The sequence below is a fragment of the Mauremys reevesii genome, linkage group 8, assembly GCF_016161935.1.
Source record: "Mauremys reevesii isolate NIE-2019 linkage group 8, ASM1616193v1, whole genome shotgun sequence".
NCBI lineage: Eukaryota > Metazoa > Chordata > Testudines > Geoemydidae > Mauremys > Mauremys reevesii.
In genome coordinates this window covers 14,775,627-14,919,805 of record NC_052630.1, presented here as the reverse complement: position 1 = coordinate 14,919,805, position 144,179 = coordinate 14,775,627, and the positions used below count along the sequence as shown (strand labels likewise).

At 41.5% G+C, this 144,179-nt stretch overlaps 1 protein-coding gene and 3 long non-coding RNA genes across 6 annotated transcripts; 2 read left to right on the top strand and 2 right to left on the bottom strand.

Annotated features, from left to right (window-relative positions):
* Positions 1 to 24,661: 24,661 nt before the first annotated feature.
* RAD50 (RAD50 double strand break repair protein) lies at positions 24,662 to 69,759 on the bottom strand. 3 transcript variants are annotated; one of them, XM_039485030.1, is made up of 26 exons: positions 69,625 to 69,759; positions 66,391 to 66,573; positions 65,563 to 65,646; positions 64,296 to 64,447; positions 63,282 to 63,467; positions 62,929 to 63,133; positions 59,537 to 59,665; positions 57,872 to 58,037; positions 54,485 to 54,678; positions 52,849 to 53,055; positions 51,827 to 52,009; positions 51,441 to 51,598; positions 48,386 to 48,561; positions 47,488 to 47,725; positions 45,769 to 45,958; positions 44,520 to 44,646; positions 44,007 to 44,200; positions 43,490 to 43,600; positions 42,836 to 42,928; positions 42,644 to 42,757; positions 39,826 to 39,953; positions 38,197 to 38,421; positions 31,044 to 31,129; positions 30,383 to 30,525; positions 25,988 to 26,121; positions 24,662 to 25,164 (listed from the first exon to the last, which is right to left on the bottom strand). In XM_039485030.1, the coding sequence occupies exons 2-26, from the start codon at positions 66,517 to 66,519 to the stop codon at positions 24,978 to 24,980; spliced, it is 3,939 nt and encodes a 1,312-aa protein (XP_039340964.1). In that variant the 5' UTR covers positions 66,520 to 66,573; positions 69,625 to 69,759; the 3' UTR covers positions 24,662 to 24,977. The 3 variants fall into 3 exon arrangements, with proteins under 3 accessions (XP_039340964.1, XP_039340965.1, XP_039340966.1); XM_039485031.1 differs by lacking the exon at positions 69,625 to 69,759 and adding an exon at positions 69,456 to 69,579; XM_039485032.1 differs by lacking the exon at positions 69,625 to 69,759 and adding an exon at positions 69,437 to 69,529.
* Positions 69,710 to 80,151, top strand: LOC120370405. Its single transcript, XR_005583728.1, has 3 exons — positions 69,710 to 69,764; positions 79,363 to 79,398; positions 80,067 to 80,151. It is a non-coding gene; the product is annotated as an uncharacterized LOC120370405 (long non-coding RNA).
* A 6,172-nt stretch (positions 80,152 to 86,323) lies between these two features.
* On the bottom strand, positions 86,324 to 139,494 carry LOC120370569. Its single transcript, XR_005583807.1, has 4 exons — positions 139,465 to 139,494; positions 96,459 to 96,539; positions 92,853 to 92,990; positions 86,324 to 86,393 (listed from the first exon to the last, which is right to left on the bottom strand). It is a non-coding gene; the product is annotated as an uncharacterized LOC120370569 (long non-coding RNA).
* Positions 86,627 to 107,410, top strand: LOC120370568. Its single transcript, XR_005583806.1, has 4 exons — positions 86,627 to 86,747; positions 103,213 to 103,245; positions 104,448 to 104,594; positions 105,634 to 107,410. It is a non-coding gene; the product is annotated as an uncharacterized LOC120370568 (long non-coding RNA).
* Positions 139,495 to 144,179: the final 4,685 nt, after the last annotated feature.

Genomic DNA, 144,179 nt, shown 5'->3' with positions numbered 1-144,179 from the left:
AAAGGACACTGTCAATATCAAAGTCATATATTAAAAATTATTTACCTTTTGTACTAACAATACTTGGATTATTACATCTGAAAGAATTCCCACACCTTGATTGTTTGATATTTTGTTCAATACTTCCACTTCTCTCAGCTTAGAGAATGAAACTAAAATGGTCTGATTATAATCAATTTCACCTTCTAGTTTTAGCTTTTCAACCAGCATAACTGAAGTATTTCTACTACATCTGTCTCCTTGGGATCTAAGACAGTCTCATGCTTGGCACAAACTTGAGCTCAACAGGGTACTGCAGAGGAAAGTTTAAACCCCAATGAAATGTTTTCAAAGGTTGTTTTTTTTTTAAAAACATGTCTTGAAAATATTTCTCTTGGACTTTCTGATTTTTTGGTAACCTAGTTGTGGTCTCTTTGTGAAGATGATGACATGCACTGACTTTATCAAAGGGAATAACGAGCAGCTACAACCCCCCTCTGCCTCCCAAAATCAGACAAATAAATGACATCCCTAGCCGTTATGGCTCTGTTTCAGGAAAGCACTTAAGCATGCCCTTAAATTAAGTATGTGAATAAGTGCTTTTCTGAAGGAGGACAGTTTCTTGAATCAGGACCTATGATCGCCCCTATCACAGCTCACCTTTGCCTCCCAGGAGTACCGTCATCCAGTTCAGTATTGCAATAAAAGCATTTTTATGAAATAGAGATGACGTGTACTCAAGTGCAGAGGTCACCCAGAAAGCCCCCGAGAGCTCCCCTGTGTGGCCTTGACAATGGAGTGGCCATGCATGGCCTCCAAGCCAGCCTGTTGTAGGCTGACGGGACAAGAGCTGTTGAGGTCAGGAGAAGGCTATTGGCTCCAGTGGTATAGAAATCCCCAGGGCAAGGAGGGACTGATGTTCCCTCCTGGCACTGAGCTTTTAGATATTTATTTTAGGTACACACACACACGTGTACCTAAATTAAATATATATATAAATAAATAAATATCTATCTATATACTGTGCCTCAGCAGAATGTCTCCGGGCATACAGGGACAAAACTAACCATTCCAGGTCCACAATTACTCCACTTGTATGATCCTCATTCATCAAGATACTTAAGCACATGCCTGACCCTGAGCACGTGAGCAGTTCCCCTAAAGTCAATGGAACAAATCACATGCTTACAGTTAGGCATGATTTGCTAAGTACCTTGTTGAACTGAGGCATATGTGCAGAAGGGGCAGCTGTACGTTTGACAGACAGTGCAAATTAATTTTAGTGCTGACCCCTTTACAATTAAATTGAGCATTGGGATTGGGTGGGTTAGCATACCAATGAATGGACACTAACCTGTCCAAAGCTGAGGAAGCGCATGGTGCATTTATCAATGTTACATCTTAATTTAAGAGCGATTAGAACAGAGATTAATGGGCAGTTGGTTTTAAAACATCAGCTGCAGCCTGCACCCTGATGAAACGTTGGTTTCATTTAGTTGACTTTTAAGTTTCTGATGAGTCCTTGGGTGTAGTTTCCCAGCTGAGGCAAGAAGTGTCTCAGATAAATCTCATCTCCATTTTCCAAGGAGCAGTTCTGCTAAAGAAACCAAGTCAGAAATGGTTAAACAAAGCCAGCACCAATTTTCAATCACTTAAAAAACAAATGGCCCTTTGTTTGTTTTATGAGCCAAATATGTAAGCAAAATCAGTTCTATGAAATAACCACCTGGGGGCAAAGCTGCCCCTACCGATTGTGGAGACAATGACTTGAACTTGGAATGTAAATGTTAAGCTCTCCAGGTCATGGATTTTCTCTGTATGTCAATAAGATACCAGTATATCTACAGAGCTTTTCAGATAATAAATAATACTAGTATGTTCTGTTCAGTTAAAGGAGGTGTGACCTATGAATCTGGAGTTCAGGAATTTTGCCTTTCTAGGAAAGGATGATGAGAGAAGACCTCGAAGTTCAGAAACAATGGAGCCCCTATGCCATTGATGATATTAGGATTATTATTAGCATTTATATAACATCCCCAATGTGCCAGGTGCTTTACTGATAGCAAAGGGCTTGCCCTTTATAGGCTACTGAATATGTTTTTCTGCAATCTGATAAAGATTCAAAGGTTGTTTTTATTTGTGTTTTGGGGAAGGAAGCAGAATATTATTTCATTGCTTTACTTGCATTAGTTTCTAATCCATTACTGAATGGCTCACAGCTACCACAAATCTGAGCCATTCTAAGATAGGCAGAAAACTTTCTTTAAATGCTCTGAGCAACAATTATTTCCACGACACTAACAGCACCGGATTTGCTATGCACTCATGATTATTACCATGCTCATAAAATGTTGTATGTGCCTGAAACTGATTCTTAAGATCTGGACAAGCTTGTTGTGAGAATGTTTGAGGTTCACTCTCCGACTCCGAGTGTAATTAAATTGCAAAGAACACAGGTTTAAAATACAAATTTGCTGTATAACAAATAGAGCTGAGGAATGAGACTATAATCAGAAATGAGAATATAATCAGAAATGCCTGGCAAACACATTCTGAACTATACTATAGGCTTTCAACAGATACTTACATTCCTTTCATGCAGACTGAGCAAATTGCTTAGGATTGGTTCGTAATCATCTTTACATTTAGTGACGCTTTTCAGAGCCTCTGAGGCTTGGCACAACTTTTCAGACTCAGGCACCTATTAAACATAAGACAGCAGGAAAAAAAGATTGAAACCTTTGCCATTGCTATAAATAGTCACACCCAGCTAATGGTTTCTGGGTATCTCCTCCCACTGAAATCAATGGGAAATTAGCCATTGACTCCCTAAACCAGAATCCTTTTAGTTGCCCTTTACAGGGTCTTTTTAATCTCATCTATATCCTTTATATATGATAAATGACCTTGGTTATGCACATATGTTCTGTGTAGTCTTTATAGGACCTATGTAGTCTCAGAACAGTTCCACTGACATGAAGTGGCTACACTAGCCAGTTATCACACGATAACAAGATGCTTTTGATGAGCATTTATGAATTGTCAGGCCTGGGTATTATTGTAAACATGGCCTGTGTTTAAATCATCCCTGCGCTATATGAAAACTTAGCAGAAATTGCATACCATCTACCAACCGGTACATATTTTAGCTGTGTTAATAACTGAGGTCTCCATATTGGCTCATGTAAAACAAGTCTTTGCTGCAGATTTGTGTGTAGACATTTCACTAATGTTGTATTTTTAAACCAAATTAGTAAACCAGTGCAAGTTTGTGTGAAGAAAAGCTAGTGGTACGTATTTGTTTAATTTCGGTTTGCTCACTACTACAAATACTATTTATATATAAAATTAAACCCTTAGTTATTTCTGTCTATGTCTTAAATATTTTTTTCTGTATACATATATATCATCTCTTACCTTTGGATCAGTGAATTTGACCTTCATCACTCTGGTATTATTGCAGGGTATCTGGAAAAGCAACACAAATGATGGCATCAGAATAAGAACTTAGAATGATTTAAAGCAAAACTGAGCGTTTATCTGGCATTTTTCAGTGTGGTTTTAGTGTAATCCTGCTCCCAGTACAATCAAGCAAAGCTTAGTGAACAATCTATGTGTAAAGTATTTCCTTATCATTTCTTTTGGGAGAAAAAAACAAACAAACCAAAGAAATAAGTTAAAACTAGAGTCTTAAATAAACTGAATATTTTTCAACTTTAGATAATCACCACAAAGTTCTTTTGACAAAATTCTCATCTATTGTCTAATTAGTCACATCACCATTTTGACTCAGTTAATGGTTTGGGCAGTGCATTTGTTCCGAGTCCAACAGACTTCTTGGGTGCCAGGTGCTCTGGGCACCTTGCCTAGCACATAACATACCATACCATGTTGCGTATTATTTCTTAAACCAGAACCCCCCACCAGTTAGTTGTTCTAGCCTTATAGTGGCTTGATATTATTGCTATGAGGCAAGTCCTGTCCTCAGTCATAGGGGTGTAGCTCCTATGGACTCAAGTGGATCTAAAATTAACTGCTATATGTTAAGCATTAAGGATGGAATTTTCAAAAGTTCCAGTAGAGCAAAGCATGGGGTGCAGTTGTTGTGGGATAAGAACACGCCTGGGTTGTCTGACAAAGCAGAAGAGTGACCCAAGTGTGGTAAATTTAAACACCTCTCTCCTTATTGGAGTGTATGACTTCATCTTGAATTTGACTTTGAGAGATCAAACAAAACAAACAAACAAAAAGCAGCTAGCAGGCAAAAGATCGAAACTGTATTTCAGGATATCATCACAACCTTGATTAGCCAATCAGATTACTCCTTCAGTCCTGCCCATTTTCAAAATATAGATACTACATATATGCATAGGTTAATATTGTAACAGTTGTTACTATTGTTTGCTAGAGCAAAAGAGAAAAATATACCTAGGTACTACACAAAGTATCAGCTGTGTAATTACAAAGGTGAGATAGATTCTGCTGCGGTATTCACAATGAATAATGCCTTAGGCCCAAATCTGTAGGCACGTACTTAACTGTAAGGACACAAGTCATTCAACTGAAATCAATGGCTCTATTTATGTGCTTGCAGTAAAGCACAGATGTTTGCAAGAATGAGGCCTTCTGTTAACAGCTCCAAGGAAGAAAATATGTGGCAGAATCTGGCCTATAATTATCAAATATATATTATGCATTGGATACCAATAATTACAAACTGTTGATACATTTCCTTAGGTATCATTTATGAAAACATCATTTAGACATATTTACCTGAGCTCCTGAACTTAGGTTGGTGATTCTCTTCACCATTTCTTTCATGCTGGATTCCTGGTGACTAGGCTTGACAGCAGTACTAATCATTGGTCGGGAAGAAATATGATCTATCAGACAGAAAAGAGCAAGAGTTGCCTTTAACAGAATGAACATCCTGGATTGCCTGATCACAACTCTTTGTATTGCCTGGTTAGAACTGTTTGAGGTGATCTCAGTGTTTATGCACCTTCCAAGCTAATTATTTTATAGTGTATAAGAGGAAACGATGATGACGTAAACTAACTATTCTGCTGTATGGATTTTGATGACACGCAAAGAGATTTATTTTTAAACAAACCCACGTCACTTTATCTGATAAAGAGTTAAACATCACAACATGGTTACAACATCACTGCATACTAAGTGAAAACAATAGTTTGCTATTTGTTACACGTATTTACATGTAAAAAAAAGTGTTTTCCTCTTAATCATTTTTTCCAAATCATCTGCCAGGTAGACCTTGATGGGGAACTCATGATTTGGCACTTTTGCTCTGTGTCCACTTCCGAACCACAAGATCATTTTTGCTTTTATCAGATCTAGTGAATAATTATTCCTGGCTGTAAACTTAGACTCTGTGATATAATATACATATCTATTAATATGCATAGCAACATGCATATACAATACAGCCTACATATAGCAAACATTATATGACAAACCATGTCCATTATTGTATGTAATAATATACTCTTAGCAATACACAAATCCTTGATTTTTTATTGTTTAAAATAATGTTATGTGTCATCCCCCATTAAATAAATACAAGTAACATTTAATAAAAACCCCAACTCTTAAATTGCATACACACAATAAATTGCCAGTGACCAAAATGCTGTGGATCACATCCATTATTAATGTACATATAATATGTACCTTACTTTTATATGTTAGATAGCTTAAAAACCAAGTGCATTACTATACAGCAATATAGTCTATTATTAATATGGATGGACTCTGTTATATTATTTATAATAATGTTAACTACAGAAAAGATTCCCTCCAAAGTGCTCAGAGTTCTGTTCAGCAAAATAAAAACAAATATAATGAAAACATAACCACCCTCTTAAAATACATGCACACAAATTACAAATGCTGTCAGTATTTCTCCCCTTTAGTCCATGTCACTAGAATTACACTAGTCCAAACTTTTGTTTTTTATTTTCCAACATTTCTACCAATTTAACCCTTGAGATGACGATGTCAGCTTTCCCCCTCAGGTGAGAGCATTACTAAGGCATGTGTTAAAGTATCAAATGAAAGAGACAAGGTGGGTGAGGTAAAATCTTTTATTGGACCAGCTTTTTTTGGGGTGTTGGCCAAGACAACAACTGTCACACACTGAGGAAATATAAATGAAATAAAATTTGATTAGAGTCATTGTAACAATCTCACAAGAACCATTTCAATCTATTCTCTCGATAGATGCATTTTCAAAGCCAGTCATCTATGTTTTTTTACATTTTCAAAGCCAGTCTCCCTCACTGGTCTCACTTTTGGGGATGTGCAAGATGACGTTACGTCATCTAGGCTGAAGCCATCCAGAGGGAATTCACGCAGCATTATCAGCCGTAGGTTGAGCCCCATGTGAAATAACACAAAATAAAATGGAAAAAGAATATATAAAACAAAAAACTGACTCTGCAGTAGTAGCTCCTGCAGCTCTTGGCTGGCAAGGCTGGGCCAGTTCCCTGCTCTATTTGTTGCACCTTCACACATGAGGTCGTAAGGCTGTTCAGGTTTGGCCTGGCTGCCCATTGCACATGACAGTGGAAAGGCGACAGGCCAAACCTGAGCAGCTCTGTGACCCGGTGCACCAGGTTGCAATACCACTTACTGAGATTTGGCCCAGCTGCCCCTCCATCATCATGAGGATAACCAGTATCACTATACAGGTTTTAGTAGTGTCTGTCCAAGCCTTAACATTTTTGTTACAAAGTAATAAAATTCTAACATCAAACAATCCCCAAATTGGCACTACTTTGAGATGTCTAGCTGCCGTTTTACTCTGCAAAGTGACCTGGGAGGGTTCTATTAGCGAGACAAGGTGAGTGAGGTAATATCTTTGATTGGACCAATTTCTGTTGGTGAGAGAGACAAGCTTTCAAATTTACACAGAGCTCTTCTTCGTGTCCATTTGTGGTTATGTGTTTATTGTCACCGCTTTACTTAGCTTACAGATGAAAAGTTGTTTGTTGTAACCGGCAGCATTGCAAACTCAACCTAGGATCTGAAAAATCAACCCTGAGTTCTTTTGGGACCACATCTCACCGCCAGTAATAAAGATTACAGCTGTGCCAACAAGAGATTTTTTGGTGTGCTAGCAATATCGAAAAAATCTAGAAAAAAAAGTTTCAGTCAAACCAAAATAAGATGGGAAAAATTGGTAACATTTTGATTCTGAACATTTTTTAATGTTTTGTATTGCTTTTCAAATACAATTCAAGGAAATTTTGAACCAAAAAGTCATTTTGAACCAAAAAATAAAAATGTTTAATTTCATAAATGTCAAAATGATTTTTTTAACCAAAACTGTGTGGCCTGAATTCACAAAATATTTCAGCATTTTCAACTCTTTATTTAAAAAAAAAAACAGTTTTGGCTAAATTTCCCCCCCCTCTCCCCCAGCTCTAATAAAGATTCTTCTTTGGATCTCCTATAATTAGCTTGCAGGAGACCTGAAGAAGAGCTCTGTGAAGCTCAAACGCATGCACTACTATATCTTGAACGTAGCTTTCTAGCTGGGATTGTAACAGACGTAACTTCTGTGGACTGGGCACACAGGGGGACTGGTCACTTCTGAAGACTTAACCAACAGTTCAAATTAATTTTAAATTCCTTCCCAAGCATTTCTAATGTTTAAATCTGTCTAGTATGTGAAACATATTTAAACAGTCGTATTGTTTTAACCAGGTGGCTACAAGCTATGCTTTTTATTTTTAAAACCTAAATTGGATTTGAAAGAAACCCTCAACACTTATCAAGATGTTAAACATCCGCAATGACCTAGAAATTGGTCTAATACATGAAATGTTCTTTTTTTTTCTCCACCCCAATTGTTCTGTATTCTGTGATCTGGGCACGTACAAGTCTATCACCATACCTTTAACAGCTAAACCAGGGGCATCCACAACTCTTTTCAGCAGCATGAGTTCTGTGGTGGCTAATACGTACTAGTTTAAAGTTGGAGCATGGTAGTTCCCTTTCAGTCTGAACTTTGAATATTATAGACTAGTATTTGATGGACACATTATTCTAGGATAAGCCAAATTATTCCATAGTATGAAACTTTTTCAGGAACGACGTAAGTCATTACATGCTTCCTAACACAGTTTTAGAAAAACAAGTCTACAAAATGCACACGTGTTTTGTTACTCAATAAGAACTTTTGCTTCATTTTTACACCCGAAGCATTATGGCTAAGGCTCAGATTTGGTCAGGGACAGTTTTAGTCAAAATCATGGACAGGGCAAGGGCAATAAAAATTCACAGCAGCCTGTGCTGTCTATGATTTTTACTAAAACTATCCCTGACAAAATGTGGAAGGAGGGGGCTCCCCTGTCCGCCAGCTAGAGGGGTCGTCTCATTGGCTGCGGCGGCTGGAGCTGTGTGTGTGGGTCCTCCACCATCCTCAGTGGCTGAGAGCTGCAGGGTCTCCCTGCTGCCTAGGGGCTAGGAGCTGTTGGGGGCCTGCCGCCAGCAGCGGCTGAAAGCTATGCAGCCTGTCAGCTGATAGCTCCAGTCCCGGGGCAGAAAATGTATCAGAGATCTCTGGCAGTCACGGATTCCGTGACATAATCGTAGCCTTAATTATGGCATATCCTCTGCCACATCTGGCTTAATGCTAGGCATATAGAAAAGGAGGATTGTGGGTTTGGGAGCTGAGTATACTACCTAGTTCTTTGCCCAACCCTAGGCTGAAACCCAGGTTAGACTGTGGAAGCTGCCCTAGGGATCATAGTGCTGGATGGAAATCATCTGAGAAAATATTCTGCTGTCAGAAAACGCTGCGTTGGTGAAAATTAAATGCTTTGTGGAAACAGGTCGATTAATGAAATGTTGTTTTGGGAAAAAAACTGAAAAAAAGGCATTTTATTAACACTGAAATGTTGTTTTGACCTTTTAGGAACACAATGGTTTGATTTGCCATTTTGAAACAACTGTTAGTTAATGTCTGTATTTTAATTTCATTGTATAAAATAAAAAAGTCAAAATTGGAATGAAACATTTTGATTTTTGTCTAATGTTTTCATAGACCTAAAACTAAATTATTACTGGAATGATGTTTTGTGGAAAATTGAGAAATTTCTGTTTTCATTCCATTTTGGAATGGAAAAACATTAAAAAAACTGTGGAATTGCCCACAAAATGGAAAATCCACTTCCCACCCAGCTCTAGCTCAGACCCAGTCAGGGACTGGGTCACTCTTCTACCTGCCTGCCTCACCTTCTCAGCCAGACATCAGAGGGCTAGAGATTAGGAATTGGCTAGGTTAGGTGTATTCCTACTGGAGACTCCCCATTCTGGAGATTTCTCCAGCTAAGTGGTCAAAAGTCAGTCTCTGTCCCCCCATGCTGTTTAAGACGTCCAAAGGAATCTTGCTCCAATATTAGTCTTATTAGTGAAATCCCTGCATAGTGATTACAACTGCACAGAAGAGACGTAGACAGTTCCTGATGCAAGGAGTTTACAACCTAAAAATCTACTGCCCAAGCCTGATGTAAGAATGCAGAAGTTCCATGATCTCAGGGAGTTTGTTGGTGCCAACTCTAGAAAGCTACCTGTCATATTTGCCCACATTTGTGACTGGAAAGTGAGCGATTTGGGGTTGTTAGGAGAATGTCCCCAAAGCATTTGGAGTACTAAAAGCACTACAACTAACTGTGGTAAATATGGGTCTATCACCCAGGAGGGAGATACAATCTTTTACCAGACCGATGACAGAATCTGATTCTAGATACTGTAACAGTTAAAGAGATGGGGAAAGCCTACCATACTTATGTCAGTTCAGCCAGTGTGGGTGGAATGCAACAGGGGAGCCTGCGGAGAGAGATTCTAAGAAACAACACTAATCTATAGGTTGAGTTACCAAAATGCTCAAGGTGGAAGAAAAGCGGGCTTATCAGTTGACCCAGTATGGTGGTGTGATGGGGGGAAAAGGAAGACACAACTTTGTTCTACAGATCAGCCTCTGATTACTGAAAGTAATCAAGCAAATTCAGCAACTGAGGGGTATGTCTACACTGCAATCACAGGGTGTAATTTAATCTAGCTACTTCAGGTGCTCAAGCAGTGAAGCCATGGCAGCACAGGCCTCAACATGGCCTGTACAAGCTGCCTCTAACCCTGGGTAATAACTCGGATTCCTAGCCTGAACTGAAGACCATCCTGTATAACTTCACTGCTCCAATACTGACTGTAGTATAGCCATACCCCCAAAGAAAATGATAAAGCATAAACTCCCACCCATCTTGAATTTGTGCAACAATTTACAATTCTATTTTTGTTTGATGGAGTGAGAAGTGTCTATTCTTTTTGCTTCTGCCTTTGACTCTATAAAGCTTAATGTTATGCTATCCTGGGAATGTCACAGTGAGTCACTTCCAGTGAAGGTGAACTGAGGTCCGTCTTCATTCCAAGCTTCATTTCCCAGGATTTTCATGCAAATTTAGGTATTTAAACATTAAATACCAATTTGCGTAAGCAAACTTAAGTGCATGAACGTATGTGCATTTTTGTGCATGTGGATGGGCTCTTTCCTGTTAAAATATGGCCTTGGATGGTTGATCTGGGTTTTTGCTCATTAGCAGAGTGGGTGAAAAACTTTTGAAATGAAACTAAGCAAATTTCATATGGATTTAGCTTTCATGAACCCCTCCCAAAACTTAGGCCATGTTCACTAACAGGGAGGAAGGGTCAGAAAGAAAACATTTGCTTTCTGTTGCGGTGGAAGTAGGTGGGTGAGAACATGATCAATTTAATTTAAAGCAGTGCAAAAAATTAGCTTATTTTTTTTAAAAGCAGAGATAGGTCTAAACCAATATAACCCCCAAATCTGGGGAAAATGTGAAGCCTGATTAAACTTCAGGGCTGGTCCATACTGAATCGCTACAATGTGTTGAGCCAAAATCCAAACATGCCTGCAATCTGAAGAGGTTCTGATCTGGACCCAAACTTGGGAGCTCAAGTCCATTAAAAGTGGCTCCTGGAAGCGCGAAAAAACATTCAATTTAGTGCGCTGTTCAGAACCATATCTACTAATGTGATGTATATTTCATTGCCACTTTACTCCTAAGCACATTTATGTGAAAGCAGGATCTTTGCTTCTGAAGTGGACATATGCTCCTGCTTTTTCCCAACCACAAAGCATCATTGTCCCTCAATTCACAGTAACCAGCTGTGATATGTTAGAGGGACTAAGGATTCGACCTGAAAACAGCATTGCCTGTTATAAGCCCAAAACCCTGTTATGCACTGCTGCAAAACTGCTGTATTCTCTCTGCCCACTAACAAATATCAGATAATTTGTTGTTTTAGATTGTCTGCTCTTCTGGGATACATTGTCTTGGTTTGTGTCCTGCATAGTGCCAAGCACCTTGTCAGAGCTTAATAAATAACAACATTGACCAACTTTGTCTGTTTTTCTCTGCCCTTCTCGGGCAGCTGCTTGTGAGGGCATGAAGCCCCATTGAAAGCTACTGGAAAATTAAAGGCCTACAGTGAAGGCCTTTTGAAAGGTGCATAACACTAAAGTTGAAGCTGAAGCCACTCTGCACCCTACAAATTTGCACACAGGGCCTTTGCGGGCTCCCAATTACGGCTCAGTGTTTCAACATTTGTGCTTCTGGATGGTGACACTGGTGAAAATAAAGGGATAGCTTTGACTGCCTAATTAGGTCTCCATTCCAACTGAAGATAGACAACTCCTCCCGTCCCCTTAAGCACACAAGACAACCTTACAGCAATGAAACTACCTTTAGTTGAAATGAATCTTTACTGTTTAAATAACCCATAGTCATACCCTATTGCTTAAGTTACGTTACAGTGCATGGAAAGCTGGCACAAGGGAGCTGGATGTGGTAAGCAATTACACTGATAGTGAGCTTTGGTTTTCCTTCTGCGTGATAGTCAAAGTTTTACAGTGCTATCACTTCGCACCTCACTCTTCCCCAGTGATTGATGAAGACTTGCTTTTTCCATGCACTTTTCCTTGACTCTTTTTTGATATCAGGAGTTGTCTACATAGGAAAATTTCCCAGTTATACCAATATAACGACACAGGTGTAGTTAAAGCACTATAGATATACCAGTATAACTCCCAGTGTGGATACTTAAAAACTAAGCCTGGAAAAAGGACACCTACTAGAATCAGAATAAACTTGTCCACATGGGGAGTTATATCAACATAACTTCACGTACTACCTTATCATAGGCAGGGCTGGGATTATTTACTGCCTATTATTAAGGATGCTCAGCACTTCCCAATATAAGACCCTGTTTACAGTTGCTTACAACTTTGCCAAACTTCAAACATTTGGGCTGAGGTTTTCCATGCTGGATATCGGCCTCGGACTGAATTTATTTCTAAAAATTTCAGTCAGAACAGTTCAGTCATTTTGGAGAATGAAGCTAAGGAAACATATATTCTTGGGTTCATATTAAAAAATTCTTGAGACATTTTCTTTGAAATGCTCTAGTGCTCCCATGCCGTGGAGGAGGGACTTGAAATTCGGCAAGGGGCTGATCTTTGTTTCAGGGATGTGCCTTTTGCCATCCCCAAATCTGGCCATATTACAAGCCCTTTAAAAACTCTGTTTGCATTTGCCCAATGGAGGCTTGCTAGAGCTTAACAACTAAAATCTCCAAAAATCTGTCCTCCCTGAGCCTGTTAGAGGTTCTCACACTCCTAGTACTGATTGGACTGTGCATGATCCATCTCTTCAGAGTGCCTATGTGTAGCTGGATACTGCATGCACTGGCCCAGACTGACTGAACATGGTCTATCCTCTCACAGCTCCTACGTGTGACCAGCCTCCTCCAAGGATCCTCCAAACCCAGGGCCACAGGGGCTCAGGACTTTCTAATTGCTGCTCTGGGCCAGATTGTCTCTCCTTTAGGTGCTCCCTGCCTGGCACACGTCCACAGGGAGAAGGAAGCTGTTTGATTTGAATGCAGAGAGGACAAAATCTGGATCAGTGGGTAAGGAAAGGAATAGACTGGGACAAGGAGTCTGGTGACACTGGAACCGAAGTGTGGAGGGGGAGAAACTGGGACGGGAAGCGTGGCACCAGTTGGGCAGAGAGGCTAGAAGTGGGAGCTGGGGAAACTGAGGCTGGAAGATGGTGATGGAAATGATGGAGGGACTGGAAGCCAGTTCGAGTGGAGCTGAGGGAAACACTGATCTTGGACATGAAGACGGGATGTGGTGGGGAGGTCTGGGAGCTCTGGGGGTTTGAGAGAATTATAACAGTCTTTAATTACATGATCACATGCTATTTTTCTCCACAGGTCCTCTGCCTCATGCCGTGCACAGGCTGGACCTGCGCTGGTGATGAATCAGAGTAATGTAGTAAAGGATGCTGTTGTCTGTATGACCCCAGCAGAAGTTGGAACGTGTGTATTGAATGAGGCAGGGGACTGCAGGAAGAGATAAGAGAGTCCCATGGTAAAGGCAGATCAGTGCTTCCCTGGAAAACTGGATTCTATCCCTGTCTCTGTCACAGTGTTACTATGAGATGCTGAGCAAGCCCTTTCAGGTGGTTGCTAACTGCATATTCTTCATTTTCTGGGTGCCCCCACCTGAGAGCCTGGGGCATGACTTACAGAAGTTCAGAGCACCCAGAAGGTAAGCTGGGTGAAATTTTCACGTGAAATGTTTTTCACTTCACAGGGGTTTTGTGAAGAAATATTAATGACTGCTGGTGAAACCCATGAGGAAATTAATAATTTTATCTTCATTGCAGGTGTTGACTAGGTTATAGCAAATAAGTCATGTGTCCACACATTGAACAACGAAGATAAAACAAAATATTGACTGAGTACTGTCCATTCTGTGCACTGAATGAGTCTTGCAGAAGAAATAGCATGCGATCGTGTATTAAAGACTATCATAATGACCATGAGCTCCCAGTGCGATGCTGTAGCCAAAAGGGCTAATGAAATCCTTGGATGCATAAACAGGGGAATCTTGAGTACAAGCAGTGCGCCTCTATATGTGGCACTGGTGCAACCGCTGCTCCAGGACCTCAATCTATGCAGTTTAACAAAGAGAAGGTTAAGGAGTGACATGGTTACCATCTACACATCCCTACCTGGGGATCAAATATTTAGTAATGTGCTTTTCAATCTAGCAAACAAAGGTATAACACAGTCCAATGGCTGGAAGATGAAGCTAGACACTTCAGACACAAAATAAAGTGTAAATTTTTAACAGTGAGGGTCATGAACCATTGGAACAACTTACCAAGGTTGTGGAGGATTCTCAGCACTGGCCATTGTTAAATCAAGACTGGATTTTTTTCTAAAAAGAGCTGCTCTAGTTCTAAAGTAATTATTTTGGGGACGTGTTATGGCCTGTGTAATTCAGAAGATTGGCTAGATGATCACAATGGTCCCTTTTGGCCTTGGAATCTATGAATGCAGACATCATTCCATAACTTTTGAGTGCTTGATTTTGTGACTTTAATAATGTTATTTTATCACTTTTCTGAGTATGCAATAAAAGGATAACTTTCCTGCGCATGCAATAAAAGGATAACTTTCCTGCGCTCAGAAGCCCTCAGAGAGAATATAGATCCTCACAGAAGGATTTTTCTAGAGTTCTTGATTGTTGCACTGATCTTTACTTTTAGAAGATGATGTAGGAGTTAAATGAATTTTTTTATAACCTGAGTAGCACTAGACATGAGTCACAATATATCTCATGTCAGCATGTGTACTATCTCTTAATCAGTGGTTGATTTTATATGCCATTTCGATAAGTATATTGGAAATACACTACAGTCACATTTTTAGTAAGCAAATCATTTGGCTACATAAGCAAATGTAAATGATTGATGCAGAAAAATCCAAATAGCTATTTATTATTTTAGATAGTCTCTCATTCCATCAAAATTGACCTAAGGAGAATTGTAAATTGTATCAAGTTTGCCAAAGTTGAAACCTTTCAGTTGTCATGCACAAGTAGATGATAAAATATTGGTTAGATACATCTTGGCCAAGTAGTTAGCACAGAATTGTCATACTGAAATAGATTAGGACAGATATTTAAATGTTGTTTAAATAATAAACTCTGACACAGTTACAAGGCAATATTAAAAGGTCAAACATTTAAAAGTATAATATATTTTTATGTATCCAACTTTTGAGTTTTTGCAAAGTTGTTTTTGCTTACACACAAATGTTTAGCCATCTAGTTATCTTATTTGAATATGCAATTCCTAATTTTAGGGCATGCAAAAACTTTAGTGGCTATAATTATGCATTAAAAAAACTGAACTTCCAAGTTAGAGACTATGCTGAGTATTTGTTCCTAGAAGAACCATTTTTTTTCTTTTCTTTTCCTTAAGTCATTATTTTATTTCAAGTGTCAGGGAACACAGTTTTGGGAGCAAAGAGAGAATTTCCAACTTCCCTAACTGAAGAACTCTAAAATAAAGATTGAAATCTCTTCTAAGTGCAGACCTTGTCTTCATATCTGTCTGAAAGATCTTAGCACACTATTTTTGCTACATAATAAATAATAAAATTAGTCATGACTTGTGTATTTTTTTCTAATCTGCTTTTGCATTAGTAGGGGAATAGTATTACTTATTTTACTACTTAGTGTGAACATGAATGTATTCAATTTATTTATTGGCATTTCTATAGCATTCATTACTGTAGTATCAGAGTAGCACCTTGTTTATTACATGTGGAGAATTCATGTAGACATAGGGCATAGCACAAGTAGCAGCCACAAATCATTAATATTTTAGAAAACATAAATGATGGCTATAATGGAAACAAGCCAGTTTTAGACCATGTTACCTGATGTTTATGTTTCCCTTGTTCTCACAAGAAACATTCTTTCTTCAGGAGGCAGACAGAACACAAGTCTGACTGGACAGCTGGCAGTTCATAGGCATTGAAATGGAACCAGAAAGGGAACCAAGATATCCTGAGAGATATTCATGGAGCTGCCATAAGAGAGCCCAACAGACATGGCAGACCCTATAGGAGATTGCAGGCCATAGGGACCTCTCTAGAGAGTCCTCTGTTGAGACAGCCTGTCCAACAGAGAAGAGGCCAAAAGAACATTGGAGGAAATCCTGCCACCAAAGAATGAGGGAGGAGAGCCAATTAACTCCGCAGTGTAACTGAGAGAAACACAGAGGTGCCTAATGAATGAGGAAGAGGAGTTCTTTAAGTTAAGCACCAATGTTGACAAAAGAACAAATAGATATAAAACTGGCCAAGTTGAGGTTTGAAATTAGATGGAGGTTTCTAACCATCAGTGAAGTTCTGGAACAGCCTTCCAAGGGGAGCAGTGGGGGCAAAAAACCTAACTGGCTTCATGATTGAGCTTGATAAGTTTATGGAGATGATGGTATGATGAGACTACCTACAATACAATGTAGAAGATTTGTGACTGCTAGTAGCACATATCCCCAATGGCTGGTGATGGGACACTAGATGGGGAGGGGTCTGAGTTACTACAAATAATTCTTTCCCAGGTGTCCAGCTGGTGGGTCTTGCTGACATGTTCAGAGTCTAATGACCACCATATTTGGGGTCTGGAAGGCATTTTCTCTCAGGTCAGATTGGACTCTGGGAGTTTTTTGCTTTTCTCTGCAGCATGGGACACAGGTCACTTGCAGGTTTAAATTAGAGTAAATGGTGGACTCTCTGTAACATGAAGTCTTTAAATCATGATTTGAGGACTTCCATCATGTGCAGGAGTCAGACTAGATGATCATGATGGTCCTTTCTGGTCTTGAAGTATGAGTCTATGTAACTAACAGTATTGCCAAAACCAAGTGTTCAAAAATTGTGTGTCAGGACCCCCAAAATCATGACATTGGCTTAAAAATCCTGGGATATTTTAAAAAATAATATATTTTGATTTTTTCTTTATTTCCCTTCTGGTTTCCAGCTTTTCTCTGCCAATATGAGGGCTAGAAATTTACTTAAAACAAGACAAAAAACACAAGCAAACCCTGAGATTCTCATGCAATTTCTTGCTTCCAGCAGCTGTGGCTTTAAGTAAAATACCAAATACCACAAGACACATGATAACATCAGGAGAACTAGCAACACTGTTAAAAGAAAGCCCTGAGCTCCTTGAGCCAAGGAAATGGGAAATTTCTTACCTAATATTTACCTTTTCGCTAGTAGCATCTTCCGCAATTCTGTGACGTAAAAGCTGTTTTCACTTTTTTCTGCAGTTCTGGAGGTGGTTGTGTTGTAGTGGAGCCCATGCCTGCCATGTCTCCTGCTCTACCTTCCCATCAGAAGCATTATTCCAGAGCTCCTAGAGCATGATTGGAATCAATAACCTTCATGCTAATCAGTGCAATTATGCAGTAGGCTAACTGGCCCACATACTGTAGACATAAAAAATTAAATGTCCCTTGGCTAACAAAGCCACACCAGGGAGGGAAGAATTTTGGGAGATGCTGCTATCAGAAAGGAAATGACTGAATACTAAATTTTCCACTCTGCAGCCCAGATGCCACAATTCTGTGATATACGGGAAATAGCAAAAGCACTGAAAATTAAATAGGGATGGAGAACAAAACAGACAAATAGAGAAGACTTTCCTTGAAAGTACCGGTACGTTTGGTACGTTATTTTTGGATCAGTGGAGGCACCACCTTCCTTCCAAAGGAAGGTGATGTAGAAGACAGGAAATCCACCCTGTAATGTTTAATAAAAGGTGTTGACAGAAGACCAAGCTGCTGCACTGCAGATTTCCTCAGCTGAAGTACAAGGTCCTTCTGCCCAAGTCACTAGAGATCATGTAGAGTGCACCTCAATACCTTCAGGAATAGGTTCACTTGATGCTTTGTGTGCCTCCACAACGCACGATTTAATCCATCTGGCCAGCATAGTTTGGATGCCTGAAAACCTGGGCACTTTAGATGAAAGGACACAAAGAAAGAGCCAGATCTTCTAGTCAATGCAGTGTGCTTGAGATAGATCTTTAATGCTGTATATACATCCAGATCATGTGATATCTTTTCAATAGGATGCTGTGGATTTGGACAGAACAATGGAAGGACCACTTATCTTTGGTAAGAAAAATTCTGGAGTCCTTAAGAATCATCTTGTCATCATGGAACCCACAATAAGGTTCTTGCATGGATAGAGCTGCTAATTCCAAGACTTGTCTAGCAGATGTGATAGTGACCAAATAGCAGGTGTTGACAGATAGATAGAATGGTGTGACCATTGTTCATGGTTCAAAGGGGTGGGTGGTCAGGTCTGCTAGTACGAGTGGTAGATCCCACTTTGGAAAGATTGGTCTGACTACAAGTCTAGCCAGTTTGAGCAAGCTGAGAAATCTTGAGACTTAAGGATTGTGACTAAAACTCCCAAGGACCCTATTTGTAAGATAGGCAGGGATTATCTTGTGGACAACATCTGATGCACTATGGTACTGGGCTGAAGTCCCTTGCCTGCACCATCCTAAAGAGAAACCAGAACAGCTGGAATTCCATGATCCTTAGGATCTCAGTGAAGGATGTCAAAGCTCATGGTTAGATGCAGTGGGGATTTCAACACCTTGTCTGCCAGGTCTAAAATCCATTATTTTCTTGGCCAACATGAAACTATCAATCTGGCTCCATACAAGCTAGAATGATTTACTTTTCCTATGGCTAGTATCAAAGGAAATCCTAAACCTCAAATGCTAGTAAAGGAGGTAGGAGCCAGAGACTGCTTAGTTTGTCAGTGAAAACGGACAAACTGGCAACGAGATACCCAGAGACAGAGCCACAGATACTGTGAGGAGGACAGGCTGCTTCTCCTTGTCAGTGATGGATTTAATAAGGCTGAAGGGAACTTAATAGCTAGCAAGGAAAGTTTAAGATGTCAGTGACACCCATGCATGTAGTTCTTTTCTTGCTTTTACCCTTTTCTCTACTTTCTTTGTGCATTTGAGGAATAAATAAATAGTGCTTTGTTTTAAAGATGCTGTTTCTGTGTCACTGCAAATGTAGATGGTCACAGGCTCCCAAAGGGAAATTCTTATCAGTGCCATAACTAAGTTAGGCCTGTCTAGTTAACACAGTTGGGAGCCAGGTGTGTTGGGCTATAGCCCAGAAATCCAGTCTAAGTGTGTTTGGACTATGCACAGTGAGGTGCAAGAAGCCAAGCCTGTCTCCTAAAGGGTGCACTCAAGCAGAACTAAAGCGGTCAAAGGCACATTCACTCCATAGCTGTGACACAACCAGAACACAATCTGTAACAACTTGACAATTTTCTCTAAAGGGAGATTTAGACATAACATTTTAACAAATAAAGCACAAGATGAGGGACCAGTTGGAGGACAGGATGACCAGCTTCTTAGGCACCTATCTATAATATGTAGGGAAAAAAGCTGCGTTATCTTAGGGGACTTCAATCTGACATATACTGATGGTCTCATGCTGCCGATATTAAAACATCCTTGGAATTTCTAAAAATTATAGATGACAATTTCCTCACTGAAAGAGCATTGCCTCCAATATGGGGGAATTCTACACTAGACCTTATTCTGACTGATAAAGGGGAATTAATCAAAGAATTAAAATGAGTGGTTATTTATGTGAGAGACAAGATGATATCTTTAATTGGACCGACTTCTGTTGGTGAGGGAGACAAGCTTTTGAGCCACATAGACTGGAAGAAGAGCTCTGTATGGCTTAAAAGCTTGTCTCTCTGACCAACAGAAGTTGGTCCAATTAAAGATATTACCTCACCCACCTCATCTCTCTATTATCCTGGGACCTCAACATGGCTACAATAACACTGCATACATGGTTACTTACATGTAAGTGATTATGACTTGATCACATTTGTTATGTGCAAACAGTATAAAGCCCAAACCAGTAATACATATACTTCGTGCTTTAAAAGAGCCAATTTCTCAAAACCTGAAAACAATTATGACCAAAGCATCTGGAAGAAAGCATTTAAATAGAGTAATGTGAACAACAATTGGGAAGTGTTTAAGAACATTTTGCTAGATGCCCATAAAGCTACAATAACACAACTGAGAAAGAAGACTTCACTGATTCTAATGGAAAAAGGGGAAAGTTGATAGCAATGGATATAAATTAGAAGCTAGGAACTGTAGCAATTGATAAGGGAAACAAAAAGGCAAAAGGAAAAATCTATGAATAGCAAAGTTAAGGATCATGAGGAAGTTTAAAAAGTATATTGAGAACTAAAGGAATCTTAACAATGGAATTGGTTCGTTACTATTTGGAAATGGTAGAATTGTCAATAGTAATGCAGAAAAGGAAGAAGTGTTAGGGAGAAAAACAGATGATGTATTCGTATCATGATGATGATTAAGAAACACTTTCCATTCCAACTCAGGAGGCTGTTAAACAGCAGCTATTAAAGTTAGACCAGGGGTCCATGGACCAAAGGTTGAAAACCACTGAGTTAGACACTTTAAAATAGGCAGCTCTAGATAAGAATTTTAAAAGAGCTGGCAGAGGAGCTCTCTGGACCATTAATGAGTTTCAATAAATCTGAAACACCAGAGAAGTTCCAGAGAACTGGAACAAAACTAATGTGCCAATATTTTAAAAAAGTAAATGGACTCAGCTTGACAATGATCCTGGGCAAAATAACTAACGACTAACATAAGATTCAATTAATAAAGAATTAAAGGCGGGTAATACAATTAATGTCAATCCACACAGGTTTATAGAAACAGGTCTTGTCACACTAACTGGACATCTTTTTTGATGAGATTACAAGTTTGGGTGATAATGGTAGAGTGCTGATGTAATTTACTTAGATTTCTGCAAAGCATTAGACTTGGTACTGCATGATATTTTGATTAAGAAATCAGAACAACACAATCAACAACAAACATAAATGTATTAAAACCAGACGAACTAAGAGGTCTCAAAATGTAATCATAAATGGGGAAATATCAAACAGGTAGGGTTCCAGGGGGTTCAGTTCTTGGCCCTACACTACTTGAGATTTATCAGTGACTTGGAAGAAACATAAAATCATTACTGATAAAGTCTGTATATGACATAAAGATAGGGGAAGTGGTAAGTAATAAAGAGGAGGTGTCACAGATACAGAGTGGTCTGGATCACTTGGTAAAATGGGTGCAAGCAAACAACATGCATGTCAATAAGGCCAAATGTAAAGTTATACATGTATGAACAAGACGCGCAGGGCAGGATGGGGACTTTATCCTGGGAAGCTGTGACTCTGAAAAAGACTTCCATGGTGGATAATCAGATAAATATGAGCTCCCAGTGAGATGTTTAGGCCAAAAGAGCCAATGTGATCCCTGCATGCATAAAAAAGGAATCTCAAGTAGGAGTAGAGAGATAATTTTACCTGTATTTTGGCACTGGTACAACTACTACTAGAATAGCGTGTCCAAGTTCTGGTGTCCACAATTCAAGAAGGATGTTGAAAAATTAGAGAGGGTTCAGATAAGAGTCACAAGATTGGGGAATGTGGGGAATGGAAATATGATAGTAGAGGGCTCTTCAATCTTGCAGACAAACATATAATCTGATACAGTGGCTGGAAGCTAAAGCTAGATAAATTTTTACTAGAAATAACGTGCAAATTTTTAACAGCGAGGGTAATTAACATTGGAATAATTTAGCAAAGGTTATGGTGGATTCTCCATCACTGGAAATTTAAATCAAGATTGGATGTTTTTCTAAACGATATTCTCAAGTTCAAACAGGATTTAATTCATGAAACTCCTATGGCCTGTATTATACAGGAAATCAGACTAGACGATCACAATGATCCGTTCTAGTCTTGTAATTTATTTATCTCTAATTGCATTAAGGTTAATTAATAGATTATATTATGTAAGCTATCTTAATGAGGTGCTGGAGTGTTCTGACAATTTTGGAAGAACTCTTCTGTTGGCCTGAGCTGAAAAGTAAGGCTTAGGATCTGCAGTTTCAAACAATGACACTGGACTGGTTCCAAATTCGTGATGAACGAGGAGAGAAGCTGTATAGTAACACTGGAGTGGGCTTCTGCAGTCCAAGGCCAGAACCTTGGCATCTGTTTGGTGAATTGGAGTGGGAGGCAGAAGAGTGGCAGATGTAGGTGGAGGAGGCCACCACACTGCCAATTACCCAATCCAGGAGGAAAGGAAGAAAACAAGTTATAAATTGCTTGCTAATTCCTAAAAACTAAATGTTGCCATAGGAAATGGTTGGGAGTAAAGCAAACTGCCACTAACTGCTGCCCTAGAAGCAGAAGTTCTGGAGGGAAGCTGGAGAAATGGACGTGCACATCACCGGCTATGCTGCAACACTGAATCATCTCCAGAAATGCAGAGAGAAGGGGAACAGTACATACATCACAGAACTGTGGGAGATGTCGGGTTGTAGAAATGAACTGCACCTAGTGGCCTAAGACAAACACTGTTCTTATTGGATAAGAAAGTCCTGAGCTTGGGGAAATCTGACAAGTAGCTCCAACATAAAAGTATCCTGGGGATGGCTAGTTGTTCTGGTTTTAACAGCACCCACTTGCCTTTTCTGGAGACATAGGGCGTATTGTGAGGTTGAGGGTGGGGAGGTAGCAGAGCTTGAGCATGATGCACTGCTGCTGGTGATCTCTACAGATTCCAAGTTATGCCAGGGGCCCTGACAACAGGCACTGACTTTTAGTTTTCCCTGCGGCATGGCCAAACAGCTGTGGCAGGTGGGTGCTGAGCACCCACAATTTTTTTTTCTATGGGTTCTTGAGCCTCAAAGCACCCACAGAGTCGGCGCTGATGGCCCAGACTCTCTGCTCCCTGCCCCACCCTGCCAAGGGCATTTTCCTTGTATTTGTATGTTTGGGGAGTTGTTTTTGTTGGGTTTTCTGCTTTTTTCCCCCCCAAACACCTTTAGATTTGTGGGTGACAATACTGCTTTTTCATGATGAGAAGCTCTCTTTAGAGATTCAAAGGCATTCCCCCACTCTTCTAAGAAAGAGTGGGTTCTTCTTCTCTGTCCATAAGGGACTTGGAGAGGAGATGCAAGCAACTCTTGGATAGGACTTAGGTCAAACCATTTCAGGAGGTTGTAGAACAAGGTGGTTAGGGATTGCATGCTTCCTTCAGAGAGGTTAATGTTTACTTGAGACCTGAGTGAATATTAGAGACCTTGTTACCACTGGAAATGGGGAAAAGGCTTGGGGAAGAAGGTACTTTTTTTTTCTCTGCAGCTCGATCGGTGGAAATGAATAGGGTGGCCATGCTAACACCCATTTATCCAATAGGACAATGGATCAAGGTTGGTTGAAATGGGAAAGGCAGCTCCCAAAGGTAGTGGCAGGCTTTGGGTTGGCTGCAGTGTGGCTCTCAACCCTCCCGTCACACTTGCTGCCTTTGTGATGGCATCAGGTGAACGATGGAGGACAGATGTCTCTTGGAAAACTAAGATACCTTCTGAGGCAAAAAAGTTTTCAGCCTTGTGAGCAAAATGGCAGGTTGTCAGCCTTGTGAGCAAAATGGCATCCACTGCCAAGGTTGATACCTTTCTGGTTTCTGGTAGGGAGATGGTATGTAAATCCCTAACAGCAGTAACATACTCCTTGAGACCTTCAGAGAATGGAGAGCACCATCGGTTCTTTGGCTAAAGAGCTACAACCTCTCAAAGGGCAGGTGACTTGTACCTCTTTGGGTAACCCAGATGCTAACAACTAAGAGTTCCATCTCATTATGATGGCCACAGCCATCAACTCTGTGACTGTGCTGGATATGTCCATGGCTGCCCGCGGTGACATTCTAGCAACCATTTGGCACTCTTATGATTTCTTGCAACTCCTCCCTGTTGTTCTCCTGTCAGAGATCTCTAACAGGAAGGGAGTGACCCTCTCCCAGGTGAGAAATGTTATATTTTGCTAACAGGGCTTGATAGTTCTATACCTGGAGCTGGAGTGCTGACTGATGCTTGCTCTTTTGGCTCCACCTTGTTGACAGTTCCTTTGGGTCTAAAATGGACATCTGCTCAAGCATGCCCACATTGGTTCCTTGAGCACGTGTAACTTGAGTTGAATGTCCCTGACATGCAGGTTCTGGAGAAAAACACACCTGCACACCAAACACCTGTCCAGAATGTGGCTCTCTCCAGGCAGAAGAGTCACAGGTTGTATCAATCACTGAGGGGAATGAGTCCATCACAGGATGGGCAAGATTTGAACTCTGATGGTTTAGAGTCAACCATGTTGGCATACAGAATCTTGCCCTGCTGTTCAAGTGTGTGTGTGAGTCTTGTTCAAGGGTGTGTGTGTGTGTGTGTGTGTGTGTGTGTGTGTGTGTGTGTGTGTGTGTGTGTGTGTGTGTGTGTGTCTCTCTCTCTCTCTCTCTCCCCCCTCCCCTTCGGGGGAGAAATGGGGGACATCCAATCAAAGAAAACATAGAAGAAGGGTGAAGATAAAATTTCTTCTTCAATTTAACTGAAAAAAGACAAGTTTGAAGCTCTGAAAAGTAGAAGATCGGAGACTTGTTGGGTTCCATCTTGCTACCATAGGCAGTTAGAAGGAACTGAGGGATGGTGGGACACTCTGCCCCTTATGTGGCACAGGGCACATATACATCCCTAACAGACACTGCTATTTAAAAGAATCTGACCTTGCATGCATTAGACACATGTGCACCTTCAGTGGAATCCATGCTGACACATACTCGAAGAACATGCCTTTATTTATATTTTTAAAGCACCAGGTACATTTATAGTGCTATCTAAGCATTTTGTAATAATTCAAAATCCTCCATATTTTTGTATTTATATTTAAAACAAGCACAGAAATGCGTATCTTTTAGATTTTTTTGAAGATGCAGAGTTTAACAATACAATAGTTTGATACTACTTAACTAGAATTTAAACATTAAGCTATATTATTTTTCAGTGTCAGAAAATATAGTTCCTTTTTTCATATCCAATATCTTAATTTTTGCTGTGTTACTGAGTCATCCTACAATACAAAATTATTTGAAAGTTCTAATGAGCATAGGATCCTAAGGAACTGACACTGCACTTCACAATCTCAGAACATTGGTCAATATTCTTCTTTATCCTGTAGAATTTCTCCACATATTCAGAACGGCCCAAAAGCTCCACAAAATCTTCATCATGTGTTATGACAAGAAGCTGAAAGTTGCGCTGTTGTGAGCGGCTTTTTATTATCCTATGAAAGAGTTGAAGTTTAGGACACTTTTATGGAAGTTGCGTGCTAACTTTACATAACTTGCAAATACACGAAATAAAAAACTCTAAAATAACATTAATGCAATATTCTAATCAATACTGTATTCAATAAAAAAGGTATCTTCCTAATTATTATCTCTTCATTTTTAATTTAATTTTTGATATATAAGAAAATGTGATTAACTACTTGGGCAAAAACAGGAATGTATTGGAAACAAATGCAGGCTCTCCTTCTGTCAGCTAATGAATCTGCCCATTAGTAAAATGCTTCAAAGTTCATACTCTTAGGCTCTGAGTATCAAAGATGTAGTGAACTCTTAGCAAGGATAAAAGAATAAAGAGCTGTGACCCATATTAACTGCATGATTGAAAAGCTCTTCACTGTTCCTGTGGTAGCCCTAATGTGGATGCACCAAGACAAGGAGCATAAACTGTCAAACAATCTAACAGCTAATGTTCATGTTACTTCTTGGCTATGTGTAAAATGAAAGAAAACTGATACAGTGCTTCTCTTCTCTTCCCTTCCCAACAAAGCAGCAGGAATCTAAAGCTCTTCCTGCCCAAAATATGGTAAGAGACGTACAGAATTAGCAAGCCATTGGGCAAAATTAATTCTAACCAGTGGCAAAACTACTGCAAATGCTGGACCTGATTCTGTTCTCACTTAAAACTGTATATGTCAATGAAGACACAGTAGTGTAAAACCAAATCTATTTATAACAAAGAATCCACCTTTCTCAAGTCTATTAAAACTCAGAAGACATCCATCCCAAAGACTCCCAATGAAAGCCAAAGTCACTTACTCCACCAGAGCATGTGCAAGAGACTCAATGTTCTCTCGATCAAGATTGGTGGTAGGCTCATCCAGTGCAAGAATGCCACAGTTGAGACAGAACGTTTCTGCCAGAGCAAGACGAATAATGAGGGAAGCAAGCACCTGAAAGAAAATAAAAACTCACTCTTCAGTATGTGAATAGAAAGCACCAATGTACATAACTGTTCAATTTATAACACCAAGGACTTGGCTACACTTGCAAGTTAGAGCACATTAAGTCATCCCTGGCCGCCCTGAGGTGTCCACACTGGCAAGGTACAAACAGCGCCTGGACTCTGTGGCTGGAACACCCCTGATAATCCACCTCCACGAGAAGCATAATGCTTGCTGCGCCCTGGCTGGAGCACCGCAGCGCCAGTGTGGACACCCTGGCCTATTAATGCATTCTGATTGGCCTCCAGAAGCGTCCCACAATGCCTGTTCTAGCCACTCTGGTCATCACTTTGAACTCTACTGCCCTGCCGTCAGACCCGCCCTTTAAATTCTCTGGGAATTTTGAAATTCCCCTTCCTGTTTGCTAAGCAAGGTGTGGAGTGCTCTCAATGCATCTTTCCAGGTGACCATGCCTCCACGCACCAGGCGATCCCCAGTATGGAGCAATGGTGAGGTGCTGGACCTTATCAGTGTTTGAGGGGAGGAAGCTGTCCAGTTCCAGCTGTGCTACAGCCGTAGGAATTACGATACCTTCAGGCAGATATCAAGGGACATGATGGAAAGGGGCCATGACCAGGACGCACAGCAGTGCAGGGTTAAAGTGAAGGAGCTGCGGAATGCCCACCACAAAGCAAGGGGGGCAAACCGCAGCTCCGATGCTGCCCCCACGACCTGCTGTTTCTACAAAGAGCTGGATGCGATACTTGGGGGAGACCCCACCTCCACTCCATAGACCACCATGGACACTTCAGAGACCGTAGCAGCACAGAGTTCAACAAAGCAGGAGGAGGAAAGCAGGAGCGAGGGTGCTGAGAAGGAGGGGGACAGCCTGGCATCCCTAGATGCATGCAGCCAGGAGATCTTTTCAAGCCAGGAGGAAGGTAGCCAGTCGCAATGGATGGTGCTTGGGGAAGAACAGCAGAGGAGGTGCCCGGTAAGTGGCTTTTATTTTGGGAAGGTAGTTGTTCGGTGCGGGCTCTTGGGGCTAGGAGGGTTGCAGGGTTAGGGCTGCATACATGCCTAGATGTGCATTAGGGCATTGATGTGCTCTCTCACATCGCAGTAATTGGCCTCAGTCATCTCTTCAAAGGTCTCATGCAGAAACTGGGCAATCTGCTTGCGCAGGTTCCTTGGCAGAGCTACTGTGCTCCTTGTCCCAGTAAGGCTAATGTCCTGCCACTGTGCTGTGATGGGCGGGGGGACCATTGCTGCACACAGGCAAGTTGTATAAGGGCCAGGGCGGAAGCCGCATTGTAGTAGAAGACCCTCCCTTGCTTCCCAGGTCACCCTCAGCAGCAAGATATCTTGCAGGACGAACTCATCCTGTGGAAAATGTGTGGACAGTGTTCATTATAGGGGCCCCCTGCAGCTGTTGGCTTTCCCCAAGGCACAGAACCCCAGAGGACAGTACGGCCATGAAACAATCAGTCCTCCTTACCCCTCTGCTTACTCACCATTTTGGGGCTCCTGTGGGTTATGTGCGCTTGCTTTGGGACGGGCAATTTCTGCTACTGTGTACACTGTACTTGTCTTTAAGTACAGCCTAATCATTGCTCTGTCTGGTGTGAACAATGCTGCCTCTGTTAAGTGTTGCATTTTGGCTTTACAGATGCAACTTTGAGATCCCAGCCATTCTTGTTATCAATGGCCAAAAGACTTCAAAGAAACTTTGAGATTTTGAAGCTGAAAGACTTCAAATCGTCCACGAACAAGCAAAGAGGACCTGCTGCATGACTTCATGCAGCAATCGCTTAATGAAAATCAAAAAGTGCAGGAGTGGCAGGAGACTGAAAGGAGGCTTCGTCAGCAGAATGCAGATTGCCGGCACCAAACCACGGAGCGGCTGCTAAGCATCATGGAGTGCCAAGCGGAATCGATACAGGTGCTCGTAGCAATGCAGACAGAGCACATCCATGCCTGCCGCCCCCTACAGCCCTTGTCCCAAAACTCTTTCCCTTGTGCTCCCATGTCACAGCCAACTAGGGTGACCTGATTTTATAGGGACAGTCCCGATTTTTGGGTTTTTTTCTTATATAGGCTCCTATTACCCCCACCCTCATCCCAATTTTTCACACAACAGTCATTCTGCACCGACTCAGCCTGTTGTTGAACCGCTCCTTGCTGCTGTTAAGGCTCCTTGTGTAGGGTTTCATGAGCCACGGCACTAGAGGGTAAGCGGGTCTCCAAGGATCACAATGGGCATTTCAACTTCCCCTACAGTGATCTCCTGGTCTGGGAAGAAAGTCCTGGCTTGCAGCTTCCTGAACAGGCCCGGGTTGTGAAAGATGCATGCGTCATGCACCTTTCCGGACCAGCCTGCATTAAATGTCCCTGAAACACTCACGGTGATCCACAAGCCCTACAAACTTGCATCAACACAATTCCAATGGTCGACTTTCCCACTCCAAACTCTTTAGTGACTGATCAGTAGCTGTCTGGAATTGCCAGCTTCCAGATTGCAATAGCCACCCGCTTCTCCACTAGCAGGGCAGCTCTCAATCTTGCGTCCTTGTGCCTCAGGGTGGGGGCAAGCTCATCACACAATCCCAAGAAAGTGGCTTTGCTCATCCGAAAGTTCTGCAGCCACTGCTCGTCATCCCAGACTTGCATGATGATGTGATCCCACCACTCAGTGTTTGTTTCCCGAGCCCAAAAGCGGCGTTCCACTGTGGTGAGCATGTCCGTGAATGCCACAAGCAAGCTCGTGTCATATGTGTTACATAAGTCGACATCATCATCTGACTCATCACTGTCACTTTATAGCTTAAGGAATAACTCGACTGCAATTTGTGACATGCTGGCAAGACCCATCAGCATATTCCTCACAAGTTCAGGATCCATTCCCGCAGACCAAAAAGGGAAGACAGAACGCTCAATACAAGAAATGTTGAAAGATGGCACCAAATGTGGATGCGAAGTGATGCATCATGGAGCACTGGGGCAGGACTCAGAATGCCTGGCCTCTGCCCCCTTCCCTAGAATCGGAAGAGGTGCTCTGTGGGATAGCTGCCCATAATGCACCGCTCCCAATGCCACTGCAAGTGCCGCAAATCTGGCCACGCCACTGCGCTTGCAGTTGACAGTGTGAACGCATGGCAGCGCTTTCCCTGCTGTGGTCTCCGAGGGCTGGTTTAACTCACAGTGCTCTACATCTGCAAGTGTAGCCATGCCCCAAGAAAAAGCAGCAGCAGGCTTTAGAGTTAAAAGACAACATGCCAGATGTTTGTAAATGTCTATTAACAGATCCATTCACTGTTAACAGACAGAACTAAATGAAAAAAATCTAATTTAAATTAAACAATTAATTCAAAAAAATCTATGCTAAAAGAATGTTGTGAAGGTTAGAAAGTGGAATACTTAAAACTTAGGAAATAACAGAATTAAGTGTGTCTCAGGAACCTTAATTCCGCATCTGTGTAAGAATGCATTACAACAGAGTCTTTATTTAGGTGATCACATTTATTTTGATCCATTCTCACACCTTTTGACACTGGATGGTTGAGATCTATGTGCCAATCTTAGTGGACCCGGCCCCTTTTTGGGTTACTGAACCACTAATTATTTTTCTAAAGTTGAGACACTTGAATTGCCACTACTCAGGCTAATACTATGTTACTAAGCCTGACTGATTAGGTTCTCATGTGACCTTATGACCAAGTAAATATTATAAACACATCATGGGAACTGTAGCAGGGGTATAACTCTACTAAAGGATACTTTTCAGTGACCATATATGCAGGCATATTTCTTGATGAACTAGTTCTCAGAAAATGACTAAGAAGAAATCTCTCATTCACTCTCATTTACAAAGGGCTCTCATGGACCATCCTAGGCTACTGCAACAGTATTTTTGTTTTATCTTTTACACGTCTGTCTGGCAAAAGTCTTAGATTTTCCTCAAAAGATAATGTGTGCAATTTTTATTTAAAAAAAGGATAGAATTGCTTTCAGCAAGAGATTAATTTGAGAGCATTTCCCACACCAGGGTGATAACACTGTATGCATCTATTCATAGAATATCCTTTCAATGCATCAGTGCCATGGAGCAGCTAGACATATTTTGCATCACTCATTTTAATTTTGGGGCCGTTTTTCCTTTCCTTATCTTCACTTCTAAAGATCCAGAGTATGCCTATTCTCCCAATCCTCCAAACCTCTCACAGACTTCTTGTCCCTCGAATGTGTATTTAAATAAAATGCTGTAACATACCTTTTGCCCAGCACTGCATCTCCCTCGCATGTCCAGAGCAGTATCCCCTTTTATCATTACTACCCTATAATTGTAGCTCCTCCTTTTATCAGATGCTGAAACATTTTCATCTGCATCAGAACGAATTTCTATATAGTCAATATCTAACATGGGAAGAAAATGCAATTTCATTATAAAAACATGTTTTAAAACACTGATGAGACAGTGAGGTGATAAAATGTGCAATAGTTAAACAGAGCTGGGAAAGGAGAGACAGTGTTACTGTAGGCAATATAATTATACAAACAATATTCAGAACACTCGTGCCAACAGATTAATTTTTGACATTGGTAGGTTCATTTATCCAAATAGGCAAAACTAAAGAAGTGTGCTTAATTGGCACAAGTTTTTTCTTTGGAAGGATGACTGAACTTTGGAAAACATGGGAAGAGAATGAATTACTTCTGGTTAAACCAAATCCTGGTTAACCACAAAATTCTTTATTATTACTACAATCTGCTCACATTTTAAAGGGGGACAGATGCAGATTTTGAAGAATGGCACTTTCTCTAATTTGAGATCTTAGCTTTTTATATTTTGAGTACACAGTTTTTATTATAGACCATTCTATACTAGACAGCACCTGGAGACTGATAAACTGAAACTACAACAAATAATGTACCTTGCCCTCTGTAGGTGCTTCGCCAAAGATCACGAATGATTTTGTTGATTTCTTCCATTTTCATGCTGTGAAATGTCATTATTGCTCTAAGAAAGAGGGGGGGGGGAACAGTCCTTTTAGTTTGGGTGTAACTGTGTACTGCAGCTGACTGCAAGCTCCTTGGAGCAAACACCACTTTTCCTTCTGTCTTCTAAGCAAACAGTTGGTACGCAAATGCTCTTTAAAATAGTAATGTATAGTGGGTGAGTGTAGTAGAAATATCTATACAACAAACACATTACAAACAAGTAGATATTCCCTCTCTTATGCACCCTTTTTATTTTTTTGTTAACATATTTTCATCTTGAGAGATGTTGGAGCAACAGAAACAAAATTCTTTGTCTGCTCTTGTTAGGGTTTGTCTACATGGCACTTTACTGCATGGCAATCCAGGATGTAAATCTATAGCGCACCAGCTTGCCACGCAGCAGTACACTAAGCCACCACATTCCGGGACTTTTACTGCGGTGTGGCTATGTTTGCATGAGATGGTACCACATAGCAAACTAGTAATACTGCAGCTTCACACCCTCACTTGAAGCACAGTAACTTCCTACGTAGGCAAACTCTTAGATGTGCAATCATTCACTGAAGAACAGGATTACGAACTTGTAATGTAATCAGAATTCACATGTAAAATCTGCATTTCAAATCTTTACAAAAAAATGTAAAAAGTTTCCCCAAACCTGCAGTGAATACGAAGCAATTATGATTAAGTTATATTAGGGTTAGTAAGTTATGTTTAGCATTAAAGTGGCAAAAACAAATTCAAAGTTATGGGTGCACCACATTTTTTAAAAAATCACAGTGAACTTTCACAAAAATGACACCTGTCTCAGATTCTGAAAGTTATGAACTGTAGACTTAGGCCCTGATCCTGGAAACACTTATGCTGGTGACTATGTTTACATATGTAAGTATCGTCACTGAGTCCAATATATGAAGTTACTCAAGTGCATACATGTTTGCAGAATTGGTCTTTCTTGGTTTCTCCTTCAGAAAAATGAGATCACAACTATCATAAACAGAGATTTGAAAGAAACTTTCTATTCTAAATTTCTAGTTATATTACCTTTTGGTTATAGTGCTTGATCTCTGTCATTCTGGCAGACATACCATGTCTACAGCTCAGATTCTTAGAGGGGTAGTTTTTTAAAAGGATGGTGCTAATTACAATTTTATTAAACAGAAAAACTTTTCTGTTCTTTTCATATGTTGCTAATATTTAATTTTTATTTACTTTTTTTTATTATTAAAGGAACAGAATGTTGACAATACAAAAAAAAAAAGCATTGCCTTTCACCTTTATGACTGATTCTATATAATGGTTTAGATTTTCAAAGAAGTTCAGGGAATTTAGCTATTCATTTAAAAAGAACAGAGATGCATGGCTAAGTATCCTGGACTTTGAAAATCTCAATCAATATTTCTAAATACACCTCTACCTCGATAAAACACTGTCCTTGGGAGCCAAAACATCTTACTGAATTATAGGTGAAACCACGTTATATCAAACTTCATTTGATCCGCCAGAAAGTGCAGCCTTGCCCCCCCCCGGAGCGCCTCTTTACCGTGTTATATCCAAATTTGTGTGGCGTTATTATGGGGTAGAGGTGTATTGAAGCACACAGTTAATTCTTATGCATTGATTTGCAAACTTAGGCAATACTTAGGCACAACAGGAAGGCACAGGGATATCATCAAGGATGGTGGCCTTAGAAACTTCCAGAAAGACTTCTTAGCCATGTCTTGCTTCGCAGGCACACATATGCATGTGACAGAGTGTGCAGATACATGTTGTCATACCTCCTGCCTCATTCTATCCATTTATTCCAGGTACTGAAATTTGCCAGAGTCCTACTTTTGATGCACTCAGAGAAATTTTATATATTTTGACAACTTGCCTATATACAAAAACAAAGCAGACTAGCAGAGTGAGGAATGACACCATGTGCAAACAGAATGGTATTTTAAGTCACATTTAGGGATCTGTCAGTCTTGCAAGTGAACCTTGTAATAATTTTGTCTTCCTTCACTAAAAATGTCCATCTTTATCAAATTTAAAAGCACAAATATGCCTTCATTTTTAAAAACACAAATAAAATAGAATCCGTTTAGAAGTGAGTAAGATCTGGCAAGAGACTAATGAACATCATGTAACTTACCACAATCAAAGAACATTTGAAGCTTGGGCTACATTCAGTGTGCACTGTAGAGGTAGAGTTTAAAATTATGGCTCAGTCTCTAGGCAAACTTGTAGGTACTGACTACAGTGGAATGAGCAAACAACCCTATATCAGTACATGATGGTTGGTTCACCATCCCTGCCTCTTAGCCCAGCCGAAGTGTATATTAAAAACTATAAAAACATGCAAATTAAAATAAATATGAAAACATGGTTGCTATAGAAACAAAAAATGTTAACTCAGTCATCTCCTTTTATTCTGACAAATTCTCATTCTTTTGGGCAAGACTGGAAAATCACTAATGTTAGGGGGGCTAGAAAAATATTTAAAACTGGATAGATACTTGATTGCTTTGGTTTCTATCTCATAAGGATGGAGAAGCAAACCTTGGCAGCACATGCTTTTTTCTAAAAAAGAGGTTCAATTTAGATATATATTTCATACATTCATAAATGTTAAGGCCATGTTGGACCATTATGATAATCTAGTCTGATGTTACTAGTAAGGCTATGAAATGCCCAGATGTTTAAACAGCAGGAAATGGAAGAGGTAATATCTGAACTCCTCATCTTTTGGCTCCCAGAGCACTGAACCTTCCCCTAAACTAAACAGTGTATTTAATGTACAATCTCTTATAAATGCTAATAATTTTTCTCAAAGAGAAAAGTTGTAGTCCAACACTTCCCTCTGTCAACTTTTGAGCAAAAAAACAGTCTTTTGTGTCAAGCATTTCTTAATTCACACTATTATTTATTTTTTCTTATCTTTGTGTTGTCTTATAGTATATTTTAAAACCTGAAGTAATTTAAGAGATTTTGCAAGTATCTATCTATCTTGGTGTTTTATATTGTTGCCCATCAGCATAGTATCTGAGTACCTACAAAGTAAAACAAATGGCAAAAGCAAAGTTACTAGATTTAATGTAATCTCTGGCATGGTTCCCTTTTCAAGGTAAAACTCTGCTTGGAGTAGGTGGGTGGGTTTTTTCCTTTGGTTTTTTAGACATTGTTGGTAGGAGTTTATTGTGGGGGAAGGGAATGTCAGATTAGTGAGCATCATTCTTATGGTGGGAAGGCTTTTGTATTAATAGTAAAAAAGGATAAAAAATAAACTTAGGTCTCTGGTTGACATGTATATGGAAAGGTGTGCTCTTTTTCTCCCTTTTAACTAGAAAAAGGAACGTTTTTGCCTCTTTAATTTTTTGAAGGGGTTAGGCTTGAAAAGTCAACTCAGGCACTCACTCTGCAGTCAAGAAGTCAAGTCAATAATATGTTGGGCTTTGAAGGTAGCAAGTACTGAGGGGAGATGAAATAGTATCTTCTTGATTACAAAGTGTAGGGGACTCTTCCCTCCCTTCTGACTCTACCAAGAATACTGTTTCAATAATTTGGAAATAAATTCCACCCACCTTGTCCTACAGTAGTAAAACTGACATAAGGACTTTATTAATCCTATATTTTATTTTAATCATCCATCTAATAATGTCAAACGTAGGTTTTTTATGTTCAATCGTCTCTCTTTTTGACATTGAACCAAGACCTGCAAGAAGTAAGCACTGAAGGAAAGATGCATTTTTGAGTTGACCTTTAAACAGAAAGCAGTGCTCAACCTGGTGTTTTGCTATAATATCAGATAAGAACATGGAAATAGAAGTAGATTGCTGGCTCACGTCATTTACATGAAAGTTTCTTTTTTCCTTTTTTAAACTGGGGCAATAAAATGCACTATTTAAAAAAATATATTTTTCCCACCTGTCCATCAAGAGGAACATTCTTTCTCTACCTCTTGCTGGGATATACAAAATTCCCAATGCCATTAAAAGGAATTGCTAAGCATGAATGAAGGAAAAAAAGCTTCAAAACATTCTCAAGGACTTAGGAATTTGTTACTCATAAATATTTATTACCAATCTTTAAATTTCAAAACAATAAAACTATATAAAGAAGAATTAATCTCACAGCGAAACCTTGACAGCACAAAAGTGCATACAAAACGCTGGTTTTCCCAGCCTACATGTAGAGATTTCAAACTCTGACCATTAGAGGCAACATTTCTTCTCACTGATTATTGTAGATTACCAATAAGTGATGCTTATCTGTTTTTTCTTGAAATTACATGACTGGATTTCCTGTATTGCCTTAAACAGACACACAATAGAATCTACACTATGCAAGTGAGTTCTGAACTCTAAAAGGGAAAACTGCAGGGGAATTCCTGGAAAGCACATCCATTTAGGTTGAAAGGTTAAAATTTAGTGTGCAAGGTTGCACACTACATTTCAACACTCACTATTTAATGAATTTTGGAGAAGCTTACAATGGAATATTAACAAATCTTTAATTGAAATTAATTTTTTAGTAATAAAATTACTTCTATTATACTAATTTAGTATTCTGAAAAAATCTACATGTAAAGAAAGTACACTTTCACTGAAAATCAACCTTTGAACACTGCAGAAAAACACAAGGTAAAATGTACTGAATGCGACTGTAATAAATTTAAATTTTAATCCTTGTTCATCACAATCTATAAGCATCTCTGGTTAAGTCATTATCAATGGATGACTAACGTTTATATGCCTGCAGTGCATCAATAAAAGACTATTATGATTGTGATAATTTACTATAATATGTTAAGTAGCATGCCATCAGACCCAAACCGTGCTCTCTCTCTCTCTAAATCTTTGCAAAATACAAAAGACACTAAAGAATATTTGTTGTAGTTTAAATTCCATCGTAAAATAAACATGTAGAATACCTTTATTGAAGAAAAACTAGTTTATTGCTTTTTAAAAAAATTATGGAGGAAAAACTGTCCCCAACAGCTTACTTTATCTTTACCATTCATTTAACACAGACCCTGGGCATGACGCCATCAGCCCTTAGGAAACTCCAACTACTACAGAATGCTTCATCACATCTCTTCAGAAGTATGGGCTACCACAAGCATGTGTAACCTGTTCTCCACTCTCTATGCTGGTTTCCCATAGAATATCAATACAAAGTTCTCAATCCTTATCTGCAAGATGCTCAATAGCCTAGGCCAGCTGAGCATATAGAAAAGATTAACTAAGGCTTTGGAATGAAGACTGTGGTCAACAGTTCTGCTTCTTGGGGACAATGGAGCATTCTACCAGAAGGGAAAGATCTTCTGTGCAAGAGAAAAGTCTTTCTTGAGGAGGTCAGTCTGAGACTAGAATGAGCTCCCACAGGAAATAAGGGCCATCACAAACCGCATCACATTCTACTCTGAGGAACACTTGATCAATCTTTTCTTCTCTAACAGAAAACATTAAAAAAACCTCAAACCCCTGCAAGTCAATACACTACACTGCACACACATTTCTCCACTTGAGTTAGAGTGTTAGAGTACAAGAGTTAGAGAGAGCAAACCACTTGTGACAAATGCTAATCATATTGCTTAGTGCTAAGATACTATGGTAATGAGGGTAGTACAGGAACTTATATAGAAAAGAAAAGAAAAATGAGTTTGGTATCCAAATACCTAAATAGATTCCACCGCGCTCATCACTGTTATTTTGGACTTTTTGTCTTTTGGGGCTATATGAGAGAAAAACTGCAGAAATAAATTCCTGATTATCCGTAAGACAGAGTTATAACCTTATGTATCTTTACTGAGTCAAGAGTTTACCACCCCTCCCCCCCCCAAAAAAACAAACAAACTGGGAGGCATGTCAATGATCAGAGGGAGTGATAAGAAAATGAAAACGGGGTGTGACTCCCCTTACACAGTTTCCTAAAAATTCCTTTATGTGGGAAAGGATCCATAGGAGAACAGGACAATCTGCATGGAGACCCTGTGTTTCCACACCACCTTTGGATCCTCCTCTGGCTTCCAGACAACTCTGCTGCTAGGGAGTTGTGCTGCCTGGGTTTCCTCTGCCAGTAGCTGCCCTGGAGAACCCCATGAAAGAGGGTTTCATAGCATGGAGAGGATTCTACACAAAAGGCCAACAGAATGATCCTGTGTTATCATTTAAGTTCATTCACTGGACAGTTTTGCTGAGTATATCTATATGAATCTTCTCTCATACCTCCTAACTTGTACATCTAGACCCAAAGAGTTTCTCCAAAGAACTGGGAATGAAATGGGTTTGAGAGGGTTAGGAAGACAATTTTGTTACTGATTTATGATTTAACTGGTTCAGTTGTATTGCATACATGAAAATGGAGTGGATGACATGATGACAGATATACCTTAACTTCTGGGGACATTTTTATGGTTCCAATCTTGTGCAATGTGCTGAATTATTTTCTTCATTAATAAAATTTGTTTTAAGAAAATGCAGCCATCTTCATCCTATCTTCTAGATATAAAGAAGGTCTAGTTGCAAGTTTTCAGGATAAATATTATAGAACCATTTTAAAAAAAATACCCCACATTTCTATAGGAACTTTAAACTTAAATAACTGATTTTATATCAGGGAAAGAATCATGTTATTTTTCAAGAATTTTTAAGAATTAATTTACTCACTATTTTGAATTTATCCTAGAAAGTTTGAAATTGAAAGCTGTTTCCATACCAAAACTCCTCCCTTTCCAGTAGTGTTCACCCAATGGTTTGTAATGTTGTTCCTAAGCGTTGGGCTATTATATGAATAATTTATTTTTATAACACTGACAAATTTGCTTTGATCAAAACCTAACCAATTTTGACCCAATCAACCTGGGGCTTGACAATATCTTTTTAAAATTATATCTTGGGAGAAAAGAATATTGATCAGACTTTTTTTCCCAATAGCTACACATGATAAGTCAGCTTTAGTGGCATAGTTTTCACTGCAAAAGATAATATTGCATTTCAAAAATTATTTTAGTTTTAGGCTCAATAAGAGAGGTGTGCGATGTTGCTAAATGTAAAACAGTCTCTAAACATTTAGGGAGCTTTGTCATATTAAAATACTCACTTATCAAGTGCCTTGTAGTACATGTCTAGGTCCCTGTTTACCAGCTCTGTTGTTCGCATAACAATCATCATTTCTCTGTACTTTTCCTCAGCATCTTTGAACTGAGATTCTCGAAGCTCTTTCTTAAACCGAATGATCTCTTCCTCAAATCCACGCTGCCGACCTAATGCCAAACTGTGATTTCTTTTCAAATCCTCTATTTTCTCCTCCAGACGTTGTCTTTCACTGTCAAGTAAGAGAAGAATCAAAGTATATAAACTGTTCTGCATTTAAGGCTTCATACACAAAGAAGTCTTTAAAAAACAGCCCTACTTCCCTATTTATGCCAGAAAGTAACACTTTGTATACAAACTTAAGTACTAGAAATTAATCCACCAGGCCTAAAGTATGTTTATTGGTCTGAAAGTTGGAGGCATACTATGGAAGTATATTTACTATTGGCAAAAAGTGAGAAAACATTTTTCATAAAATTTGTTTACAGAATAAACTTAAAGCCATTATCTAGTTAAGAGAAAACAAATTACCAATGTTGGAGGCTGGAATGCTAGAAATATATAAAATAACTAGTCTGATATTAGGGGCCTAATTATTCATGCTGCTGCTCAGCAACAAGATTATTATTTTGATAATTTGTTAGGTGCCAATACTGTATTTGACACTGTACAAACAAATATAAAAAATAGCTACTGCCCCAAAGAATTTACAATCCAAGGGATTAATACCAAAATTGCTGAAATAAATGGAAGATCTGCCATGGGCTTTAATACAAACGGGATTGAGCACAAAAAAAAAGACATGAAGACAAGATATTCTTGTTTGGAGAAGAGAATTAATTCCCCACACATTATTTGGAATTATGAGGGAAAAATCACTGAAACCATTCAATGTGCAGCAACAAGAAAGAGGGCAAAGACACTCTCCCAGCTATATTTTTTAAAATTCAACAATCATACATGACGTTTTAAATTTCATATTACAAAACTATCAGAAAAGATAAACTGCTCATAAAATATTAAGCTGTATTAGATGTGGTATATAAAAGAAAATACAAGTGATAATATTGTTATTTTATAATTCTATCTGAAATGCTACTTGCAGGATTGGTTGCCACAGTAGTCTCAAAGTATATACGATTACACTGGGGTTTGATCCTGCGAACACACACGTGAGTGACTACTCGCATGAGGAGTCCCACCAACATCAAATGGACTCATGCACATACGTAACTTCACTCATGTAAGAAGTGTTTGTAGGATTGGACCTTTGGAGATTTTGTAAAGCAGCAGCCCTCAACGCCATGGTTTCTGGAATATTTGCTGATCAAAACAACAAAAATTTGCTGGCCTTCCTCTTAATTCCCACTACAAAATGACACACAAAAAGACAGGAAAATATTTAAGGTTCTTTTAATTAGCATCACCTTTTAATTTAAGCAATTATTTTATGCTATAGTTGACACAGGGATTTAACACAAGCATGAACTTGGAGGGGAAGTGGTCTGTGTGAGTGGAAGGAAAGGTGGTCCATGAAACAATTCTCCGTTAAGATGTGGTCAACTTCTTGAAAACTCCTGTTTAACATTTAAGAAGTTATTTGTAAAAAAAAATAAAAATGATAAGGTAACCCTACTTTTTCAGTTGTGGAACTTTCATTTCCCCCATCTCCTTCAAATGTTGTTTTCGTTCTTCTTCAACTTCTTTTAGGTCTTCATTTCTTTTTCTTAATGTAAGGTTATCCTCTAGCCATCTTTCCTGGATCTAAAGTCAAATAAAGTCAAGCAGTTTAATAGATTAATGCACTTTTTGAATTCCATATGTTTTTACAAAATTACATAACTTTCCACATCTAAATGAAAGCTTTTGATTATTTTAATCAATGGCTCTGGAAAGATAAGTCATTGGAGATAACATTTTCCATGAACCATGTATGCCTCAAAATGCCTTTAGGCATTACAATGAATATTATTATTAATAAAATATCAGACATGCCAGTTTTCATAGAAAAGGGACCTCAGGAGGTCTAGTCCAACCCCCTGTTCAAAGCAGGACCAATCCCCAGACAGATTTTTGCCCCAGATCCCTAAATGGCCCCCTTAAGGATTGAACTCACAATCCCGGAATTAGCAGGCCGATTCTCGAACCACTGAGCTATCCAGTTGGATTTTTGCTTGTAAATAAATAAAATGTAGGCGTCACAATAACACTTTATTCTGATTAAACAAACAGTATAGTGAAAAAAATGGGATAAATCCAGTCTAATGCCTGAGAATATAAGTAGTAGTTGTTCAATACACTACCAAAGAATTTCAAGTATTGAAAAAGCACAAGTACAAGCTAATAAACATGTTCAAGAGTGACTACTTGCTTCTGATGCCTTGATTTCTGGTTTCAGAGTGGTAGCCGTGTTAGTCTGTATCAGCAAAAAGAACGAGTCGTTGTGGCACCTTAGAGACTAACAAATTTATTTGAGCATGAGCTTTCATGGGCTAAAACCCACTTCATCGGATGCATGCAGTGGAAAATACAGTAGGAAGATATATATACACAGAGAACATGAAAAAATGGGTGTTGCTATACCAACTATAATGAGAGTAATCAATTAAAGTGGCTATTAGCAAGAGAAAGAAAACTTTTGTAGTGATAATCAGGATGGCCCATTTCCAACTGTTGACAAGAAGGTGTGAGTAACAGTAGGGGGAAAAATCGTCATGGGGAAATAGTTTTTACTTTGTGCAATGACCCATCCTCTCCGAGTCTTTATTCAAGCCTAATTTAATGCTGTCCAGTTTGCAAATTAATTCCAATTCTGCAGTTTCTCGTTGGAGTCTGTTTTTGAAGTTCTTTTGTTGGAGTATTGCGACTTTGAGGTCTGAGAGTGGCCAGGGAGGTTGAAGTGTTTTCCGACTGGTTTTTTAATGTTATAATTCTTAACGTCTGATTTGTGTCCATCTATTCTTTTGCATAGAGACTGTCCAGTTTGGCCAATGTACATGGCAGAGGGGCATTGTTGGCAGATGATGGCATATATCACATTGGTAGATGTATAGGTGAACGAGCCTCTGATACTGTGGCTGATGTGATTAGGTCCTATGATGGTGTCCCCTGAATAGATATGTGAACAGAGTTGGCAACAGGCTTTGTTGCAAGGATAGGTTCCTGGGTTAGTGTTTTTTGATGTGTGGTTACTGGTGAGTACACCTCTACCTCGATATAACACTGTCCTCGGGAGCCAAAAAATCTTACCACGTTATAGGAGAAAATGCGTTATATCGAACTTGCTTTGATCCACTGGAAAGCGCAGCCCCGCCCCCCCCCCCCCCAGCCGCTGCTTTACCGCATTATATCCAAATTTGTGTTATATCGGGTTGCGTTATATTGGGGTAGAGGTGTATTTGCTTTAGGTTGGGGGCTGTCTGTAAGAGAGGACTGGCCTCCCAAGATCTGTGAGAGTGAGGGATCGGACTTCAGGATATGTTGTAGATCCTTGATAATGCGCTGGAGAGGTTTTAGTTGGGGGCTGAAGGTGACGGCTAGTGGCGTTCTGTTACTTTCTTTGTTGGACCTGTCCTGTAGTAGGTGACTTCTGGGTACTCTTCTGGATCTGTCAATCTGTTTCGTCAAGTCACCTACTACAGGACAGGACACCATCAGAGGATCTAATCACATCAGCTACAGAATTGGAATTAATTTGCAAACTGGACACCATTAAATTAGGCTTGAATAAAGACTCGGAGTGGATTGGTCATTACACAAAGTAAAAACTATTTCCCCATGTTAATTTTTTCCCCTACTGTTACTCATACCTTCTTATCAACTGTTGGAAAGGACCATCCTCATTATTGCTACAAATGTTTTTTTTTCTCCTGCTGATAATAGCACACCTTAATTGATTGCCTCTTGTTATAGTTGGTATAGCAACACCCATTCTTCCAAGTTCTCTGTGTATCTATATCTTCCTACTGTATTTTCCACTGCATGCATCCGATGAAGTGAAAGCTTATGCTCAAATAAATTTGTTAGTCTCTAAGGTGCCACAAGTACTCCTCATTCTTTTTGCTTGATTTCTGGTATCCTTAAAGGGCCCTCCTACTCAGAAGGCTCTACAAACAAAATTACTAGTCACTTCTGAAAATTTAGGCTGTTAATTATACTATATACTTATCTCTTTTGGACTACCATGTAAACTGAACATTATAGACCCAACTTTTCAAGAATGCATCTACTTTAGAATGTGTAAACCTTGCACTTTTGGGGGCTGATACATGGTAATTATTCTCACTAAGGTCCTGATCAGGCAAATTGATCTACATGGAAAGACCCTTGTGCCAGCGTGGGTCACTCCTGAGTCACCGCAGTTTTGCCTGGGTGCTAGGGACCACTTGCCTGGACCCTCCTACAGGATCATTCAGTATATACTCTATCATAAATCAAGACAAGTAGGAACCTACCTTCTGAGTATCAATGTCTTGTCTAATTGTTCCCATTTCTTTACTTATTTTTTCTTTCTGTTTCTCACAATCAGCTAGTTGAGTTTTTACTTCATCAAGTTCAGACTCTTTTTGCTATACAGAAAGGAAATTTTTATTAGTTTAACAAAAAATAAAGTTTAAGTATTTTTATTCTCTTCATTATAAAATTACCTTTTTATAGTCTTCTTTTCCTCCCTCAATATATTTCTCAATTTCTTTCACATAGTCAAGGATATTTTTAACTTTCTCTTTGATCTCATTTATCTGTGGGGAAAAATATCTAATGTAATATAGGTTTATGTCTAAGAAATATATATACTTCACAGAACTGCATAAACTTTAAGTACAGAATATTTTCAAAGTGCAGATCATTATCATAGCTAAAGCTTACATAACTGTGAAACCATTTAGTTTTTAAAAGCCAGGTATAATCCAGTTTATCTCACATTACCATACTTTTCAAAACACATTTAAATGTTATATTTTCTAGCAGATAGATGCGTAATTATTTTTACTGACTGTTGTTACACAGAGCTTTTTTCCTCTAACAAGGCTATTTATATTACTACATTTTATTGATTTTTAATTAATTGTTATCAGAATTGTAAAGTACCAATATAAATTCTAAACAATCTCACACATCTAATAGTTTGCTTCACATTAATCTTCTACTATGTAAATCTACCACAATTCTAAACAAGGCAAACTTCCTTATGACAAAGCCCCTGCACCTTTGTCTAAAAAAGTGTCATTTTAATTGACTGAATTTCTACTATCCCAACCTAAGCAAAATACATTTTACTAACATGTGATAAGTAGTCTAACCTTCTCTTGTGTTACTTTGTTACTTGTGTTCTTTTTGTTGATTAGATCTACTTTCTCCCGCTGAAGTTTTTCTAAAGTTGCTTCCAAAGGAAATAGCTGATCCTTTGCCTCCTGGGGAAAAAAAAAGCCAAGATGCTTAATTTCCATTAGAAATCCATCCTTATCTTCTCAGTGCCTTAGAGATTGTTTCCTGTTATTGCTTGTAAAATTGTGAAAAAAAAACCACATGAATGCATGTGACTACACCTGGTTTTTCTGTGATCTGGAATGTTTTTTAAGGAAGTATGTTTATTTTTTCAGTGTTAATGAAATTGTGAATATGCAGATGCATAGTGCAATAGGTCCCCAAATTTATATGGTGGCAAAATAAACAGGAGGAATTAAAAAAATAATCTTAATTTCCATGATAACTGATAATGTTAAAATAGGACAAAGTTAATCCTAGTGTACTCCACTTAAATTCAATATTTAATAGTATTTCCACAAAAGTAAAGAAACTACTATTGGATTTTCTTACTTTGATCTCTCTGTATAAAGACTGAACCCCAGTGGACAATTCCACAGTCTGATCCTCCAGTTGTTGTCGACGCTGCATATTACTGGAAATTTGTAGCTTCTCTGCTTTAAGTTCATTCACTGTACTCTTTAGCTGCTGGATCTGAGTCTGCTGGTCCTGTTTAAGTTTTTGATTTAACTCAATTTTACCAGTAACTGCAGAAAAATAAATACCCCCCCCACACACATTATATTAACCAAAACCTTTCACTCTGCACTAACTGAAATCTTACTCTTAGTATCATATGATGGATCATAACACACAAAACATTCCAATGAAAAATTAGAAGCAGTATGCCTGAAATAAGATTTCATTAAAATATATTAAATAATCAGCTATTGCTTTAAAAATTAAAAATATAAATAAGCATATACTTTAAAATAGAGACTTTCATAAAAGAAGTTTCAAAAAGTTACTTTCAATATTCAAAATGCACAGAGGCTGGGAAACTACCAGCTTACTTGTATGATTTACCTGTATCCCACAGGTGTTTTTTTTCTTGTTTTTCCTGGCTTACTTTTAAAAGAGTTCGACCTAAGTCTACCCCTTGCAGCTTATTGGCCTGCTGGGCAATTTTTCGTTCAACATCCCTTAGATCAGTCTGAAAATAACAACAAGAAAAAACATTAAAATTTTTGTAGTGCTGATTGCTGTATTTAATAACTTTAAGAAAACAATATTGCACTTACCCTACTTCAAATTCAGAGCAGCTTATACTAAAAAATGTGTTTTAATCTAAAACGAACTATTTATTTTTAAAACAAATGTACAAATGGATGAGGTTATTAGAAATTGAGTTTATACTATAGACAAAATTTGCAAATTCAGAACTTCAGATGTGCATGGGAAAAAACAGCATTCACACAAGGGTTTCTATCTGAAAAATTCTGGTGTGCAAAATTGATGATGCCATTTTGGAGTCCATGTTATTAAATTAGGCACAATTGTAAAATCTTACACTTAAGGTCCGTTGAAACAAAGAAAGGAAAAATGTAGCCAGAGTAATAAATATATAATGATGTATTCAGAATTAAGGGAATTTTAAATCAGTATGATTCAAATCACACAGGATGCAGAAATATATACTTTATTTCCTGCCCAGTTGACACAACACCTTTAAACACAGTTTCAGTTGTGTCAAACCATGGCACAATGTCAGCTATTGCTTTGTTTTTTTTAAAAATCAGTCAGAATTAGGACCATTCTTGAATTTATCTTCTCTTATTCAGTGATGCACGAATTTTTTCACTTAATTATGGGGCAAATGCTGCCCCCACATGTATGTGGATGGTGCTATAGCAAATGGGCAATATTTGGAAAGGCACATAGTATGAAGCCCAGAGACAGGAAGAGTTGGAATAGAGTGGCAGAAGGTTAGGGTTGTAAAGGACAGATCAGTCACTAATTAGGAGTAGCTTCCAAAGTGAGAACACAGGTAAAAGATCTCTCTCCTACTTCCACCATGGCGTTCTACAAAACCCAATGATGCTTGCGAATTGTTTGTAAAGCACTTTAGGATCCTCTGAAATTAAGGTCATTATACAAGTATATATTATCATCACCCATAACCACTTGTGATAATTTTGGTATTCTTTTTTTAAAATCCTCTTTTTTCTCTACTGTCTTTGAGATCCTTCAACATTTCGAGGCACTGTGATGGACTGCATACCAAGGTAGCACTAAGGGAGTGTTATTTTATTAATTAATAAGTCTAGTAAATTACCTGGTACCTTTCCATAAGTGTTATATCTTGTAAACATGCTTTGGCACTTTCCTCCTCAGGCATAACTGTTCCTAAGAGAGTTTCCTGTTCTTCAACATCACTCTTTAGGCGCTGAATATCTCGGTTTACATTCTGTAGCTTGTTTCTTAAGTCTGGTATGTCCTTTTCTTTAAGTTCAGCTATGGTCTGCCTTAATATAAAATATAAATCCATAATAACAATTGCCCATTTAAAGTTCAAGTTTAAAGTAGCTTAAGTTCAAAATAATGGGTAATTTGTGCTATGATTTAAAATTGGAGCAGATGGAACTATTTTACAGAAATCTTACCGTCACTTACTGAAATCTGCCCATCTAGTCATCTCATTTATCAGTCTATGGTAACAGATCCTATCCTTTCAGTCAGTTAAGATCAGTTCAAAGCCAAGAAAACTAATCAAAGCAACGTGCTCATGCTAGTCTCAGATCGTACAGAAAACCACTATACAATACTACCACCTTGTGAAGGAAAAGCATAAAAAGTTTTTATATTGTGTACTTATTTTCCCCTTCTCTTACACACTAAGTCCCATGCAACCCTGAGTTAACTAGACTCTACTAGAAAACAGGCTCCCAAAACTTCTTGAGCCTGGAGACCCTTCATCTCTGCAAAATTCATGCGTTTTCCACCCCAACCCCAAATCTTGTTGGTACTGACATAAATGCTAAACTTTTTTCAATGTTGTTTTGGGGGAGTTGTGAGGAGAGAAGAAAAGGAGAGTCATTCAAAGTGCCTTGTGTGATACATTTTTCCCAGTTTAAAAGATGCAGACAATTTTGAAGCAAGGAGAATTAATCTTTGTAGAGAGATCTGCAGGGATCCTTCTGGTGATTTTTTTTTAAACATTAACTACTATCTGGTGCCATCTGGTAAATTTCAAAGACAACAATAATTAAACTGCTCCTTAGAAAGATCTAATGTCAAGGGATAAAATTCAATCCATGCAGGGATGGATTAGCAGTATACAGATACAAGGATGGATTCCAAAAAAGGCAGGAAAACAAACAAACAAACACACACCCACACACACCCGCCTCAGAAATATAGAGGAGGTGCTGTAGATCCACTAGGCGGTCCCTGCAGATCCCAAGTTCAGAGCTTCTGCTCCAGAAGGTCTGAATTCACACAACCTTCTCAGAAACAGAAAGAGATTAATAAAAATAATTGATTTATATCTCCTGTAACAAAATGTTTGTAAAATGGTGAGCTTGTTTCACAGTTTGTTTTTAGCAACATAGCCGCTGCTTCAGCAAATATATTTAACATGAAGTAGAATGAAGACATTTTAGTAACAGCATAAATAATTTCATTTTAATAATTATAGATGTTAAAAAGTGAAAGAAAAGAAGGATTTTTTTTATACTGGACATGACCACTGAAGAAGCAACACGTAACCAATTCCTCCGCCTAGCCCTCAACAGGAACGTGTAAGTCCTGGAATTGTCAAACATATAGTACAGTCTAAACTGAGTAGAGGACAAAGCTCTTAGTTATTATAGATTGACATGACGACACTTTCGAGAGTTAGCGTTTTGAGAGTTGAATTATCTACTTCCAAAATATTTTCCAAACATTTATCCTTGTTCTTTGTAACACACAGAAACTATCATCATTTGGAATAATATGATTCCTTTAAAAAGTGTGTAACAAGAAGCGTAGTATACTCTGCGTGGTACCTTACCTTATTGGTTTAAGCCCCATCATTTCATCACGCTTCTTTTCTCTTCTTTTAAGCTCAGACTCTGTTGACTTCAGTTTATCTGGAGCAAGACGTAACTTGGACTGCAGATCGCTAATTACATCTTGCAGTTCTGACTCGGTTTGAAAGACCCTCTGACAAACTGGGCAACATGACTGGTTCTCATCTGTCAGTTGTGTAATAAACTGTGAATAAACTGCTGTTGCTCCAGCAAGCATAGCTGTTTTTAAAAGAATAAATTAAAGTTTGTCAATTAAAGTTGTCAATAATCAAATCTGCAACAATAATTTGTTGCACTATAAAAGGAAACAAATTTGATACCTGTGAAATTAACAGAACAAGGGAATATTTTAGTTTAAATTGCTCTCTCAAATAAATCAATTGTGAAAGTGACTATAATTTTCTTTTAATACTACCAGACTCTTCTGCTAACATTAGACACAACGAGCCACATCTATGGCCACTCTGGAGCTGCTCATTTGCACTGTTTGTATAGCAGGCAGATCCAGGTAGTGGAATATTCTCCCAGCTTTGACACAACCCAGGATCAGGACCTAAATATTTACTATGTCAAAGTAGTTACTAGTAAATTTATAAGAATGAAGTAATAAGATAGCAAATTCACTGAGGGAATGAAAATATTTTCGTGGCTGTTTACATGCAATATAGAAGTAAAAGAATAAAACTAAGGAAAAATGATTTTAATTTTATTTTTAAATATGACACCTTCAGGTTGGGTCTTATATCAGGTTTTATATTAACTATTGCTCATCTCACAAGGACCCACTACTCCAAATAACAGGCAGTATTACTGTCTTAGGATTTGAAATTTAAGTTTAAAAAGAGCTTTAGAAGAAAGTGAAGAAATAAGTAAACTTACCTCGCTGCTTTGAAGTTTTTTCAATTTCATCCTGAAGTTTGTATAGATCACTATCAAAATCTTGACTTCCACAAACATCAAAAAGTTTGTCTTCATAATTGGACAACTGCTCTTCTTTTTTTCTTAGCTCAGTACTGATATGATTTTTATTTTGTTCTGCTGAAGCTAGTTCTTTGCTGAAACAGGAATGTGCGAATTCTTATATTAAAGATGGGGACCAAAACAAGTTTACAAACCATTATAGCCCAGAAACTATTAGGTTAGTTTGAATCTCAAATCCACATTGGACAAATTCCTGCCAGTTTTGGCTGAAAAGCCAATCTATAAGGAATACTTTCAATACTATAAAGCATTGGATAATACTTTTTATTTACTAATTTGAAGAATGGGATAATATGTTGCATTTCAAAAGTCTACTAGCCTGTTTGCCAGAAGCTGGGAATGGGCGACGGGATGGATCACTTGATGATTACCTGTTCTATTAATTCCCAATGGGGCACCTGGCATTGGCCATTGTCGGAAGACAGGATAATGGGCTAGATGGACCTTTGATCTGACCCAGTATGGCTATTCTTATGTTCTTCTGCCAAGACATTATTTTTGTTTTCTAGCTTATTTCTGGAATCCATTTCTAAATGATATATCCCTAGCCATAACTTCCTAGAAATGAAGTCTGAATTTCATTTTTATTGTTTACTCCACTTATATACTAACTAGGGCTGTCAAGCAATTAAAGAAATTAATCACGATTAATTGCACTGTTAAACAATAATAGCATACCATTTATTTAAATATTTTTGGATGTTTTCTATATTTTTAAATATATGATTTGAATTACAACACAGAATACAATGTGTACAGTGCTCACTTTATATTTATTTTTTATTACAAGTATTTGCACTGTAAAAAAAAGAAATAGTATTTTTCAATTCACCTAATACAAGTACTGTAGTGGAATCTCTCTATCATGAAAGTTGAACTTACAAATGCAGAATTATGTACCAAAAATACTGCATTCAAAAATAAAACAATGTACAATTTTCATGCCTGAAAGTCCACTCAATCCTACTTCAGCCAATCACTCAGACCACAAGTTTGGTTACTATTTGCAAGAGATAATGCTGCCCACTTCTTATTCAAAATATCACCTGAAAGTGAGAACAGATGCTCACATGGCACCGTTGTAGCTGACGCCACAAGATATTTATGTGCCAGACGCGCTAAAAATACATATGTCCCTTTATGCTTCAACCACCATTCCAAAGGACATGCGTCCATGATGATGACGGGTTCTGCTTGATAATGATCCAAAGCAGAGTGGACTGATGCATGATCATTTTCATCATCTGAGTCAGATGCCACCAGCAGAAGGTTGATTTTCTTTTTTGGTGGTTCAGGTTCTGTTGTTTCTGCATCTTTTATGTCTTCTGAAAGCATTCTCCATACCTCGTCCCTCCCAGATTTTGGACAGCACTTCAGATTCTTAAACCTTGGGTCAAGCGCTGTAGCTATTTTTAGAAATCTCACATTGGTACCTTCTTTGCGTTTTGTCAAATATGCTGTGAAATATAAGTGTTCTTAAAATGAACATGCTGGGTCATCATCCGAGACTGCTATAACATGAAATATATGGCAGAATGGGGGTAAAACAGAACAGGAGACATACAATTCTCCCCCGAGGAGTTCAGTCACAAATTTAGTTAACGCATTATATTTTTAACGAGCACCATCATCATGGAAGCATGTCCTCTGGAATGGTGGTTGAAGCATGAAGGGACATATGAATCTTTAGTGCATCTTGCAGCGCCAGTTACAATGGTGCCATGTGAATGCCTATTCTCACTTTCAGGTGACATTTTAAACAAGAAGTGGGCAGCATTATTTGTTGCAAATTGTAACCAAACTTGTTTGTCTGAGCGATTGGCTGAAGGAGGATTGAGTGCACTTATAGCCTCTAAAGTTTTACATTGTTTTATTTTTGAATGCAGTTATTTTTGTACATAATTCTACATTTATAAGTTCAACCTTCATGATAAAAAGATTGCACTACAGTACTTGTATTAGGTGAATTGAAAAATACTACTACTTTTGTTTTTTACAGTGCAAATATTTGTAATAAAAAATAAATATAAAGTGAGCACTGTACACATTGTATTCTGTGTTGTAACTGAAATCAGTATATTTGAAAATGTAGAAAACATCCAAAAATATTTAATAAATTTCAATTGGCATTCTATTGTTTAACAGTACGATTAACTGCGATTAATTTTTTTAACCGCGATTAATTTTTTTGAGTTCATCGCATTAGTTAACTGCAATTAATTGAGAGCCCTAATACTAATCCGTTTTCTGAAAATATTTTGAGCTGTTTTTTGGCTTAAGTATCCTTGTGAAAAGGGGCTAAGATACATAAGCAAAAATATATTTGTTAGGAGTTCTAAAATTAGACCGCTTCCTAACAGTTATAATAAGCAAAGTTCATTACAGAATGTACCTGGTACGTGGATATTTCCAATTTAAAAAAATCAGACCTATATTATTGAATAAAACATTATTCTACAACCATAAGGGGAAGAAACCCAAATCAAATTGTCATTCTATTCTTCAAGAAAAGTATATTTCTTGACAGATCATTATATTTCATGTTTCTGAATCTTGCAGTATCAAGTCCCAAATCTTGTAACTAGATCCATATTGAGTCTTATGAACTTCAGCTGGATTCTGCACATCTATAAGGGGTCTGCCAAATATGTATCCCACTGCAGGACTGGGGCCTCAATAATTTTACAAACAGAAATTATGGGCTTGATATAGAGATTTCTGGGTGAGGTTTTTTAGCCTGTGTTATGCAGAAGGTCAGACTAGATTAGCATACAGTCCCCTCTGACCTTAAATATGCATTAATTTTAAGATGCAACAATAAACAACAATAATAAATCAAACAAGACATAACTGTAGTAAGGGAATAGAAACAATGGATTAAACTCTCCAACTTCAAAATGAACTAACTTCAGAAATTAATTCTGAAGCCAGAATCGAGCAAACGAATACTTACTTAAGCTGGGCAAGCTTGTCTCTTGTCTGGTTAATCTCTCTAGTTTTAGCATGAATCCAATCCTCAAGCTGTTTTTTGTTAGGAAAATATCCCAGCAATGAGGTCAATTCATCAGTATGTCTAGATTTTATTTTTCTGATCTGCTCCTCTTTGTCCACCTTGGGGAACAAAATACTCTTAAAATATACTTTTCTAAATACACAAATTGTTATTTTATTCAGTGTACATATAAAGTTAAATCTTTTTTCAAAGGCACAAAGAATTTTTTATGCAATTAATGATGTCAGATTCTGAGAAATAACTGCTCCTCATAAAGCCTCAATGAAATATATTCATGTAAATTTCTTAAGACAATGATAATAGGAAAATAAAAAGGAATACACTACTTTGTCTTTCCTAAACATATCCATTTGGGTGATTGTCTTGGTATGCAAATTTAGCTGTTCCATCTCCTGATCCAATTTCTGAAGAACCTTGTCCAGGTTTGCTTTCTCATTCTGAAGTTTTTGTACTTCCAATTCAAGAGCTTCCACATTGCTGTTCTTCTCAGCCTTATCTAGTTCACGTTCCTAAACAGAAAAATAAAATCAACCAAAGATTTATTTTTAAAATGTGATTTATAATTATGCCAATTAGAGAACAAGACTAATGAAGTCAGACTGATAATGAGACAAGAGGAAGGGAGCACTTTTCATTTCTCAACAGCAATAACTCTGATGGATAAAGGAATGACAATTACATGATCTGAAAGGACTCCATACAGAAGGAGGAAGGCTGTGAAATGGGGCTGTTAACAAGGGATGTAAAACAAAGAAAAGAGGACATGGATGTTAAGACTCCAACAAGGTTGCACAGCCTCCCCAACTGATCATCTACTACCCTGATGGGTGCTAATATAAAAGAGAAGAAAAATGAGTTTTCATTCCCCTGTTAAGGTGATAGATGGATAGAACATGGCTTCAATGTGCCTCATCCACATCCTGTTTGCTCTTTGGCATCCACTGAATGATAAACTATACTTAAGAGTTTTCCTTAAGGGAAAGACTACGTAGAGAAAGTCCACGATGCATTAAATTCTTCAGCTATAAGCAAAGTACAAACATTTGGCTAAAAAGGCACAAGTAAAGAGGCAGCAATTAGACAACTTGCTCTTGAATAGGGATGGCTTGTTATAAATTTATAACTGAAAATCATGGCACCATGCTTATTTCAGTCATGATTTTTCTTGGTAGTTTACTCTCACAGAATATGATGTAGATTTCAGGTTTTTTGGGACTGCAGGAGTGATCAGGTTTTTTCATTGTGTCCCTGCTGTCCGCATCTGCAATACTTGATGTGACCAAAAGCATCAAGACAACTGAATATGCTTTCTGTTGTGTATTTAAATTATTCAAATATAAAATCTTACAGCCTTGATGAGTTCCTGATCCAGTTCCAGAATCCTGTCTGAAGACTCCTCCAACTGATTCAGTTCATATTTCACATTCTTCAGTTCAACCTGTTTCTTATTTTGAATGTCTGACTTCAGATCAATGGTTTTTTCCAGTCCAGTTTTCTTATCTCTTATTTCATCTATCTGTTTTTGTTTCATTGTTTCTTTTTCTGCAAATTCTCTCTGAACAAAGAAACCATCCAAAACAGTTACTAAGCAATTATCTACAGCTGAATTATTTTATACAGAGCCCCCTACAGACTTTTTTTTCTATAAGCAGATCACTATGACCATATTGGCACCTGTCTAATGCAACATGCTGAAATATTTTGGACCAATAATAGAGCTGGTTGGAAATTTTCCACCAAAACGTTTTTCTATTGGAAAATACCGAGTCGTTGAAATCAAATTATTTTGCAGGAAAGTGTTGATTTTGACAAATCTTTTGACAGAAACCAGGCGGGTTTCCAATGAAAACTTGCCTGGTTTCTTGCCAGCTCATCTACCCACTTCCCTAGCTTGTCAGCAGTTCACCTGGCAGAGAGCTTTGGAGCTGGGGATGCCTTAATGCCTGGGGAGCAAGCTTCCTAAGCTGGGCAACCCAAGAAGCCATGTGTTTGGGGAGTCAGCCATCCTAGCAGAAGTCAGGCAGTCCTCTGAACAAACTGAAAAATTCCATTTAGATTCTCCTGATGTGAGATAAAAATTTTTTTTTCAAAAATTCAATATTTTTCACAGGCAAGGAGGATTTTTTCCAGCCAATTCTAGACATTCATGTTAAACAGAATTATTATTATTTGTATTACCATACTACCTAACATAGGCATTGACTCTGTGGGAGCTCCAGGACTGGGAAAAAATGGTGGGTGTTGAGCACCCACCAACAGCCCCCCTATGAGCACCTGTCCCACCCCTCCATCCTCCTGCCCACGGGCGGGCCCCACCGATCAGCGTCTCCCCATCCCTCCTTGTGCCTCCCATTCACTGCAATCAGCTGTTTCGCAGCATGCAGGAGGCTAGGGGGAAAGCAGGGAGCTGCAGGGATGCAGCGCACTTGGGGGCGGAAAGAGACAGGGTGGGGGTGGAACAGGGCCAGAAGAGGCGGAGCTGTGGCACTGATGGAAGGGGTAGAGTGGGGGTGGGGCCTGGGGCACAGCCAGGGGTTGAGCACCTGCCAACACAATGAAAAGTCGGTGGCTGTGCTACCTAGGAGCCCCAGTCATGGGTCAGAACCCCAGTGTGCTAGGCACAGTACGAACACAGAACAAAAAGATGGTGCCTTCCCCAGGGAACTTACAATCCAAGTATTAAATGCTTTTTCACTACATTAGAGCTTATGATAAGTTACACTGTGCATAATTTGACCAACAACCACCACCTCTGAATAATATAAAGCATCTTCTAATACCAAGCATATTCTAAAAACTGTTGACAACTGTGTGTATAATATTAGAATTGTGAGATAAGGATGCACATAATGGTAGTGTAGGTCCCTTTTGAACATTTGACTAGGAAATAAAGAACACAACTTCTGATGACTCTACTGCTGTCATGGCACATGCATTATGAAAACAGATATGAGAATGCATTAAGCAAGGTGATGAAATCTTACCATTAACTGACTGGCAGTTTCCGCTTCTCTTTCTTGTCTCTCTTTCACAAGCTTGTGAAAACTGTTAATTTGCCTTTCATTAAAAGGTGTTCGTTCAAAACCATCTAATTCCAACAGTGCTGCTAAAGTCTGGATTAATGAATCCCTGGTTCTGATGTCCTGCTGGTGACGATCTGCTTGTAGCTGAAGACGACCTTCACAAATATGTTTATACACACACATGCGCGTGCACACACACAAAAATAAGGTTTACACATTTAGAAGTGTACACATCAACAAGATATTATATTGTTTATATCTGATTATGTTCAATATGCAAATCACTTGGAAGGGATGTTTCTACACAATTTTTTTAAATCGCATGCATCGATAACTGAATTTTAGCAGTTTCTAGGAATAGCTGAAGAGTCTCTTAAAATGTCTTTTTTTTAAGAAATAAGTTTCACTTCTTATGTTACTAATGCCACTTTAGATTTATTAACACAAACAGTTTAGTTTACTTATCACTATTTATGCTGTTTACTTTTGAACTTCTCTTAGCGTGGACAATGAACATAGACTAATTAGGGCAACTTTTATTTTTAGTCAGGTCTGCGGTGCCCACATCGTTTTACACTAAAGGTGTGATGCTAAACTGATTTCATCAGGGCAACTTTGTGTGTGGATGCTAAAATAATTTAAACATGACTTTTACCAGTTTAGCTTTCATTGGTAAATTTACAGAAACAAGCTACAGAATACAACCAGGTTTAAATCAACACAGGTGTGCCCATACAGTGGGTTGCAACAGTTTACCTAAATTGCTTTTTAAATTGATTTATGTTAAACCAATGTAACCTCAGTGTACAGTAATGCCTCACTTAAAGTCGTCCCGGGTTACACTGTTTTGTTGCTGATCAATTAGGGAACATGCTCGTTTAAAGTTGTGCAATGCTCCCTTCTGTTTTTGGCAGCCGCCTGCTTTGTCCACTGCTTGCAGGAAGAGCAGCCTGTTGCACTTAGCTGGTGGGGGCTTGGAACCAGGGTGGACCGGCAGCCCCCCGCATCAGCTCCCCACTCCTCTAAATTCCCTGTGCAGCAGCTGCCAGCAGGCTAGCAATTGCAGCTATCCCTCCCGCCACTGCCATGTGCTGCTCCTGCTCTCTGCCTTGGAGTTGCTCCCTGAGCCTCCTGCTTGCTGGGGGGGAAGAGGGGGAGAAGTGAAGGGCAGGGGCTAATGTCAGAGTGTCCCCCTGCTCCTAGACCACGCTTATCCCTTCTTCTCCATATACAGCAGGGTGGGGACTGGAGGGAGAGAGACAGAGAGAGCCTGGGGCAACAGCTGCAGGTCTCAACTTCCTGATCCACTTAAAAAGACAATACATTTAAGAGTGGGTCATCTTATTTAAAGGGGCAGTGTGCATCTCTCTCTCTCCCCCACACACAAGATGTGTTTCCCTCTCTGTCTGCTATGCTGTCTCCCCTCCCTCGTGTTTGTGCTGCCTTGTGTGAGAGCTACATTAACAACAATGTGTTAACCCCTGAGGGCTCTGCCCAGTACTAGTTCATCATTTAGCACGGGGTTCTCAAACTGGGGGTCGGACTGTCAGGAGGTCATGAGATTATTACATGGGGGGTCACGAGCTGTTAGCCTCCATCCCAAACCCTGCTTTGCCTCCAGCATTTATAATGGTGGTAAATATATAAAAAAAAGTATTTTTAATTTACGGGGTGGGGGGGGGGTCGCACTCAGAGGCTTGTTATGTGAAAGGGGTCACCAGTGAACGTTTGAGAACCACTGACTTAGCAGCAAGGCATTCCCTGGGAAATATCCCACCCTCTTCCACCCTCTAACTTCACCACCTCAACCAAGCTTCACAATCATCATCAGCTGTGAATAGTATTAAATTGTTTGTTTAAAACATATACTCTGTGTGTGTGTGTGTATGTATATATATATAGTTTTTTGTCTGGTGAAAAAAAATTCCCTGGAACCTAACCCCCCCATTTACATTAATTCTTATGGGGAAATTGGATTAGCTTAATATCGTTTTGCTTAAAGTCGCATTTTTCAGGAACATAACTACAACGTTAAGTGAGGAGTTACTGTACAAACAAGTCCTAAGGGGGAGAAAACTGAAAAGACATCCAAAAAAACAAACAAAAAACCCAACTCACTTCTGCTGGAAATTTGTTTTTACCCACTATTGTATCAAGTAACGTATAAGATTTCTAGAACTAACCGACATTAGAGAAAAAAAATCTCAATTTTTTTCTGTTTTTTACTTTGTACATCTGACAGCACTTTGTCACTTTCCCCCCATGTAGTCAATAGGGCTGAACTTGTCAACTGAGCTCAGTTGGACTATCCTCATTTACTCGTGAGTGTGTTTGCAGGACTAAACCTTTACTCAGTTTCCCCAGTCTGTGTGGGTCTTTTACACAGCAGCAGGGGAGAATGCCTCCCCACCTTTTCCAATTTTTTAAAATAGGAAAATGTGATCGCTGTGATCCCAGGAAACTAGGATGGTTACCACATGCTGTATTCAAAACAACATTTAACTTTTTTTTTTTTTTAAATACTACATTTCAAGTTTGATGTTATTTTTCTAAAATAAATAAAAATATTAACTGACTTTTAAAAAAATAATGAAAACACTTCTACAAACAGTCTTGTAAATTCTTAAAAAAACCAAAACATTAACATTGAATTTTGTCTCTAAACCAAGGGTTCTCAAACTGGGGTTGTGACTCATCAGGGGATCATAAAGTTATAACATGGTGGGGGGGGCAGGGGGGGGGGTCACGAGCTGGCAGCATCCACCCCCAAACCCCACTGCGCCTCCAGCATTTATAATAGTGTTAAATGTAAAAAGAGGCTTGCTGCATGAAAGGGGTCACCAATACAAAAGTTTGAGAACCACTGGTCTAAACTACTGACAATGCCCCTTTTAAGGTCTATCAGCATTGCCATTATTCCCACATTTTGCAACATTTTACCATTTCCCTATTTTAGGCCCCATCTGTAGACTTCAACAAGACCTACGTTTGGACTCCATGAAGGCAGAAGAGTTTTCACTAGTAAATATTAACAGCAGATCACAGCTTTTACTTGCTTTGCAATGAAACAAGGCATTGGAGTTCTCAGTCCGTATTTTGTACAGATTTAAAAAAAAAAATCTAAAAGCAAAATTTTTTTCTTTGACCAATTCAACAAAAAGGCATTTATTCTAATGCAGTGATTCTAGTTGGAGGGACAAAAGAATGCAGTGGCAGATCAGCAGGAGATAAGATGCCACCAATATTTAAACATGGAAATTCTGTCACTCATCCTTTTACAAGTGTCTATATTATATTCAATAATCATTTCTGCATTAATTATTTTTTTTTAAAATCAGCCTATTATACCTTGTTCAACAAGCAATTCTGATTTCTCTATGTTGAATCTCTGACACTCTTTGCTTGCTCTATCCAGCTCACGTTGACAGTCTGTTAATCTCCTTTCCTTCTCTTTTACTGTTCTCTGATGGTTCTGGTACATATCCCTTAGTTGGTCATCTGTTCCTTGAAAAACCTATACAATCAGAGTATAGTGCAGCAGTTAGCTTTTTAAACTGATTTATAAAAAAATACTTTGCCCATGCTTATAAACTATATAATGCATTTTCCAAAGGTTAAACACAGAATAAAATAAAAAAAGATAAAATATCATCCGATTTTTAATTTTTACCATAAGACCACTCAAACGGTAGTGGTAAAAGGTATTTTGGGTTAGCTTGAATAAACTTCTTTCTGCAGGAGTTAAGCCACAAGAACTAAGTAAAATTATTTGGGTCCAATAAAGGGATTCCCCTTTTTTGTACTGATAAAACATTATGATACATACTTTTTGTGATACATGCTCCTGGACAAATTCTTTCTAGTTGTCAAAATAATTTCATATATTTAGCACAAACATAATGAAAACCACTAACTTTTTAACTGGCTATTCTAAAGGGGAGAGAAAACAAGAAGATTTGTGATGTTAATGAGAAGAGATGTCCTTGTACTTGTAAGTCAAGTTTGGGTTGCTCTGCTGTCCACTGCCAGTTAATGCCATTTACATATAGTCATGAAAAGTCATTACTACTCTATAAAATCGCTGACTCCATTGTTCACCACACTGAGCAGTACATTCTACTCCATAGATCTTGGAGGGAAAGGTAATAACAGTTTTAATCCCCATCTCCCTACTAAATCAAAAAGAAATACAGCTTTGTGACATTGTATCCTACCAGCAATTTGTGATATTTAAACCATTTATTTTAGGGGCCATTTTGTTGATGGTGGCCACTCCTTAATACTTGTGGCTGTCTGGTTGCTCTTCACTGTGACAGCCACAGAATACTGAAAATTCACTTTGTAGTGCCATTGTAAATTGCTCAGAAATGATATATTCATAAATATTATTCTGCATGTAAGTATTACTACCTAACTACATTATACAACAACCTATTGCATCTTGCATGCTTGAAGACATCAACCAATGCTGGTGACTGATAATAAAAACAGTACGGATTAGGAAGGTCACCCACACTTAACCGCTTAATACTCCTAGAAAACTGTATATTTTAAAACCACAGCCACCACCTTTCATAGTTTCTTTGCATTTTATTTTACTGAGTTTTTATAAACTTTGCCCCTGATCCAGAAAAACACTTAAGAATGTGAGTAGTCCCACTGAACTGAATGGGACTGTTCATATATTTAAGCGTTTTCCTGGATTGAGACTTTACTGGGGGGGGGGGTTAAAAAAATTAATTATGTATTTACTGAAGAATACTCCATTGAGTACACTGAAAACATTCACACCTTTCTGCATTCAATTTTACAACAATTGTGGCCAAAAAAAGCTTGGAAAATAAAACCAACAGAACAAAAAATACACTGTTCTGGCTATGGGTACACAGGTTTGTTTTTTTTTAAATGTATGGTTCATTCTATAGTAAATGTATTATTCATTCTGTAATATATGATTGCTGTTGATTTTTTTAGGATGAAGGATGGTGACACATGGAATTTAAAAAAGCAAACCTTCTCCATCTTCTGTTGCAAATCCTGATTATCTTTTTCCATCTGCCTTTTCCTGCTGTCCAAAGCTTTAATCTCGTTATCAAGTCTCACTACTTTTGCAAGATTCTGTTCAATTTCTGTGAGACGGCTCTGAAAAGGAAAGAATGCTTAAGTAAATTAGTTTCACTACAGTTTATGGGTCTTATAATCAAATTTTCTATTTAAATATATTGCATTTTAAAAATGGGTCATTTCCAGCACCTACAAGTTCATAAGGCATTTTAGACACTAACACAAGGGTTCTCAAATCTTTTCATACCATGCCCACATATTAATCAAGACACCATCTTGCGGATCACCTCCCCTTCCTGATTAAACAACATCCCTGCAGCAGTAATTACTTAAATAGAAAAGTAATATTAGCAAATTATTTGAAAGCTTATTCTTCAGAGAATTTCCCCCACCGTTGATGATATCCTGAGTGCAGATCATGCAGGTTTCAGACCAAATTTCAGTGCCTGTGATCAAGTGCTGGCACTCACCACCCACACTGGGAACTGCCTGCTCCGAAGGCTAAAGACAAGTGCAGTATTCCTAGACCTTACTGTTGCATATGACATGATCTGGTATACAGGCCTATTATACAAACTGTCACTGGTCCCACCGAAGCGGGTTGTCATGGCTGTTGAACTGTTGCTGAGAAGTTGCTAATTTCAAATTATGCTCCTAGAAGTCCCAAAACAATGTTTTGCCTTATGGCTCAATTCTAACATCAACACTTTTCAATCTCTTCACAAATTACTTTCCAATACCACTGCCAAACATTTTATCTATGCCATGACATCTGTCTGATAGTACAGTACCAGGTTTCCAGTCACCTAGAATGTTGACATGAAAGAGATGGTCTACTATTGTAAAAGATGGAGATTTAAACCTAGTACCAAAAAGACAGTTTCCAGCTGCTACCGTCTATACCACATAAAAGCCAACAAACTGCTCAACAGCCTCCTGAATGGACAAAGGCTGGACCATGACCCAAAGCCTGTATATCTAGCTGTTACACTAGGCTTTACATTAATTTTCAAGGAACACCTTATCAAAACGTTGCTGAAAATAACGACAACAGACTGATCAGAAAATTAGCTGGTTCTACCTGGGAAGCCAATGCACAAACACTACTCCTGGAGGGGCGCAGAATTCATAACTTCCGCTGATTTCTTGACTCCCCCACAGAAAAATGGGGAAGTAAAAAAAAATCTGTGGGGAACACACGCCCCTTCCGTGGCAGCCCAGGCGCGTCTGCTGGGAGCAGCCACCAGAAGAGAGCAGATCACTGTGGAGGGGAAGGACAGAGGCTGGGTGTGCATGCGAGACGTTAAGGGGGTGGGGCTGGGTGTGTCTGCATGCCAACGAGTGAGAGAGACTCACTCTGTCTCTCTCGCTCACTGTTGCTGCGTCCCGGGCTTGGAGGCGTAGGGCTGTGAGAAGCAGGCTCTGTCCCTGAGGCAGAACATAAATGTAACAACTAAGGGCTGGTCTACTGGCCAGAGAGGCATAATGGAGTAAGATTACAGCTCAGGATATTTTACTTATCCATTTAAAAAAAAAAATTATTAGCAAAACTGTATGACTTTCATGTGTGAAAGTGAGCAATTTAAAGCGACATTCTACTTTACAGAAAACCAAAATAAAAGTAATGTAATTTAAATGAAAATTCAGGATTATAACTGGATTGCAAAGTATTGGTTACCAAGTATTTGTAGGAAATACTGAACAGTTACTGTGATTTTTTTCTGTATGGTAGTTTAAATAAATTACCAAAATAAGTGAAACTGGTGTAATTATATTGCATTATTTTGACAAATAAAATATGCAGAATTGTACATTTTTTGGTACAGAATTCCCCCAGAAGTAAAGCACTAAGAAACCCTGGGCTTACCTTGTGCTATTCTGTAACAGAGTATTGCTCCCTGTGGTGTGTCTCATCTCACTTCACAACAGACTACAAGACACTCAGTTGAATGACACCATGCATATAACAAGCACCATAAGACAACATTGTCCTCCTAACATCAGGCAACAAGTAGCCTTGCAGAATCTGCTCCCTAAGGTGCAAGACATGCCATATCTACCCCTGTTTAAAGATTTGTTTAATCCACCGAGCCACAATCTCAGCTCCTGGCACCCTGCTTGGACAATTCCCCTAAGGATCCTCCATATCACTTCCAGGTGGCATACTGGGAGTAAGAACAAGCTTCAAACATAGCCAATGACTATCTTATGACACATCCAACAGTCCAGCCATCTGGTTTTGACCTCCTACACCATCTTTGGATAAAGCTCAATCACTTTAGATGTGGAGTGATCAGATGTGCTGCTAACAACGATAAGTAAGGCTTCTGTAACTCCGTCCTTTGCTTCTGTGGCCAGTTAGAGTATGTAGGCCACATACTTACTGGCTGCAACCATCGGCAAGGGATACTTGGTTCCCTCATGGATTTGCGCAAGAAAATAATGACCATCCCTCAGCTACTGATGGTTAAGGTGTTTAGACAAACACACTTGACTTGACTGTCTATGTAGATTCAACACAATATATAAACAATGTATTTTAACTTATTTTAAAGCTAGCACTCAGTTCTCTGCATACTATGGTTAAAAACTTCTGCACTAGGTTAGCCCAGAAAAACATGCACAGTACTACTAATGGAAGAGTTACAGAGACAAAAATTGCTATCATTAATCTATATTGGTTGTAGCTATGGAATGTGTCATGGCATCATGGTAAATACAGGCTCAAGGTAATATTTACTTAGAGACAGGGAGAGGGTTTTGTATAGATGCTTTTCTCCCCTTTGCTGACACTATATTGAACTATTAATACAGTATTTGAGGGGAAGGTAATAGATCTGAATATATACCACCCTGTGAAACTAAACAGGTTGTATAATCAATCTTCCAAAATCAGCTGTTGAATAAATGCTGAAAATTGCAATTTCCCAAAAGTTTTCTAATTAAACCAGACAGCTTAAGAGAGGAAAGATACATGTGGCTTTCAAGGTTTGGCTTGAAAATCCCCAACTGGAGGTAAATTAATTTAAATATAAGAAAAAATAAATTGTTCCAAGATGGTGTAAAGATAAGCTCATTTCCACCACATCTTTGAATATAAATTCTACTCATACAATTTCATTATTTGTCATGATGAAAACAGCCTTTAAACTCTGCTCTGAATTTTATGGTTAAATGGGGGAAAAAATCCCCCTGATAATACTACATTAAACTGGAGAGATTTTAATCGCACAAAAGTCAGGAAATTCCCATAGCAAGCAAGCTTTACTCTCCCTCTCCTAGTGAATATGTACAGTATTACAATAAAATCTTGAATTACATGATCATACAAACAAAATTACCTTTAAAGGATCAAGTTGATTCTCAATAGATTTTACATTTTCCTTGGAAGCAGCCAGTTGAGCTTCCCTATTACTAAGATGATCTTGAATTTCACGTGCTTTTTCTTTATTCTGTTTTAGATATTTCAGTTCCGTCTGACACTCTTTTACCCGCAAGCTTTGCTTCTGACGTACCTGACGAAGAGTTTCCAATGCTTTAATATACCTTCCAAAAAGAAAACCATCTGTAAATTTCAAATTCTATTGGCACATACAGCTTTATGAATGAACATTCTTAGTGAGCATTTAAACAACTATAATTAAATGGAAGGAGTACTTTACTGTAATTATATTAGTTATGAAAAGAAATAAACCTTGTCGCTGAGAAGATCTCATCAAATTTTTGTTTCAGGGCCCTTCCCTCACTTAAGGGCCAGTTGGATTCTTCTTGATGACAGAAAATGACATTGTTAATCACAGATTTGGAAACACCAAGGGCACTGATCATCTCTCGGTCAATTTCTGCACACTTGGAACTGAGACTGACCTTTTCCCCATGCCTGTGTACATAGATTAAGAAAATGCATAACAATAAGATGACTATTGGTTGCTGTACAGTCATGATTTTTTTCTAAAATAAATAATATTCTGTATAATTCCAACATTTTAACTCAACCTGTTTTGATGCTAAGTCACAAATTATTATTTTTACAATGGTAAATGTTTTTTGCCCCTCATTCTTCTCTCACTCCTCTGCCACTTTTAACTCTGAATACCTCATTTCCAACTAAATGGATTTTGATAACGCACTCCTTTGATTTCAAGCCATCTTTCTGTAACTTAATGTCATGTTAGCCATGCATATAGTACCAATTTGCTAACTATGACTGCATAGCCAGCAGAGGGAGCAAAAATCATAGCAATCAGTGCAAAACAAATGCTCTTTTTAAAAAAATGTCAGATGAGAGTCAAATAAACAGATAGATACTTGGAATGAGTTGCAATGGGACTATTTCCCCACCAAATTACTTTAATTGACTTTTTCAGTGCCAACAGGACATAAAGTGAATGTAGTGCATAAACACAACCTTCAGAACTAAATTATCACAGAGTGACTTAGGTGCCTATGTCCACATAAAACCAATGAGGCTCCGGTCATTTTGAAAGTTTTACCCATTAAATCTAGGGATTTCTTGTAACATATAAAACAAACAGACAATGCAGTGGTACTACAGGTAACTTTCTGTTAGACTTAATTTAATCTGAAAGAGTAGGTAAAGGTTTGAATGAATAAATTATCCACTTATCTCTCTTTTTACATGAAAAGATGCAGACAAAACAAATGGGCACTCAAACTAAGAGGCAAGATATAAAAACCTATAACGTACTTTGTTCTGGTAATGATACCTTCAAGAGTTTTAAATTCTGTTTTCTTGCCTTTCTGAGTACAAACCATGGATCGCTGGACAGCTATAAGCTCTCCAGTAACATCACGAAACTGCAGTCGAATCTGAGCTCTGACATCTGTTTCATTAGCAACCTTTGGCAAGAAAAAAAATATGAAAACTTATTTAACAAAGAAAACTTTTGTGGTCATCCAAACATATGTTCCAAAACCATAAATGAAATCTTGGCTCCACTGAAATCAATAGGAGTTTTGCCATTGACTTCAATGGGGTCAGAATCTCACCCAAAATCTTTTTTTGGCCTAGAGGTTATTATCCAGGATTCTTATGCATACCTCGCACTTTGGCTATCCTTATACCCTAAAATGCAAACACTTCCCCACACCCATCTGATAAACAGTTATCAACAGAGGGCCTTCCCTCAAGTAAACAGAACAGAAAAATAATCTCCTCAAAGTCTGACACCAAACATTCATTTTTGTCAATGGGACTACTCATAGTTTGCAAATCATTGTAGGATCCGGGCCTAAATCATGCAGAGAGCATGATAACCACACTGTAGGTTAACTCATATGCAACATGTCCACATTTTATTCCCATTAGTTATTTAGTGTATCGGTAACTGGGAAGGAATAGTCCATGTTCAAAACATTTCAGTTAAAATTATCAATTTACCAATACTGGCTATGAAAATATCAAATATCAAACAGCTATTTGACAGACTGACTTTTTGTACCAAAAGACAATATACAAAGTGATCAGGTCACACGTTACTTATTCTTGTATAAGTATTTTCTGGCAACTAAAACTTATAAAACATATAGCCAGAGAATAATGAAACAGATATTCCCGCACTGAAACTAATTATAGTTGCTAACATGAATTAGGCATTTTTTTTGAAAGATTTAAACAATTTAGCATCTCAGATGTTGTACATAAAGTAAAATTAAAAGTAAATTAATTTTTCATAAAGTTAAATTAAAAGGTATATTTAACTGCAAAACAATTGAGTTTGTAATGTTTCGATTGTGAGAAAAAAGACAACCAAGAAATTTAAGGTTGACAAGTCATTTCTTGTAATTTCTCCCTCCCAACTTCAATCCTTGCTTTTGTATTACATTAAAATGGGTGATTTAAATAATTAACTCTTAATGGACTCCCCCATTTCGTGGCACACTCCAGTGTTCATTAAATATTTTGTCATATCTACTACCAGTTAGACATACAAGCTAGCCATCATGACTCCTACCTTTGGATCATGAACAAATGAGTGTCCTTTGGTGCCTGGAGGGAAATCTCCAGTGGAAATATACTTAAGGCATTCAATGATAGTCTACAGAAATGGAAATAAATAGGTATCAGTAATATCAATTTAGAGCAAGTAAAAAGATGGACTAAAGAGGGAAGAGAGTAACAGTCTGTAAATACCTGAGAACCAAGAGAGAGACATAGTGGGATGAAATTAAGATAAGTGTTCTTTCTGAGTATTGGGAAAAGCTTCATGATAATACCTCTAATTAGCTTGTGGAATAGTCCCTCAAATGGAGATATTCCAATCAATAGTGGATAAAAATTAGATTGGACAAAACACTAGTACATGTACAATATGGCATAATTCTGCATTGGCATGGAGATTGATTAGATGATCTAATGCAGTGTTTCTCAACCTTTTGGCTACTAGGGACTGACTTGCTGCCTTCCTAAACTGTGTCAGGGAGAGCTCAGGGACTGGCACCAGTCCACAGACTGGTCACTGAGAAACACTAAATAGATCTTTCCCATCTCTTAACATCTATGGCTCTAATACCTACTGCATGAACAGATATTTGTAAAACAACTAAAGGTCTGACCTTGCAAGGAGCACCATGCAGGCAGAATCCTGTGCCTACGCAGAGCTCGTTGCAGAATGCAAGCCTGAAAGTGGAGCCCAAATTATGCAAGTGTCACAAAATGCAAACTGTTTAAGGTTTTATATTTTCATTAATTATAAATTCATGTAAACGATCACCCTTGTTTGTATGAGTTTGTAATTATTTATAATGACATGAAGCCTGTTTTCACTGTACAAAAGTCTTACCGTTTTTCCTGCACCATTGGGCCCCACCAAAATGGTTAAAGGACTAAAGAAAGTGATAACTTGTTTGTCTTTGTCCTCTACCCCAAAACTCCTCACTCCAAGGATGCTCATCTTATCAATCTTAGACATTTCTGCAGGATTTTTCTCTTCTTTTCTGAATTCTAAGAATTAATTTTCAAAATCCTACAAAATAAACAGTTACATTTAGTGATGATTTAGGTACCAAACATTATCCCATTTCTCCCAAAAAATCTTGTACTATCAAAAAAAAAAAGTATGTTGTGTGTAATTTAAGAAAGCAGAGCAAAGATTCTTTGATTATTGTTGAAGGTCCACGTGGGTTACAGACACTCCTTTAAATTATTTTGTAATGAAAATCTTATTTTTGGTTTAGATATTTTCTCTTTTACAGCGAAAAGCCAACCAAAATATAGAATGGTAAGAAACTTACCACTTTTTACTTATTCCCCATTACAACTAAACAACTAAGGTTAGCCTAACATTTCCTGAGTGTTTAGTAAAAGAAATATCCGGAATTAACTACAGTAAAAACTATAACCAAATTTAATGAGCTTTTGCTCAAAAGGTGTCAGTAAGAGAAAGTTATAGAAATCAATACTTTTTCTTGAAAAATTTCAAAATTTGGTGTTGCACTACAAACACAGTATCAAAATTCAAGCACATATGGACTGGCTTTCATGTTGTTGTACAGTAATCTCCCTCCCCAACCCCAACATTTTAATTCACATAAGGTCCTAGTGCTATGAGATATTTTTGGCTTTTCTAGATTTACAAGCCTAGACCTACAATCATGTAAGTTGGCCCTGGCAGCCACATGGAGTTCACTGAAATCAGTGGAACTGAAATAGGGTCATCAGCCCATATAGAGCTGTTACAAGATTGTGAGGCATAGTATTCAGGGGCAGGAGGTTTCTTACCTATCAATATTTGTCAATATGATTTATTTACAATTTAGGAAAAATAAACACAAGAGTGGATGTCCCCAAGGCAACAATCCAGAGATGGAGAGAGAGTAAAGGAATTATTGATAATGAACACAGAGAAAGAAATTGCTGGATGAAACCAAGATGTGTGTTTTAGTTGTTTGGCTGTTATTTCATTAGGTGAGGCATGGAGCAATTTGCCCTGTGCATCATTCCCTGTCAGTGATCACTGCAGCATGGTATTTTTTGAGAATGAAAGGTTATTTCCCATGACAGGCAATTTACTGCTGCAACAGATGAGGAGTAGAAAAAAGACATTTCTCAGCAATAACAGATCATTGCACCTGATTCCACAGATTATTTATTATTATTCAATTCCAGAGATTATCATCTATACCACAGTAGCTCCTAGAAACCCCAAATAAAATCAAGGCTTCATTGTGATAGGCACTGAAAAAACACATAGCAAACAGTTTTTGCTGCAAACAGTTCTCAATCTAGACAAGATAGACCAAATATGAGGTGAAACTGCTGCACAGAGAAGTGAAGTGACTTGCCCAAGATCACAGTACAGGACAGGACAGGACAGGACAATGGTTGAGTCACACACAGGACACAGGTTTCCTGAATCCCAGTCCAGTGCCCTATCCACGAAACGGTAGGCAACCCATGTGCTGAAGGTGGCACACGAGCTGATTTTCAGTGGTACTCACACTGCCCAGGTCCTGGCCACCGGTCCGGGGGGGGGGGAGGGGGGGAGAGGGGGACTCTGCATTTTAATTTAATTTAAAATTAAGCTTCTTAAACATTTTGAAACCTTATTTACTTTACATACAATAGTTTAGTTATATATTATAGACTTATAAAAGGTTAAAATGTATTACTGGCATGCAAAACCTTGAATTAGAGTGAATAAATGAAGACTGGACACATCATTTCTGAAAGGTTGCCGACCCCTGCAAACATTCTAGTACATTACTCTGGTGGGAGTGGGCACAGGGAATTTCCTGGAGATAGCAGGACACCAAAATAGTAGTGAGTTAGGGGAATTTCCCTAAAATGGCACATTTCCATGCTGGGGGTGGAAATTTTCCAGGCACAGCAGATTAGGACACTGGCAGTGGGTGCAGGCTAGTTTGCCAAAATGGAAGATTAGCAGGATGAGAGGGGGCATTAGGCATTTTCTAGAGAGAGCAGGTTATCAGGATAAGTGGGAGTACAATGCATTTTCCGGACATGGCAGATTATCACGATAGGAGTTGGTATGTGGTATTTGCTACTGATGGCGAGATGGGGAGGTGTGGGCACAGAGAATTTTCCAGGAATGGCAGGTTAGTGGGTGGGTAATTTCCAGGGATGCCAAGTTACTAAGGTGGTGGTGGGCAGGGGGCATCTTCTAGGGATGGTGTGTAGGGAGCATAGTGGTGGGCACTGGACATTTTCCAAGGATGGTGGGTTGGGGGGTGGGCCTGGGGCATTTCTGGGGGTGGCAGGCTGGGGGGTGGGCCTGGGGCTTTTCTGGGGGTGGCAGGTTGGGGATGGGCCTGGGGTATTTCTGGGGGTGGCAGGTTGAGAGGTGGGCATGGGGCATTTCTGGAGGTGGCGGGTTGGGCATTGGGCATTGCTGGGGTGGCAGGTTGGGGTGGGCCTGGGGCATTTCTGGGGGTGGCAGGCTGCGGGGTGGGCATGGGGCCTTGCTGGGGGTGGCAGGTTGGGCATGGGGCATTGCGGGGGGGGGCGGGGTGGGGTGGGCCTGGGGCATTTCTGGGGTGGCAGGCTGGGGGGTGGGCATGGGGCATTTCTGGGGAGTGGCAGGTTGGGCATGAGGCATTTCCAGAGATGGTGGAGTCTAGAGCTGGGCACGGGGCATTTCGAGAGGTGGAGGTTGGGGTGGGCACGGGGCATTTCGAGGGGCGGTGGGTGGGCATGAGGCATTCCCCGGTGGTGGCAGGCTGGGGTGTGTGTGGACCCGGGACATTTCCGGGAGGGGGTGGTTCTAGGGGATGGGCCCAGGGCATTTCCGGGAAGGGGGCTGGTTCTAGGGGGTGCGCTCGGGGCAGCTGCGGGTGTGGCGGTGACCGGGGGCTCGGACTCCAGCGCACCTCTCCAGACACACCGTACCCCAGGCCGGCGTCCAGTTAGCGCCCGGGCCAGAGCGGGGAGCGGCCGCCCAGCGCTCCCCTTCACCTGCCTTTCCCACAGCTCCCCATTCCCGCAGGAAACAGCCCCAGCCCGGGCAGGCCACGGCGCCCCCAGCAGAGACCCCCACGCGGCCCGCGCCCCAGGTCACCTCACAACAGGCCGCAGCGCCGCTCACGCTGGTAGTTGCCCGCCCTCCAGCGCGAGCGAGCTCGGCCCCGCCCAGTTCAAGAAGGGAGCGCGCCCGCCTGAGCTGCTTGTGCCCGGGCTGAGCGCGCGGCCTCCCCTCAGGTCTGTGCGGGCCATGCGCCCCACAGCGGCCACCCGGGCCCGCTGCCTAGTTAGCCAGGCACCAATGGTTCCCACACCGATCTCAGACACCCTCCCGCTAGCGAATCAGCCTCCCCGCCCTCTACCCACCTCACGCTGCCGCACCCCACATCTTCCTCATGTCCATGCCCAACCCCCCACTATACCCACCTCTCACACCCCACATCTTCCTCATGTCCATGCCCAACCCCCCACTATACCCACCTCTCACACCCCACATCTTCCTCATGTCCATGCCCAACCCCCCACTATACCCACCTCACACACCCCGCATCTTCCTCATGTCTATATCAACCCCCCCATACCCACCTCACACACCCCACATCTTCCTCATGCCCAGATCAAACCCCCCCAAGCCCACCGCACACACCCACATCTTCCTCATGTCCATGTCCGACCCCACACTATACCCACCTCACACACCCTGCATCTTCCTCATGCCCATATCAACCCCCCACTATACCCACCTCAGACTCCCATCATCTTCCTCATGTCCATGCCCAACCCCCCACTATACCCACCTCTCACACCCCACATCTTCCTCATGTCCATGCCCAACCCCCCACTATACCCACCTCTCACACCCCACATCTTCCTCATGTCCATGCCCAACCCCCCACTATGCCCACCTCACACACCCCGCATCTTTCTCATGCCCATATCAACCCCCATGCCCACCTCACACACCCCACATCTTCCTCATGTCCATGTCCGACCCCACACTATACCCACCTCACACACCCCGCATCTTCCTCATGTCCATGCCCAACCCCCCACTATACCCACCTCTCACACCCCACATCTTCCTCATGTCCATGCCCAACCCCCCACTATACCCACCTCACACACCCCTCATCTTCCTCATGTCCATGCCCAACCCCCCACTATACCCACCTCTCACACCCCACATCTTCCTCATGTCCATGCCCAACCCCCCACTATACCCACCTCACCCACCCCGCATCTTCCTCATGCCCATATCAACTCCCCCATACCCACCTCACACACCCCACATCTTCCTCATGCCCATATCAACCCCCCCATGCCCACTTCACACACCCCACATCTTCCTCATGTCCATGTCCGACCCCCCACTATACCCACCTCGCACACCCTGCATCTTCCCTATGCCCATGTCAGCCTCTCACAATACCCACCTCAGACCCTCTCCCCTGTGCCCCTATCAACCACCCATACCCACCTCAGAACCCCATCTTCCCCATGCCCAGATCAAACTCCTCCCCCCAGCGACCCTCACACTTACATCAGCCCCCCTATACCCACCTCACACACCCTGCATCTTCCTCATGCCTACGCCCAACCCCCACTATACCCACCTCAGACTGCTTCACCCCGTGCCCATGTCAGCCCCTCCAATACCCACCTCAGACCCTCTACCCTGTGCCCCTATCAACCACCCATACCCACCTCAGACTCCCATCATCCCCATGTCCAGATCTAACCCCAGTATATCCATCTCAAGCCCCTTCCCCACAGCAACCCCCACACATACATCAGCCCCCCTATACCCACCTCACACACCCCACATCTTCCTCATGCCCATATCAACCCCCCACTATACCCACCTCAGACTCCCATCATCCCCATGCCCATATCAAACCCTAGTATACCCATATCAAACCCCCTTGCCCCAGTGACCCCCACATTTATATCAGCCCCACCCACTTCAGACCCCCACTATATCACGTTATAACCCATGCTTGTATCAACCACTCATACCCACCTCAGAACCCCATCTTTCCCGTGCCCATATCAAACCCCAGTAACCCATCTCAGATCCCCGCATATCAGCCTCCACAGGATACCCTCTTCAGACCCCCATCTGCCGCATACCTATATCAGTTTCCCTATCTACCTCAGCCCCCCAGTTCCCCTCGTAACTACCTCATTCTCTCCCCCTGCCCCCACCGATGATCTTCAGGGAACAATACAAGATATAGCAATATGTCAACCTTTTTCATTAAACATTCCCTCCGCCCCCTCCCTCCCCCATGCTCTTTTTTCTAAATGAATTGTTGTTGGGAAATTTTTGTTGTTCTCTGAATTGTCCATTTGTTCTGTCAGTCCCCATCTCCCTTCTCTCCTTTCTTCCTTCACTCCCTTCTTTCCCTCTTTTCCCCCTTTTTCCAAGTCACCATGGGAAATAGGGGGTCAGAGGGAAGAAGTGAAAGGGGAGATGAAAGAACAACAGAAAAAAAATCATGAGAAATTGTGAAAAATATTTTTTACCACCAAAACTACAATTTCTTAACCAGCTTTCCACAGCAGTTTGGTCACCTGACTGTGGGCCATCCTTGGGTTACTGATAGGGGCTGACTGGGCTGCGGGTGCTCTTTACTGAAAGAAGTTATTTAATCCAGCTCCGAAGATCTGAGAATAGGTGTATTAAAGCAGTCTAAATAACTAATTTATTTTAGATCAGTACATGCTGCCTCCCTGATGTCAAGTCACCTCTAGGCTTGAACTCTCACTACTTTGGCTTTAGCAACCACAGCCAGGCAAAAACTTTGGGTTGTCCAAAATGAGTGAGGCGAGCCACAAGGAATACATTGGACAAGTGCTCTGCATTCTATGCTGGTTGATATTAATTTTTGGTCCAAATCTTTAAAGTCCTTAATAGGCTGAAACTAGATTATTTTATCATGTACAGCCCCCACTCCCCAAGACTACCTCACACATCAGGGACACCAGAGAAGTTTGCCAATGCTCAAAAAATGAAGGCTAGATGTTATCTGCGTTTGGCCCTAGGTTATGGAACACCCCCATTAGAGATCAGAATATTCTCTAGTCTGTCCAGTTTCAGAATCCAGCACAGTCCCTCCTTTTTGTGAAAGTCTACCTAAACTAAGAGGTTGTATGCTCATAATTTTATATTATAGTACATATAGTACAAGTGATCAAACCAAAGAGGAGTAAGAACAGTCTTTTGTTTTTATTTTTAAACCCACTTACCCTATTCAGCACTTCAATACTGTCAAGATAATTATTCTGGTTAAAACCTAAGATAAATGATCTTCCAGGTTAGTGGGTAAGAGTTCCATCAGAGCTGAGCTATTCACCTTACATGGCAAAATAATCCCAACCATATTCGTGGTAATTGTGCGTGTTTGAGGGGACTTTTTTCTACATTCATGGCCTGGGCTTGCACATCCGTGGCAGAGCAGCGGTTGTACCATGACGCTGATGTCAGTGTAAGCCATGCAGCTGCTCTCCCTCAGTGACAACCTTGAGCCAGGAAATGGTTACAGGTTGTAGTCTAAACAGTATTGTATGAGTTGGCAATTTATGAATTTGAATAAGAAGTCTATAAATTCATACAAAAGCCATAAAATCCCATTTAAAATATTAGTGCTTATTGTAGGATTAGGATACAATATAGCAATGTATCTTACTGTAGGATTATTATTTTAAAATTTAATTTTAGGGACAAAAACAACCTGTCCATTAAATCTACCTGGAAAATAAATAGTGTTTGAGATTAGTGTTGTGCAATTAATGTATTAATCTCAGTGACATGGGGTGTTATTGAAGCTAAGGATTTAATAGGATTCAAAAAAGGATCAAACATTTAGATGAGTAATGTCATGGTGGTGGGCATGGCATAAGAACCTAAACAAGATGGACTAAGAATACCTTCAGTTACATTACAGAGAATAAATAATTATAAGGGATCTGAACCCTCATGTTTTAGTACAAGTATCTGTCTCTTACATCCTTATTTAACACTAATTACTGTATTATTTAGGTGCTAAAATACCACTACTGCAGTATGAAAACTTAGATAGATAGCCTTTTCTTAACCACCTTAAGTAGGGAAATATTTTCCTCATAGGCACACTATTGTATAATTGGTGTCAAGTATCAGAGGGGTAGCTGTGTTAGTCTGGATCTGTAAAAGCAGCAAAGTGTCCGACGAAGTGGGTATTCACCCACGAAAGCTCATGCTCCAAAACGTCTGTTAGTCTATAAGGTGCCACAAGACTCTTTGCTGCTTTTGTTGTATAATTGTCTATCATGTAGATTTTACATCTTCCTCTGAAGATGCTAGTATCAGCCACTGTTGGAAATAGGATACCAGACTAGAGAGTCCATTGGTCTGGTCCAGTATGGTAATCTTAATTGTGGTTGCAATAACACCTCTATTACAAATTGCTGTTTTCAGTTGTTCGTAACTTTCTGAAAGTCTTCTTGTGGGCTGAATTTTTTCATGATCTCAGCCCAAAAATGATGTTTTAGAAAAAGATGGAGCTATGTTTGGGTTATTGGAGAAGGAAATAAAACAAAAACACTTCAGCAACTTTTTCCACTGAAAAAAATTAAGATTTCTGTTGCTCATCACTGAACAAAATCACTGAACAAAAACAACTTCAAATTTTCTCTGTGTCTAGTCCTCACTAAAAAAACTAGTATATTTATTTATTTGGAAAACAAACACACACCCAACTAAATTACAAGAAAATTAGAAACAATTAAAAGTTGCTTCCTGATATATCCAAAGGGGAATTGCTAAATATCTTAGTCAAGACCCCCATGTAATTTTATTGCCACAAAATTCATCCCTCCCATAGAATTTTGCAGGTGAATCTAAGATGTTTTCCTGTACACAAACAGCTAACAGATACTTTCAGTTTGAATTATTTATCTCACATGAACAGAACAAATCAAGAAATAACAATGAACTCTCCATATGAGCAGCAGTCTATATTGGACTGTCATAACTACGGAATGATCTGGATTCCACTTTTAGTGAGCAAATATGTATATATAAAACACAAAATAGGAGCTATACCTAGAGAAGTCGTAACAGTAACAATCTGCTAATGTGTTTGTCAATCTTTAGATCAGTGGCAGATACTGAAGCAGTGAGGCAGCTGGTTACTGTTAAGGGTTGCTAGGATAAAGAACTGAGTTCAAGTCACTATCAAAACTTTCAGATCTGACCCTGCTCACAATGGGGAGAAAAGGAGGAGATGCACCCCCGGCCCCATTGCAAGGAGCTTCACCCATTTTCTGGGTGGCTAAAAGTCCCTAGACCTCTTCTGTGCTTTTCTGGGTACCTCTACAAATTTTACCTTTTGCATTTGCTAACTTTTTGGTGTTTGAACTTGTAACCTTAACATTTCATGAATATAGTTTGTTACATACATTTAATTTACTTTGGATCTGTTCTAGAGATGGACCTGAACTAAAATCCTGGATCTCAACATCCTTTAAGGTTTGAAATCTTAAGCTGGATCTGAGTTTTGCAACTGGTCCTTATTTCTACAATGGGAGGACCAACCTTTTACATTTAAACATCCCCAAACTTTCTGAATCTGTACTTTCCATCAGACTCATCTCTGGTTTAAGTGATTGACAGATAAATGACAGATGAAGTTGGTTTAGACCTCATCATGAGTTCTGACCAGAGACTAGTTTTGTAGCTGGTAATTCAGGCAATGGCTATGAGCCTAGTCCAGTGATAACTCCACTGATGAAATCATTGTGAGTGATAGTGAAAAGGTATTCATGGAGTTTGAATAGGCTTTGAAGTATTAGACTTTTATCTCTAAATGTCTATTTCACCACACACACATAAAACAATGAAAAATATTTCCATTGATAATTATCAAAATTCATAGATAGGCAAAGTAAGAAAAATACTGCTTGAGAATTTCTTAGAGTTTAAGGATATTTACTTTGTATATTTTGACATGTGATGACAGTTTGTGTTTTAATGATTATAAAGCTTAAACTTTTTGAATTTCAACATCTACTGTCATTAAATCATTATTTTCTGACTGGCCCCACTGTCTGACCACCCCATAATTTCATACAACTACAAACACTTAAATTGATAAAAATATAAAAAATGCTAAAAAATAAAAATTGAATTCTGCCAAGCCAAGTGTAAGTAAAAATCAGACCCATTAACTGTCAAGGGCAGGTATGACACACACAGAACAGGGTTACATGCTATGTTTGGGGCTTGATCCCTTGTGCCTATTTGTCATTACTATCCAGTCATGATCTGGTTGCTATATAACGCAATGCCATTGACCGCACCACACCTTTAAGTGGCAGGGGGGATTTGTCTGGCTGGTCAAATGAAGGGAACAGTGCTTTATGGCTGGGGGTGGGGAGAGAGGAAAACTGCTGCAAAAGGGGAGGAGGGGTCAGTGTGGTTGCTGACTTATCCCCTGGGAATGAAGAATTTAAAAGGGGCAGCCCTGTGCCTGAAGCCCCCTTTTACACAGAGCAGGCTGAGGCTGTATCTACCTTCCCTCCCCTTTAGGTGGTGAAATACCAGGTTTGGTCAAGACCTGCTGTGGGCATTACTCTAGCCATCCCTTTTTTATGGAGACTGGGAAGGAATTTTTTTCCTAACCACCATATTGGCATAGGTACAGTTGCGGTTTTTTCACCTTCCCCTCAGCAGGTTCATGCATGGCATGAAGGGTGGTAGGCTGTATGTTGCAACTCATTCTATAAATGTAGGGTGGATGTCCAGTGCTGGTACTCCAAAGGGAAGGTATATGGTGACCAGATAAATGGCTTGGAAAAGGACTTAAAAAGGAGGTGTTCGTTAAAGGTATGAACAGGGTTGGGGATTCCCATGATTGATATGGCCAGGAGCCAACCCCCCTTATAGCCCATCTTAACCCTCCTATGAGATGGGGTGGATGGTAAGGTCCCAGCAATGGATTGGCTGGGGGGACCTGGATGGAAAGCGAGGGGAAGCTGGTGGAAGCCCTCCAGGTAATTATGGAATAAACGTGGAGTTATCTGCACTGTACATTTTTATCTGCCAGGTAGTCCCAGACATCTAATAATAAAGTTGCAGCCTGATTAAACCCATATCAAATGTCTCCTGTCCTCCTTTCGGTATAGCCAGATAACTTTGCTGTCTCTCTGTTTTCTCCCGGGGTACAGTTTTTCCTCATTGCTTTTTGATGAGAGTCTGTCTTTAATAATCTCCTACCAAGGTTTCTTTCATGAGAGACTTTATCCATTCTAGCATTTTCTGTTGTTCTGAATGACAATTTACTATCTCTCAATGAACATCCAGCTTAGTATCTAACTCAGTATAGGAGTCATTGAGGGATGAGACAGTGGGAGTACATTGCGTTATTCTTGAGCAGTCTCCTTTGGCTGGCACTCAGAACAGAGCTCAGATTTCCAGAAATGTTTTTAGTTCAAAAAGCTGAACAGATTTGTAGTCATATCAAGACATTAATGTGGAGTTGTGGCCCCTAATTTCAGACTGCCACAATGATGAGTATGGCCTGAAAGCTGTAACAACCACACATTTGCACTAAATAATATGGACAATTAAAGACTTAGATGTGGATTTTCTCCCTATAGGCTAGAGACATCATAATGGGAGAAGAGGTCCACAGAAATTCATGTTCCACAGCTGTCTTTGCATATTTTTCCCACACCATCTCATTATGAACCCATAATGCCACAACCCTCTTTTCTTTCAAATTCTTTTTCAAGACCCATTGTTATCATGATGCCTACAAGAAACTGTCAGCTGATGATGGATAGATAGAAGGCTAGTTTATATCTATTCAAAAATATTGCACATTTTATCCCTCCCCCACAAGCCCCATGTAATGCTAGTCATCTTAGATTGTAAGCAAATTGGGGCAAGCATCTTAAATGTCTGGAAAGCACTTAGCACATTGTAGATGCTACTGTAATCCAGATGATGATGATAAATAATAATAAAGTGTGACATAGCACCTGTTCCCCATTTGTCTGGAAGAAACATTTTATTTTATTTGTAATATTAAAATAAATAATTAACACCAATTACTGTTTCAGCTCTACACTGTAGGAAAAGGAAATCTCTTCTAACCAGAGAAAATATTTTTGATCTCTATCTTCCTTGCCAGTTGCTCAAACTTACTGCTGCCTCTTTTTGTCCCTCTACCTCTAGTTGAGCCTAGGATATCCTATTTGTGGACAATGGTGTAGGCAATGACTCCTATCTTTAAGAATTCCAAAAGGTCTTTTCATTCAATGAATGAGTTTCTGTGCTTCAGTGAATCTTTATTTTGCTGAATTTCAGAATTAATCATGAGAGTCAAAAACATAGCTTTTACGTTTAAATATTTTTAGCCACCATATTCATAAAATTAATATGGTATCCGGAAAATAAGTTCTGCCTCTGTATGGAGGGCTGACTTGTTTATGTGACATACATTTTCTGTTGCCTTAAAAGGGCTCTATAAAGTAGGGAAAAGTTCAGAGTACCTTCTGTAGTACAGAAAGAAGGTGGATCTTCTATCCTGTTGTTCGGAGGTGTGTGTTTAATCTTTTTTAGCAAGTTTTTTATGACCAATTTTTGTCTTCTAATAAACACTTGGCAAATATATTAAGGTAGTTTTTGTTCTTTATGCAGACTCCACTGATTTTTCAGCACATGCACCTTCCCTTAAAAAACTGAAAGACTTCTCTACACACACATTTTAGGGAAAGTAGGGGTTTTGGTTGCTAGTTTCTACACTTATTTCTATCATGGATTAGCTAATTGACTTTGGTCAATTCACCCTTTCTGTGCTTTGGTTTCTCCATCTGTAAGGTTAATAATACTTAGTACTTTTCACAAAGGATGAGGGTTAATAAAGTAAAGTTTATAAAATGCTCAGAGATTCTTGGGTGTTTAAAATGAGCTATTATTATTTAAGAGGAAGAATACCAGCTTTACAACTGATCCAGCAATCAAATCTCCCATTGAATGGAGGATCTCATCTAAAATAAACCAAACCCAAGAATTCCCCAGGTGTCCAGGTTTCCAATGTGACGTCTGTGATGTGAAAGCAAGAGCCGAATCACACATCTATATTTAACAGCATGAGGAATACTCCCATTTCCTTTGTAACAGTTTTTTGGTATCTTGACAAATCTTATCTGCAAAGGTATTTTTCCCTTTTTGATGTCAGAGTGAAAGGAAACCCCCGTCTCCCACAGTGAGGCCTCCCACAATATGTAAAATAATTAGTACTTGTACCTTTTCCTATATGAGAAAAATTTCCCTTTATCATACACAGCTAATTTAATATGCAAGGTGTAGGTGAGTATATATAAACAGGTTCTGATGTCAAAAATGCATGAATCAAATATAAGCTTTCCTAGAAGTGAAAATGCTGTTTCTCAGTTTGTTCTTGTTGAGTTGTTGCCTATCACTCTCTGCGGGCAATGAGATAGACGAATTTAAAGAAAACTTGGAAGATTTTCTGAATCTGACAAAAAAACAGGTGGGCCATTAAGTTTCCCCCTCCATTGTCTTTTGCTTTTTTGCATTGTAGCATAAAGTTGGTGTTCGCGGCTTTCAACTCTGGTTTACAGATATGGTTTCTTGTTTATTACAATTGAATGTTCAAGGTAGTGCGTGCTGAACCCTTTTCTGAAGTCTATGCAGCAATTGCTTCCCCAAAGGAAGTTCAGAAATAGAAATGTAGATGAAGATGATATGAAGCTAGAGATAATGAACAATGGCAATGTACATGTAAAAGTATCTGTTTACAATATTCCTTTTTTTAAATTTTAGATCTTTCTTCCAATACTTTCTTCCAAGAATTATGAGGTAAGTTTTTTTTAATTGTTATAATTATTTCATATTATGGAAGTCCACCTAATGCAAATTATTGATATTTATCTGTAACACACTGTTAAAAAGAAGAGAACTCAGTGACAGTAGACAATATGTGCCGTAGTTTAGTAGAAAGATTATATTAACATAGACTACTGTAGATTAAATGCAGTTTATATATTTGAAAGGTTTAATTATCATCTGAGATACAAGTATATTAAAAAATTTCCATTAATTATTATTAATTCTGTTACATTTTAATTGAATGGTTGTAGACTTCCAGGGTCATTAAATATGCCAATAATGTTGAGGACAATAAATTGTTAAATAATGCCATGAAAAATCTGATCCTATTACCACTGAAATCAATGAGAGTTTTGACATTCACTTCAGTAGGAGCAAGACTGAGCCTCAAAAGCCCTGATCCTTTTAATACTTACTCCTTGGCCTAACTTTCTGCATGTGAGTAGTTTCATTGAATTTAATGGAACTACTTATGTGCATAAAGTTAATCACACATGGTAAATCTTTGCAGATTTGAGGCTATATTCTGTCTAGCATGTGAACTGCAGTGCATATAGTTGGTTACTGAGTTGTGTGTGAGTGATTAATATTTAATTTGTTTGAGTAGAATATAATTTTGTCATTGTTTTATATTATAGTGCAAATGTGCTCATGATTACCTCAGTAATACTGAGAAACATCTGGAAAAATTAACAGAAAAATTTAACGATGAGCCAAAGGCGAAGGAATGTCTTCATCTGATGCGACTCAATATGAAGCAGCTGATGCATAGATTAGAGAAAGGAGATAAAGTAAGTTTATTGGTATGTTTCTGATAATGGTTACACAGGCGGAAACCTGAGATTACTACTACAGGTCTGCTTATTTGTCTGCATTAATAAAACCAAAACAAATCTGGACAAAATTCTGGCCCCTTTGAACTCAATGGTAAAATTCCGGTTGACTACAAAGGGACAGAATTTCATCCTCTGTACCTACAAATTGTGCAGACAGCTAGTCTATAAAAAATCATATTTATATCACTGTTTGACCAGCCTCTTCTCTCGCCCCCATTTGTTTGTTTCTCCTACCTGTTCCATCTTGTCCTCAACTATCATTGTAAACTCTTTAGGGGCTTGATCCTGAAAAGTACTGAGCACTCTGTCTCCCATCCAGCAAAGCACTTTTGCACATTTTTAGCTTTAGGCATGTGAATAATCCCATAGAATTTAATGGGGTTTGGATCAAACCCTTAGTCCCCTAAAAGATGTATTAGATTTTAAACTAAAGATGTACTTGAGATTAGCTAAAAGACCAAAAACACATGATAGTCAACTAAAACCCATGAAACAGACACACAAAATAAACCAAAAAGAAACATTCCTGTTTTTCCAAGGTCTTATTTTCTTTCTTCACTTATGTAGATGATTTCTCTCTCCTTACTGAAAAATTTACATTGAACAAAATGTCATTCATAATTTATGCTGCTTTTTTGTTTCAACTAATGTTTCCTTTTTTAAAAAACGTTGACTGTTTATAGCAAGCACAAATATTAACTTTTTAATTTTTCTAGGTAAATCCATCTAAAAACTGTGTGAAAACAGAAGCAGGACCGATGAGGGCATTGCGCTTCTATAGAAGGTTCTTTGAAAGACTGAATGAATTTAATTGCATTAAATCGCAATGAACTGAGATGAGCAACACATTCTAGTTGGATGTATGTTTTAGGTAACACATGATTAAGTATTAAGAAAATATTGCAAAATTACCATGGAAATACATAAAAACACACACAACGTTAATGTGAATATCTAAAACATACCAAATGTTTGTAACTTAAATGTATAGTGCATTTATTTATGTATTTATGTATTTATTTTATTATTTTAGAGGGTGCCTTTATATTTATATAAAGCCAGAGCATTCAAACTATGTTACAGAATGAAAGGGGCAACTAAAATAATGAATTCCATCTTATTCTTTCCTGAGGTACTATAGTATTTAGTATCTTTTTAAATGGTCAAAATTAAATCCTGTAAATGAAAATTATTTAAAATTCATATTAGATGGTCGAATTCAGAGTTCTGTCTGTTGACATCTTTGAAAACAGATAATAAAAACTGGCCTCAACTCACGAAAGCACTTCAGAAAATACTTACCTTTAACTCCCATTGATGTCAATGTACTTTCCTGAATAAGGGCCCAACTGCATTTCTATGGCACCCATTAGGGCTCATTATATTTATTGTATCAATGTCATAACACAGTGGTTTTCAACCTTTTTTCATTTGAGGATCCCTACAAAATTTCAAATTGAGGTGTAGACCCCTTTGGAAATCTTAGACCCCAGGTTGAAAACCACTGTTACCGTATATTTATGTCAACAATTGTATATTTATGTCAACATATTTATTGTAGAAACAGAATGTATATATTTTATTTAATTCCAGAGTAATATTGATGGTCAAACTGTGTTAGATTATAAGCTCTTTGGGCAGGGACTATGTCTTTGTATTTGTTTGTACACAAACTAGCACAATGGGGCTCTCATCCTAAGACTTTGCACTACTGCAATACAAATATTATATTAGAATAATAATAATAATTATATAAATTTAATGTTTAATTTGGATGTACTAGTTTTATCTAAAATTTTGTTTGGAATAGTTTTGAGTTAGCATTTTTATAAAATGAATTCTGTATTCATGATTTATTTTCATAAATAAAAATATTGCTTTACATACACTAACTACAGTGTGAGATGAATAATTTGTGGATTTTTTTCTCCAATCATAATTAAAAATGATACTCTACTCTACTCAATGAGTAGTGATCAACGGCTCGATGTTTAGGGGTCAGTCCTGGAGCCACTTTTGTTCAACATCTTTATTAATGATCTGGGTGATGGGATGAATTGTACTCTCAGCAAGTTCGCAGATGACACTAAGCTGGGGGGAGAGGTAGATATGGGATAGGGTCCTGAATGACCTGGACAAATTGGAGGATTGGGCCAAAAGAAATCTGATGAGGTTCAAGAAGGACAAGTGCAGAGTTCTGCACTTAGGAAGGAAGAATCCCATGCACCGCTACAGGCTTGGGACCAACTGGCTAAGCAGCAGTTCTGCAGAAAAGGACCTGGGAATTACAGTGGACGAGAAGCTGGATATGAGTCAGCAGTGTGCCCTTGGGCTGTATTAGTAGGAGCATTGCCAGCAGATCGAGGAAAGTGATTATTCCACTCTAGTCGGCACTGGTGAGGCCACACCTGGAGTATTGTGTCCAGTTTTGGTTCCCCCACTACAGAAAGGATGTGGACAAATTGGAGAGAGTCCCGCGGAGGGCAGCGAAAATGATTAGGGAGCTGGGGCACATGATTTACGAGGAGAGGCTGAGGGAACTGGGGTTATTTAGTCTGCAGAAGAGAAGAGTGAGGGGGGATTTGATAGCAGCCTTCAACTACCTGAAGGGGGGTTCCAAAGAGGATGGAGTGCGACTGTTCTCAGTGGTGGCAGATGACAGAACAAGAAGTAATGGTCTCAAGTTGCAGTGGGGGGAGGTCTAGGTTGGATACTAGGAAACACTATTTCACTAGGAGGGTGGTGAAGCACTGGAATGGGTTATCTATGCAGGTGGTGGAATCTTCATCCTTGGAGGTTTTTAAGGCCCGACTTGACAAAGCCCTGGCTGGGATCAGGGCTGGATTAACTTTTTGTGGGCCCAGAGCCAAACATATTTGTGGGCCCCTGTTGGGGAAATAGGGCATGTGATGGGGGGTGGTGCGCAGAGCGAGGGGCCGGTTGGGGGCAATGAGGCACAGCGCAGTAGGAGTGGCACCACTAGCCCAGCACAAGGGCGCTGTTTACAAACCCACAACTGCTAGACGCACACTGGCCCGCCCACCCCTGCACTGCCAGCGTGTCCCTTCCCCCCTGCCCAGCGCCCTGCCTGGGGGATCGGGCTGGCCAGGGCCCCTTCTGACTCTGGGCCTGGGCCATGGCGCCACTGGCACCATGGTAAACCTGGTACTGGCTGGGATGATTTAGTTGGGTTTGGTCCTGCTTTGAGCAGGGGATTGGACTAGATGACCTCCTGATGTCTCTTCCAGCCCTAATATTCTATGATTCTATGAAAAATAAAAATATATTGACCACGTTTTACATACTAGAGAATATTTCTGAAATCAAAGGCAAAGGTATTTTTCACACTCATTAATCTAGAGAACTTTTTTTGGCATAGAATACAGTACATTAAACGCTAATCACTGCATTTTTTTATCATAATGTCATTAATATAAAACAGACACATAATAGGGTGGCTGACTGGCACAGTTAGGCCCTGATCCTACAAACAGTTACACATGTGCTTAACTTTATTACTGAGCTAAAGTTAGCACATTTGTAAGTGTCTGCAGGATAGATGTCTTAATTTTCATGTTCCCACAGAACTATAGGCTTGTATTTGCTACCCTTATTTATTATGAGGCTGTGATTCTGGTTGACCAGGTGCAAGCTCTTGACAATGCTGTAGGTGTCCGCTGAGCACTGACATATTCATACCTGGAAACCAGACCAGCTCCCCTGTATGTTAGTATTGTTCAAGATAGTTAGACTTGTAAGGATGTGTTTAGACTCTATGAAATGCTTGTAAGTTGCTGCATATATTACTCTTACTTGTAATGTAGGTATCCCATGCAATAAGGTAATATGTAAGTTTTGCTTTATAACTGTAAAAAATGCCTGCTCTGAACTTGTGAACTCAGGCAAGAGCAGTGGTTCTCCCACCCCTCAAAGAGGACTATCAAAACGAAGTGGGCCATTGTGAAGAATCACGATAAAAAGACTGGGCTAATGGCCAGAGTGACCAGACAGCAAGTGTGAAAAATCAGGACAGGGGGTGGGGGGAGCCTATATAAGAAAAAGCCCCAAATATCGGGACTCTCCCTATAAAAGCGGGACATCTGGTCACCCTACTAATGGCCCTCTCATACCCATAAAGGTGCTATGTGCAAGGAACCTTCTCCCATCAACCTAAATTCTGGAAGAAGGAAATACAGATCTCTGACATGAAAATTCTTCATCTCTTTACTGTATGAACTCTGACAGGGCTGGGGCTAGGAAACAAAAGAAGAGATCCCTGGGGTCAACCTGGATTAGCCCTAAAAGCAGGGCCGCCCAGAGGATTCCGGGGACCTGGGGTCTTCGGCGGCGGCGGGCCCTTCCGTTCCGGGACTCGCTGCCGAAGTGCCCCGAAGACCCATGGCGGGGGCCCCTCCCCCGCCGCCGAATTACTGCCGAAGCGGGACCCGCCGCCGAAGTGCAGCCCGGTTTTCGGCGGTAATTCGGCGGCAGGGGGCTCCCACGGTGGGTCTTTGGGGCACTTCGGCGGCGGGTCCTGGAACGGAAGGACCCCCCACTGCTGAATTACCGCCAAAGACCGAGCTGAACTTCGGCGGCGGGTCCCGCTTCGGCAGTAATTCGCCAGTGGGGGGTCCTTCTGCCCCGAGCAGAAGGACCCCCCGCCAGTGAAGACCGGGAGCGGAAGAAGCTCCTGGGCCCGGCCCCACAAGAGTTTTCCGGGCCCCCTGGAGCGAGTGAAGGACCCCGCTCCAGGGGCCCCGAAAAACTCGTGGGGGCCCCTGTGGGGCCCAGGGCCTGGGGCAAATTGCCCCTCTTGCCCCCCCCCCGGGCGGCCCTGCCTAAAAGACATTCAGTGCTGACAGATTACATCTCTGTTACCTTTTGGAACCATAGATGGTAACTCATATGTGTATATATGTTGCCTGCTGCAACCTGTAAATAACTCTCATTGCTTTTTCCTACTTAATAAACCTTTAGTTTGTTTATTACAGGATTGGCTACAAGAGTTGTCTTTGGGGTAAGATTTAAAGTACAAATTGACCTGAGGTAAGTGACTGGTCACTTGGGACTGGGAGCAACCTGAATATTTTGTGATCTTTGGTGTAAATGACCATTTATCACTAAGTCCAGCCTGCCTGGGTGGCAAGGTACACTGGAGTCTGTGACTCCATGTTAAGTCTGTTATAGTCCTTCATGAGTTAACATTTGTTGCTGGGTTGATGAAATCTATTTATAGAACATACCACCAGTTTGGGGTGTGTGCCCTACTTTTTGACAGTCCGCCCTGAGGTTGTCACTCATAGTTGTGAACCACTCCAGCGAGCGTGACAGAACCAACGAGTACTAATAAAATGATCTCAAATTTCAGTTTTGCCCTTTCTAGCAGGGGGTCATCAAAAGGTAATCAGTCTTACATGATTTTAATCAATTAAAGACCCTTTGGCTAGAGTCTGGATATTTTAGTATATTTGTTAATTCAGGGCTGCTGAATACAGAAAAAAATCTGAAATTTGAACTCTGAAATTTCTGCCACACAGGTCACTGATTAGTAATTGTGATGTAGGGCCACATGCATCCCAGAGTAAGAAATGGAAGGACTCAAGAAATAGAAGAGCAAATCCCAGTTTAATAGCAACAATTAAAAAACCCAACAATTTAGAAATAACCTGCGCCTCCAGACCAAGCTCCCTTCACAGAGGCCTGCATCCCATACTGCGGTTCCTGCAAATCTTACCAGACCTTGACCCAGACTCCCTCTAATCTGTTAATTTTCATATTTTATATATTGGATAGGTTCCCAACACCCCTTTCCTCTTAAAGGGATAGCACCCTATCAAACTGATCAATCTAGTTTTACAAAAAATATATTAATTTCTTCCATGAGGCACATTGGGTAAGTGGCCTCCAATTTTTGACAAATCAAAATATTTTTAGGCCATCAGTTCTGCTGATCAGATTTTTAACCAAGAAAACTGCCTGAAGCAGGTGAGTGTGCCATAGGAAGCAACAATGAGAGTCAGATTCCCCTAAAACTCTGCAAACACACATCAGTTTTCTATGGGTTATCTGTTCCTCATGCCATGCTGCTCCTGATCCCTTTTCTCCCTCCAGCTGGCTCAGGAATGGGGGCTGAAATAGAGGGAAGGAAACAGCTAGAGAAAGAATGTTGCAGCTGGAGGATTAAATCAAAACGTTTTGCAGATTGCTTCAGATTTTCTTACGCCAGTCCTGGGTAATACTAAGTATTGGCATGATGAAAGTGACCAATAGCTACTCAGATGTTGGTAATGCAAAACAGGAGGCTCTGAGTTGTATTTTTAGATAAAGGTGGAGACTAGAACTGGGGTAAGAAAGGAGGTGGACTTTGTGTTCTAAATAGCCTGTGAAGCAACAGAAAAGGAACAACCTCTGCCAAAAGCAGAAGCTGAGGTCTGCAAGGTCGTCACAGCCAGTAGAGCAAAGAAAGCAAATGGATTCACAGAGGTAAATGGAGTATTGCAATGGAGAGTCTTGGTACAATTAAATTAATTTTTGTAGTGACTGGGGAGCTAGTGGAAGTCTTTCAGGTTGGGCATGATGTGACATTGGTATGAATGGATGAAAGGGCATGTTGCAGAGTTCTAAGCAGGATGGACTTGGGATAGGTGTGATTTTGGGAAGCCACAGAGGAGAGACTGTAACAAAGTAAAAAGTAACAAATGTATAAATAAGTAACTTGGCAGATCAAGGTGTTGGCCGAATCAGGCTATGTTGCAAAGATCATACTAGGCAGACATGCAGAGTGCAGCAATGTGAGGAGAAAAGGAAAGCTCGGATTTGAAAATGACTCCAAGATTACAGATAGGCAAAAGGAAGATCAGAGCTGAGGATGTCCATCTTGGGACTTTCAACTGAAGAAAGCTAAACTGGAGACAGGTGTTTTGGTGGAGACAGAATTGAAGGGAAAGAGAGAGTTGTGCCATTAGAATAAAAGTGGCAGTTGGAGTTGAATTGTAAAATGTTAGGCCCACATGGGAAGAAATGTGAAGGAGGAATGCAAAAACTTGGGACAATCCCACTAAGGAGTAGTTTAGTGTCCATGGTGAGGTCACAACTAGAGTCAAAGGTAGTGGTGGAGAGAAGGGAACAACCCCAAATGAGGAGAAAGCCATCAAGACCAATGTTTAAAGCATTCAGGAAGTTGCAAGGCATTTAAGGTGTGGTCCAGATGCTTTAGTGAACACCTGGAGGATAAGTAATATGGGGGGAGGGATAGCTCTGTGTTTGAGCATGGGCCCACTAAACCCAGGGTTGTGAGTTCAGCCCTTGAGGGGGCCATTTAGGGAACTGGGGTAAAAATCTGTCTGGGGAGTGGTCCTGCATTGAGCAGGGGGTTGAACTAGATGACCTTCTAAGGTCCCTTCCAACCCTGAGATTGTATGAAAGAGCCAGCAGCAGCAGAGTAGAGGAAGGTGGTTCAGTGCTGTGGAAGAAATGGAAACCAGAATGGAATGGATCAAGGAGGTGGCTGGAGAGGCCAGCAAAAGTATTATGCTAGGAAAGCATAAGATAGACACAGAGCAGTAGGGTGTTAGGTGCACTGAATAGTGCTGTGCATGTTGCAGTGGAGGGCAAGTTTGTTGAGAAGTGTTATATCACCTGCAGTTTGGTAAGAATATTGTGTGCACTTGAAAGTATGTGTTGGATTACAAATACCCCTTGCCTTATTTTTACTTGCTTATTTCTGAAAAATAAAAGAGACAGATTTTGTACCAAACAAACATCCTGTCTGAGTAACTCATACTCTAGTATCCTCTGGTTTTAAACTGAACATGACTCTGTGTGCTGGATGTTGGCACAATGCTACTGCCCACTTCCTACTTAGCAGAACTCATTCAGTCTTGGGGTGGAACTTGGACAGCCCAAACTTCAGGCTGGTTCAAGCCCACAACTGAAGGCCGTGGGCAATGGCTGAATTTGCTCAACAGGTGGCTTCCCAAAAAAACTGGAACTACTAGAGCCATTCACCTACTCCACTTCCACTTTCTTCCCCTTCCCCATTCTCCTCATCCCCACGTCTCTTCCCGTTGGGCTAACAGTCTGTGGGCAGAGCAGACCCCATGGGGGGCAGAGGGAGCACTATCTAGGAACTTTATCCATTGCTTCCCGGTGGAGAATCTTTAGCTCATGGGACGGATGGATGAGATTCTGTGGCCTGCATTGTGCAGGAAGTCAGACTAGATGAACATAATGGTCCCTTCTGACCTTAAAGTCTATGAGTCTATAAAAATGTTCTGATACATCAGTGTTAAGTATAGTGTAAGCAACCCAGACAAATAGATACATAAAGTAAATATCATGTGGTAATGAGTTTCATGTGTTAATTAGACATTGCACAAAAAAAACCTATTTTCTTTTATCTTTTAAATCATTGCCTTTTCATTTTATCTAACATCTTCTTGATCTTGTACCAGGGGAAAGAGCAAGGGGATTCAGCTGGCCTTCACCATATGTATTATTTATTTTTCATTCAAACCTTTCTAAAATAAAAGTTTCTCTTTTAAGATTTCTCCTTGTTATGAAAAAAAAACCCCACACCACTCCATCCTGTTTTTGTTTCCCTTTCTGATTCTGCCAGGTGAATGCATACTATCGGTTTATATTGCAACTGTCAAAATATCCCACATATTATTCTTTGTCCCTTGGTTACTACGATCTACCATATTATCTGCAGCGTTCTTATTCATTGTGCCCTAATTATCAGTTTGAGATGATTTTCTATTCATCATTCAGGAAGATTTGGCTGTAGTACTTGCTGAGAATCAAGGGCTTTAGGAATTTGTAAAACTGTAATGTAGCTAAGCATCAAGTTCTAATCTCATCAGTGACAATGATAATCTTGTTCATTGTGGTGTTTGACTTTAGTCATCTACTAAAACTGATTGAAAATCTAAATTTCCACGTGTTTTCATACCAATCAGGGCAAAGTCAAAATACTGAAACTTTTAATAGAACAAAAAGTGCCCCAAAAATTCAATTTAGAAGTGTCAGAATTAAAGTGTTAATTAATCACAGTTAACTCAAGCAATTAACTCAAAACTAATTTTTTTAATCAAGTTGATTTATCACAATTAATCCCAGTTTTAATTGTACTGTTAAACAATAAAATACGGTGATACCCATTTATTATAAATATTTTTGGATGTTGTGACGCAGTAGGGAGTGGGGTGGATTGACCTGGGAATGTCGTCTAGTTTTACTGGGGCTGTCTGCACTGGGGATGGGATAGCAGGGGATGACTTTTCTTGAGGGATGATACCTAAGCCTGTAACCTGACCTGGGAGGGGGATGGGGCCAGGTGACACCTGGACAAAGTCTGGAGGAGGAGCTGGAGGGAGGAGGAGTGAGACTGCTGGAGGGTTTTTTTTTTCAGTCTTGGGCTGGCTGGGGAATTGGCGGGAACCCCAAGTTTTGGGTCTAAGCTCCCTACCCCCCAGAAGGACCTGACTAAGGGGTCCTGTTTATGCCAACAAGCTCTGGTTTGGACTTTGTTCCTGTTGTCTCCAATAAATCTTCTGTTCTACTCTCTGGCTGAGAGTCACAGTGAATCGCAAGGAAGCCGGGGGTGCAGGGCCTTGTCTCCTCCCAAACTCTGTGACAGATGCTTTTCTACATTTTCAAATATATTGATTTCAATTATGTTAAACATTTGTAAGCCCCTTCATGCTTCAGCCATCATTCCAGAGGACATACTTCCATGCTGACAAGGGATGAAGGGGCATACAAATGTCTAGCATATCTGGCACATAAATACCTTGCAATACTGACTACAATAGTGCCATGCAAACACCTGTTCTCGCTTTCAACTGACATTATAAATAAGAAGAGGGCAGCATTATCTCCCATAAATTTAAACAAACTTGTTTGTCTTAGCGGTTGGCTGAACAAGAAGTAGGACTAAGTAGACGTGTAGGCTCTAAAGGTTTATATAGTTTTATTTTTGAGTTCAGTTATGTAAAAAAAATTCTACATTTGTAAATTGCACTTTCATGATAAAGAGATTGCACTACAGTACTTTTACGAGGTGAACTGAAAAATACTATTTCACCTACTACTAAGTCACCTACTACAAGACAGGCCCAAGAAAGAAAGTAACAGAACACCACTAGCCATCACCTACAGCCCCCAACTAAAACCTCTCCAGCGCATCATCAAGGATCTACAACCTATCCTGAAGGACGATCCCTCACTCTCACAGACCTTGGGAGACAGGTCAGTCCTCGCTCACAGACAGCCCCCCAACCTGAAGCAAATACTCACCAGCAACTACACATCCCACAACAAAAACACCAACCCAGGAACAAAACCCTGCTACCAACCCCGGTGCCAACTCTGTCCACATATCTATTCAAGGGACACCATCATAGGACCTAACAACATCAGCCACACCATCTAGGACTCGTTCACCTGCACATCTACCAATGTGATATATGCCATCATGTGCCAGCAATGCCCAGGGGCGGCTCTACGAATTCTGCCGCCCCAAGCAGGGCGGCTCGCTGCACCGCTCGCGCTGCCGGGCGCCGGTCCCGCGCCTCCGCGAGACCTCCCGCAGACGTGCAGCTGGTCCTGCGCCTACAGTGGAGCTTCCGCAGTCATGCCTGCGGGAGGTCCACACGAGCCGCGGGACCAGCGCACCCGCCGCAGGCATGCCTGCGGGAGGTCCGGTCGTCCCGCGGCTCCGTTGGACCTCCCACAGGCATGACTGTGGAAGGTCCGCTGGACCCGCCTGCCACCCTCCCGTTAAAATGCTGCCCCACGTGCACGCTTGGTGCGCTGGGGTCTGGAGCTGGCCCTGGCAATGCCCCTCTGCCATGTACATTGGCCAAACCAGACAGTCTCCACGCAAAAGAATAAATGGACAGAAATCTGACATCAGGAATCATAACATTAAAAAACCAGTAGGAGAACACTTCAATTTCTCTGGTCACTCAATTACAGACCTCGAAGTGGCAATTCTTCAACAAAAAAAACTTCAAAAACAAACTCCAACGTGAAGCTGCAGAACTGGAATTGGTTTGCAAACTGGATACCATCAGATTAGGCCTGAATAAAGACTGGGAATGGTTGAGTCATTACAAAACCTAAACTTAATTTCCCCAATACTAATTTCTCCCTACTGTTACTCACACTTTCTTGTCAACTGTCTGTAATGGGCCACTCTCTGACCACTTCAAAAGTTATTTTTCCTCCCTTGGTATCCTGCAGGTAATTGATTTATCTTGTTAGATTGACTTCACACTTGGTAAAACAACCCCCATCCTTTCATGTATTTATACCTGCTCCTGTATTTTTCACTTCATACATCTGATGAAGTGGGTTTTAGCCCACAAAAGCTTATGCCCAAATAAATTTGTTAGTCTCTAAGGTGCCACAAGGACTCCTCATTTTTTTTACTATTTCTTTTGTTTATCTTTCTTATAGTGCAAATTTTTTTAATCAAACTAATATAAAGTGAACACTGCACACTTTGTATTCTGTGTTGTAATTGAAATCAATATATTTGACAATGTAGAAAACATCAAAAAAATTTAAATAAATGGTACTCTATTATTGATTAACAGTGCGATTAAACCTGTGATTAATCATGATTTTTTTAAATCTCATGATTAATCGGGATACATTTTTTTAATCGTTTGACAGCCCTAGTCAAAATGTTTCATTTTGAGTTATACATCATTAAACTGCATCTTCCTTAGATGCTTTGGTGTCATGGTGCACTGTGATGGCTCAGCCAGAGGAGACTGCAGTGCATCATGGGAAACACAGTCCAGCCACATAGTCTGCCCGATACAGGAGAAAAGGGGCATGAGGCACTTGAATGACAACTTCCATGAGGCACTGTAGCAGGTGCAGTTAAATGTTGAACTAATTCAAACCGAAATGTTTCATTATTCATTTCATTATTCATTCAGCATTCCATTTCAATTCTTCCAAAATGCCAAGAAAGACCTCTTGATGCTGAACTGATTCAAGATGAAATTTACACTAAAAAAAGATTTGCTGGTTTACTATACCAGTAGAGCTATAACAGCAAACCCTCCTAGTGTAAACGCAGTGTACACTGACAATAAAGTGTTTTTGCACGTTTAGTTTATACTGGTTTGGCAAGCAAAATAAGCTATACTGGCAAAAGTACGTTGGTATAACTGTGCCTATGCTAGTGCTTTTGCCGGTATGGAAATGTTGCCAGAAAAAAAAAGGCACACTCCTAAATGAAGGTGCCATCCTGTCAAAAGTTCCTAGTGTAGACCTGGCCCAAGGCACACAAGAGGTAGGTAGCCACTTGTAATAGCAAATAGCCTGCTGAAAATATTGAATGGAAGCTCTCAGCAAGTCCATGATGGCTAGGTGCGACTATATCCAGGGGATGAAGGAAAAGCCAGAAGTCACTCTTTAAGGACAATCTTAGAGAGCCTGCCTGGGACCCAGTGAAAGGCTACAGGCTCCCACTCAGATTGGGAGTAAAAGACATCATAGAAGTGCTCCATTCTCAACAGTGAAAATTCTCAACAGTAAACACAAGGACATGAATTAAAATCTGAGCACCTTGGAGCACGCCCGGATCTGGTGCAGAAGGACTTAGGTGGGAAGAATTTTGGAGGTAGATTTCAGAAGCTGCATTCCCCATATGCCGATCCCATTCACCAACTGCAAAGAGGAAAAGGTGGAAGATTCAGAAATGATCTGTCAAACAGAAAAGCAAAAACAAGAGGGAAGTTTACTAATAAATTGCTCATGGGCCACTTCTCAGGAAATCAGAAGGTTAAAACACTGATTGTGGAATGGGGACATTGCATAGAACAGTTGGGGGAATATTGAGGTGGGAGCAATGAGGGGAGTGTTGGAACAGTGCAGGAAAAAGTGTGGTGGAAAGTAGGGAGTCAGGGCTGTGCAGTGGGGGATGTTGGGGGTTTCAGCTCTGTCATTCTGGCTGGAGTGGGAGGTGATGGAGCCTGCTTGGGGGAGGGGTACAAATTGGATGGGCCAGTGCCATGGAGACTATGTCAAAAATCTTACTAAAATCAAGATAGATGTGATATAGCAGTTCTAGTAAGGCTTTTAACACAGCTTTTAACACATGACATTTTCATAAGCAAACTCAGGAAATGTGGTTTAGATGAAATTACTGTAAAATGGGCATAGATGATTAAAAGTTCACACTCAAAGAATAGTTATCAGTGGTTTTCTATCAGACTGGGAAGGCGTATCTAGTGATGTCCCACAGGGGTTAGTAATGGGTCAGGTTTATTCAATAATTTCATTAATAGGTTGGATAATGGATTAGTGAGTATATTTATAAAATGTGCAGATGACACCAAGCTGGGAGGGGTTGGTAGCACTTTAGAATTCACAATGACCTTGATAAATTAAGAAATTGGTCTGAAATCAATAAGATGAAATTCAATAAAGAGAAGTGCAAAGTGCTACACTTAGGAAAGACAAATCAGATGCACACATGAAAAATGGGGACTCACTGGCTAGGTGATAGTACTGCTGAAAAGGATCTGGGGATTAGAGTGGATCACTAATTGAATATGAATCAACAATGTGATGTAGTTGCAAAAAAGGCTAATATAATTCTGGGGGACATTAACACGAGTGTTGTATGTCAGACATGGGGGTGGGTAATTTTCCCACTCTACTTGGCACTGGTAAGGCCTCAGCTGGAGTACTGTGTCCAGTTCTGGGTGCCACACTTTAAGAAAGATGTGAGCAAATTGGAGAGAGTCCAGAGAAGAGTAACAAAAATGATTAAAGGTTTAGGAAACCTGACCTAGGAGGAAAGGTTTAAAAAAATGAGCCTGGTTAGTCTTGAAAAAAGAAAACTGAATGGGGACCTGATAATAGTCTTAAAATATATTATGGGTTGGTACACAGAGGACAGTGATCAATTGTTCTCCATGTCCACTGAAGATAGGATAAAGAATAATCAGCTTAATCTGCAGGAAAGCAGATTTAGCTTAGATATTAGGCAAATCTTTCTAACTATCAGGATAGTTAAGTACTAGAATAGGCTTCCAAGGCATGTCGTAGAATCCACATCATTGGAGGATTTTAAAAACAAGTTAGACAAACACCTGTCAGAGACTGTCTAGATCTACTTGGCCCTGCTTTAGCATGGGGTGCTAGACTAGTTCTCAAGTTCCTTTCCAGCCCTACATTACAATGATTCGATAGCTTGGGAGGCCAGGCCAGATTGGGGGCAGGGCACCCAGCTGAAGTGGAGGAGCATCATGGAGCTACAGGGTCTATCTTGGTGTACAGCTTGACCTATGTTACCAAGGAAGTATGTGAGACTCCAGTAACCAGCTGCCTCTGATATGAGTTTGCAGCCTCAGAAAGGACCAGATAGGAAGAAGCAACTTTTTAGATGCTAGCTAATGGCTTTTCTAGTGCTAATGGCTTAATGGGACCGCAGCACTGTTAACCCCAAAGGGTCAAAACTCGAGTCAGACCCCAAAAATAATAAGCTTGGCCCCCAAAATCATGAGTGGTTATTTTCTTTTTTGAGATTATATTATGGTTTTTTGATCTGTTGTTTGATTTTGGAACTCGCCCCGCTCATCTCCAGGGCATGTATGTGTGTCACAATTAGAATTGCCCACTCACTCAAATGTCGTGGGAAAGGCCATTTTGGGCCTTGCTTAGGGTGACCACCTAATTGGGCAGGACAGTCTCAAAATGTACATTTCAAGTCCCGGTCTGGGGCTGAATTACTCTGGGACAGCATTTGTCCTAGATTCCCTGTCTGCCCGAGGCGCAGGGGCTGTACCAGCTTCTTCCTGGTGGCGGTGGGGGATGAGGTGGGCCATAGCCCCCATTGCCATGAGGCTCCACCCCCTTCTCCTCCTCTTCCCCTGAGGCCCTGCCCCTGGCCAGGCCAGAAGCCCAAGCCAAGCAGTAGTAAGAGTCCCCCAGGGAGCCCAGGCTGCTGTGGGGAGCCCTGGAGTCCTGTACCCTCGACCTGCCAAGGGCAGCATGCCCTGGGGGGCACGGATATGGGCTGGGGGCTACTTTTGGGCCTCCTGACCCCCTGCCCAGGACAGGTGGAGGGTCCAAGGTTCCCCACAGCGACCCAGACTCCCTGGGTGGTTCTTACCATTCCCAGCTAAGGCTTCCAGCCTAGCCAGGGGGCAGGACCTCTGGGGGACTAGGAGGAGCAGGGAGCTGGCCACGAGGCCTGCATGTGTCCCGTTTTTGCATTTTGAAATGGTGGTCACCATAGCCTCGCTGCAGGTGCTCTCACTCCCACATCTACCCATCCCCTGCCCAGCAATTAGTTCTGTGCCCTAGTCTCCAAATCTATCCTGTCCTCCAGTTCCGACATCTCCCACATCAGTTCTATCTCCCCAAGCTTGGGTGGGGGCAGATGCAGCAGGGTTCTCTTCTTTCCCTTCCTGCGATGGGTGTTGCAGGAAGGGGTGAAGCAGAGAGGAGCCTTGTTGTTACTCATAGGAAGGAGAGAGTGGCTGGGTGCAGAGTTGTTCTGAACTCCTGGGCTTTCTACTCCCTCCTTCCCCATTTCTTGTAAGAATAGTGTCAGCCCCTGAAGGGAGAGGGAGAAAGTACTGCCCATGGGTGGGCAAGTGGGGAAGACAGCCAATCAGAAGGATTCCCCCCAAGGCAGGCCCGCAATTGCTGAGTGGGGTTGGAGCATCTTGTGTCACATCAAGACCAGTTCCAGCCCCAGCTGAAATTCCATAACTCATGAAAAAAATCCCAAGTTGGTAACACTAGGACAGGAAGGGGAGAGTTAGCTGAAAATGTTGGTGGGGAGGGGAAACTATATTGTGGGGTATGGTAGGAGAGGGGAGTGGAGAAGGAGATAGACACCCTAGTCTTCACTCACATGCTTACTATTATTGCAACCAGCAGATGGACCATGTTGTGGTTTCTCTCACTGGACTTCTTGGCCAATATCCCCTCCAAAAATTTAAAAGCATGACCCTTATCACCATTCCACCATAACTGAGTGTATAGGACGGGGGAGAAGTCACATAGCATCCTTTATCTTTAGCGAGCTACACCAACACTTCTGCTGAAACCTATGTGACAACTACAACTTCCTAAATGACTAGCAAATGCTTCAAAACTCATTTTTCTTTCTGGTTAAAAAAAGCAAACAAAAACAAAATTAGGAAATTCACTGACATTAAATTTTGTTGACACAGAGTTAAGGTTGTCCCGAGAATCGTGTGCTCTTCTGGAACAGCAAGTTCAGCAAAACCAAACCTAAGAAAAGTAGAATATAAAGAAATCAGGTGCATACCCACACAAGCTTAACTCCACCCAATACACCCATAATAAAACATCCTTTCACTCTGCCTTTGCCTGGGAATGGGGCACATGACAACTGGAGAACAGTCTAAAGCCATCGTTTTGCTAAAGCAAAACTTGTGTCTTGGTATTCTGAGCAGGAGCTACCCTCAGCTGCCATTCACGTAGACACTGAAGCTATTCCACAAAGCCCCACACCTACTATGTTTTACAATCCTTTAGCCCGTGCTAACAACGTCACCCTTACACACAGGCTTCCATTTAACACAGCACTTTTCCTCACCCATCATAATGTCCCCACACCACTCATATCTGATTTCACTGCTGACAATCCCCACAGGAAGGAAATTTCTGGGTACCGCTACTGACACAGACTCAGCAATGAAATTAGGCAAACTGCATCCGAGTACAAGTGCACCTGTTTCCTTTCATTACTCACATGGGGTGAAGGGCAGACAGAGGCACTGAGATCCTCCTCCCCTGAGAGGCAGGGCCTCCCCATGTCACCTCATATCAGTCATAGCTCTGCCAAGCTTCTCCAATTAATCCCTCCACCATTCAATACAGCTACACCTAACACACTGATGTTGCTGGAGTGCATGCAGATAATTGCCAGTGGTAATAGCAGCTTGTGGGGGGCGGGGGGGGGGGGGCAGAAACAAGTTTGCATTGGCATGTACTGCAACCTTATTTTCCGGTTTTCAGAGGTTTGAGTTGTACTGAAATCAATATTCTGTAGGGCACAAGATATCCCTGGGCAATCTTAACCCTCTTTTAACTAAGTGTTGTTTTTTTTTTTGGTCAGTGAATACACTTTATCTGATCTACATAACTGTATGCTTATCTAGATGAAGTGAGCAAAAACTGCCATTGCAGACAGTTGTAATTTCCACATAATGATTACAGCTACAGGTTTACATAGTACATGGTAGCCTGACAGCAGTTCCTGTAAATAATTTTACTTCTATCCTCTTTGTATAGTCCAAAATTAGTAACTGTCAGGTCATTCTTCAACATCCTTTACTGTGCTTTTAACAATTAAAGGGCTTGCTTCTGTGTTTCGCAGGACCAGAGTGCAGTATGTGCAGGCACAAAGGATCAAAAGTGATCAGCAAGGGAGAAAACAGAATGGACCCAGGCCCTGCATCAATGAGGATACTGCTGGTGGCTGCCCAGTAGCAGGAGTGAAGCTTAAGAGGTGAACACATAGCTAAGCACCTCATTAGCATGATGAGCTTTAAACTTAAACCTCGTCATGGGAGAGTAAAGTAGCAAGACCACAGTGAGCAGTGACTTTCCACAACCTACTGATTTAAATTTTGTATTAAAGTTATTGTTTAAAATCAAATTTACACAAGTTAAGAGGGAAGGTACTGTACATGTGGGGTCGGGCTTATTGTTATGAGGGATTACAAGTATCAGTTACAAGGTTCACAAGGTACATACATATCACATAACCAGCAAAAATCCAGATTGGGGTATGGGAGTTTTTAAAATGTCAGTGGATAGGTGGGCTCAGGTACACCAGCCATAGAATGTCGTAAGAGTCCAAGTCTGTATTGGTGTAGGGAATAAGTACATGGGTGGGGTGCATCCCTCGGTTCATCAGGGAAGGAAGTGGGTTATTTTCCTGGTTGGTGGTCTTGGTTACTCGACCTGGTGCAAGCGGTGTCCCGTGATGTGTTCCGTGTAGATGTCTCTGGACCACCTGATGGTGTCAGACACCATGAGCTGTCTCATGAGCTGGGCGTAGCATCGACCGACTCTGCACGCTCTCAGTACCGGCTCGTTGTGGGGGTTCTATGCGCTCAGGGCTCCCACGATCAGGGTGTGTATCTAGACCTCATAGCCCTGGGCTCTCAGGGTGTCGGCCAGCAGAGGGGAATTCAACGGTCGGGCCTCGTGGAAGGCCGGTGACCTGGACTACACCTAACACTTAGCCTTAGTTGTATCCCTATGGATAAAGAAATTGTGTGTCTTGATTTTATCAGACCAGTCCTGTTTTCCACATGATGCCCCAAGGTCCCAAGAACTTCCTTCTGAATGCCTGCAGTGTCCTGGTATTTCAGTTAATCAATCAAAGCGTTCAGTGTTTGGGGGTTTTTATCAGTACAGTAGAACCTCAGAGTTACAAACACTTCAGGAATGGAGGTTGTTCATAATTCTGACCAAAAAATTATGGTTGTTCTTTCAAAAGTTTACAACTGAAACATTGACTTAATACAGCTTTGAAACTTTACTACACAGAAGAAAAATGCTGCTTTTAATCATCTTAATTTAAATGAAACAAGCACAGAAACAGTTTCCTTGCCTTGTCAATTTTTTTTTTAAACTTTTCCATTTTTTGTAGTAGTTTATGTTTAACACAGCACAGTACTGTACAGTACTTGCCTTTTTAGTCTCTGCTGCCTGATTGTGAACTTCCAGTTCCAAATGAGCTGTGTGGTTGACCTGTCGGTTCATAACTTGGTTGTTCATAACTCTGAGGTTCTACTGTACAAAAGATGTGTTGGGGACATACTGCTTATGTTTCATATACTCCTGTTCCATTCTTATCATGTAGCAAGCCCGTTTCATGTCAACCATTGCTCAAAGCCAAAGCTTGCCATAATGTGCCAGGTGGCAACACTGCAATAGAGTTCCAATGAACTGATGACTTGGATGGAGCTGTTCAAAGTAAGGATCCAGAATGAGGAGCACCTGAGTATTTCATGACTCCAAAAAATGTTATCCCAAAACTGTCCTGATATATTTTTTTGAAAATATTACACTTGTAGCTTCCACACACACTAGCGTTAGAGTTTCAAGAAGCTCGCACACCATGCTGCCCTAGGCAACAGCGACTCAAAGGGTCAGACCAACGGGTTAGGGACCAATCATACTTCTGTTTAAGCCAAATGGCCCTACCTTTAATGCTAGCAAGATTGGGCCCTTTACTTTTAATTGTCTTGTCTTTATAGTTAGGGAGACTTAGGAAATAAAACGCAGCATCAGATTTTAATTAATTGACTGGTAAGTATTTTCTTATTTCAATGATACAAAGTACATCAAACGTCTTTGATGTACTTCTGCTGAATATCTATTGTTTGATTTAGTGCTGTATCCAAGACTTCTGATCTCAGACAGCAGTTTGCCACAGCTGGCATCACGTGCATTTAGCTGGCATTCTGAATACTTTCAACCTTGTTTCATTTTCTTATTCAGATCATTATCTGATTTCTTCCTTTATGTCAGACAGTTTTATCAGATGTGGAAATCACGCACCAGCCCCAGGGTAGATGTTTTACCCATTATGACCTTTTTCATTTCCAAGGTCGCTGATTCATTCACTAGTTTATAAAATATAATAAAATAATAATAAGAGGTATACCTATCTCCTAGAACTGGAAGGGACCTTGAAAGGTCATTGAGTCCAGCCCCCTGCTTTCATTAGCAGGACCAAGTATTGATTTTTGCCCCAGATCCCTAAGTAGCCTCTTCAAGGACTGAGCTCACAATCTGGGGTTTAGCTGGCCAATGCTCAAACCTCTGAGCTATCCTGCCCCCAATTTCAGAGTGGTCACCAGGAACCAAAATGCCAGCCTCCACTGGTATCCAGAATGTATCCTCCTTTTCTGCCTTTCAACTTGGAAACATTTCTTTTTGCTTCCTGTTTCTAGTGGTGCTGGTGCTTAATATCCTGCTCTTGCCAACACATACACATCTGAGTAGCTTTACACACCACTAAGTTCAATGGGACTATCTCCATGCTTAGATTCACTTACGTGCATAAGTATTGGCAAGATCGGGGCCTACGCTTGCTTGTATTGCACTGTTGTTTTTGTCTATGTCTGTATAAGCATTGCACTCTTGCCTTCTGGACAATGTTTTGACATGTGGACAGTAATTTGCAAGTCAACATATCACAGTAAGAAGTCAGTGAGGTGGGGGGTTGGCTGCCTGAGGAGCAGGGATTCCTTAGGACGCCAACAACAGAAGACTTTAGAGCAGGGGTCGGCAATCTTTCAGAAAAGCTGTGTCGAGTCTTCATTTATTCACTCTAATTTAAGGTTTTGTGTGCCAGTAATACATTTTAACGTTTTTAGAAGGTCTCTTTCTATAAGTCTATAATATATAACTAAACTATTGTTGTATGTAAAGTAAATAAGGCTTTTAAAATGTTTAAGCAGCGTCATTTAAAATTAACTTAAAATGCAGAGCCCCCTGGACTGTTGGCCAGGACCTGGGCAGCGTGAGTGCCACTGAAAATCAGCTCACGTGCCGCCTTCGGCACCCGTGCCATAGGTTGCCTGCCCCTGCTTTAGAGTCATACTTTCAATCCACAATGTGTGCGGGACTTAAATTAGTATACACCCAGCTCAGCCACCCCTGCCAATATGCCTTGAAGGCAGCACCTCTAGCAGTGAGAGTGGAGTCCATTCTCCATTGAACATCTATTTACCTTCCACATTGCTCTCCTACATAAGAGCTCTGTCTGCTTTAGGTGATGTTATAGTTACAGACCAGTGGCCTTGCTTCTTTACATTCTGCGCCCTTCAAAGCCACTTCTGATGAAAAAGAAGTGCCAAATCCAGGACCACAGCTCAAAGCATGAGTAAATCAAATACACTGCTCCTCCTCCAGAACCAGGGATCACCAAACCAGCCACTGCTACAGCCCTTAGGCTTAAATAGATGAGGATCCCAATGAAAATAATTCCTTTCCTCGCTGGGGTGTTGTGAGGATAAATTCATGTCTCTACAGCACCACTGCAGCTTTTCCATCCCAGCCACCCCACCAAGCAATGGCGGTGCCAAGACCACTGTCCAACCAAGACAATGCTGAAGCGTAATGTCTTGAGATGAAGCCTCAACTGTATCCAAGTTGTCCTTGGCAGAGCTGAGGAAATGGGGGGCAAAGGTGGCTGTAAACCATCTTTATGTACTCTGGGTCCTGGGGTCAGTTAACAGTTGCTTTGCCCATTAGCACAACTTGGATATGTCTGCAGGAGCTGCAATTACACGCCTTGATTGTAGCTGATAGCAGTGAAGCTGTGGCGACATGGGCTCTACAAACCTGGGTAATTAATCAGGTGGCTAGCCCACAGTGAAACCTGTGCTGCTACAGCTTCACTACTCCAGTACCTGAGAGCTAGCTCAGATATATCAGCATGAGCTGGGATCACACCCAATGCCTGCAGTGTAGACACATCCCTCTAGTTACCTGAGGTCTGCTACAAGTTGGACTACCTGGTAATGACCCCAACGGGTTGGTTCCACAAACTCAGGATTGCCAGAACCCAATAGTCCTTGAGCCACACCCCTTACAATAGAGGAGCAGGGTGCTTGTCAGGAGTGTGGCTGGTGAAAAGGATGTGACTGAAGGAGTGCCCTCTATATATCCCCCAGAGAAGGACAGTCCAATTGTTAGGGCACTAGCATAGGCCTTGGGAGATCAGGGTTTAAATCCATGCTCCTCCACAGACTTCTTGTGTGACCTTGGGCAAATCACTTATCCTTTCTGTGCCTTAGTTTCCCATCTGTACAGTGGGAATAACAACACTGCCTTACCTCACAGAGGTGTTGTGAGGGTAACAACATTAAAGATATTGTGGTAGTGGCCATATAAGTACCTAAAATAGATAAATACACTGGAGCAAAGAGAATGGGCAGAGCACAAAGCGGCATGTGTTGAATTAATACCACCTTGGGGATTGATTCCCCTACACTGGGAGAATGTCCAGTTGGCCTAGGGAGTACAGTAGCTGGAGATTTATGAAGGAGACCCCTTCCAACTTCTAGGCTGTAAGTTAATTTTTGTAAAATAATGTGAGCTGTTGTGGATTTTTGGATATTCTAATAGAATTTTGTAAAACTCTCACAAATGGCTTTTGCTACCTTACTTTTTTCTTCTTCTGGGCAACAGTCCACGTGTGTTGCACAAAACTCCTTTTTAGCACAGCCCCTTTACACATCAAAACTATTGTGTTCGCCTCATTACTGATTGGGCTGGCTTTGCGTTTTGGGAAATTAATCAGAGGGGCAGCTGTTCAACAACAGGTAAGGTCATTATTTATTTAATTGATAATACGTAGAACAAAAGTCCAGGTCCTGACATTTTTGGTTATTCACTTCATTGGAAGTTTTACTTGAGTAAGGAGAAGGTGAAAGGTGGAAAAAAAATTTACTGGAACTAGTTTGTTCCAGAAAGTCCCACACAGTGATTGTTTTATCAACCTCAAAAATCAAGATAAGTTATTCATTTCCTTAAAGAGAAACCATAAAATGGTAGTGGATAAGTCCAGGAGCATGCGTTTTCAGACCCACTTTGAGCATTTCAGAACAATGACACTGAATGTATATTTTCTTTTGCTAACTTTGAGCGTCTATGCTGCTCCTGCCTCGAGTCAGAGAGTTCGAGAAATTCTGAATATAACAAAAATGATTAAAAATGTAATGAAAGATGATCAGGTAACTGTCAACTTAAACCTTTCTAAGAATTGATACATGCAGTCATTTTTCATCCATTATATTTACTTTTGACTGAGATGTGAGGATGTTTACCAACCTACTAATACTATATACCACATCTTTTATCAGTGTTAATGAAAACAGTATTTGAAGACTTTAATTGCTATTTTCTCTTTCAGAGGTTGAAGATACCAATCCCAGTTCATCAAAATGTAAGTAAAAATGTTGATTAAAATGAGTTTCATGATACTAGAACAGTACACATTACTAAGTTGTAAAGTCCTAAAATTGTGCAGCCAGTAGTTTAGAAAAATGGGTTGTTCTTTCAATTTAATTTTCAAATGAATATTTGCCTTTTTAAGGCAATTATAGTAGTGACATGAAATTAAAAAGGCACTTGCTCCAAATAAACTTTGAATAAACATTAATTCAAAGAACAATATTTTGTGATATGAAAGGAAAGCAAGGACAGTGAACAGCTTGTTTTTATATTTTACATATACATACACACATTTTGGGTAGAAGTGATTTTCTGAAGCGACGTGCTTAAATGAGTAGATGCTTTGATCGAGGGCCAAGACAATCACATTATAAAATGCTCATCACAGTAAAAGGCAAACAAAAAGGGAAATAAGGATGAAAATGTGTGTATATGTTCTGCGCACACAAATACATTCTCGGTATAATTCACAAAACTACCGAGCCTCAAAATGTTTAGTGTAGTTTTAATACGGTTTAGTTAGTGTTATACTGACATGCAAGAGAGTGTTTAATAAAGGAATTTTTAAAAAATGAGCTATCGAGGTGTATACTTATTAGATATTAACATTTTCCCCCAAGTAGTAGACGTGGTTTAAACACATTTGTAAAAGGTTCCTAAGAAGTTTTCTGTATGAAATGTTTCTTCCATAGTACTGATTAATTTCAAGAGAATTTAATTCCTCTCTCACTCGATGTAATATTTTATCAGTCAGTTTTAATTTCAAATATGTGAAGAGCCTTAAATTGAAACTGCAGCCATAGGGCCATACCCTCCTGTGGTGTAAACTGATGTACCTGCTTTACTTCATCTGACTTTAAGGCAGTGAGGACCACGTTTTCAAGCAATCACACACCTCATTTGCTTAAGGAATTACAAAAAATCATGCCTGACAGATCAGCCATTTGCACATTGTACTTAATTTGTGCCTGCAGCCTTGGTAAATAGACATACAAGTTAGGTATACAATTGGTTGCCTAAATTACTTGAAAATCTGGCCCTTAAATATCAGAGCCAGTTTCACAATCCATTTGTCACCCTGCTGTGTGAAACCTATGTCGGTATTTTTTGAACCACACATTTCCATTTAACAGTTGACAATTCTTGAATCTCATTTTGAATAAATATCCTTTTTCTGTAACTTTTTTTTCTTAGATTGCAGATTGTGCCAGCACAATCTTTGACGGGATAGACCTCCTGGAAAAGAACCTGGAAAAACAGTCTGAAATGCAAAAATTCTCAACATTTTTTCTCAACCTCAAAAAACTAAAAACATCACTCCAAAAGAACCTGAAAACACAGGTAGGTTTTTATTTCCTTGCTATATTTATTCTTCCAGAGATCACACATTCTTCATAGGCAGCATAATTTAATGGATTGATCAGGAACTTCTTGGAGTCATACCATACCATTGATTTTTAGACTGAACACTAAGTTGTGTTGAATGGGGACTTCTGCTTAAAATGAGATGGCAAATTTTGACTCTGCATTGTGATTGCTGTAGCATGGACAAGTCACTAAATATCTCATGACTCCAGCTTCAGCTGCTCTCAATGTAGTTTGTTGTAATCAGACAGAATATTTAGATGTCTTTTCTCTTTTCTCTATTCTTTATCTCTTTCTACTGAAAGTTTAAAGCAGTTCATGAATTCCAGTTCTCTCCTTCTGCCACTGTGTCTGACTGTGTTTTTGTCCTCCTTTTTCTACCTCTCAGTTTTACTCCTCTGCAGAAAGGAGTCATAGTAGAGCCCTGTTTATCCGACTATCCATTATCCGGCTCTCCATAAGTGCATACACGGGATCGTTACAAAGCATTAAAACTCCCCCCGCCCTTCACTTACAGCGTACACAAACTATTACGTCTAGTAAAGAATATAGTACCAGTTTTTAAAAATGCAGAAATGATAAACTCAATCAACTCAAAAAATAGTACAGGATTGCTGTTGTTGCAAGTTAAAATGATCATTTTTGCATTTTAAAAAACTGATACTGTACTCTTTACTATGCGTACTGGTTCATGCACCCTGTAAATAAAGACAGGCGTTATGTTTTAATGCTTTTCTGGGAGGGGTCAATTAGTTTAAAAGCAACTCTGCATCTTAAAACAACAGCTAGAAAGCTTTTTGCCCATTCTCCGGGTTATCCAAAATTTTGATGATCTAATCTGGCCCCAGTCCCAATTAGATCGACTAAACAGGGTTCTGCTGTACTTATGTGCATACGTACATGACTGCGGGGTTTGCAAGGACTTGTGAATGTCTGCCCAATGTTTTAAAGATATAAAGAACTATATGTGTTAAGTATCTATTAGGTAATTTCCAATTTTTGGTTTATTTTGCAGGCAAGTTGTGATACAGAAAGTGTGACTGTGAGTAAATTCATAAACGAACTGGAACGTTTCATCAGAACACATTGCCTAAGAGCAAAACATTGTGAATGATGTTAGATTCTATAGTCAACACAAATTTAAATGAACAGGGGACATTCATATTTCTTTTAGAGTTATTCTTTCTGTGTGTGAAGACATGCATATCATTATCTCCTCAGGAACGGTACTGATTTGTGTTTGGAATATTACCTTTGCTACCATCGGGACCAAGAATGTAATTTTTGTTTTTAAATGGAATTTTAATGCTGCAGAAACAGATAAATGCCAGTGTGGTATACTACCATGTCCCCGCTCAGAATACCTGTTTTATCTCATCTAATGGGTCAAACTCACCTTGGTATAACTATGATTTCAGCAGAGGATGAATTTGGACTACCGTGTCTAAAATATTTTTGCTTTCCTTGTATTTTGAAGAGCATTCGTCATGATAGAAACAATAATGTAACTGGCGTAAAAGTGACTTAGAGATGTCCACAAATGCAGCATAAAGTCCATTTGAATATTATATACACACACAAATGAATTATATTTATACAACTTCTTTTGTTATGAGAACTATTGCATGGACTCTCGTGTTATGTAAACTAAGGTATAAAGTTTGAGTCATATCCAATGATTATGATAAGATGTGGTATAAATATACTTCCTTTGCATTTTAATCTTGCAAAGATCATCTATTTATGGGGATATGTTTCATGAAGGGATCAAATGTAGGGGACGGTGTGACAGGATTCAGAACCTTTCAAGTTTAAGGCCAAACCTACATTAGAAACAGGTGCCTGTATGGTAGTGGTGGGCAACTTGTGGGAAGCGGCAGCCAGCACGTCCCTACAGCCCACGTTGCTTCCCGCCACTCCCATTGGCTGAGAATGGCGAACCACGGCCACTGAGAGCTGTGGGCAGCTGTGCCTGCAGATGATCAGTGTCAACAAACTGCCTCGCAGCACACCAGCAGATTACCCTGACGGGCTTCGTGCGGTCTATGGGCCGCAGGCTGCCCACCACTGCTGTATTGCAATGTCAGTTAGGGGATGTGATTTTTTGCAGTATTTTCATACCAACAAAATCCCAAATGTAGATGAAGTTATACCAGCATAAAAGTGCTTTTTCCGGTATAACTTTCAGGGAATTGGCATAAGCTATACCGGTTAAAGCACTCTTTTGCTGATACATGCTGTGTCTACATTAGGAGGGTTATGGCTATACTGGCAAAAAAAATTCTACAGTAGATTTGGCCTTCATCACTGGTTTGAAATGAACTGAGGATAACTAGCAAAATTCATTTTCACCTGCTATTTGTTTGGTGGTCTCTCTAGCCTTGGCTGTAGAGCTTATTTTGTACAACGATCAGCAAAGATTAAAAGAGCACAGCTGTTCACAATGATTTAGGTGTTGGTGTAGACAATCTTGTCAAGAAGATTTGGCTACATTAGATATTGAAGGTGGTGCAACAGCATCCATTGACGAAGATTAGGTACAGACTGTGTGTTAAAGTACACACGCCACCTTATAAAACTTACCACCTCTGGACCAACTGTTGGCAGCAATCTCTGCAGAGAAGCTAGGGACTGAATGAGCCATCAGGACTGAACTCTCTCCTCCCCACAGAGGAGATCTTCCAGGAAAGACATGGAACACTGAAGCTGGATGGAGGAAGCTTGCACTCCACTGATTCTATGGGGAAATGGAGAACTTCAATCTCCTAAGCCTTCAGCTCAACAACTTTCATAAGCACTAAATCACTTAGAAAATGTATGTATTTTCCTAATATAATATGTAATAATATGAGTGCTCAGCTCACTCAGATAAGATAAATTTATTTTGTGAAGTTAACTTAATTATATTACATTTTACCAGTATATGTATTTTGCGGATAAATATTTATTCTATATTTTGTTATTTTTTTAACTAGTGAATAAAATTGTTCTGCCTCTCAACAAATTTGCTTCTGTACATGTTCATGTCTAGCAATTGCCAAATCAATTATGTGAATTAGATTCCTGGTTTTTGAGAAGCCTGAGTAAAGTTGTTGCTAGAGTTAGTTTTTAGGGAGGCACAGATTAAGCAATAGGCAACAATAGGATGTACACTATGGTGCCCGCCTTGAGTGCATTGTGAGGCAGGAGACAAACTGCCTGCAGCTACCAGCAGCAATAGCCGATCATTGCACTCAGCAGAGCCATCCAAGAGATGAGAGGTTCTCCACCGGTGGCCTACAGAACATGGAAATGTGTTGATGAGCCATGGAGAGACCTGGCTAGTCACATGTTGCTGGCTCCTCCTCTTCCTTTCCGGCTCTTAAAGTGGGAGGGGAAGTGATCCACATGACAATCCTGCTACAAGATGTGCCCCCATCCAGTGATAAAGTTTCAGGCCCTTTGAAACAGGTAAAAGCCAACAGCCCTGCTGTCATATGCCCACCCTCAAACTCAAGAACTGTCAATATTTTAACGAAGGTCTCTGTCACAGAGTGATTGGCTTCTTTAAGAGGTAACGGGTCCAGCCCTGCACATGACTCATTCATCTCTCCTCCCCAGATGGGGAAAATTAGTGTAGTCACCTGACAGGAAGGTCGTGTGGTTGAATCAGTCCACCTTGGAGACAAATGAGAAGCCTCCTGAAAGACAAAGAAGGGAGATTGCAAGGAGGAAGGCTGTCGGACCCCAGAACCAAGAAGCAAACCCGTGCAGAATCACAGCACAGGCCCCAAGAAGGAGGGCTATGGGGCCCCAGAAGCATGGAGAAGGTACCTTGGGACTGAGGGGCCAAAGAGTCTGTATTCTGAAAAGACTTAGCAAATAACACCCCAGAAAGGGGGATGTTTCTTTAAGTATTCCGGCTTGTGAGCAAATTATTGCAACAATCACGAGGGAGCTGAGGGTGGGATGGCTGCAGGGCCATGCTGCGCCACAAGGGGCCATGCTCAGGGATGGCACCCTGCTAGTCTCCCCAACAAATCCTTGAATGTAGCCTTCAGTATATGCTATGTAGCAGGTTGGCAGATGCTGCAGAAAGGAGTGAAGACGAGAGAGTCCATTCATTTAAAGAAAAATGCTTTCTTACACCCACAATAAGGCAGGAGGCTGCACCATTGGGCAACAAACCCCTGGAAATAGCTTCAGTGGGTCCCTGAGAGCTGTACTGAGTTTGTTGGTAAATTTAGCACAGCCTGACAGACTCCAACTTGTGTAGCTGAAAGTATGGGATGGGGATGATGAACATGTGGGGAATTCAGAGGATCCACTCCTTTGAGAAAAGATTGGAAAATCCCTGCCACTTTGTGCAATCTGGTCAATTCCAAGGGCAATTTTTTTTGCAGGATTCATAGGAGACCCAGGGGTGAGTTGTCTCTGGCATAGATAACTCAGCAGCATCCAGAGAGGGGTTTAAGTCCACCAAACAAGGACTGAGTGGTAGAAGCTTAATGCAGTGCTCCTATGAGCCACTCTATCACATTACTGCTTTGTAGCAGAAAATAACCCTATGAAAGGAGATTGAAAAACTGCAGTGTTCTGCTGTTGGAAGTTAAACTAGGACATATTGATAATGAGTTTGTTACTTATCTCCTTTCATTGTTTGAAATTGGCTGGGAGTTGGTGTATAGCTCGGACATCTCTTAAAGACCACAGCAAAGGCCGTCAGGGCACGGTTTAGGACAAGCAGGGCTTGATTTTTAAATTTCATGTTCATGTGGAATTGCAAAAACATGTTTAATTTTCTGCATGTCCTTACTGTGACTGGGAATACAAGCCAGATTTTTGTGTGCACAAATGCCCACCCTCATAAACACTACTACCAGAATGGTTCAGAATATAACATCCATGCTTTTCTGTAGAAATGATTTAATTAGATCCTTTTATTTGTTTAACCCAAGAGGTAATAGATTCCCAATACTCTCCTTGAATCTGGACACAGCAAATCCTTGTTTATCATCTCTCTTCTGGGTTAGCACTGGTCCACTTCTTTTCATGTTTTGGTTATGTGATGATGTATCTTCTTCCTTAAGGAGAGCTGAATTACTCTTGCTATGTGAATTAGTTGTGCAAGTCTCCTACCCTTCTGAGGTATTGCTATTATGAAGTATAGTATACTCAGGGCAGAAGGTGCCATTGTCAGGGAAAGGCCCAGAATCAGATAACTTTCTAATTAAATTCTATCAGTAATAATGGGCAGGTCTACACTGGGGGGAGGGGGGGAAATCGATCTAAGATATGCAACTTCTCACGTAGCTGAAGTCCAAGTACCTTAGATCGAATTACTTACCGTCCTCACGGCGCGGGATCGACGTCCGCGGCTCCCCATGTCGACTCCGCTACCGCCGTTCGTGTTGGTGGAGTTCCGGAGTCGACAGGAGCACGTTTGGGGAATAGATATATCGCGTCTCTTGATCCCCGAGAAATCGATTGCTATCCGCCGATCCGGCCGGTAGTGAAGACGTACCCAATCCCTCAGTGGGAATACTTCCCTCCCCCCCAGCTCTATGCACAATATATAAAGAAAGAAAAATCCCAAACACTGCACTGGACCAAATACCCCTAAACTTTGGACAGGTTCAAATGGGACTTAGTCACCCAACCTCCTTATGTGTTCCTGATGTTTATGTATCCCACTAGGCCTCTATCTGCATCTTTAGGCATCTAAATACCTTTGAAAATCTGGCCCTTAGAAGCCTACATTCCATTTTGACAAGTGACTGAAGCTTTTAGGAACCTAGGCCACTTATCCACTTTTAAAAATTGTACTCCTAGTCAGTGATTCGGGGTGTCAAGAATACAACTGCAAGAGACTCTTGTGCTAAAAGTCATAGGTAAATCTATCTTGGATGCTTCTAAGGTGCCATGGTATCTAAACCCTATGGGAGGGGCAGGTCAAAGGGGTGATATTTGTTAAATTTGTCAGTAGAACCAAAACCATACCAGAGCTGTTTAAATCCACTGTTTAAATCCACAATCATCTCTAGAGATCAGATAAACTGATCAGAAGTAACCTTATCAATAGGATACTTCAAAGCATGCTTAAATAAACATTTCAAATGCTCATCTTTCAGTCTGAAGTACCTAAGTTGAAAATGCATTTGCAAAAACCTATTAAAACAAACACTGCCCCCATTACTTCTGGGGCATTGACAGATCTCTGTCAATCTTTAGCAGGTGGATACAGGGCTAGTAAGTTGAAGCTGAGCCTTATCACTTAAATAATCAAATGGATTTGGAGAGTTAGAACAAAACTATTATGGGGCAAAATCAAAAGGGCAGTGTCAACTTGGCTTTTTTTAAATGGACTAATTTAAAACATTGCAGTTCCTCTTTGAGCACTGTTCAAATGGTGGCCCCGATTCAACAAATTCCTTAAGCATACACCTAACCTAACCTAAAGCATCTAAGTGGTCCCATTACAGTAATTTAAGTTAGGCACCTCATTCAGTACATTGCTAAATCCGGACCAGTCTGTTTTCAGTATATGTATATTTTAAAATTCTTTAAAAACAGTTTTTATACAGATTATTCTGGCTCTGGTGATATTTATAAGGGTCTTCTAAGCAAGAGAGACACTATAGGAGAACCCAGTGACACTGACTACCCAGAAACTGCACAGAGTTTAAAAAACAAAACACCACACAGAGCTCTAGGGGGGGAAAAGGGCGTTTTCATTACCATCTTTCAGTTGTCTTATGTGTCACTAGAATTTTCAAGGAAACGTGATTATCGGACAGCAGTCATTTAACATTACCAGAATTAGCATTTGCCTGTGAGATGGTAGAAGGCCAATAGGGAAGAATGAGGAAGATCGCTATAATATTTTTATGATTACATGCACATCAGTAAACCTGCTTGATATTATTCTGTATGAATGCATGGAGTTAAATCAAAGGAGACTGTTAGGGAAAAAACAACATGCAACAAAACAATGACAGAGATCAAATTCCTCCACAGAGAATACCAAGGGTCCTTAGGAGAACAATGGAGGACTATTAATTGGGAAATTTATCTAACTGGTTCCAGCCAATTAAGCAGATTTGTTTTCCCACGGCCAGAGCCTAGGGTCAAAGGGACACAAAATCATTAAAACCCTTTTGAGAGGAAGCTGGGAGCAGGCAGCAAGTGCTGGAAGGGAGAATGCAGTAGTGTAGCCTGTTGGGTGAATAAACAATACATGTTTCAGAGAGGTAGCTGTGTTAGTCTGTATCAGCAAAAACACCGAGGAGTCCAAGTGGCACTTTAGAGACTAACAAATTTATTTGGGCATAAACTTTTGTGGGCTAAACCCCATTTCATCTACACAAAAGAATAAATGGACACAAATCAGACATCAAGAATGGTAACATTCAAAAACCAGTAGGAGAACACTTCAACCTCCCTGGACACTCAATAACAGACTTAAAAGTGCCAATTCTTCAACAAAAAAACTTCAAAAACAGACTCCAAAGAGAAACTGCAGAACTGGAATTAATTTGCAAACTGGACACCATCAAATTAGGCCTGAATAAAGACTGGGAGTGGCTGGGTCATTACAAAAAGTAATTTTCTCCTCTGCAGATACTCACACCTTCTTGTCAACTGTTAGAAATGGGTGATGTCCACCTTGATTGCATTGGCTTCGTTAGACTACAAAAGTAATTTTCCTCCTTTGATATTCACCCTTCTTGTCACTTGTTGAGAATAGGCCACTTCCACCTCAGTTAAATTAGCCTCTTTAGCACTGACCCCCCGCTTGGTAAGGCAACTCCCATCTTTTCATGTGCTGTAATATATATACACCTGCTTTCTGTATTTTTCACTCCATGCATCCGATGAAGTGGGTTTTAGCCCACAAAAGCTTATGCCCAAATAAATTTGTTAGACTCTAAGGTGCCACAAGGACTCCTTGTTGTTTAAACAATACATGTGAGTCACTTTAATCAGCTATTGGCCATAAGCTCTTGGCAGGGCCGCCCAGAGGATTCAGTGGGCCTGGGGCAGGGCCGGGTCTTCGGCGGCAATTCATCAGTGGGTCCCTCTTGGTAGAGCAGCCACCGATCACGCTTCCCCCCACCCCCCACTGCTTGCGGCGCTGGTACTCACCAGGCGGCGCTCCAAATCTTCAGCTGCACTGAAGGACCCGCTGCCAAAGACCCGGAGCGAGTGAAGGGCTCACCGTGAAAATGCCGCTGAAAAACCCGGAGTGGCTCGAGGGGCCCCTGTGGGGCCCAGGGCAAATTGCCCCACTTGCCTCCTCTCCCCACCCCCCCCAGGTGGCCCTGGCTCTTGGAGGGAAGCTTTCATGCAGTGCCAAATACATTTGGACTGGTCACGTTGACATGGTTGGGAAACAGGGGGACTGCAACCCACTGATCCAATCCAAGAGTGTTGTTCCACCCTTCAGAGAGATGAAAAATGCCAAGCACGTCACCTGGCTGTGGCACACTCGAGAGGGACTGGAAAGGTGTAAAAGGCAGCGCAACCTGTAGCCATGACACCAATGTTTTCAACATCCATAGCACTAGACATCTACATCTTTACTGAGTTCAATGGGAGCTGCAAGTATGTGGCACAGTGGAAAAATCTGACCAACTATTTAACTGCTTAAATATAGGTTTAGGAGTCTAGCTTGAGGCATCCAGCTTTGAAAACCTGGATATGTGTGCAATGCCAAAAAGATTTTCTATTATTCCACAAAAATTAACCCCTTAAAATAGGTCAAGAAATGAATCCAGGATTTCCTCTTCCTTTGGATTTTATTAGAAGCAACTGAAACACCGATCTCAATGCGTGTCAGAAGAAGGGGTACTTATCCTGTGCTTTTGACCATAATAGTCCCATCTATCAGCTATTCTGAAGGGCAACGGGACATCAAAGAGAATCGAAAGAGAGCTGGATTAGAAGCATCACCTCTGTAGTCAGACACCAGAATGAAGTAATTCAGCCTTTAAGATATGGAAATACACTCCCGGGTAGCTAGATAACGCTATCTTTTCTGTACAACAGATATTTAATCCTATGTCCTAAGCTTATACATTCTACAAGCGAAATGCTTTAGAACCCACTCCCTTTCCCTGCAATTTATCACAATCAATGAATCTATCAAGCTGTGATGTTGTCTAATTAAAATATAACCATGCAAACCATTGTTGCTACCACTGGTATATAATTGCAGCAAATCTTATATAAAATATTAAGGGTTAAACAGCTTGCAGGCAGAATGACCCAAAGTCCACCATTAAAGTCATGTTAGAAAGGTATGCGAATGATCATGAGGGCCATTCACGCTAAATAGGCTAGAACTTTGAAATGCAAACCTATATTGTTAGAATTGATACTAATTGTGTGTATCTTAGATGCTACCTGTCTGACACGATAGCTACTAATTCAGAGATCAAAATGGAATATTAACATTTAGATGAATCTTGAGTGAAGTAATGTCATTGTCTATATATCTCTTTGTAGTTTCTGATACACTGCCTAGTGGAAAAATTGCCCTATGTTAATTTGTGTAACTAGAAAGCAAAAGGTTACATCAAAAGCCTATTGATTACCCAGGACTGCATGGTGAAGTGGATGCTAGAACACTGTATAAAAAGACCCTTGGGTCCTGATTCTGTCATTTCAGATCTGCTTAAGGCTTCATACAGGGGAAGCGTAAGCCATAGGAAATAAGATCCCAGTACTAAGTTGGAACACCCTGCAACGATATTGGACATTGGACTATAACCAGGGCCGTCCCTAGCCATTTGGGTGCACTATGTTCCCCCCCCCACCCCGGGTCTGGGAGGCGGGAGCTGTGGGGGGCCACTTTTCGGGGCCCCACAGGCCCAGAGTGGCCAAGAGGATTAGCGGGGGGCCAGGAGCAGCCCACTCTGCTTCCCTCGCCTGGCCCCAGCCGTGTCGCTCAGGGGAGGGGGTTGGGGGAAGGGATTCCCCCCCCACACACAGGGGCGGCTCTAGCAATTTAGCCACCCGAAGCACGGCAGCACGCTGCGGGGGGCGCTCTGGCGGTCGCCGGTCCTGCGGCACCGGTGGACTTCCTGCAGATGTGCCTGCAGAGGGTCCGCTGGTCCCGCTGCTCTGGTGGAGCATCCGCAGGCATGTCTGCAGGAGGTCCACCGGAGCCGCCTGCCGCCCTCCCGGCGACCAGCAGAGCGCTCCCCGCGGCATGCCGCCCCAAGCACGCGCTTGGCGTGCTGGGGCCTGGAGCTGGCCCTGCCCCCACACACAGACTCACAGGCAGCGGCGGGAGCAGAGGAGCCCAGCCCCAGCCCGTTCTACTCCACCAGCTCCCAGCCGCAGCGCTCCACTTCCCGCCGCTGGTGAGAGCCGGGGACAGTCCTTTCTCCAACCCAAGCCACATGGCTGGGGCCGGGGCCAGGGAAGTGGAGAGGGCTGGGGCTGCGTCTCTCCATTTCCAGCTGCTGGTGAGGAGTGGGGGGGCGATCCTTTCCCCACATTCACTGGTGGCGGGAAGCGAAGCGCCGCGGCTGGGAGCTGGTGGAGTGGAGTGGGCTGGGGCCGGGTTGATCCGCTTCCCGCCGCTGCCGGTGAGTGCGGGGTGGCTGGGCAAAGAGGTGGAATGGGGGCGGGCCAGGGGTGGAGCAGGGCGCAAAGGTAAGAAGCAGGGCAGAGGGAGTTGTCCAGGGCCCCACACTTCCCGAGGGACAGCCCTGCCCCTCGTAGGTGGGGCCGGCCGAGGGATAGGGCTGGTTGCCGGGGCTGGTGCTGCCGCGTATGCAGCACACAGCTGCCTAGGACACCATGCCCCAAATTTCCAGGTGCCCTACACAGCTGCGTATGCTGCATATGCCTAAGGATGGCCCTGACTATAACCTATTTCTGAAAGAACACTTTGCCATCTCTGCTGGGAATCTAAACCTCAAGAATTAAACTCATGTCTGTACGTATATTGATCTTTTAACCTATACTCTCTCTCTCTTGTTTTTTAATAGATTTTAGTTTAGTTAATAAGAACTGGCTGTATGCGTGTATTTGGGTAAGATCTGGAATATTCAATAACGCGGAAGGTAATGTGTCCGATCCTTTGGGATTGGTAGAACCTTTTATTTTATATGATGAAATATGATTTTCAGAAATCCTCATCATATTTGACTTGGGTACCTGGATGGAGGCCTGAGGCTGGGTCACTTTAAGGGAACTGTGGTGTTGGTTTTTGGGCAACCAGTGAGGTAATAAAGAAGCTGCTTCACGCTGGCTTGGTAAATCTAAGTATTGGACTATCCACCAGCTGTGGGGTTTGTCTGCCCCATTCTTTGTGGTTCACCCTAATTGAGTGACCTCGGCTGGCCCCGACTGGGACCCCAGTCACACAAGCATAAGAAATTAGTTTGAAAGAAAATGATATTTAAGGGGGGAAATGTTCAGACCCTTCCCCATTGCACCTCAACATGGCAAAAAGCCATTTCTAACTAGGAAACAACCTGATTATCCTTTCCTTACAGAGTATCACAAGGAATGACATAAATGTGAGCTCTACTGGTACACAGAATAATAGCAGCTGTTTAGGCTAAATTAGCAGCATCCTCTCGCTTCACTGCTCCGGGTTGGTACATTGCAAGGAAGAGAGCACCCTGCAGCAGCATTCCACAAGAGTAAAACCATGGCTAGGAGAAAAAGCCCAGACCTGTGTGCTCCTCTCCCCATATTATACATTGTTATATGTGTGTGCGCATGTATATATGGATGCACAAACCCCAACACAGATACTTTCCAAGGGAACATCCATGGGAAATATTTTGCTGGTAACTGATTTGGGCGCAATTCACTCCTACAGTAATGAATGTGCAAAATTACAATATAAGGTAACATGTATGGTAACAGTTTATTATTTCATGCAGTTTACATAATGGCTGCATTTTATCGTTTGGTTCAAAGGAAGCTGACTTTTCCTTTGGTAGGCGTACACCTAAGGGGATTCTTGCTATATTATTTTCTCCTGTGACAGGTAGCAAATGTCTACAGTCAGCAGTTTTGATCCTGGAATCGGTTTGCATTTCAGTGGGTTCCAGAGTATGCACTGTACAGTGATAAATAAATACTAACCCAGCTATATCAATTAGAAATCAGTTAAGGCATATTACATTTTCTAATAGATTGTGGCCGTACGGGCTGATATTACACACAAAACCTGTTCAAATAATGTTATTGAGGTTGCAAAGTCAAGCACTCAGAAGTTAAGAAAGGCCAGATTTATGGTGAAGAAAAACAAACATTATTATGTACAACTCCCTCTCCCCATCATCCGCAAGCCTTGAAACCTGAACCTTCAGCACTGACGCACAGACTGCTGTACTACCCCAGCTAAAAGGAGTAAGATGGCAGCAGGAAGACGTTGTTTTTCCAGAAAGGATGGGGATTAGGGTTGCCAACTTTCAAACTGCATGAAACCAAACATCCTTGCCCCACCCCTGCCCAATCCCCTCCATGAGGCCCCACCTTTACCCCGCCCATTCTCCGAGGCTCCGCCCCACTTACTCCATCGCTTGCTCTCCCCCGCCGTCACTCACTCGCTCATTTTCACCGGGCTGGGGCAGTGGTCGGGGTGCGGGAGGAGGTGAGGTTGAGGGGTGCAGGCTCTGGGTGGCACTTACCTTAGGCAGTTCCTGGGAAGTGGCCAGCTCCTAGGTGGAGGCAAGGCCAGGCAGCTCAGCACACTGCCCATCCACAGGCACTGCCCCTGCAGCTCCCTTCTCTGGAGGGATCCCTGCCTGGCTCCCTTTCCTCCCTCCCTTCCCCTTGCTATAGAGCTTAGGCAGCTCCCGGGTGTCTCCAGTGCCAAGTGTGCTCCTGCTGCTTGGGGAATGACATAATAATGTTTAGTGACTTTGGCAGTCTGCCAACATTTTTACTGAGGCACACATGTGAGAGAAAGGGAAATTGCAATTTTCAAAACTTGGTATCTGAGCTAAATCTTAATGGAATTTGGTTGGAACAAAGAAAAGGCAGTTCCGTAGCCGGAGGTGATTCCTGCTGCCAGATATCAAAGGCTTGATGCAAACAATGGTGGTGTGAGAGCATCTCAGGAAAAAAAAAAGTTGCAAGAAACCTTAACAATGGAAAGTTGTTAGGCAACCAAAATCCAGGATCACTACAAGCTCTCCCTGTAGTGTGTAAGTGTATGTGTAACAATCTTTCTAAAAATATTATGTGCTATGTTATTTATGTAACAATAGTGCCCAAAATATGTAGTTAAGGTTGATCAGCACTTTCCATTATAAGACCCTGTTGTCAGTTGCTTATAACTGCTAGACTTAAACATTTCAACCTGAACTTTTCCATGCCAAGTGTTTGCCTGAATTTTTTTTTTTTTTTGAAAATTTCAGCTAAATGGTAAATCTGTTTCCAGGAATAAGATTAGAGAAAAATATTGTTTTGCCCGGGTTAAAAAAAGTGCTTACAATGGTTTCGCTGAAAAGCTCTAGTGCCCTCTTGCTTTGGAGCAGGGAATTGCAATTTGGCAAGGGAGTCACATTGGTGTCACTTTTAGTTATCCCTGTGAAAATTCACCCAAATTTGGCCAAGCTGTGAGTCTTTGAAAAAACTCATTTCCTCTATGCCCAATAATTTGTTAGAGTTTGACAGCTAAATTCGCTAGAGATTCTGTCTGCATTGAGCATGTTCCAGTCCCTATTCTATTCTAGATAGGTCTCATACTGCGCTCATCACAGTAGCATCTGTGTTGTGACGAACACCTGTCACATGTTTGTTCTCTCCTCCTCCCAGGGAGAGAAGTGTGTGCAGGGGACTGTTTTGTTTTGGAATTTTGTTGAGAGCATGTGTGTGCTAAAACTGCGTGGGGACAGTGCTAGATTACACAGTGGAGTATACAAACTGATAATGCATGGCCACTGGACATCTGTTACCTCGTATTATCATTAGCAATCTGAATGAGCTGCTGTGTGACTGGTTGGGTCAGGGTAGGGAAGATGAGAAGCCTTCAGGGAGACCAGGGGGACAGATCCTATTTCAGGAAAGGGTCTTGAAAATACCTGCAGTTTGTCAGCTGGATAGCTATTCTGATGGGTTAGGTCCTCTCTCCATCAAGCTTAGGGGTTTTAGCCCAAACTTCCCTTCATTTTGTTGGCAGAATTTTAACAGAGTTTCTAAGAATCCCTGTCACACATTACAGTTTCTCAGAACAGTTTCTGATCCAAGCAGGTTTTGCAGCTGCTTTGCAGCAGTTATATCAACTATGCCGTGTCTTTGGACAGTACAGAAGTGCTCCATGGGGTGCTCCATGGGAGTTACGAAAAGCAGATACTCTAAGATGTGACCCACTAGCTGTGACGCAGATCCCTATCCTTCTTGGCGGGTTAAAGGAGAGTCTCAAGTAAACTTGGCTTTCCATGTCAAGAAGGAATGGAGAAGAACTTCGCTTGAGAGACATTCGTCATTGTTGTTACACGATGTCTGCAGGGCCACTTTGATGCCATGGTGGTGAGTGGGATCTAGAACCTGAATAGAGAGAATAGTCTGTAACTCCACCGGATCAAAAATGTACAGAATTTTAACATGGGGTTTGTACTTCCTCTTGGCTGCAGTCGGCATTGAACGGCCTTTATCCATGATGGTTGTGGAATCTCCATCACTGGAGATTTTTAAGAGCAGGTTAGAAAAACACCTGTCATGAATGGTCTAGATAATACTTAGTTCTGCCATGAGTGCAGGGGACTGGACTAGATGACCTCTCAAGGTCCCTTCCAGTTCTATGATTCTATGTGTAATTTTTTTTGACTGAATGTGTATGCTCACTACTCAGCAGTCCAACATGAATACATAGATTCAACAATCTAACAGCCTCAGACTGACATCACTTCAGAACCAGTGGAGTGTTGATTCTTGACAGGCACGAGAGGATTAAAGTATTTTCCAAATGTCAAGCGATTCACAGAAGGTAAGAGGCTACATTTAAATCAATACATACAATAGGGCTTCCTGGAGCCCCTGCTGAAATTGCATCAGCTGGGTTACAGACCAAATCCTGCTGAGCGGTGAGAACCAGGGACTTTCATTCACATACAGCAGAGGTGTGAGACAGCACAATTATTCTGGGAGGCCACGAAGACGACATATGTGGTCCTGGGGGTTTCACTAACAAAACCCACATATGTTCAGGTTAGGTCATTTTTTCCACCAAACAATTTAAACAGCAATCAAGAAAAATGCCTACAAAGGATTTCTTTCAAAATTACTTTACTGCAGGACTTAACTTGGGCTCTGACTCGGAGTTGCCCCTATCTCCCCTCCAGCCCACACACAAAACCCACTCACCTAAAACGAGTAATGCTTTCAGCTCACGCTAGCTGGCCCTGCTTGGGTTATGGGTTAAAACCTGTGTGCTGCTTTCACTTAGGCTATAACATATATCCTCACAGCAAAAGGAGCATGTTAGTGAGGATATAGGCAAAATCCTGAGTATACTTCTACCCCAATATAATGCTGTCCTCGGGAGCCAAAATAATCTTACCACACTATAGGTGAAACCGCATTATATCAAACTTGCTTTGATCTGCTGGAGTGCGCAGCCCCGCCCCCCCGGAGCACTGCTTTACCGCGTTATATCGGGTCACATTATATCGGGTTAGAGGTGTAGTTATAGTCCTCCAAAGCCTTCCCACAATTCCTCATGCTCCCACAAGGACAGACAAGTTCTCCCACAATTCAATGGGGGAGAATCAGAGCAGCTCAGCTTTCTGCAAAACAAAGAACCATGGAAGTTCATGGAAGCCCCCAGAAGTTCTAGCAGTGCACATGGGAAAGTGCATCACCAGTGAGGATATAGTCAGGCATTGCTGTGTGGCTGCTCCCACCTGGGGTAGGCTAATCGAGGGGCTCAGATCCAGGTGCCAGTCACCTGAGTTAACTTTGCATTGAAGGCATACCCTACTGGATCACTGGAGAAGTATCTGAAACAAAGTGGTCCCCTTTCATTGATATTTATGATTGACTAATATAAAAACTATGTGTTTCATTAATACTTAGCTAATGGCTAATGACAAGAAAGCAATGTCTATCTTGGCCTCTGATGCACACCTAAATAGTATGGAGTAACATGTACCAATTTTTAATATGTATACAGCTATGAATTGTTTCATATTCCACAAATGGGACCTGATGTTTAAAAACAAAGTGTCACAGGAACAGAACATTACATCCATTGTGAAATGCATTTAACAATTTGCTCTGAAATATTGACGAACAAGTGAAACAAACATTTGCAATGTTTACATTAGACTTGTTAGTCTATTTTGTCTTGTGGTAGTTGTACAGACTCTGAAACATGAAAAAGACTTTTAAAGAAAAGCTGAAGTAACAGGCATAACGTGCTTATATTCTTTCCCTATTTCCTCTGCTTTTCCGATTTTCTTATACATAAGACTGGTCCCCTATGCTGAAGAGTTTGCAAGCTATGCAGTCCCCCTTCTGAGCCCAAGGACAGGAAAATGCACAAATACTAGACATAAGGACTAGAAATGTGGAGAAAACACTATCCAAACCAATTTTAAATCAATAATTGGTATTCTGATTTTGTATACAAAGCAGCCTGAAGCTTTGAAATTCAGATCTAGATCAAAATCTCGCCAAAGTTCAGGAGGATTATGACCAGTGTTCTCATTTGTGGCCATCTCTAATAAAAACAGTGCCTGGTGATTTAACCTGTACCAAATTTGTATTGAACCTGTGGAAGTAGAGAAAGAACTGACAGGGATTTGAAGGGGTTTTTAATGCATGACAGTCTCTGTTAGCAAGAGTCAGGCTAACTGTAACCCTAATAACGCAAGATTTGTAGAAGCGAGGATGGTGTGAGGCGAGTGGGAAAGAACTGTGCGAGAAGTTGTTGCAACCTTGTGTAGATAAGATAGAATGTGGACTAGAGTCAAAATAAGTGAGGAAAAATAAGTTATTAGGATGACCTATGTATAAACAAAATGCAGCTGTTGCTTGCTACTGTCTGTACAGTGTTGCTTATCATTGTCTGTAATAAAGGTATAAATGCTTGCTGTAATTGTTTACCTGTAGAGAGACCTGCCTAGGAGGAGGAAACCCTGTGTCCTAGTGCACTCCCTCCCTCTATGCAATTGCTTGAGAAATAAAGTATCTGACTTTGCTGCACCCAACCAAAAAGTGAGAACTGAGTTTTTCTCTGACAAACCTTATGAAAGAGTGTGAGCAGGTGATAGCAGTTTAGGGTCCAAGCACCGCTGAAGTCAGTGGAAACACTTCCAGTGACTTTACTGGGTTTTGGATTAGGCCCTTGAAGGAAGAGAACAATCTAGCCAGAAAAGGTCAGCCAGCGGCCACTGACACTATGAAGTCACTCTCACCCTTTCCAGCTCTCGGCGAGGAAAGTTATTGTACATCCTGCTCCAATGCGAAACCAAAGCTGTGAATCAATGTCCTTAGAAATCATAAAGGGCAAGTCTGTTACTTACCTTGTGGACCTACACAGGGAAGCAAGATAAAGAATTGTGTAAATCAAAGATAAGATTACATAAGTCTGCCATCTTCTGGTGCACAGGACTAACACCCATTTCCAAATAAGCACAGACCAATGAAGGGAGGACAATTAACCTGATGTCAGCCTATCCCCACCAAGAGAGTGTTAATACTTTAGTATTATCCCGCCCTAGTCTGCCAACCAACCGTTCAAAATGAACTTCAGAATCTAAACTTCCATTTCTGAGCAAGCTGATCAAGCCAGGAAAGAACTGGCTCCAACCATACCCATCAGCTACCAGAAAGAAGAGGGGAAAGAGGCTGCATAGGTTATGCTGATCCAGAATTACCTCTTTTTCTCCATGACCCAGGGGCATAGATCCATACTCATTCTCTGTATACCACAATGGCAGTTGATTCTACTGAACATGAAATATGGCTGTCCCTCTGTAGAGACATAGTAGTGAAAAGGATCAAGCTGAAATAGCTCCTAATCTTCCTCTGAGAGGGCCATTATGAGCAACTATTCCTCCCCTTCAGACCAGTTTCAGGATTATTACCTTACTGAATGTTTCCATGAAGTCACTGGGGGCGACTATGTGTCAACACATACCTAACCCTACCTCTTCATGGAAACAGCACTATCTTCCAGCTCATTGCCTGGGAGACATGAAGCCCTGGACAAGGAACAGCTGGCTGAAACGGAACCCAGACAACTCTGGTGGGAAGAAGAAAATGTTCAGAAGAGCATTCCCTACTATCCCCCTCCATCACGGTCATCTGCTCTCTGATTGTTAAATCAGGCCGCAGCACCTGGGTCCGCCTGGACTCCTCACTCAATAACCACAACATAACAGGGTATAAAATGCCCTGTTCCATCAACAGCTGGCCGGAAGACTGCCCCCCGTGCCACCAGACTCAGGCTTGGCTATAACGATCCATGCATTTGTGACTTCCAGCTTTGATTACTCAAGAACATTATACCTAGGAATGACGTTGCTCTCTCTGAAAAAGCTCCCATTGGTACAGGGAGCATCGTCCCACAGGACTTGGTCTATGCCTGCGCTTATGGCAGTAGACAGAGTACATACACTGCATACCCCCCAGCACATATAAATAGTGGTGTAGATGGTGAGGCACTGTTTAGGTGAGTACAGAACAGACACGCCAGAAACGTAAGGTCTGTACCATACATGGCTCTCCACATGCCCGAGCCATGCTGCTCTGCTGTTGTTTTTAGCAGCATAATGTCCCACTGCCTCCCCACTGCTGGAGATTTCTCTGCTGCAGGGAAAGGATCTGGCAGCAGGGAAAGGCTCTAGTCGGGGAGGCAGCAGGAAAAGTCTCCTGCAGCCTTTCATTGCCATGTGTAGCTATTCACCAGTGTGGATGCTGCCTGCTTTTCACTTCACCATGTACCTACGCGTACCCTATATGCTGCCGTCAACACAAACAAAGCCTAAAAGCACATCACCATAGTGTTCAGTTCTCTGCACCTGGGCCCTCTTGAATGCCAAGTCACATCCAAAGTTTTGGACTTGATATTCAAAGCCTTTCATGGGACTGGTTCAAGCTACCTGTGAGAGATCACCTCTCCCTCTGAAGCCAGGACACCCTGTGACAGCCACGCTCCTCAGGAGAAACAGCTGTGGAAATAACAAGCATGAGAGTCTCATGAGCACAGGAGACAGCTCTCATAACGGCTGATCTCAAGCTGTAGACTTCATTTCCCTACAAAACTAAAATGACAGCAAACCTCAGCACCTTCCCAATAAAGGGCAAAGCTCGCCTCTTTGATTTTACTTTCCACGATAGTTAACAGATTTTAAAAATGTATTAAAGCTAACGGTAAAAAAATTGTATAGTACACAGGTTAAGAGTATGTGTACAGCTGGGTATAGTGCTTGGATTATTTAAAAACAAACTTTGTATTTGCAAAGTCATAAGATACAGATAGTGCATAACCAGCAATAACCCAAATGTAGGTGAATAAATTTAAGAATACAGTTTAGATATTAGTATCCAAGTATTCGGGTACATCACTCATGAAAAGTTATACAGAGAGTTGGATGTGGAAAGCAAATATAGCAATGAGTGAAGATTGTCCCTCAGTAATTGAGAATTTAGGGTAGGTTGTTGTGACGCTCTGTAACTCGGGGAAACACCCTACACCCCCATGTTCATCTTTATAAAATGATTGTGTGGTATCCAATACAAAGTTTGTCATGTCGGGTGTCTTCGGAAAGCTCATAATGCACTAAGCATGGCTGTTCTAGTGATGTTATAGTAATTGTTACAGTAATGTTATAGTAAGGTTATAATTTCATGTATATAGGTATGAGGCTGAAAATGTACCCTCGTGGCTTAAAGCAAGCCCAGGCAAAAACTCTCCAAGAACAGAGAGGCAGTTCACACCTCATCAGGGCATGGATGGGACAAACCCAGCCCAGCCTCACAGGAACAAGGGACACTAGCTTAGGCAGCAACAAGAGAATCTGTTAGACCCTCGAGGGAGACACCCCCTTCCTTTGGTCAGTTTGGGACGGCGATGAGGTAACGCTCACCTGACTCTGAAGTGGGGGGGGGGGGAGGCAAAGCCAAGAGGAAAGAAAGGACATGATAAAAGGGAGAGACATTTTGCCATGCTCGCTCTCTTCCACCTACATCTACAGCCACCACCACCACCACCACCAAGCGACTGAAATGCTGATCAAAGGGGAGAGCGTGACTGAAAAGTAACCAGCCAGCCTGTGGTGAGAAGCATCTACGTTTTTAAGGACACTGAAAGTGTTAAGATCCGCTTAGAACGTGTTTTGCTTTTATTTCATTTGACCAAATCTGACTTGTGCTTTGACTTATAATCACTTAAAATCTACCTATGCAGGGATGCGCACTTCCTAGCACCGAAGCAGAGTCCCATCCAGTTGGCAGTCTGGCTGGTGATGTCAAGCATTTGTTGGAGACTCTCAGGGTCATCTGCGTAGGCCAGGATATTCTACTACTAAAAGCAACAATACTACAATAGTCACGCCCAACATGCAATCAACGGGAGAAAAGGAGAGAAACAGAGGTAGATTTTAACTTTAAAACAGGGCTTTGGAGCAGAGCCTGGAGCTGGAGTGCGGAGCAGCTCTGGAGCAATAGAACTGCAGGTTTTTGCCAGGAGCTGGAGCAGAGCCGGAGCACAACTCCAAAGCCCTGCTTTAAAACAGGCCAGGCACTCAAATACAACAGCAATAAGGCTGGTATAAACATTTGGTCGAAAGGCAGAGAGCTGCTACTATGGGGTCACAGGGAAATCGGATATGATGGCAATTAAAGCTTTGTTTTAAAAACTACCTCTCAGTTGATAGAGCTTATTTCATTCGCAATGCAGCAGGCAGAGTTGTAGGAAAGAGATCTTTACTGAGTTTGCACAGTGGCCAGTCTTACATGCTGAGCAGCCTATATTTATCCACTAGCAACCTCACCACTAGCTTGCACTCCCGAGCTCCAGGTGTTGAACCAACGGAGGTGTGACAATCAGGGTCCAGACACCCCAGTGGGAGAACAGGGGGTCTGAACCCCGAAGAGTAGGCTACTGAATCAACTGTTTGTAGAAAAGTTTATTGGGTATAAAAAATGCGGAGTAAGGTATTTTATGAAAGCTTATAATATTCTGAACTTGACGGTCATTGTGAGATAGATTTATAACCACAGTCTATATACCTATGTACTTATGTGTATAAAAACTGTGCTCATAACCTGTACTACAGTCTCAAATACACCTCACAACAGAGAAGGGCCCCTCCTGGAACCTGACCCTCTTCCATTACATTACAGCAGCTCTGACTTCAGCTGGCGAGTGAAAAAGAGTTCCCCAGGAATATTCATTTGGTGTTGTTAATGAATCTGCCTTCACTGTCTTCATGCTCTGTCTGTGTTCCCTTTCTACAAATAAGATTTGCTGGCACAAATGCTCATGAAAAGTGAATTTAAAATGTGAGCAGTGAAAAGGGAAAAATGGGTTTGTGCTCTCTTTTTGTCTCTACAATGTATACAAGCAGCCTGGAAGGTTTCTTATTAAAAAAAGAAAGGTAGTGAGGATAGTAGAGGAAGGGGGTTCCTTTTGTTTTTAAGAGGAAAAAAAGGATTTCAGACCCTAGAAGACTCTAAGCTGACTAGAAAACTAGTGAAATTATGAGATCACAAGAGACTGAAGTTGTGCAATTGAAAGAGGAAGAGATTTTTAGTTAGATTGTTTAAAACTATTCCTATTTGGGCGTTCTTGTTAGCATTTATATTTAACTATAATGAAAATACACAGTTTGGACAAATATTGTCTTTGTTAAAGATTCAGCAACCTCATCCCTTCAGTAAAGCTGCCGGGCTCACAATACACATCTTCTGAGTTTTCCCCAATGTCAAGAAGCCTTCCTGCAAAACCTAGGAAGACTGGCCTTGACATTCTTCATTTTAGGTAAGAAAGTAAAACTGTAAAAAAAAATTAAACAAACAAACCTGTTAGTCTCTTTACACAGTAGAAGCAAAATCTCTCTCTCTCTCTCATATCCATCACTGTATCTTAGCACCTCACAATCTTTAATGTATTTTTCTTCATAACACTTCTATGAAGTAGGGAAGTGCTAGTACCCTCCTTTTACAGATGGGGAACTGAGGCACAGAGAGACCAAGTAAGTTAGTCAAAGTCACACAGATAGTTGGTAGAGCAGGGGATTGAACCCAGTTCTCCCAAGTCCCAGGCTAACCATTAAACCATCCTTCCTCTCAACATTTCACTTATCTCTTTAAGGACAATATGTGTGAGAGAAAGAGGCAAAATTAATCAGCAAAATTATTCATTATCACTTGTTTGCTATGTATAATCTATCGCTTCATGCACCTAAATCCAATCCTTGAATTGCTGAGTTCTAATATTCCTAAGGGTAACCATGGAGTAAGTAATACATAACTACAGCAGAGGGTAATTATTCAAGCACAATGAGAGTACAGCTTTCAGACAGCAGATGGCAGTGTTAGATTAGAAATTGAGAAGGACAAGGTGGATGAGGTAATATATCTTTTATTAGACCAACTTCTGTTGGTGAGAGATATATGCTTTTGACCTTACGTAAACCCAAAAGCTTGAAAACATGTCTCTCTCACCAACAGAAGTTGGGCCAATAAAAGATATTACCTCACTCACCTTGCCTCTGTAATATCCTGGGACAAACATCACTACAACAACACTGCATATACAAATCAAGAAGATTTTGGGCATCTGAGCAACTGCACAGTGTATTTTCTTGGGTTAAAAACAAAAGTTATATGATCCCCCTTTACATGCATGGAGAAACTTTTTTTATGTTTGTGGAAAATCCATGATATCCATGGATATCCATGGATAAAGTTAATTAGTTTTATTGGATTTTCAGTTTTAAAAAAGTGAGGTGCCCATTTTGTAAATACACAACACAGCATTGTGTGCACTGCCAGGTGTGAGTATCTCAGTCAGCCACCAGGCAGTCTGCCTATAATCCACCTTACAAGATCAAGTTAAACTAGATACCATGGTTAAACTTCACCCCAGGTGTGACTGATTGACTTCAGTGGAGTGGCACCAGGCATGAATTTAACCCAGTGGTCTAGAATTTTTCTTCAGATTTCACACAATCACACTACTACAGATGCAGCTCCAACCAAGCTAGCAACAGCAGGACTGCTAATGCAGACAGGCTGCAGACGGGCTAGGTCTACTCTTAAAATGCTACAGCGGCACAGCTGAAGCACAGATAATCCACCTCCCTGAGAGGCAGTAGCTAGGTTGACGGAAGAATTCCTCCACCAACCTAGCGCTGTTCACCCTGGGGGTAGGTCGATTGAACTAATCTCTCAGGGGGGTGGATTCTTCACACCACTGTGAGATGTAGTGATGCCAATATACAACATTTCAGTGCAGATCAACCGCAGGGGCGGCTCTAGGCATTTCACCGTCCCAAGCACGGCAGGCAGGCTGCGTTTGGCGGCTTGCCTGCGGCGGACCTCCTGCAGGCAAGCCGCCGAAGGTAGCCTGCCTGCCGCCCTCGCGGAGACGGCAGAGCGCCCCTGGCGGCTTGCCGCCCCAAGCACATGCTTGGCGTGCTGGGGCCTGGAGCCGCCCCTGATCAACCGTAATGCTGAGTAGGTTTAGGTGATGTTGTGGCTCAAATGCAAGTGGCCAGCCTGCACTAGCTCATTTCCCATCGCTGTCCCTGGCGGGCTGCACCTGGCGGTGCAATGCTGGGAAATGTGAAGAACAATGCTAGCGCATTCACAGCCATCGTATCACATTTCACTCATTGTTCTTACTTCGCTTTTTAAAAGTGCGTTAAGAGCCAGAATCTTGGACTTCTACATCTTTCTAAATACAGGACACATGGCTGTTCCTGGATGTACACGGCTGGCAACTCTGACCTCAGCCCTCCTTCCACGTCATTATCTCATTGTACTATAGCCAACATACCATTAACTTGCCTGAAACTTCACCGGTGCCTCACACAGCCTGAAAGAATAGGAGTTCCCAGAAAGGGCCCCATCCTGCAAGCAGCTAAGTGCTCTCAGTCCCACTGAAGTCAACAGGAGTGAGTGCTCAGCACCTCACACGAGTAAGGGCTGTGTAGGCTGTACTAACTATGTGCCTTAGCCGGTGAATCTGGTTATAAAATCTACTGTTTACACAGTGTCAGTATAATTTCAAAATGTGGCTGAATTTTATTGTTTTGGCTACCACTGTTAAATAAAGCACCTGTCATGTGCATGTTGAAGGTGTGTCAGTAAGGGAATGGGCGTAGCCAGAGCTCACTTAGCTGGAGGCCATCAGGGAAGCCCATAGGCAGCCGTTCAACGCTGCCATAATTCAGAAGGGAGATAAGGTGGGTGAGGTAATATCTTTTATTGGACCAACTTCTGTTGGTGAGAGAGACCAGCTCTAGAGCTTACACACAGCTCGTCTTCAGGTCTGGGAAAGCTACGCCGAGTGTCACAGCTAACTACAAGGTGGAACAGATTGTTTAGCACAGGGGTCGGCAACCTTTCAGAAGTGCTGTGCCGAGTCTTCATTTATTCACTCTAATTTAAGGCTTCACATGCCAGGAATACGTTTTAATATTTTTAGAAGGTCTCTTTCTACAAGTCTATAATATATAACTTCTGTTGTATGTAAAGTAAATAAGGTTTTTTAAATGTTTAAGAAACTTCATTTCAAATTAAATTAAAATGCAGAGCCCCCCGGACCAGTGGCCAGGACCCGGGCAGTGTGGGTGCCGCTGAAAATCAGCTCGTGTGCCGCCTTCGGCACCCAGGCCATAGGTTGCCTACCCCGGTTTAGCATAAATAATTAGCACATATTCTAAAGGTCCATTCAAGGGAGAGTAGGATGGACAGAGCAACAACTACCCTGCATACAATTTAGAAGGGCCACTCTAAGTTGAGCCAGGCAGGACTCCAGCAGGGCCCAGAATCTCAGAGAGATGGAGGATCTGACCCTAAATAGCACTGCATGGTCTTTCAGTACAGGGGACATTCTGCGATTCAGGGGGCATTCGCTCACAGGCTCTGTGCTCATCAGCATTTAATGGCATTATTTCTCAGCCAGACCCTGCCCCCCGCCCCCCACTCCCTCCCACTTTGTCAGTTTCATAGGCCAGGCCACGCTAGTGTACCCCATATGTACCAGCTGTGAGAATGGCAACAGGCTGTGAAATGGGAAATTAAAGATTTCTGGTTGCACACACAAGCCAGCACAAACAACAGGAGAGCACTGAAAGCTGAAACGGAAACATCGAAGTGAGGCAGAGACTCATTTTAATACCACAAAGCCATTTCTGAGGAACCAAACTGAACCAAAGAGCAACAAACCAATAGGTGGGAAGGTAACAATGCTGTTGCAGCTGTTTTGGCCTGGTTCATTTTAGTATACTGATAACTTTGGTTTGTATACACATCTGTTGTGGAGAAATATATACTTTTTCATTCTGATATCAGTTGTAAATTATTCAAGTAGTTAAATAAAGTTTTTAATAATAAAAAAAAACCCTATGAAAAGCAGAAGGCATTCCCCAGGGTTATCTCAGAAAGGATGCCAAAATGGAACACCACAGGATTCTGCTGGCAAAACGTCTTGTTAATTACACTGGCACTTTGCTTCGGGTCTCACTGAGGAATGGATAAAACTGGTGACAAAAGACACCTGCAACAAGACTTTCCCCAAGATTTTTCTGTATGATTGTGTGTCCTCTGAAACGCAGAATTAGTGAAATTTCAGGAGACTGAAAATGTTGGGGGTTGAGTTATGAGACAAATGCAAAGTGCTTATGAAATCATGACAGTTTCACCAGGAAGCATAGCGGGAATTTTCAAAGTTGAGGCCTGCAAAAATTTCAGCGAGGAGGAATGGTCTCTCTTCTTCCATCCCACAAAAGCCATGTGAACTACTGAATTAAAAACAGGGCAGAAACCAAGGAGGCCCCATGTTCTAGTTCCACTGATTGGCCTTAATACTTTACAAAGTTTATTTAATTATTATTGTCCCCATTTCACAGCTGGCAAAACTAAGGATCAAAAGTGAACCAAGGTTAAGTCACTTGCTGAAGATGATACAGCAAATCAGTCTCAGGGAAAGATTACAATCCTGCTCTAAACAACTGTACCATAGTGCTATGAAATGCAAGTAATTGAACCTCTGAGTCTCAATCTCACAATTATTTTTTTTTAAAAAGGTGCTTTTATTTTCCACAGGTAAAATTTGCTATATGCAGGATTTATGTTACCCACAGTTACATCCAGGCTGGTTAGTATTATTATCTCAAAAAGATGCTACAGATTTGAAAAATGAGACTCAGAACATGTAGGTAAATTTCTTGAGGTGCAGTGGAAGCGGCTTTGCGGGTTAACTCTATTTTAAGGCAATATTTTACATGTAACAATAATACTATTTTCATCTTCCTTCATGAGCTCTCACAGAACATTACAAAATATCATTGCTTCAAACATCTCTGCTGGCAAGACTCCCACCTACAAATGGAGGTATTAAAGCTGAACGTTACACGGGGATTTTAGAGCAGATTTGGGAATAGAATTCAGGTCTCCTGACATCTTCTGCCCTGTTCTAATCACCTGATCTTACTTGCTCTGAAGTGCAAAGACCTTTTCTTATACATTGCCTTTAAAGACCACATCATGCAGGCTAAGAAACGCACTAAAGCACATTTAGGTTAAGAGATGCTCAAATATGGGGCATGAACTCAATCCCTGACAAGGCAGAATGGGGGCCACACAGAACCCTTGGCCATGGGATAAATTGGGGGACCTTGGTATGGGGGAAGGAAAGAATGGGGGCAGAGAGGAAAGGGGGTGCACACAGAGCCTCCGCCATGGAGAAGATGGGTATGGGGGGATAGACAGAGCCCCTGGCTTGGGGGAGGAAGGGGGAAACCTGACATGGGGAAGAAGGAATGCAGGTGGTGGAGAGTGGTGAGAACGGGGGCACACACAGAGCCCCTGCCATGAAGGGGAGAATGGGGGACCTTGGAATGAGAGGGCACACCCCTGGCAAAGGGAGGCTGGGGGAGTTGCAGGGAGGCCCTGAAATAGAGTTTGGGAGGATGGCACACTGAGGGTCTTGGGGTGGAACAGAGGAACGCCAGGAGCCCCTGGTGGGTGCACTGAGCTTGGCACCAGAAGCAATGACGTGGGTGACCCCCTAGTAATTCTCTGGTGTAGACGAGAAAGTTCCATCGAGTGCAATCCCCTCCTGCACTCTTGGGACTGTCTAAAACACCACATTTCTGGGTTAACACCTGCGTGCTGTCTCCCTGCACAGGTATTAATGTTTCCGTTTCAGAAATAGTCGCCTTTATCAAGATCAGTGTTTCAAAATGATACCTTTGAGTGTGTGTGCAGAGAGCGCAACTCTCGTTAATATTTGAGCTAGGTTAGATGATTTGGTGTGAACCTGTTCCCACATATTTACTTACAGTGGGATGTATGTGTTAGCTGGAAACGGCAGGCAACTGACAGGAAAACAGGTGTGCACTAACACGTCAGACAAATGCAAATACCCAGTCATCTCATAAAACATGGTATAAGCTACACATACAAAAGTACTTAAGGTAAAAGGCAACGCTTCAGGCATCATCGAGTTCCATGTGCTCCCGTTCCAGTGATAGCTGGCATGTAAAGAAAGAGCCTTGAACAAAAGCATTTTCATCTTACAAGACTAACGAAAACCAGGAGGGAGCAACAATAAATGAATGCAGAATGAAATACCTGAATGGAAAAGAGCTGTGGTGAAATTAGTATTATGCATTCATAGATTCTAATTGAAATCCATCCACATTAGTCACATAAATCAAACAAGGCAGGTCATTTATCTTTGAAAAAAAAAAAAACTTCCTACAGCCTTATAAGAGCTCTCAGATTGGTCACCTCTTCCGGGTGGAGACTTGTGTCTCACTCCCTCCTGAGCAGGGTTTTAAGGCAGCACAGCTCCCTGATCTACAGTGCGATATCCCCAGCAAGCCAGACTGTCTAAACAGGCCAGTGCCTGCACTTTGCTTTCTCTCCAAGGGCTCTGAGCAGTGTATTGCCTGCAGTTATCAGTTACCACACAGCTCCTTCTAAGCAAGCACATTACTTTTTAAGGTAAAAGCATTACAGAGAAAACATGTAAAAACAATAAAAGTTCCTAAACACGTGTTAAAAGCTTATGGGATCTCACCCGTTAGTCTGATGGGGTCCTAGTAGGTCAAGTCCTTTCAACCCCTTCTGCAAGGATCAGGGCCCTCCTTAGATAGAAAGTCCTGTTGGTTTGCTGGATCAAAAAGAAGGCCCTGACTTGGTTTAAATTCAGGCTATTTATCCAAATGTCTTTTCTTTGTCTGTTGGTCTCTGCAGCAAGTTTGAACTAGTATATGCCAGCCTCCCCAGAAGGGAGCACCTCTCTCTGCAGGCTACCTTACAACCTGGCAGATCTGCCTTTATCACCCCCAACTATTCTTAGCTCCTGGAGGACCTGTGATAGTCCCTCCCCCTCCAGTCCCATGGAGCAGAACACAATCATACATAAACCATAAACCCCAAAGACACTGCCTGGGGTTGCGAGATCTGTCACCTCTCTCCCCTTAGAGATCCTGGCCCACAAGAATACATAAACTTAATCTGGTAAAGTCTTGCAAGGATATTGCAGGAAAATGCCATATCTGTGCTGACCGCTGCTTCCCGCAGCTCCCATTGGCCAGGAATGGCGAACCGCAGCCACTGGGAGCTGCAGGCGGCCTTGCCGGCGGACGATCAATGTAAACAAACTGTCTCACGGTCCACCAGCGGATTACCCTGACGTAGGGCCACAGGTTGCCCACCACTGCACTAACCCCCCGTTTTTGTCCTATGACTAATGAGGTGTTAACTGGCCTCTTCACCTCGATTGGTCCTTCACAATATGCATTAACTACTTATGTTAAATAAGCGGTTGTATTTGTATTTAGCTTGTATTTACCTTGTATTTAGCTGTGACACTCCGAATGCCTTTCCCAGGACTGAACAAGAGCTCTGGGTAAGCTCAAAAGCTTAGGCTATGTCTATACTACAACGATAACTCGACCTATGTTAGGTCGACTTACAGCCACGCCATTAATTACTGCAGTGGCTGGTGTCCACACTACCCTCCTTCCGTTGGTCGTGCGCGTCCTCACCAGGAGTGCTTCCACCCACTCAAGAGGGGCAGTGTGGGGGACAGAGCCAGGGCTCTCAGCTCTATGCAGCTCCCAACTGGAAGTCCAGCTTCCCTCCCAGAGCTTCTCGCCTTTCCCTCCCAGCCAGGAGAAGGGGGGCAGCCGCTGGGGGCTTCTCGCCTCCAGCAAGGGGATCCATACCCAGAGTCCAGTCAGCTCCGTCAACCTAAGCTACCGCCTTTTGGAGAGACGGATTACCTACGCCAATGGGAGAATCACTCCACCAGCATAGGCAGTGTCTTCACTGAAGCACTCCAGTGTCACAGGCTGCAACCGCTATAGCAGTTTATGTGTAGACATAACCTCAGGTCACATTTCAAAGTTTATCTTTGCAATCATAAGGGCAAGAGGCTTAAATTTAAGGCTTAGATTCCAGAACACAGTTAGGCAATCTTGAAATATCCAGAGTCATGAAGCAATTTGTGCCATTACACACTGGCTGCTGCTCATAATTAGACATTGTTGCTCTTGTTAGAGTCTCAGGGTCTTCATTTGAGGAGTCCATGGCCATCCAAGACAAACTTCAATTATCATAATAAAACTTGGTATTTCTAAAACACCCTCTCATACAAGGCTCTTAGAGACCTTCCAAACAATTAAGTTTCACAACATTCCTGTGAGGTTGGCCAGCATTAGCATTCCCATGTTACAGATTAAGAAATCATACCACAGAGGGGGAAAGTGACTTGCCCAAAATCACAAAGGAAATCAACGGCAGATTCTTCTGGACTCTGTCAAACTGTCTCATACAATAACACAAACAGGACACACTTTGATCTAGAGAGACTACGATAAAATGTTTCCATCTGTACGAAGTAGTAGCTGCCCTTCGTTTTTAATTTGGGGACATTTTGTTTTCGTGGAAACTTTTGTCAAACCAGATACAATTTTGCCAAAATATTCAGTTTAACGGAAACAGGATTTTCCAACGAAAAACTGTTTTGATAAAAAAAAAGCTGGTCAGCTCGATCGCTAAGTGCAAACATACTTTCTCTACCAGAAGGCTGACAAAATGCCGTTGGGTGGGATTATTCCAGTTCTGACAAACCCTTTCAGCTTGCCTCGATACGATACCAATGATAAAGCACTCAGGAGGCATTTGGATTTCTGGACTCACCTCAATAGCTATGGTTCTATACAGATGGTGTATCATGTCCTGGGGCTAACTGGTCTTAGAATGTCCCACTGGAAAGGGTGGGATGTTGCAGTGTAGAGTTACAATCGCTCAGCTGTAATAAGAGCAGGTCTTTTGTTACGGTCATTGTATTCATTAGTTTCATGCATTATGATAGATGGAGGTGGTGCCCTGAGGTTCTCCCATTTGCTGTTTGTTCGGGAGCCACCGGTCAGCTTTGTTTCGCAGTCTCCTAGGCAGGAAACAGAACCTGTTGCCGTAGTACTGAGGTACCTGCCCCCCTAAGCAACTCAGAATTATGTAACACAGCACAGAAGTAGGTGCAGGTAACTAGGGCCTCCGCCGCTTAAATACTGCAGAGCCATACACAAGGAACTGAGGAGGTGAAACACAATATGCGCCCCCCCCACAAAGTAAGGACAATATCTCCCAGGCTGATCTCCCCTGCAACACTGTCCTGAGAGTTTTCAAACTACGTAAGAGCTACAAATGGGCGGGGGGGGGGGACCCAAACCACACAGGGGGAGTTTGCTAGCGACTGCACGGCCAACAGTTACAAAGCTGTTTAGACAGACAACACTGCAGAGTCCACTCAGCTGGTTCTGATTCAGTCCAATTTTGGGAGCCTGTGGGGAGCATCATTGGGTAATACCTAAGCTCTCCCCAAGCCCATGCTGTCACCATTCTTTCCTATTAGTTCCTGAACTCTTCAAGCCGTGCTTAGGCCATTCAGGGGAACAAACCTTCACCTGTCTTATCACAGCTAGTTAAGTTCATCTTCCCTATAATAATAGTACCTGAGGTCACCACCTCATCAGCCCACCCACAATCACAGTCACAATCTAGTCCACAAACCTCCTTCCTCTTCTGTACATCCCTGGGAGATATGTGGCCAAAGCTACCCAATGGGCCTCACAGGATCTTGAGGCTTTGCAGTGGGTAGATGCTGGGAAGGGAAGAGTTGTGAAAGGAAAATAAAAGGCCCAACTATAGCATCTCAGGTCACAATAGGACCAAATTCTCAGCTTTAATCCATAGGCTATTGGGCCCATGCTGTTACACTGAGGGTTCTTGACACTGCTGAGACAAGGTGCCTTGTTTTTACACCACCGGAGTGGTTCAGGGAGCCTCATCATTATTGAGAATCAGGCCCATGGATTTTCAGGTCAATAGAACCCACTATGATCATCTAGTCCAGTGGTCACCAACCGGTTGATCGCAATCAACTGGCCGATCCTAGAGGCTCTCCCAGTTGATCGCGATCTCTGGTGGCAGTGCAGTGTGGCTGCCGCTAAGGCAGACCCCCTGCCTACCCTGGTCCCACACCATTCCCAGCAGTGGCCACTGCAGCCCCGTGGCCCCGGGGGTGAGGGTCTCCCTCTGTGCGCTGCTCCTGCCTGAAAGCCCTGACCGGGAGTCACCAGAGGTAAGTGCTGCCTGTACCCCATCCCGAACCTCAACCCCAACCCTCTGCCCCAGGCCGGTGAAAGTGAGTGAGGGTGGAGGAGAGAGAGCGACAGAGAGACAGGGGGATGGAGTGAGTGGGACGGGGCTTTGGGGAAGGGGCAGGGCCTCGGGGAAGGGGCGGGGTAGATCCTGAGTTGCCCTTAGATTAAAAAAGTGATCTTGGGCATAAAAAGGTTGGAGACCACTGATCCAGTCCGATCACCCTGCCTAGCACAGGCCATAGGAATCCATTCAGTGATTCTTGCAGTGTTTGTAAAGCACCCTGAGAGCCACACAAGTTCCCAGGAGTAACAGCAGAAAGGGTTTAAAACACAGACATGGCTGGTGGTTGGTGGGAAAATCCTCAGCAGCCGCAGCACAGAGAGGCGGGATTCTGTAACGATCGCTACGAAGAGAGAAGATAATCGTGAGCCCCAGAGAGTTCCTTAACAGGCTGAAGAAAGCTGGTTGTTTGTGACTGCGGCACAGAAGGCTCACTCGGCATCAATTTTGGAAAGCAAGGGATCGGTCTCATGATTTGATGGATTATCTAGTGCCCTGCACAAGCCCCAAGGTGCTTTATGGACTGTATGCAGGCAGGTCTTGCTTCACTTCACCCATCACCGAGCAACAGCCACTTCTAACGTGGGATGCAGCGTCCATTCTCATGGAGCATACGCTACCACAGGTACTGAAAAATACCTTGGGCTACTGACACGCAGCGTAGGCCCAAAGCTGGAATCCAGCCAGGGCACTGGCACCAACAATACTCTGACTTGAGCCGAAAGGCCCCATCTTTCACAATCCCAAATGAGTAAGGCCTGTTCTAAATCTACTTGAGAAATGTTTACTGGGAGCTTGGGAACCCAGCTGGGGTATTGGTTCAACAGTACCTCAAGGAGAACAGCATTCAGAGAGAACAGTATTAACTACTGAAACTCCAACTCCTCTTCTTGAACACCTGGGCTTTTCCCGGAAGGTCTTCTAGCTAAGCACTGACTCAGCCTGAAGATGCCTAGCTACTGAGATTTAATAAATCCACAGCCCAAGGCAGAATAGCTGCAGAGCACTATTAAATTATAGAAATCAGAGATGAGAAAGATGTATTAGGTCATCTCCCTGCCAATGCAGGATTAGTTCAGAGGCAGGAGGCTTAGAAATAACCTCAAATACAGTTCAGCGGCAGTGGGGCAGCAGGTATCATGGCATCCAGAGACCAGCTAATATTTAGCATAAAGAAGTTCAGTTATGTTGGTCACAGATACTGTGGAACAGTTTGATAGAAATTGTAGCTCTGGGGCATCTACTGTGCATATTGTGGTTGCGTGAATGATCCTGCACTAGCCTGTAAGTGAGGGGTAGAGGGATGTCATTTTAAGGTGGCCGATTGGTACAGCTAGTCTCAATCTGACCAGGAGGTGTCTCTGAGTGACCAGGTCCATCCCGAGGAACGCTCGAGAGACAAAAGCATCACAGTGACTAGAGAATCTAAGGATGGGTGTATAGGGCTGAAGAACAGCAGGTAGGTAACTCACATGGGGTTAAGTTTTTTAATTGTCTAATTTTGTAATTAGCATATGCACACAGAGACAATGTGGCTGTACACCTCGCCTTTGCACATGCAAAATGGGTACCCGGGTATTTGTGTGCTATTTAAGCTTGTAACTCCTTGGCACAAGGACACTCTCTTATTTTTGTTTGTAAAGCAAAGTGTCATTTAAAGGGAACACCTGTTTATTAATAATACTGATACATACTGTAAATAGCTTTGGATGGGGAACCCTTTACATCAGCGTAAATAAAACCACCCCTGTTCTGCAAATGAATTCCACCACTAAACAGGTTATTTTCATAGACTGAGCCTGCATTTCACCCTGACTCATGTCACATCGCCTGCTCATCCAGATTTGCAAGAGAGCCCCTTGTAGTGAGAGCGGGAGGCTGGGAGTGATCTGGCTCATGACTCACAAAATCTTTCCTGATGGTTGCAGTATCAGAATATAAACAGAGCAGATCCTCTGTGCCTCACTGCCCCTCCTTGTAGCTACCTCGCAGGGACGTTGCCAGGCTGAATTATTGTTGGTGAAGCTCTTTGAGCTCCTACAATGAGAACCCCTCACTGTTACAGGTAGGCACGGCAGATGCATCAGCACCACAGACAGACAGCTGAGCAGAGGGGCTAATCCCTCTGGAGCAGCCTGGCTCAGCCCCTGTCAGTCGGTGCTTGTGCAAGACAAAGCGGCATTATTGGTACAGGCAGAGCGGGGTGTTGGGACAGCCTGGCTGCAGCCATACAGAAAAACCCCTCTGCCTTGGGCTGGCGGCGCCCCAGGCGGGACACAGCTGGGGCTGCTGGACAGCGGAGCCCCCTAGCCGAGAGCCTGGCTGTAAACCAGCGCCTCCCGCCCCCTTTCGGCAGCGAGCACGAGTGTAAACAGCCCCCTGGAAAGTCAGGTGCATTCACGCGGGGCTTTTCCCCGCGGCGCGGATTTTCCCAGCCCCGGAAGCCCCAGCGCTGCCCTGGCTCCAGCACTGGACTCCTGCCCAGCCCTGACTCACGGCTCGCTCCGCTCCAGGGATTCCCCAGCCCCCGGGCTCAAGCCGCTATAAAGCGCCCGGCGGAGACACCACGCTCCGTCCGCACTGAGCCACGCCGGGGGCTGCTGCCTGCCGGGGGAGGCTTTAGCTGGGGTGGGGGTGGGGGGGTTGAGCCCCTCCACACTCGGGCCCATCAAACCGAATCCACGCCCCGCGGGCCAGCTGCCAACCCGCTCCCGCAGCTGCCAAGGTTTAATCGGCGGGCCCCGGAGACTGGAGCAGGCAGGAAAATGGGGAGGACACAGGCAAACACCCAGCGAGATGCACCCCCTCTACCCCCGCCCCCAACACCCCCTCCCAGGTTCTCTGCACCCCGCGCCTAGCCCGGGGACCCGCCAACCACACGGCGTGGTGGGGCGGGGCGAGGCCTGCCTCCCCCTCGCCTGCTCCCCAGGCACCGATCTCCGCCCTGCCGCAGAAAAATCCCCTCCCTGACCTGGCCTTCCTCGCAGCTGTTTGTGCTGGGGCATGTCACGCTCCTCCGCGGCTCAGCTCTGCCGCCCCCTGCTGGCCTCCTGCGGCTGTTACCGATTCCCGGAAAATTCTCAATTTCATTCACAACGCTCCTTTTGCAAGAAACCGAAACTCCTGACTACCGGGAGCGGGAGCCCTGCCAAGGAAGAAGGGAGAAAGAAAGAAGTTTCGCTGGCGGGGGCCGGTTGTATCTCGCCCCGCCTTTAACCGAGCAATGAACCCCACAGCTCGTGACCGCTGCAAGTTTTTAATAACTCGCCAGAGTTTTTAGAAACAAGCAAAGAAAGAGGAACGAATAACTGGCCCCTTGTAGGCAGCCCGGCACTGAGTCTAGATTAGTAGCAGCAGGTCCCAGGGCTGGCAAGCTGCAAAGCTGGCAAAGAAGACAGAGGCTTTATCTACGCTAATATACAGAGGACAGATACTGGAGTGCTAGGTAGAGTCTGACTTTAAAGCACTGTATGCATAGCAGCATGGGCTTGTCTACACTTAAAACACTACAGCAGGATGGCAGCACACTGTACAGAAGAACGTAAGAATGGCCATAGTGGCTCAGACCAAAGGTCCATCTAGCCCAGTATCCTGCCTTCTGACAGTGGCCAATGCCAGGTGCCCCAGAGGGAATGAACAGAACAGGGAATCATCAAGTGATCCCATCTCTTGTTGCTCGTTCCCAGCTTCTGGCAAACAGAGGCTAGGGACACCACCCCTGCCCATCCTGGCTAATAGCCATTGATGGACCTATCCTCCATTAATTTATCTAAGTCTTTTTTGGACCCTATTATGGTCTTGGCCTTCACAACATCCTCTGGCAAGGAGTTCCACAGGTTGACTGTGTGTTCCTTTTATTTGTTTTTAAACCTGCTGCCTATTCATTTGATTTGGTGACCCCTAGTTCTTGTGTTATGAGAAGTAGTAAACACTTCCTTATCTACTTTCTCTACACCAGTCATGATTTTATAGACCTCAATCATATCTTCCCTTAGCCGTCTCTTTTCCAAGCTGAAAAGTCCAAGTTTTATTAATCTCTCCTCATATGGCAGCCATTCCATGCCCCTCATCATTTTTGTTGCCCTTTTCTGAACCTTTTCCAATTCCAATATATCTTTTTTGAGATGGGGTGACCACATCTGCACGCAGTATTCAAGATGTGGGCGTACCATGGAATTATATAGAGCAACATTATATTTTCTGTCCTGTTATCTATTCCTTTCTTAATTATTCCCAGCATTCTGTTCACTTTGTTGACTGCTGCTGCACATTGAGTGGATGTTTCAGAGAACTATTCACAATGACTCCAAGATCTCTTTCTTGAATGGTAACAGCTAATTTAGACCCCATCATTTTATATGTATAGTTGGGATTATGTTTTCCAATGTGCATTACTTTGCATTTATCAACATTGAATTTCATCTGCCATTTTATTGCCCAGTCACCCAGTTTTGAGAGAACCTTTTGTAGCTCTTCACAGTCTGCCTGGGTCTTAACTAATTTTGTATCATCTGCAAATTTCACCACCTCACTGTTTACCCCTTTTTCCAGATCATTTATGAATATGTTGAATAGGACTGAGCCCAGCACAGACCCCTGGGGGACACCACTATTTACCTCTCTCCATTCTGAAAACTGACCATTTATACCTACCTTTTGTTGCCTATCTTTTAACCAGTTACCAATCCAAGAGAGCATCTTCCCTCTTCTCCCATGGCAGCTTACTTTGCGTAAGAGCCTTCGGTGAGGGGCCCTGTCAAAAGCTTTCTGAAAATCTAAGTACACTATATCCACTGGATCCCCTTGGTCCACGTGCTGTAGCACTTCAGGCCACATCTACATTACAAAATTATGTCGAGCTAATTTACGTCCGCAGTCGGCCACAACCGTTATTAAATCACCTGTGAGTGTACATGCTTGGCTGCTTGTATCGGCAGTGCATGTCCTCACCAGGAGCACTTGAACTGATTGCATTGCCAGCGTGGGGCATTGTGGGACAGCTCCTAAAAGCCACCAACAGTCGACGTAAGCAATGTAGTGTCTGCACTGACACTGCATCGCCTAATTACATCAATGGTGACACTACGTCTTTCGGGGAGGTGGTGTCACTAAATTGGCATAGAAAAGCACTCAGGTCAGCAGGAGCCAAGTTTAAGAGAAGACACTTCCACAGCTAGGTCGACACAAGGCAGCTTACGCTGACCTAACCCTGTAGTGTAGGCCAGGCCTCAGTGTACACATCTCCTATGTCAGTGGTCCCCAACCCTTTCGTCTGGCAGGCGCCAGACAAAGGACCGTGGTGGCAGTGGAGCATCCACCGAAATGCCGCCAAATTTCTGCGGCGTTTTGGCGGCAACGCCTCTCAATGACATCGCTTGTTGGCGGCAAGTGGCGTCATCGAGAGGCGTCGCTGCCGAATTTCTGCAGAAATTTGGCCGCATTTCGGCGGATGCTCCACCGCCGGCCAGGACGTGGGCGTATTTAGATGCCCCATGGGCGCCATGGCGCCCATGGGCACTGCGTTGGGGACCCCTGTCCTATGCCAATAGGGAGGGTTCTCCCGGCAGCCTAAGTAATCCATCTCCTCAAGAGGATTTAGGTCAGTTTAACTATACTGCTCAGGGGTGTGGATTTTCTAGCACAGACCAGGCCTTAGCTTATGTCGCTTTGGAAGCGGTTTACACTGAACTGGGAAAAAGCCACTCTTATTTCAGAATGAGGCCTGGCCTACACTAGAAAATTCTGTCGTTGGCCTAGCTACCATCTTTGGGAGGGGGAGTGGATTAGCCACACCGACCAGAGAACCCCTCCCGTTGGCATACGGAGCATCTACACTTACACGCTATAGTGATGCAACTGAGCTCCGATGGTGTTTCAAGTATAGACATGTTTTAAATGGTTTCAGTGAGTAGTTTGAGTCCCATTACAAGATGTGGCATTCGCAACCCCATGCCATTCAAAGGAAGTTTCCATCCACAGAGAAGATGAATGACAGAGACCAGAAATTGCTGACTCAATAGTGAGCAGTTCCTTCATCGAAGTGCCATATCATGCATCGATATGCTAAATGACAACTTCTCCATTCAATCCGAATAAGTCAGCAATTTTGAGACGGAAAAAAGTTGGGTAATCAAGACCACCCCATGACAAATTCAGAACCTAGTTATAGTCACTCAGACAGCACATGCCTCCAATATTAAACTGATAAAACTTTTATCAGAGAATATTATAGAGCACAAGTTATTGAATACACATTATAAATACGCCAATTATACCAGTTTGTGTTTGTCAAAAACAAGGTTATAACCATGAATTGCAAATGAAGAGAGAGAGAGAGAAAAGTTGTATGAGCTGATAATTGCCCACAGTAGAAAAGACTAAAGGATTAATGATTAAGCATATAACAGAAAAAAAAAAGGAGACTAGTTAGTTAAATCAGTTCAAAGATCCTTCAGTCTTGTTGCTTCTCAATTAGTGGTCTGGATCATGTTATCCTCATATTGGTGGTGTCCAGTAACACCAATATAGATGTCCCTTGACCAATGGATAGTATTGGAAACCATCAACTGCCTCATCAGCTTGGTGTAGTGTCTGGGCACAATACAGTCCTGGAACACAGTCTCATTCTTGGGGTCCCAGGTGCCCAGTGCTCTGATGATCAGCATGTGAACAGAACTAGAGTATCCCCCTTCTCACAAGGTATCCGTCAGGCTTGAGCTTAGCCAAAAGCCTCAGGAGAAGTGAAGCTGCCTCTCTGCCTTGGCACAGTAGCACTTGCCTGAGATTGTAGTGCAGGGCAGGGGGAAGCCAACTACTCTCAGAATGTGCACCAGAAGACTTTTTAAAAAATACAATATTTGTCTGAGTATAAAGCTTAGACCAGGTTACGGGCACGGGCGACTTTTTGGGATGGGATTATTTAGGGGTGGTAAATGAAAGTATGGTGGGGTCACCATCCTTTAAGACATTTTTCATGATGGAGCCCCTACACTAGAATTCACCTCCCTCTCTTGGTCTGACACAATCCAGAAATGTGGTCATCTTCAGAGGGTTCCACAAGCCTCCTTTGTTTTCCCATCCTTTTTCAGCTAGGGGACCAAATGTGATTGAAGTGAAGGGAAGGAGAAAAGTTTATTTTGGTGGATTAGAAGGGCTTTTGGACCTAATAAGTTTGTCTATTTGTTTATGACGACTGCCCAGCCCCTGGAGACAGCAGAGAGCCTTAGAGAGGTGCCTTTTCTCTCTCTGCCTCTTTTGAATCTTCAAGGACTATCATCTGCAGGAGCAGGCTACCATTTTGCATTCATTTCATGGCAGGTTGTTACCAAGAGTACAATGTCATGTGGATCGCTCCTCAAGAATTTACTGCTTCCTTTTGCCGTTTTTTCTTAAATCTCAAATCAAAGCTCATTCTCACCAAAAGTATCTTTGTGTATGGAAAAATATTTAATTAGAGGAATTCACTAGAGTACTGATTCCTTGGTACATATTACACTCTTATTAGTCTTAGCAGCCATTCACTGGATGGCAAATGTGTTGTCTTTTGAGAGACAACCCCTTCTGGGTATGTTTTGGTTTAGTATGAAGTGAGGAGATAGTTCTGGTTCTGCACATTCCCTTGGAGGGGCAATGCTTCGGTTTCTCTTCTGTCGCTTATTTGATGTACTGATACCAAGGAATGTGGCA

Coding starts and splice junctions, on each gene's coding strand:
- RAD50 (XM_039485030.1), bottom strand. CDS start 66,519: ATGTCTAAGATTGATAAGATGAGCATCCTTGGAGTGAGGAGTTTTGGG. Junction 64,448..65,562: donor CATTTGTTCATGATCCAAAG/GTAGGAGTCATG, acceptor TTCTTGCCAAAG/GTTGCTAATGAAACAGATGT. Junction 30,526..31,043: donor AAGCACCTACAGAGGGCAAG/GTACATTATTTG, acceptor TTCCCATGTTAG/ATATTGACTATATAGAAATT.